Here is a 144,179-nt window from a genome sequence, read left to right as displayed (position 1 = left end):
GTACGGCTTCCCTGAGTGGTGCCAGTTTTTCGTCAAGTGTGTTCCAACTGGATATCCAGTAATGGTGGCTGATTAACAGGGACTCACCTGTATCATTGTGTTTGCGTGTACTTGGCCATAGATATTAGCTCCTTGCAAGTATGTTTTTTAGTCTGTTATGTTTCCGTCTATGGTTGTGGTCGGATATGGTACAGGGTACCCTCCACAAAGCATCTTACGATGGATTGCGGAGTATGTATGTAGATCTAGACTTGGATGCAGAATTATGCTTCGGTGCAATGTAATGGGTCGGAATGACAAACTGCAATGCTATCTATTAACATTACAACACTAGCGGAGGATGCCAAATAACGAAAATTCGATTATTGTGCGTATGGAGTAACAGGTAGAATATGTGATTAAATTAGTAATTTGGGAGTGCACAGACGCGTAATTTAGTCCAGACACCTGCCATCCGTGTCAGCAACAATGGCTCTAATGTAACGGGGTATCAGATCGAGATGAGCTTGATAGCTTCCCATATATCATTCCATGTTGCTTCAACTCGATGTCAGGGTGAGGACATTGGAGTGGCCGGCTAGATATAGTGTGGCAGTCTCCTAGCAATGCATGATCAACTGAGTGAAAGACCTGGAGAACGTGCTGGCGAGGGCAACAACAGAATGCACACTGCATTGTCGAGGTTGGGGCAGGAAGGGTAACATGTGGTCTTGCGTTATCTTGTTGAAGAAGAACTTCACGGAGACGTGAAAGACAGGGCGCAGCAACTCGCCTCAACACATCCAAAATGAAAAGCTATTACCAAAATTATCAGATATTCCAAAAACAGGTAATCCTGTTGTGTACTCAAAGGAACACCACACCAAACTAACAGGTACTGGGCCCATATTTTTGATGATCTAGCAACATGAGTTGTCTTCGAACCTTCCACACACTGATACGTTCGTTGTGGTGCTGCACGCAGAATGGGGACTCGTCCATAAAGACGACGTAGCGCCAGTCCTGTGTCTAGTGCAGTTGGGAGCACCCTTATCCGCGCGTGTCTCTCTGATCCCGTGTCAAGGGAAGCCGCATCATCGATCGCTCCGACCTCCGTATGTCATCGCACTGCCCATGTACATATTAGTCATGCTCCAAAAAAAAGCCTGTTTCCTGACTCAAGGTAAGCAAACGCGCTATACGATCCTGCACGGCGTAGCAGACAACATTTGTGTCTTCACGGGCGCTACAATAACCACATGGAGCCGTGAAACCCAGCTTGGCCTTCAGTACGGTCCTCCTGAGACCACCGATTTATATTCCCGTGGTCATAATTGTGTCCTGACGAATTCGTGCAGCAATATTATGAAACGGTAAACTACTATGTAGGCATACCATGATGCTGCCGCTACTAAATTCCAACACACGCTCGTACGTGTGTATTCTTTTTACACTAGGCGTAATTCGAGCTTTTTCACAAACAAACAGTATTCAAATGCGACTTCTGAATGAAACATCCACTGCATAATCTTTCCTTGTATACAGAATGTAGATGGCTCTACTCCTTTCTCACCCAAGCAGTTTTAGCGAAACACTGATCACTGCACATGCAAGCATGTAGAACACTTTGTGACAATTTGACAGTTGCTGCCTGCTGTCTTCATGGCATTACATTTTAATGGCCCACAGTGTTACTAGTAGAAATATAAATGGTCCAAATGTCTCTGAGCACTATGGGACTTAACTTCTTTGGTCATCAGTCCCGTAGAACTTAGAACTACTTAAACCTAAATAACCTAAGGACATCACACACATCCATACTCGAGGCAGTATTCGAACCTGCGACTGTAGCGGTCGCGCGGTTTCAGACTGTAGCGCGTAGAACCGCATGGCCACTGCGGACGGCGAAGAAATGTAAATAGATAGTTAATTTACATATCTTATTGAAGCATTTTTCCAAGTACAATGTTATACTACTCGTCATCTTCTCTGTGGGGTTGCTTTCCAGGTTTCTTCTTTCTTGCAGAAATTATGTCTGGTAACAATTTTATTTCTAGTGGGATGAAAGGGTATCACTCCTCGAATATTACACAACCTTATGTTGATGTAACAAATCCATTATACGAGAGTTGGAGCTTCAATAGTGGCAATTATTTATTTACAGCTCGTACAAAACAGATACGTGTTTCAAAGTTTTACTGACCTTCAAAGTAGTCAACAGCATTGTGTATAACCCGTTGCCAGCGATGTGGAAGTTGTAGGATACTCTTAGCAGTGCCAGTTGTGTTGACAGTTTGAGCGGCGCGCTCTACTGTCCAACGAATTTGTAGCAGTTCTGAAGCGAATGCCGTGAAGTGTTTCCTTCAGTTTAGAAATCGAGTTGAACTCACGAGGCCTTAAGTCAACACTTAGTAGCCCCATCACTCAAACTAATCAGTAACAGCTTTCACTGTACGTAATTGAGAATTGTCCTGCAAAATGATGGTCAGGTCCTGTACAAAGTGTCATCTCTTCTGTCTCTACGCTGCTCGTAGGTTGTGTTCCAAAAATTGACAGCGTGGAGACAGAAGTGACAGAAGTGATGACACTTTCTGCACAAGGACAATGCTCAAGCACGTACACTGCTAGCTGTTACTTATTTGTATGAGTGATGGGGCTGCTATGTGCTACACCACCTACTTCCCTCCCCTGTCTTAAGCCCTCTTAAGTTCAACTCGATTTCTAAACTGAAGGAAACACTTCATGGCATTCGCTTCAGAGCTGCTACAAATTCGTTGGGCAATAGACCGCTCAGCTTGAAATGTCACCGAGCGAGGTGGCGCAGTGGTTAGACACTGGACTCGCATTCGGGAGGACGACGGTTCAATCCCGCGTCCGGCCATCCTGATTTAGGTTTTCCGTGATTTCCCTAAATCACTCCGGGCAGATGCCGGGATGGTTCCTCTGAAAGGGCACGGCCGACTTCCTTCGCCATCCTTCCCTAATCCGATGAGACCGATGACCACGCTGTCTGGTCTCCTTCCCCAAAACAACCAACCAACCATCGAAATGTCAACACAAATGGCACTGCGAAGAGTATCCTACGACTTCCACATCGCTGGCAACGGGTTATACACAATGTTGGTGACTACTTTGAAGGTCAGTAGAACTTTGACACACGTATCCATTTTGTACGAGCTGTGAATAAACAGTTGCCACTATTAAAGTTCCAACCCTTGTACACTCCTGGAAATGGAAAAAAGAACACATTGACACCGGTGTGTCAGACCCACCATACTTGCTCCGGACACTGCGAGAGGGCTGTACAAGCAATGATCACACGCACGGCACAGCGGACACACCAGGAACCGCGGTGTTGGCCGTCGAATGGCGCTAGCTGCGCAGCATTTGTGCAACGCCGCCGTCAGTGTCAGCCAGTTTGCCGTGGCATACGGAGCTCCATCGCAGTCTTTAACACTGGTAGCATGCCGCGACAGCGTGGACGTGAACCGTATGTGCAGTTGACGGACTTTGAGCGAGGGCGTATAGTGGGCATGCGGGAGTCCGGGTGGACGTACCGCCGAATTGCTCAACACGTGGGGCGTGAGGTCTCCACAGTACATCGATGTTGTCGCCAGTGGTCGGCGGAAGGTGCACGTGCCCGTCGACCTGGGACCGGACCGCAGCGACGCACGGATGCACGCCAAGACCGTAGGATCCTAGGCAGTGCCGTAGGGGACCGCACCGCCACTTCCCAGCAAATTAGGGACACTGTTGCTCTTGGGGTGTCGGCGACGACCATTCGCAACCGTCTCCATGAAGCTGGGCTACGGTCCCGCACACCGTTAGGCCGTTTTCCGCTCACGCCCCAACATCGTGCAGCCCGCCTCCAGTGGTGTCGCGACAGGCGTGAATGGAGAGACGAATAGAGACGTGTCGTCTTCAGCGATGAGAGTCGCTTCTGCCTTGGTGCCAATGATGGTCGTATGCGTGTTTGGCGCCGTGCAGGTGAGCGCCACAATCAGGACTGCATACGACCGAGGCACACAGGGCCAACACCCGGCATCATGGTGTGGGGAGCGATCTCCTACACTGGCCGTACACCACTGGTGATCGTCGAGGGGACACTGAATAGTGCACGGTACATCCAAACCGTCATCGAACCCATCGTTCTACCATTCCTAGACCGGCAAGGGGACTTGCTGTTCCAACAGGACAATGCACGTCCGCATGTATCCCGTGCCACCCAACGTGCTCTAGAAGGTGTAAGTCAACTACCCTGGCCAGCAAGATCTCCGGATCTGTCCCCCATTGAGCATGTTTGGGACTGGATGAAGCGTCGTCTCACGCGGTCTGCACGTCCAGCACGAACGCTGGTCCAACTGAGGCGCCAGGTGGAAATGGCATGGCAAGCCGTTCCACAGGACTACATCCAGCATCTCTACGATCGTCTCCATGGGAGAATAGCAGCCTGCATTGCTGCGAAAGGTGGATATACACTGTACTAGTGCCGACATTGTGCATGCTCTGTTGCCTGTGTCTATGTGCCTGTGGCTCTGTCAGTGTGATCATGTGATGTATCTGACCCCAGGAATGTGTCAATAAAGTTTCCCCTTCCTGGGACAATTAATTCACGGTGTTCTTATTTCAATTTCCAAGAGTGTATATATAAAGCTGAAATATGTACGTACGTGTAAGAACTCCTCCCAGGCCGCTGGGCCCAAGTGGGCCAAATTTGACAAAGGAACACCACGTGCCAAGAGCACCAATGTAGGGCGTTTATAACGCTCTAGCTCTATTATTTATGGAGATATAGATACAGCCCCCGATCGTATAGGCTGTCCTATGTGACAGGTGTACTGTGCAGTAATACTACTGACCTGCCTTAAAGACCTACTTTTCATGGTACCTACACATCAGAGGCAAGAAACGGTTTTCCAGCCCCCAACGTGTGGACTGTCCAACTCAACAGGTGTCTTGTGTTCTAGTAGTAGTATCAACGGGCTTTGTCGGCCTGCTTTGCATGGCAGCCTGCACATTATGTGAAAAAATCAGTTTCCAAGCCATTCACATAATGTAGGCTACCTGCATGAGAGGCATATTGTAGGCATAATACCAGCCTACCTCATCAACCTCTTTTGCTGAGGCTACACATGTGGATGGACATACCACACGGACGGTTAACATGGACAGAGGATAGGTTGGGTAGGGAGAGAGGTGGTAGAAGATCATGTACAGAGAGAGAGGGGCAGGAGGAGACAGAGAAAGGGAGTGGAGGAGACAGAGAAAGGGAGTGGAGGAGTTGGACAGAGAGAAAGGAGAATGTGTCCAGAATGAGATTTTTACTCTGCTCGGAGTGTGCGCTGATATGAAACTTCCTGGCATATCAAAACTGTGCGCCGAACCGAGGCTCGAACGCGGGATCTTTGACTTTCGGGGACAAGTGCTCTACCATCTGAGCTACCCAAGCACGACTCACGCCCCGTCGTCACAACTTCACTTCTGCCAGTATCCTGGCAGTATTCCTGGCAGAAGTACAGCTGTGAGGACGGGGCGTGAGCCATGCTTGGGTAGCTCAGATGGTAGAGCACTTGTCCCCGAAAGGCAAAGGTCCCGAGTTCGAGTCTCGGTCCGGCACACAGTTCTGATCTGCCAGGAAGATGCAAGGAGAATGTGATTTACAAAGGGAGAGGAATTGACAAACAGAGGGGAGGGGAGAGGCGATGGGCTGCGAGGTGGCAAGAGGAGATAAGCAGATAGTGTGTTGAGGAGATGATGGGCAGACATAGGGGGGAGGAGGAGAGGGATCAAAATGTATTCACATTTTATATGACGTGCGCACACACAGGCGAAGCCATGGGGGAAAGGCTAATTATTTACTAAAAGTTGCCTTACTGTACAGGCACTTCTTTTTCACACGCAGATATATGAAAAAAAGATTCAAATTACATATCACTCTTTATTGTACAGATGCCTAATACTAAATTACTGTCAACAGGCGAGTATTTACGTTCTGGTCAAATACGTTAGCTTCTGCAGCAAAAATTTTAATGCCATTGTATTTTTATAGTAGTATTTAAAACAGAACAATATAAACATTCTTTACAATGTTTTATTGTCAAGACCATTGGCTTTCTTTATTTGATTATAGTTCTGTTTCGTAACTTGCAGGCATTGGTTGGCAACCTTTGAACAAATTCCCTGACTAACCACATTTTGTACTATTTTTAATTAAATCATTTTGGATACACACAAATTATTTTCATGCAATTCATAATAGAGCTGTACAAAGTTGCAAATCAAGTCTTGGCCCAAAAGCTGATAACTCTGCTCCTCAGTTCTTAACAAAAAATATCCACTTGCATGCTATCCTAATTTTGATGTTTCGAAATGATTCTAATAAAGATTGTGTAAACTGAATTTATTGAAAATATGATAATGAAACAACTGTGTATGTGTATTAAGTTTGACAGTCTTTACTCAGTTAATCAATATCTCAAATATGCGTTATAAATATAATAATTAAATTGATAACAAAATATTTCACAACTGTTATACGCCAAAAGAATCAGAGAAATTCACAGCATTTAGGTTCAGTGCTAGAGTTTTAAACAAGTGATTGCTTTAAAAAACTTAGTTTTTGCAATAGTTTAATATTTGTCGCTTCACTAACCTATACGCACCGTAGCACTGTAACCACAGTTTTGCTTTGTTCTGATTTGGGAAACAAACAAATAAATAGTCTGATGATGCAGGTAACCAAATCATACCACAAAGTGTAAGATGTTTAGCCTGGAATGGATGCTGATGACCAAACACAGAGAGAAAAATGACTGCACTTGGCGTTGTTATCATCTGCCCGCCAGTTTTATATGCAAGACGACTTCGAAAGAGCAACGGTAATCAGACCACAAAAAAAGTATGTGCGTGTGTGCGTGGCAACTCGTCGTCATTGCCACCGTTACTCAACTGTCTTGCCTCACTCTCTGCACAAGCAGCGTCTTTTCTAAATCGGGACTACTCGATGCTGTGACTGTAGTGCTACAGATCCTATCTGACGAAAGTATCTGGACACTTGCCTGGTAAAGGCAAAGATCCCAGTTCGAGTCCTGGTATGTCACACAGTTTTAGTCTGCCAGGGAGTTTCAAATCTGAACTCTCTCCTCTCGAGAGCGAAAATTTATTCTGTAAAGAGTCCACCACGCTTTGGCTAAGCCATTCTCCTTTCTTCTAGGAGTGCTAGTCCAAGAAGGCAGACAGGAGAAATTCTCTGAAGTTCGGAAGGTAGGAGCTGTACTGGTGGAAGCACAGCTGTGAGAGCGGAATATGAATTGTGTTTGGATGCCTCAGTCGTCAGAGCACTTCCTCTTGTGAAATGATGAAGTTCCAGGTTGGAGCCCGAGTTTTAATGTATGAAGACGTTTTAACTGTCTGTGAAGGAATGGCAGGCCAGTCTCTCTCTCTCTCTCTCTCTCTCTCTCTCTCTCTCTAGAGGCGAAAAAAAAGAGGGTAGTGATGTTAGACACTGGGATCTAGAGCGACGTCGCCTTTCTAATTCATCCCGACGGTACTCCACTAGGTTCAGGTGGGGACACTGAGTAGAGCAGTTCATTTCAGGGATGTTAATATCTACAAATCATAGGCACAGTTGCTGCTGTATGACCGACTGCATTGTCATGCTAACTCAAATTTTCTCTGAAATTTTCCTCTACAGTAGGCAGTGCACAACGCTGTTCAATATGTTCATTCCTGTCAACATTTAGCGTTGTCTTAAGAGCAACAGGGGCACCACACCCAAACCACGAAAAACACCCACATATCATAACACCACCTCCTCCGCAATTCACTGTCGGCAATACATATGAAGGCAGGTAACGGTGCACAGGCATTCGCCAAAGCCAAGGCCAAACCCTTCCAACGAATTGACACAGCATCAGTCATCTTCTCAAATCACCCGTTTCCAGTCATCTACTGTCCAGTGGCACCCCATTTTACACCGCCTCGAGTGTCGCCTAGCACTGACTACAAAAATGTGTGGCTTATGGGGAGCTACTCGACCACAATGCCCCATTCTTTTTTACTCTCTACGCCCAGTCAGTGTGCTAGCTAGACGGCTAGTAGCACTTTGGAACTCACGAATGATTCCTTCCGCCCGTTTCATGCAAGTTTTTACAGTCACCCTCTCTAATGTTCGACGGTTCCTGTCCATCACTGCATGAGTTCTTCACGCTCTTGTTTTAGCCATAATTGTTCCTTCGCGTTTCTAACTCAGTATCACATCATCAACAGTCGACCTGGGCAGCTCTAGAAGGGTTGAAATGTCCCTGATAGATTTATTACTCAGGTAACATGCAGTGGTTGGTCCACAACGAGCTGTTCCTGCTTCCCTACTGACAATACGATACTCTCCGTCTCCTTTTGTACTAGCGGCACCACCTCCAGCGACATCTAACGGTCAGTTCCGCAATGCATTGCTGATTCCGGATACTTTTGATAATGTCAGGATGTGAGAGGGCCCGCTTCACGTTGCCTGTGTGTTTTGCAGCAAGCGGCGGCGCACGCTGGAGTGCTACATCGGCGGCCGGATGGGCGGCTGCGACTACCAGGACATCAAACAGGCCCAGGGCGAGGACCAGCACCTCAACAGCATCGACTCGCCTGGCAAGAGGGACCTCGACTGAACCACCGGACCGGCTCCTCGACCAATCTCCGTTTCCCCACCCCATTTATTGTTTCCGCGCTTCAAAGACACCGTGTGAAATTTGTCAACGACTTTCATTCGTGGCCGTTGGACAGTACTCTCAAGTTTACCTGCACTTAGTTCTTCTACTTTAATGGTTTACTTGTGCCTGCAATTCATGTGTGACACACACTTTAAACTTTTTCCATGGTTTTTTCGCAAGGTTACAGTTGCTTTATGTAAGTGCACGAATTCCTAGATCGACTTTCTTTACTAACATGTTCTCGGCCTGATAATAGTTAGCTCGCTAAGAAAGTGTTAACATCAGGAGGCTAAGCGTTTTTTTATGTAACGTTCAGATGTACAATAACAAATAAATAAATAGAGAAGTATGTAATGAATTTTGTGTGATCTCTGTAGCAAATACCCTTTAAGTAATTATATAAATTAAGTAGTGTGGCTCAGTGGGCAAGTGCAAATAACATATCAAGAGGTCTAGTGTGCAATCGACAACTATGTATTACTGTTTTCACCTTTCGCAGTCTTTAGTACATGTGAAAAGTGCCTCGATGCCTCATTGTTCAATGTCCATGTTAAACGGTAGGACCCCCATAACTGGCTGCTCAGGTCACTGTAAAGCTGGCAGGAAGACCAGGGCATACCATTGTAATGTTTATGCATTAAGTTGTTCTGAAAGCGGTGCTGATATTCAAGATAATAAAAGCGGGTTAAAAGCTGTGAGCTATCTGAGGAAGTTATCCATGCATTACGGAGCAACTGTTTCACCACGTATCCTGTCCAGTTTACCAAAGTAGTGACAAATCAACTAGTGGAAGATATTCTGAACTCCACACTCGAATTACACTGCGTTGCAATTTAAGATAACATAAGATATTTTAGATCTAAATCTGAAACAAAGGTGATTAAATTTTCAGTTAGGCTGAGCTTGAGAAATCCATTGTCCTACAGACTTAGCAGAGATGTGCTCAGCCGGAGATCTTACCACTTCAGACGCTTGCCGCGGACAGATCGGCGTGGGCCCCTACCGAGGGTGCCTCACATATACAATCGGAAGAGACCAGAGAGGCAGCTTCCTATATAAACATGACAAGGGACGGACAGGACCATACCAAGAATAGAAAGCGTATCTACCTGTTCCAACGTTGGTCCTACTGTTCTCTAGCAGACAGGCTTGTCTGCTACCATCAAGCGTGCAACTAGAAATACATTTGCTCATTCATCCTTTCACACACAAGGGAAGGGGGATGACAGTATTTTATCATATACACTATATAAAAGAAAGCAGATGTAGGTTCCATATGAGACTGAGTGACATGAATTACATATAAACTGTGTTTTAAAGTGTTGTAGTGTGGCAGATCGTTCTTGTTTATGTGTAAAAGTAACATGTTCCACTGCTCAGTCTCCTTCCAGATTGAGTCAGAAACACCAGTAAATTTAGAAGTGGAATTTATACCGTAAATGACAGATTTAAGAAATTAACATGACAGGAATCCAACAGAGACCTTTCACCATCTCATATAGGACCAATGCTGGTTAAAGCACTGCGGTCTTCAGACTAATGTTCGGGTTCACGACAGCTTTAACTTAAGTTTGGGGATAGTCAATAATGTTTTATTGAATTTATAAAAACACTGACAAAAATGCTATGGTATAGAAATAAAAGCTTAATGAAGTCAGCGAGTACGGGAGTGACAGTCTTTAAATACTGGTTTTTGGGTAGTAGAACAAAGTAAACCACAATAATTACTACAATGTGAATACATCAATACACTAAAAACAGGGTAACTACTGAAAGTTAGCGTGAAATACTAAGACTGACAATACGATTTTTATGGAACATTCCGTCGGTCTAGGAGCAACATAGACACATTACAAACAAATGAATTATTATATTCAACAATAATAATGAGTTCATTGTTCGTTATGGACCGGCTTTCTGCTGTTTAGGCCATCCCCAGGCAATTTAATACTAAACAGATAGTCCACACAACATCAGCGAAGGTTCGCAGTTGTACAAAGATTATTTTGCATTGACATGTGACATCTTGCGAGAACATATGGGCACTGAAACGCAAGCATAATGAAATTCACAAACAAACTCTGGACAAACAAGTCTTTCACTATTTCATACTCGAAGATTAAAAGTCTAGGAATATATAAGGATAGCCTAGCAAAGCGAAAGTCGGTTCATATCGAATTATTACATAAATATCATTCTGGAACAACGATACTGTTTGTTTAAGTTTTTAACAGTGAACACAGTTACAACAGTTTAGCAAGTAGAAAGTTACAGCGGCACTGACGAATCAAAGAATAGCTAAGAGTGAAGAGATGGAGGAAAATGTTGATTCCAGCTGCTTATAAATGTTGACAACTTGTGATGGCCTTTCACACACACACACACACACACACACACACACACACACACACATACATACACACACACACACACACACACACACACACACACACACACACACACACACACACACACACACGAGTATGTGTATATGTAGTTTAATGGGTATAGGTGGAGATATTTCTGTTGGCGTCTGAGGAAGGTGTACGAATACTGAAGGACATTACATCAGTATTTTCTTCATTTGCAGACTAATAATTATAGCTGTTAGGAGAAGTATATTTTTAGGTTGGTTAGTATCTCGAAGTACATGTGGCAAGAATATGTCATTAATGTTTATTTTCCCCGAGGCAGCAGGTCAGGTGTTGAAGTCTGAATACGTGTGCACAAAATGGTTAGTCTATATCGAGAGGCGAAGTCCACTTATTGATGCTGTTACAGTAACGAAGAAAACTTGAGGTTCTAAAGCTTGTGACGTGTTTGTGGGAAGACTGTTCGACACGGAGAAAAAATAACAAAGATATTGTGTGTACATATTATGGAACCACATACAAAAATATCTGCACCTTTACCTATTACACCCAGTATACGCTAGTAATTTACAGGTTTGTAGTAGATTATTTGTATCAAGAATTTATCTGTGGTGCGGAAGGAGTTTTTAAGGAGAAATAACTTTAATCTACATTTGAAAACACTTCTACTGTCGGATATTTCATTTCAATGGGCAAATTATCGAAGTGTTTTACGGCTGAATATTGTATTCCTTTCTGTGGCAAAGTTGAATTCACTAGAAGGATGTACGGAAAATTTTCACCGTATCTTTATTACCATCAAACCGCAAAGGGCTGTTCACAATAAACGCTGTGAGTGAATGAATATACGTGGGGAGAGTGGTCAATAACCCAGTTACTTAAGCAGATGCCTGCACGATGTATATGTGTGATATACGAGTACACATAACCTTCTAACTATTTTATTTTGTGCAATGAATACTTTTGCGTAAGTGGGGACTTTCGCCATAATATTATCCTGTAAATGGTAATGGTATCCTGTAAATGGTAATGGTCAGAGTATGTTAACTTACTGCTTTCTACAGTCCTAAAGTTGGCTATTATTCTTGTGATAAAAATGCTTGAACCTATATGCTTTAGTACGCCTACTATATGTTTTTCTCCAATTTAAATTTTCGTAAACATGCTCACACAAACTTGGAACTTTTAATACAGTTTATTGTTTTTTGTTGTTAAATTACAAAACTGGATGACCTTTGTTTTTTTTTTTCAAGTTTAAAGCAATAATATACTTGTGTAAAAACAAATAATAAGTTTAACAAAAACGTCATTTATTATTTTTCTTGTGGGTTCTTCTGTGATTGGCTTGGCAGTAATGTCTGCGCCATATACAAAAATGATCAATTTTGACTCCTGCTTCAAATAAAAAGGAGGATCGTAAACAGAGAGTAAAGTAATGAACCTGTGATTGACTCATATGGAGTACCCCTTGTGATTTACCTGGGCTTTACTGAAACATCCTAGTGTAAAATGGTTACACAAGGTACCTGTACATGAGAACAGCGAGAATTTTCACACAACACTTCATGAGTACATTACTCTTGTTACATAACACTTGGGAAGTCACAGTTTTATGGTAACACTGAACGATTTTAGTTAAACCAGTGTTAGAAACAGTATTTATTGATGTGTTTAATTACTACTACAATTTGTCTACAAAATGAATTGTGAAACCACATTTAATTGCAGTACCATTACCTGGAGCATTGCTTGTCAATCACCATTCAGTGGCAGCATTCTCTCAACAGCTACTTTGCATAATGCCTCACATTTTGTAAATTGGAGTATGTTTGAGGAAATAACAAAATTTTGTGTCTCCTAACCTATATTTTGCTTAAGAATTACCATTCACTTTAATATGTAGTATACACTCACCAGCACATTTCTAGCACATTTCAGGCATAAGACAAATACATCATCATAACCTTCACTTTGGAGATATTTGCCAAATACAACGTAAATTATTGTGAAACTATATGTATATTAAGTATTACAACTGTAGTTTCTAGAAAATGAGAAAACGAAGGTTACTGTAGCTTTTTCACACCAAATGACTCTTTCAGTAGATTCAAACTGTATATTCCTGTTGCCTAGCCAGTTCTACGTCCTTTGCACTTATTTTCAAGGAGCTCTCCCTTACACCGGATTCCTTGGAAATGGCTTCAGCACGTATTTCTACTTCAGCCATTTGCAGAAAATGTATCACAGCAAAGGTTATTAACATGTTACTGCTCTATGGAGTGAAAAATTTAACAAACAATACCTCTTTGAAATCATAAGCAAATTTTTAGGTCATTTTCACGTCTAGATTTCCTTAGACAAGAATTAAACAAATCATGTATCCCACAGAAGCTTAATTTCTCAGGTAGAACATTATGATCGACTCAGTCAAATGCCTTTGATAAGTCACAGTAGATCCCAATTATACATCTACCCCATCTGTACTCTAAAGCTACCCTACGGCGTGCGGCGAAGGATACTTTGTCATTCCCTCCTTTTTCTGTTCCAGTGGCGAATGGTTCACTCGTAGAACGATTGCTAATAAGTCTCAGTGTGAGTACGAATCTCTCTAGACTAACCTTCATGGTCTTTTTGGGAGTAGGTGGAAGCAATATATTGGTTACAGAAAATGTATTTTCAATTGTGAATACGAACAACGGTCAGCTGTATAAGAGAATACCGACAGTGAAAATCTGTGCTGCACTTGGACTCGAACCCGGATTTCCTACTTTACCCGGGTGGTCGGCTTAACTGCTTTGGATATTCATGCACGTCTCACAGTGAGATCCAAACTTCCATATGTCGTTTTTCCTGTGTCAAAACATATACTAGCCATACAGGAGAGGACATTTTAATCGAATGTCACTGCCTAGTTCCGGAAAATAAATACGATACTGCAGTGCTTGTGTTGTTAAGAAGAACAACGCAAATTTCGTGTTGATATGGCCCGGTATGAGTTCGAGTAGTACTCAAAATCAGTTGAACAAGTGTTACCTGTTCTATTTACCTAACCTGGTACGGGTAGTTCTCAAAATTGGTTGAATAAGTGTTTCGTAGACGAATTCTTCGCAGTTGATTTATATCTAAAATACATCCAACGAGTCTGAGGCAGGCATCCGCCTTTTTCCGATATTGTAACCCAAAAATGTGGCAGTCATCTGCGTTTTCGTACACTGACCTATTTTCCTGTACGTTTTGGTCATAACAACGTTAATGTGGTAGAATCACATCAGCTTTTTCCACCATACACGTGAAAGAGCCATTCTGTAAATGGCAAATCGTACTCCACTTACCTATCATGGATAATAAAACTACTCGAGGGAACAGGGCTTAATTTGACTACCACCACTCCCCTGCTACATGTAAAATGTATGTTTAGCTGTCACAAGTAACAATAATACTCCAGTTTATGAGTATCACACACATGATCGTACTGCTGCCAAATTGTCTTGCTCCGGCAATCATTTCTACCGAAAATATGCGTGGAACGAAATTCTCTAAGTCATCTTCTTACCGTTCGAATGCGGGAAAGATCGATGTGGAATTCGAGTGCACGTATTTCGGTTAATGTGTGTATGTTTTCCAGTAGACAGCAACTGTGCACGTCTCACAACAAAACAATTTCACCAGCTCAGCTACCACTTCAGCACATGGGAACTGCATAGATTAGATTAGATTAGATTAATACTAGTTCCATGGATCATGAATACTATATTTCGTAATGATGTGGAACGAGTCGAATTTTCCAATACATGACATAATTAGGTTAATTTAACAACATACTTAAGTTAATATAACTACTTTTTTGTGTTTTTTTATTTTTATTTTTTTATTTTTTTTTTTAATATTTTTTTTCTTAATTTATATCTAAAAATTCCTCTATGGAGTAGAAGGAGTTGTCATTCAGAAATTCTTTTAATTTCTTCTTAAATACTTGTTGGTTATCTGTCAGACTTTTGATACTATTTGGTAAGTGACCAAAGACTTTAGTGCCAGTATGATTCACCCCTTTCTGTGCCAAAGTTAGATTTAACCTTGAATAGTGAAGATCGTCCTTTCTCCTAGTATTGTAGTTATGCACACTGCTATTACTTTTGAATTGGGTTTGGTTGTTAATAACAAATTTCATAAGAGAGTATATATACTGAGAAGCTACTGTGAATATCCCTAGATCCTTAAATAAATGTCTGCAGGATGATCTTGGGTGGACTCCAGCTATTATTCTGATTACACGCTTCTGTGCAATAAATACTTTATTCCTCAGTGATGAATTACCCCAAAATATGATGCCATATGAAAGCAATGAGTGAAAATATGCGTAGTAAGCTAATTTACTAAGATGTTTATCACCAAAATTTGCAATGACCCTTATTGCATAAGTAGCTGAACTCAAACGTTTCAGCAGATCATCAATGTGTTTCTTCCAATTTAATCTCTCATCAATGGACATACCTAAAAATTTGGAATATTCTACCTTAGCTATACGCTTCTGATTAAGGTCTATATTTATTAATGGCGTCATACCATTCACTGTACGGAACTGTATGTACTGTGTCTTATCAAAATTCAGTGAGAGTCCGTTTACAAGGAACCACTTAGTAATTTTCTGAAAGACAGTATTGACAATTTCATCAGTTAATTCTTGTTTCTCAGGTGTGATTACTATACTTGTATCATCAGCAAAGAGAACTAACTTCATGAATATAGAATGGCAAGTCATTAATATATAATAAGAACAACAATGGACCCAAGACTGACCCTTGTGGAACCCCATTCTTGATAGTTCCCCAGTTTGAGGAATGTGCTGATCTTTGCATGTTACGAGAACTACTTATTTCAACTTTCTGCACTCTTCCAGTTAGGTACGAATTAAACCATTTGTGCACTGTCCCACTCACGCCACAATACTTGAGCTTGTCTAGCAGAATTTCATGATTTACACAATCAAAATCGTAGACGATCGATCATCAGAAAGTACTACACAACGTAATCCAATTTCTTTTCTTTCTGTGAACAAAGTGATCAGTTTTTATGTTAGTTACTATCCATGTATACTCAGATTCCCTATTTTCCGGGATGCTGTCGGAAATACTGTATGTTCGCAACACAAAGGCGTTAATGTTACGTGATTGTTAGTTTAATTTATAGAACCTGATTTTGCTAGCCTCTTCACTCCAATAATGCATTTCTTGACTCGCACGACGTACCTGTAGCTCCGCATCTGCCGTGCTGTCTGCATAATATATGAATGAGTAAACGAATATATCGGACGATTGATACCATATGCACCAAGAGTGTTACTGTATGTTATGCTTCATTAGCAACACGCTTATTTAATCAGTCTTTATGCTTTACGATACACATCGAAAATATTAAGATTTCGTTGCACTGTTGTTACAGTCTGTCTGATTGCCACTAATAGAAAGTACTTTGTAATATTAATTAAACCGTAACAATTGAAACATGTCTTAACATCGGTTTTATGTTTCCATCCCTTCCAATGTTGTGTTCATCTTTCTTCTTCTGTTAGCACTTATCGCATCCCAATATTTGCGACAGTTTCTTCTAGGTTTTTCCTTCTTATTGCTAGTACCTCTAGCATTTCCAGCGCCATAGCAGATAATTCGGCTAGCGTCTCCTTTCATCTGACGTTTTATTTTCTTCCCTATCCTTCCTATTATCTCCTCGTTTCCGGCTACCTCTTCCCACTTATCTGTGCTAAGTGGCGCAATGGATAGGACACAGGACTCGCATTCGGAAGGACTGCGGTTCAAACCCGTGTCCTGCCATCATGCTTTAGGTTTTCCGTGATTTTCCTAAATCGTTTCAGGCAAATGCTGGGATTGTTCCCTTGAAAGGGCACGGTCAATTTCCTTCCCCATCCTTCCGTAATCCTAACTTGTTCTCCGTTTCTAATGACGTAGTAGTCAATAGAACGTTAAACACTAATCTCCACCTCCTCCTCCTCCCAGTTTACTTTTAAAATTGTCTTGCGACGGTAGATTTTGCAAGGTTATTAATTTTGTTCTTTTCTGCAACCCAGCGTCAACGCTGTATTCAAAATGTTCAGATTCAGAAAAGTCTTTCTAATCTCCATGTCAGTTTTATAAACCAATAGAGTTTTATTGTAGATTAAAGATTTCTTCACCTCCACTAAAATTTTTCCTCTATATTTTTCGTTCCAGCCATCTCTTGGTTCATAGATAAGGAAATTCAGTCACTTCTCTCATTAAAGGAACTTTCTCTGTTTTACAGTTTACTGAGGTGCTATGTACGGACCCGTGGTTTAGAGTCTTTGACAAGTAATCAAAAGCGTCTGCGGTCCTGGTTTCGAACTCAGGCAATGCTCATATTGTAAATAAAAATCATCGGTAATGGTCGCCGAGCGCTAACGGTACAAGAAGTCTCCCTCGTTCTGGCAAAGGTCTTGTCAAAGAGACCGGAGGAGCGGATTGAGGTTCAGGGCCCTCTCCTGCCCTTGGCATGGGAAACTACCCCTAAAAGCCGGAAGAATCAGTAATGATCGACGGCATAAGGATGCAGAAGGCAGTGGAAATTACTACATTAAAAAGACACTGTGTATCCGCAGAACATGTAACATGTAATAGAAAAATTGTTATTATGATCTCTCCATTGCCAAAAGATTCCGACTTAATGCTCCTTTCGGATCTCTGGAAGGGGTTACAAGAGGGAGCTGACCATGAGAAAAAGATAGAAAGATCAACGGAAGCACAACATTTTACGATTCGGAGTGGGGAACGTCAGCACCTGAAACGTTGTAGGGAAGCTAGAGAATCTGAACACGGAAATGCAAAAGCTCAGTCTAGATAAAGTGGGGTCAGTGAAGTGAAATAGAAGAACATAAGGATTTATAGTTAGACGAGTACAGCAGAAAATTTTATAACAGCAGTAGTATTCGTTATGATTAGGAAGATACAGCAGATATTGCGTTGCTATGAACAATTCAATGGTGGGGTTCTGCTCATGAGATTAGACAGCAAATCAATGCTAACAGCAACAGTTTAGAGTTACACTCCGGCGTAGTAGGAAGAAAATGAAGGGATAGAGAATTTATATGAAAAAATTTAATGGATAATTCAGTATGTAAGAGGAGATAAAAATCTAATAATCACAGGGGACTGGAACACGGGTACTGGGGGAGAAACAGAAAAAAGGCTTATAGGATTATATGGGCTTGGTAGTAGGATTACGTCAGCAGAGAGACCAATTGAGTTCTGCAATAAATTCCAGCCTCTCGGAGAGCCCGCGCGGTTTGAGGCGCCATTCACGGATTGCGCGGCCCCTCCCGCCGGAGGTTCGAGTCCTGCCTTGCATGTGTTGTTCTTACCATAAGTTAGTTTAAGGTAGTTTCAGTTGTATGTAAGTCTAGGGACCGATGATCCGAGCAGTTTGGTCCCTTAGGAATTAACTAAATAAATAAATAAACTCCAGATGCTAACAACGAATACTCTGTTTAAGAATCACAAGAGGAGAAGGCAAGAGGTGTATGAGAAAAGTAGTGAGACTGATTCTTTATCTACCAAAGTTTTCATTTTTTTGGAACACCAATACTGCTCCTTCAAAGCAGTTCGCTTTGGCAGCGATACCATTGGCCGAATCGTTGTTCACAATCCTGGTAGTAACTCTGAAAGGCTTCAACTGCTAGGGCCTTTAACATGTGGGTCACATTCTTTTAAATGTTCTCCAGAATCCCAAAAACGACGTCCTTTTAAGTCATTTTTCAGTTTAGGGAAAAGAAAAGAGGCACAGATCAAGTGAACAGGAGAGCCGTGGCAAAAGCGGAAAGCGTTTTGAGGTAAAAAATTCCGTGATGGAAGTGGCCGTGTGGCATACGGCGTTGTCATGATGCAACATCCACTTTTCTGCAGTGTGTGGTCCCACCCGATGTACCCTTTTCCTGAACCTTTCAAGGATATCTTTGTAAGTCCCGCAGGAACAAAATCTCTATGCCCGGTATCCATACTGTAATAAAAGGCAAATGAGCATTGCTTCGATCTTTGATTTGCGTTTTTCGATCTCCGCTTTCCAAAAATGATTTGTTCCAGCAAAAAACTTGTGCTTTTTGATACGGAAACTTCCTCATAGGCCTGATTCAACTTTTCGAAGGTCACATTCGCGGATTCCCCAAATTTAACACAAAACGTGATGACTTAACATTGCTCTTAATTCCGCTGTTCTATTTTCGTAACTCACAGGAAAAACACAACTTCACCGATGGCACTCTCAAAAATCACGTGATGGCTGTATGGAGCTGAAATTCGGACGGAGCACGTGGAATGGATGGACACACCGGACTACGCAAGTAGAACAACACGACGTTGTCATATCGCTCACAGTGTTGTCGGCTCGTTACTTTTCTCACACATTTCGTATGCCTGGAAAAAAATCCGAAGTCACAGTAAGATTCCAGCTGTATTACATCATGTTCAGGCAGAGATACCGAAATCAGATACTGGATTATAAGGCATCCTAAGAGCAGATAAAGACTCAGATCGCAATTTAGTAATGGTGTAAACTGAAGTCTAAGAGAGTCGTCTGGGAGAATCAGTGTGGAAGGAAGTGGGAAGCTGAACTTCTGAGCAATGATGAGAGGCGTTTGACGTTCACCAAGGATGTCAGTACTGTGATAAGGAATACCACAACACGTAATGTAGCTGAAGAGGAGTGTACATCTTCAAATAGAGCAATACAAATTTTGGACAGACAAACGTACCTGCAAGGAAGGTAACTTCGACGAAACCTTGAAACAGAAGAGTTACTTCAAGCCGACCGCTGTGACCGAGCTGTTCTAGGCGCTTCAGTCTAGAACCACGCGACCACTACGGTCGCAGGTTCGAATGTTGCCTCGGGCATGGTTGTGTGTGATGTCCTTAGGTTAGTTAGGGGACTGGTGACCTCAGATGTTAAGTCCCATAGTGCTCAGAGCCATTTGAACCAATTTAGTTACTTCAATTGGTTGGTGAAAGAAGGAAGTACAAAAATGTCCAGGGAAATACAGGAATAAAGCAATATAAATACCTCAGGAACAAAATAAATAGGAAATGCATGACAGCCAAGGCGAAATGGCTGCAGGAAAGATGTGAAGAAATCGAAAAAGGAATTACTGTGTTGAGGACTGACTCAACATGCAGAAAAGTCAGAACAGTTTTAGATGAAACTAAAATGAAGGGTGGTAACACTGTGGAGGTCACCCCTCGAGTCAGAACATTTAGTGGGAGTGAAGGTTGAGCAGGTGAGGTGGTGTAGGGAGTCGAGCTTGGGAGTAACGCTTAATTTTAAATGATAATAAATGATAGATTGAATAATTCATGCAACGATAACCGTGCCACTATTCTTACTGAATGAAATAGTTTTGGAAAAGAGAAATAATGAATCTTTTCTTTTTTATGTATGTTAAAAAATGGCTCTGAGCACTGTGGGACTTAACGTCTGTGGTCATCAGTCCCCTAGAACTTAGAACTATTTAAACCGAACTAACCTAAGGACATCACTCGCATCCATGCCCGAGGCAGGATTCGAACCTGCGACCGTAGCAGTTGCGCGGTTCCGGACTGAGTACCTAGAACCGCTAGACCACCGCGGCCGGCGCTATGTATGTTAAAAGCCACGGCTGATTTTTCTCAGGGTGCTATCACCTGCAATAGCATACATATCCCAACGTGAAGACATCCATCCTACTCAAGATGGATTAAAATCCTTTTTAACTATTACGCGATAATACATTTAAACTATTCTTAATTTCTCTTTTTTGAGGGGCTGGATGTTCCAGGATAGCTGCCTATGTGCAATGTCAGCGTAAGCATTTATTGATATTGTTATTAATAAAAACTGTACCTCTGGCCTAATATGAATTGAAAAATATTGCAGGACGCCGTTTTCGCATTATTAAAATTATTCTTTTTATACTTTTAGTATTACATGACTCTTGGAAGAACTTACATAAATTTTGTCATTAATGCCGTCACTACAACAATGAGCCTACACAGAAATAGCCAGGGCAACTGTAATTATTACGTACTGAATCATATACAGGATAGGTACTAGGTACTCACAAAATTACGCACTGCAATTGTTACTCTCATATGTATTCAACAAAATTATATTCCTACCACAAATAATTGTATCAGTTACAGACTGTGAAAATTTAACGTCCGTCAGTGAGGACAGCAGAATCGACAAGACAATGAAACAAAAACCACTCATCCTTCTTCTACAAAAAAAAAAAAAAAAAAAGAAACAGATGATAATATTTGTAATTCTGATAGCACAGATAACTCTTCTCCATTGTTAGGTCTCTGTAATTTACTTATACTGTTTTTTACCGGAGACAATGGTATAGGAGCTGGTGTATATTGGCTGTCATACCTCTACGGCGTCATTGAAACGAATCACAGTTTATTGTCACAGGTTTAACAGCACAGAATATCTTCTCCAGCAGGGCAGAAGGCACGCTGTTTTGGACAGTCGCGTGGAACGAAGAATGCAGTCACAGCCCTGCGTCGGCTGAGTCTGCTGTGCGGGTCAGAGCTAGGCAGGATGCTGTGCAGGCTGCCTAGTCAGGAGCCTGTAGGCGCAAGCCTTACCGCGGCTTACTATACTCATCATAAGAATAAACCTGATGTAAACATTACACCACGTATTCTTCCGCGTTTGCCTGAATCTGATTGGATTTCGCTTCACGTGGAGCGGAAGCCAAGATGTGTCCAGTACAGTTAAATATGATCACACAGATACGTTTTGTTCTGTGTTACTCGCACATAGACTGAGCGATAATGCGGACGACAACTTTATCGGCGCATTTGCCTCGGACAACGCAGGCCATCCAACCGGTCCAACTAACCTGCAATGATGTGAGCAGTCGCAGTTCGGACATAAAAAGAGACGAGCAGAGTAATAATACTTTTTCGATTGTCATTTAATTTTTAAAGAGAATGAAATAATGTTCGGAAGACTCTAGCAGTACGGCAGACTTCTTAGATGACCAAATGGAAAGCATAAAATTCCCTAGTTTTCATCTACCATAGTAATCTCGTTACAATTCCTAACTTAAACACAGGATAATTTTTCTGTGCGAGCTATGTGTCATGCAAAAGCATACTGCAGGGATTGCAACATATTGTTGAATACTGGAGCCACTGAAGATATTAATCACAATCAGTCGTCTGGTAATCTCTTAGCTCTTTCCTTATCCGAACTCGAGAAATACATTTCGGTTCTGGAACTGTCAACTACAACGTTTATAACGAGTCGGTCAACAACAGAATCCACGAAGCCATCCATGCGCCGCATTTTCCTCCCTTCTTTTATGACTTGCCGTTCTATATCCCGCCAATGTTCAGCAGCGACTTTTCAAAAAGTTGCGTGCGTTAGTCCCAGTACGTCTGGCAGATAACAGTCTTGTTATTTCTCGCGATAAATCTCTTGGTTTGGCTCCAGATCAGTTTTGTTGAGTTCATATTGTAATGGAATGGTGGAAAATGTAAAAATGCAGCATTTGTGTGTTATGCTCGATGGTGTGAAGATGGTTGTTTTTCATGTTTCTACGACGCTTATCACTATGTTTCGTGTGAGAATACATCTGTAGTATAATACGACAGACATAGACCAAATAAAGAGTATTTGGTTTCTCATGTTTGTCCTAAAAAATTAAATTGTTATGTTTTCTTAATTTAAGCAACCTTTATTAACAATCTTTACATCGATAACCAATAATTTCTATTTTAAATGAAAACAGGAATTTCGTGTGCAATATCTAATTAGAGACAAAAATACGTCCATTATTCACCACAAATGATGAATTTTACAAATACTAGATGTACACTCATGCTCATAAATTAAGGATAATGCTGATACATGCTGAAACAACGTTCTGGTAGGCGGTTTGCGGATTTAAATCACATCGGGGTATGACCATGCGGTGGATTTGACATGCGGTCGTCGCGCGGTGACGCTCGCAGCAGTCCACATGCGCAGAGGTGTGTTGGTGCATGTCAGAGTACGGTGCAGCGAGTAAGTGTGCAGACGTTTTCAGACCTGCTAATGGTGACTGGAATGAGCTTTACCATCGCAGTTACTCCTTATATCAGAATGGTGAAGTTGGAGCTTATTCAAGCCTGTCCGTCAAGGGAGACTATATGGTGGTGGACAAGTTGAAGCCAGTCGGTACAGGGTGGACAAGTTAGGAGGAGTGGTGAGGGAAGGCAAGTATTTTGAATTATCTGTTACAGGGGAAAAATAGGTTCTAGGCTAGAAATAGAAGTAACAGTTGGCTGGCATTGTATTTTGGCATCAGGGGTAGAGAGCCACAGATCCTACAGTGGAGCTGTATAATATATTCATTTGCTAGAAGTGGCTTCATATGAGTAATGTTACTTCATAGATCTTAGGAAAATGAACGATACACTGCGCGTGTTCCTTCAATGTAAGTTATTCAGTAGTCGAAATCGCAGGTATGTGGATAGATTCCTGAACCATTCACAACTGGTCAGCACAAATGCCTTAATAAAGGATGCACAGATATATTTTTTCAGAAACCATAATAACAACGTCTTGTCGCACACCTTTTCTGATTTCAAAGAGCTCCAATAACTGTCCGAGGAATTTAATTCTGGATTTGGTGTTTGAACATCCTCACGTTACATAACAATAGAATGATACGAGGACGATTTCTGTATAGAATTAATATTTAATTCTGTAAGTGCTCATATTGTCTCGTTTCCCCTAACACTGATTTCGTTGTGGAACTGTAAGACCAGTGAATCTACGTCTTTGGAGAAATTAGTATTAACTAGTTCTTTTTTATATACTATCAGCAATTAGGTGCGATAAGGTACAGATGATGTTTTGTTGACTGCTGTTTGTCTTATATCGTCAAGAGTAATCTCGCACACAACTATGATATCACATAAAAAGTATTTAGTTGCTTACTCAATTTAATTATTTTTGTCTGTCAAACGTATGATTATAATGTAACGAACTACTCTGAGATTCATGTCCAAGTGTTTGGCGTAGGCCTCACAGACTGTTTCTTGGCCATTCTAGTCCTGAATTGCAGGCGTCTTCGTGTATACCATAGTATCTTCCGATGTTATCTGTTCTAGACAATAGCAACCCTCTCACCGACATTCATTTTCACCCCATTAATGGTATGGTTTTCAATGTATAAGCTTGTGTGGCAACCGCTAGAGATGATGTTTAAATAAGTTTTAGATGTTAAACTATTATGTTTATTGACATGGTGTTCTCTGAAATTAAACATGACTGGGCAATTGTGCTGTTAACAGAAAACAAAGTCATGCAATGGAAAGCATCTTGTCTAATTACATTACCAGGGGTGGCCCAAGTAAGTGTGAAATGTAGATACCACATCTCACATAGAGTTACTGATAATAGGTTCCAAAAAACTACAAAAAACTACTAGAAATTGAGGGTCATTATAACAATCTGATTTAGTGCTAAAAGACCTAAAAAGGTTTCATCCACTGTATCAAGAATACTGTTATGGTGGGGCAAAGAGTTGACACAGGTTCATGGACACAGAAGTTAAACGATAGAAAAACTCTCTTCATAGATATGACCAGTGATTGCTGAATATGTTAATGGGCACAGAAAAGTCCCAGAAAAGCAGGAACAAACGCCACTACTCTCACCTAAGTGCAGTGTGGGTGCAGCTAGCTGACTGTGAAAATAATATCAGCAAGACAAGAGCTTGATGCAAGGTAAGTGACTTTCCCACTCGTCTCATCTTGGTGAACACAGATGTAGCCCATGTTTATCACTCTAGTGATTTACGAGTCTGGAGGGTGGCTTCCGTAATGGCTGAGAATTCTAAGTTCAGTCCTGGCTTCTGAGTTCTGCTCTAAGCTAGAGACATCTATCTCACTCTGCAGCTCTAAGCTGAAACACACTGCCTCAGGCCCTGTGGAGAAGTCTTTCCTACGACGTCCTAAGGAGAAGAATTTAATAGCTTTGTTTTGACATTGTTATCCTCGACTTATTTTCAATATAACAACGAGTTTTATGAACAAATTGATGGGGTGGCCATGGGTAGCCCTCTGAGCCCTGCTATTGCTAATCTATTTATGGAATTTATCGAACAACAAGTGCTGCAGTCGGCCAAAAAAAGCCCTTTAAAATGGTATCGATACGTGCATGACACCTTTGTGATATGGAATCATGCTGAAGAGGAACTGAGTGATTTTTTGGTGCACATAAACAATTTCAATCCAAAGATACAGTTCACCATGGAGAAAGAGAGTAATGGACAACTAAATTTTTTGGATGTATTGGTTATTAAACGGGCAGATGGGACTTTAGGGCACAAGGTATATAGGAAAGACACACACACCGATCGTTACCTACATAAGGATTCGTATCGTCATCCTAGGCAGTAGAGAGGAGTCATAAAAACTTTAGTGGACAGGGCTAATAACATCTGTGAGCCAATTTATTTGCAAGATGAATTAAGCCGCAAGATGAATTAAGCCATTTGCGAACGGCTTTCAAGAGAAATGGGTACACTGACAACGAAATAGATCGAGCACCCCACGCTAGAAGAAAAACGTCCGAAAATACACAACAACAACCGTCGGCTGGAAATGTTTTTCTTCCATTTATTCATAACATCACGGACCGTATTGAGAAAGTTTTGGCCAAGTTTCAAGTGGAGACAATCTTTCGACCTATCAAGAAAATTAGTGAAAGTTTAAGATCGGTGAAAGACGCACGACACCCCTTCGCTACCCCAGGTGTGTATAAAATTCCGTGAAGCTGTGGCATGGTTTATATTGGAACAACTAAAAGGAGTGTTAATACCCGCCTAACGGAACACAAAAGGAACTGTAGATTGGGACAAATTGACAAATCAGCTGTAGCGGAACACGTTTTCAAAGACGGTGATCACGAGATAAAATTTAGTGAGACAAACGTGATAGCTAGGACCTCACATTATTATACCCGCATGTATAGAGAAGCTATAGAGATCTACAAGCACGAAAATAATTTTAATAAAAAAGAAGAAGGATTAAAACTAGATAAGATATGGCGGTCGACTCTGTACCAACGAAGTGACTATCGATTACCTATGATGGAGAGAGATGGCACTAGCCAGAGATAGTTTTAAAGGAGAAAGCACGTGATGAGTGGTGGCGCCATCTAAGCGCTCTATATAAGCGGGACCTCTAGCGCCTAGCAGCCAGTCACCGACTCACCTCAAAGATGCTGCCCGCAGTAGGCAACGAAACGTCAGGAAGGAGAAGCAGTCTTATATATGGACCACGGCAATTCAGCCCGGAAGTTTTAATTAATGAAGACGCCGGCCGTGAAAGCTTACATCTTATGAGAAGAATTTAAAATAATGCCCCTGGACCAAGTGTTCTCCCTACTCTGCTCTACTAAACTTAGAAGGATTTGCTACAACCAGAACCTCGCCGGCCAGTTGCGACCGACCTTGCAAGTTCTGACAAATTACAATGTAATAAACTTGCTAATAAATTTACTAGTGTTATGGATTCCTTTATGGTTAGACAGTGGATTACATTTCTCCCTTGGAGTGAGGTAGAAGGCAGAAAGTCTCCTCAGTAAGTGACAGATTTCTCGTTATGCCCACTGAGACGGCCTGCATATATAGGCACGTGAGTTCCCTCCCCTGATACTAAAATAATTGCTTTGAGCCTTGAAAGGTCTCTGTTGGATTCCTGTCATGTTAATTTCTTAAATATGTTGTCATTTACGGCATAAATTCCTCTTCCAAATTTACTGTGGTGTTTCTGACTATCTGGGAGGAGACTGAGCAGTGAAACGTGTTACTTTTACACATAAACAAGAACGATTTGTCACACTACTACACTTTAAAACACAGTTTATATGTAATTCATGTCACACAGTCTCATACGGAACCTACATCCGCTTTCTTTTATATACTGTATATGATAAGATACTGTCATCCCCCTTCCCTTCTGTGTGAGAGGATGAATGAGGAAATGTATTTCCAGTTGCATGCTTGATGGTAGCAGACAAGCCTGTCTGCTAGAGAACAGTAGGACCAACGTCGGAACAGGTAGCTACTCTTTCTACAAGCAGAGAGGTTTCTATTCTTAGTATGGTCCTGTCCGTCCCTTGTCATGTTGGTATAGGAAGCTGCCTTTCTGGTCACTTCCGTTTGTATCTGTTAAGCACGCTCGGTAGGATCCCAGGTCAGTCTGTCTGAAGTGCTAAGTTCTCCGGCTAAGTCCGTAGGACAATGGATTTCTTAAGTTCAGCTTAACTGAAAATTTAATCACCTTTATTTCAGGTTTAGCTCTAAAATATCTAATGTTATCTTACATTACAACGCAGTGTAATTCGAGTGTGAAGTTCAGAATATCTTCTGGTAGTTGTTTTGTCACTACTTTGTGAGTAAAGTGGAACCACGTGTTGATCAGTAACTCTAAGATAATCAATCTTAAATGCGAATGTGCGTGAGATTATAACGTCTCGTCTTGACAATATTTTTCAATATAGCAACTTTTCTTTATGTTCAACCCACGTGGGGTGTACTTTGTGAGACCACTACCACGTGCTTATACAATTGTTTGACCCATCAGGTTAATAGTAAAAGGATAGTAACCAGTTCGAGGTTTTTCTTTTGTAAATTGTGTTTCGATGTAATTTATTTTAATTATCAAAATTATTGTGGAATTACACTCTTTGTGTAAACCAAGTTGACCACGTGAAGCATGTGGTGTAAGCATCAAAGTAGCGCTCAGCTATTCTTTTCGGGAAGATTTCACAGGGAGTTAGTATGAATTTAGTATACCAGTGTGTGGTAATTTCATGATGGACAGGATTGCGCTACGAACGTAACTTCTTTGGGTGAAAATTGAATCGTTTGGTTGTGGTTAATTTCCTCTTGGATATGTTTCAATGTTCTTCGTGTGTTATTTTATGAATGCAGTGTTGTATGTAGTCTCCCAATCTTGGCTCACTATTTGATGTGTTCCGTAAGATTACAAACTCACATTTTCACAATCCTAAATAAGGCACCAGTTTAGTTATGAATCAAGTTTGATATGCTGAAATTTTAACGGAACAATAATCAATGTTAAAATAAATGTCCAAATATAAACTAATTTATTTCTTTTCATTTAAATTGTGTTTTTACATATATATCACCAGTTATCATAAGATGAGTACTAAAAAGTTATAATTAATGTTAGTCTGGTTGGGAATTTGGTAAGCTAGACTGGATACCTGGTGAAACAGTTGCGCAGTAATGCAAGGTTAACTTCCCCAGATAGCTCACAGCTTTTAACCCGTTTTTATTGTCTATCAGCACCGCTTTCATAACAAATGAAAGCAACAATATTACAGCCTCTTATGGACCTCCTTAATTTTTTTTTTATCAAAACTGTCTTCTGGCCTTTTTCAGGCTTAACCGCTGGATACCACACTAAGCAGCATCACTGTTACTTCTTTTCTTCAAATTGTATCTTCATTAAAAGGCATTTTTGGTGCTTCATGCACAATGAAACTTTATAATCGGCTGGGCCGCTTTCACCTATCGCCCCTGCTGCTGCGCATCATTCTCAACGTGTACATGGCCAAGACTTGGCCTTCAGTAGAAACATTTTTACTGCCCATGCAGTTCTCCATGTGACTCGCGCCTTTCCCCAGGAGGCTAAAAGCCTCAGGCTGGAGCACATTTCTGGAATTTGTCATTGTACCAAAAAGAAAAGAGACAGAGCAAATTAGATTTCCAATCATTGTTATTTGTTATTATTGCTTGGTTTCCATGCAGTATTAGTAATTTGATTTGATTTACTAGTCAGACGTGCACGTTGAATTACGAGGGCTATCCACAAAGCACATTACGTTTTCGTTTGTGTCCGTTAGGGGCGGGGCTAGCGCGGCCATCTTGGTGTCATGACATTCCGCCGCTCAGTCGGCATCCTGCCGTGCTAGTGAGAGGTTCGTGCTGTACTCCGTTGAGTTACTGTGACAGTTTGAAATGTCAGCCTTAGTTGAAAATGCCGCGAAGTGTGAAGTGCGTGCTGTAATAAGGTTTCTGACTGCAAAAAACTGTACACCAATAGAAATCTATCGGCAGCTTTGTGAAGTGTATGGGGATAACATAATCACTGAAGGTGGAGTTCGCCAATGGGTCATAAAATTTAAAAATGACCGAACTAACGTTCACGACGAAGAGCGAAGTGGAAGACCCAGCATAGTGACTGCCGAACTTGTCGAAAAAGTCGATGCCGCGGTCCGTGAAAACCGTAATTTCACAATAACGGAACTCTCTATGAGTTTTCTACAAATTTCACGAAGTTTGTTGCACGAAATTATTACCGAAAAGCTTGGTTACCACAAGTTTTGTGCAAGATGGATACCAAAAATCTTGACAGAGATTCACAAAAATCAGCGAATGGCTGCAGCGTTAACGTTTTTGGACGCTTACGAGAAAGATGGCGACTCATTACTCGATCGCATCGTTACTGGTGACGAAACATAGGTTAAGCATGTGAACTGCGAGACAAAATTGCAGTCAATGCAGTGGGGGCACACAAATTCCCCCCCCCCCCCCCCAAAACCCAATAAATGCATGTAGACAATGTCGGCAAGGAAGGTGATGGCGACTGTCTTTTGGGACAGAAAAGGTGTGATTTTTGTGGATTTCCTGGAAAGAGGCACTAAAATAAACTCTCAAAGGTATTGCCAAACTCTGCACAAGCTCAGAAGAGCAATACAAAACAAGCGCAGGGGAAAGTTGGGTCCAAAGATCTTGCTGATTCACGACAACGCCCGGGCCCACATGGCAAAGCCACTCGTGAAGTTCTCGAATCTTTTAAGTGGGAGTTGTTTCCTCATCCGCCGTATAGTCCCGACCTGGCACCGAGTGACTTCCACTTATTCCCAGCAATGAAGAAGTGGTTGGCTATGCAGCGTTTTGATGACGACGCACAGCTTGAAAGCGCAGGCGGCCGAATTTTACGACGAAGGAATTTCCAAGCTCGTCCATCGCTACGATAAGTGCCTTAATTTAAATGGCAACTATGTAGAAAAGTAGTATTTAAGTGTGGCTTTCATCTGTATATAATAAAAGAATTTCCAATTCTTTATTTATTTTTAATTCCAAAACGTAATGTACTTTCTGGATATCCCTCGTATTAAAAAGGTTACAGGGCAGTTCCTGATTTTCACGCAGCATTAGCAATTCGATTTGATTTACTAGACAGATCTGCACATTGAATTGTTAAATATGTTACAGTGCAGTTTCTAAAACAACTGCCATGTAACAATAGCATCTTGCTGTTGTTTTGCTGTCGATCCATTTGTTAACTGTAAATGACTTTATAAATCACAAGTTGTGGGAGAAATATGAAACAGCAACGCCATTACACAAAGCTGCCTAAGTGTGGTGAAGCTGTCTGGGAGGCAGCTGGGAGTGGGACGATGGCACAAGCAGATACAAGAGCTTACGAGGCTGGCGATGACTTTACAGTAGAATTGAGATTACCATTTTCAGACGGAGCATGCCTTCTCCAGCACAGATGTCTTCAAGTGAACGCATGGTATCTGCCTAGTGGACAGCATGAGAGAGTTATGCCAACATGCGTAATACGTGATCGCCGTAGCATCGTTGTGTCGTTAGTGATGTACTGTACAACCGAGCCCACGACCTGTGGCACGTTTGTTCCTATAAAACGTACCTTGCTTCAGTGATAGTTGCGTATTGGTACACATCAGGCTACCCCAGCTTAATACTATAGTAATTGTGGAGGATGTCAAACTGATGATCCTCCTCCTCTTAAATATACTATAAGTGTACTTAAGTCGCTGCTAAAAAAGAGAAAGATGACTGCAAGTCACTTAGGTTTTAAAATATATACAAAAATGTACAGCCACTGTAGAGGGTGGATAGGAATGTATTCTGTTTTTCAGTTACGTTAGTCGCTCAGCTACAATAGCTGCACATCTTTACAAACATTTACCTCACATCTGGTCTACACTTATGTAGGCAGATTGGAAGGAGTGGAGACCGTCTTTTACGAAGGTATGTGCGTTTCTAAATAGATGTATTTTGATTTCTATTTTGGTGGGTCTGGATGTTACGATGTCTAGTTTCGCTACAACAACATTTGGGTCACTAATCCCTGAGCCCGTCATGATCCTCCCTATTTGCTTAGGATTATTTGTTGCTGAAAGTAGGCTCTTGAACGAATTGTTCAAAACGTTTTGCAGCCATTTACACTTCGAGTGTGTTACTGAATTATCTGATCAAAATAATTTTCTGAAAACGCATTCAGTACGATTTCGGACAATGTTTTATGCATACCACGTACTTTAAACATGTATTTTCGCCAACATATCAAGGGTAGATTGAAGTCTCCACCAACTACAGTTGTATGGCTGGGGGTACCTATTTGAAATAAGAATCAAGTTTTCTTTGAACACTTCAGCAACTGTACCATCTGACACGGGTGATCGGTAAAGGGGGCCAATCATTAATTTATTGGTTTATTAATTTCTTATCTCTACCCATACTAACTCACAGGAACTCTCTACTTCAATTTCACTACAAGGTAAACTACTTCCGACAGCAATAAATACTCCACCACCATCTGTATTTAATCTATCTTTCTGAACACAGTTAGATCCTTTGTAAAAATTGCTCCTGAACTTATTTCTGGCTTTAGCCAGATTTCCGTACCTATAACGATTCGAGCTTCAGTGCTTTCTACAACCGGTTGGAGCTCTGTTCTTTTCTAACACCGCTACGACATTTTACAACTACAATACCGAGTGTTGCTATATCTACCTTTCAGCGTTTCTCCCGCACCCTTTTAGTTTGATGCTCTTTCTGCAGTTTCCTCTAACCTAAAAGACCGCCCAGTGATCTCCACGCATCTCCTGCTACCCTTTTAGCCACTTCCTGTGTGTAGTGGACCCCTGACCTATTAAATGGAAACCGGATACCCGTCACTGTAGGGAGCGATCTGCAACCTACACGGTCACAGAACCGACTGAGTCTCTTACGCAGACTCTTCACTCGGTTCTGTACCAAACAACCAGTCGGTTCTATCGACAATGCCACTACTCGAAAGCAAGACTGGCAGTCTTTACTATCCAGCTTGTAATCCGGAACCAGAGAGAATCTCTTCCGATCCAAAGCAACACACATCATTAGTACCGACACCACCTACAGTTGGCTGCACCCTGTTCTCTACGTGGCATTTGGAAGCAGCCTTTCCACATCTGGAATAACTTCTCCCACTGTGCTCACAGAGCACACATTTGATTCCTTCCCTCCAGTTGTATGATGAGTTCATGCTTTCACACAGTACCAGTATTACGCCCATAAGTATTAAACCTGTAAAAGATGATTTTACAGACGGTATACCTACACATATACTGTTCCCATAGCTTTGGATGTGACATAGGCAGAACTTAAGGTATGTAAAAAGTTATCGGCAAATTACTGCACTGGCGACGCTGCAGGAAAAACCGTGCTGGCAACAAATCTGTCCCCCATAACACCTGAAACTGTCTTGCATCCAGCGGAAATCTCCAAGATTCGACAAGTCTCAGGCAATTTGGGATACCCTGTACCGCTTCGGAACGGACCGTGGAAGACTCTCCCTACAAGTGGGGCAAATATTCATCACCATGTGTTGCGGAATGACAGACAGTTGCTCATGTCGTATTAACATGTTCCATTCGTACCTACGAGGGTCCTTTTGAAGATTTCATGACAGCGACTAGTGATAAAAATACACAAAAGACTTTGATATCTGTATGTAGCTGTTATCATTTGTGTTATTTTATCGTGGAGAGCTGTGTTTAAATGTTGACATGTAGTAGTTTTGTAATCTTTTTATGTGTATTGCCAAACGACAAATGTTGTTGTTGTGACCTTCAGTCCAGAGGCTGGTTTGATGCAGCTCTCCCTGCTACTCTATTCTGTGCAAGCCTCTTCATCTCCCACTACCTACTGCAACCTACATCCTTCTGCATCTGCTTAGTGTAAAACAGAAGTAATATCTCGGGTTGCCCAAGGAACTGATCTACATAAAAGATTTAGGAGACAATCTGAGCAGTCCTCTTAGATGGTTTGCAGATGATGCTATCATTTACCATCTTGTAAAGTCATCAAATGATCAAATCAAATTGCAAAATGATTTAGGCAAAATATCTATATGGTGTGAAAAGTGGCAATTGACTCTAAATAATGAAAAGTGTGAAGTCATCTATGTGAGTACTGAAAGGTATCGTTAAATTTCGGTTTCATGAGAAAACACAGAAATCTAAAGGCTGTACCTGGACTCACCACACAAATTATGTTTTGGGGAAGGCAAACCAAAGACTGCGTTACATTTTAGAACCACTTACAAGATTGTACTAAAGAGAATGCCTCGCGACGCTTGTCCGTCATCTGCTATAGTGGTGCTGTGCGGTAAAGGGATTCTTATGAGATAGGGCTGATGGAGGACATGGAAAAAGTCCATAGAAGTGCAACTGGTTTTGTAGTGGGATGGTAATCTTTAAAAGAAAGGCGTTTCTCGTTGCAGCGAGATTTTTCCACGAAATTTCAGTCACCAACATTTTCCTCTATATGTGAATCTATTTTGTTGTCGCCAACCTATATAGGCAGAAATGAAGATCGTAATAAAATAAAAGAAATAGGGGATGATACAGAAAAATTTAAGAGTTCATTTTGGCGACACGCCATTTGAGAGTATTACTGTAGAGAGGGATGGTGTGAAAGTGGTCAGGCTCCTAAGAGTGAAATGCGAAGTAATAACGTATACTTAGGTGTAGACACAGACATATCTAATAGAATATTTAAACTTATCCACACTTACCTCGTACATCTTAAGACCTTGATCGTACGAAACGCGTCATTTTTAAATTGATCAGTTTTTAAAGTGGTTAAAGATCTTAGCAGGAAAGGAAGATATAAGATGAACATCAACAAAAGCAAAACGAGGATAATGGAATGTAGTCGAATTAAGTCGGGTGATGCTGAGGGAATTATATTAGGAAATGAGACACTTAAAGTAGTAAAGGAGTTTTGCTATTTGGGGAGCAAAATAACTGATGATGGTCGAAGTAGAGAGGATATAAAATGTAGACTGGCAATGGCAAGGAAAGCGTTTCTGAAGAAGAGTAATTTGTTAACGTCGAGTATAGATTTAACTGTCAGGAAGTCGTTTCTGAAAGTATTTGTATGGAGTGTAGCCATGTATGGAAGTGAAACATGGACGATAAATAGTTTGGACAAGAAGAGAATAGAAGCTTTCGAAATGTGGTGCTACAGAAGAATGCTGAAGATTAGATGGGTAGATCATATAACTAATGAGGAGGTATTGAATAGAATTGGGGAGAAGAGGTGTTTGTGGCACAACTTGACAAGAAGAAGGGACCGGTTGGTAGGACATGTTCTGAGTCATCAAGGGATCACAAATTTAGCATTGGATGGCAGCTAGGAGGGTAAAAATCGTAGAGGGAGACCAAGAGATGAATACATTAAGCAGACTCAGAAGGATGTAGATTGCAGTAAGTACTGGGAGATAAAGAAGCTTGCACAGGATAGAGTAGCATGGAGAGCTACATCAAACCAGTCTCAGGACTGAAGACAACAACAACAACAACCCAAACTCTTTTCAGTCTAAACTGAAGAGTTTCCTCATGGCTCACTCCTTCTATTCTGTCGAGGAGCTCCTGGAAGAGCTAAAAAATTAAGCAAATTCCAATGTTACATTGTTGATTTTCTTTATTTAAACTTAAGACTTATCGCCTGAATATGTTTTTTATATTTCATTTTATCTGTTTCTACTATTGTGTTATAATTCCATGTATTGACTCGTTCCATGACCATGGAGACTTCTCCTTAATTTGGTCCCATGGAACAATAAATAAATAAAATAATATATATATATATATATATATATATATATATATATATATATATATATATATATATATATATATATATAAGTGAGTCTGAGCCAAAAGATTCTCTGGAAGCGACAAGCGTTTCTCTTTGCTGCTCGTTTCCACGGTAACAGCGTTGGAGCAGAGGATAGGCGGACAGTCTTCGCTGACGTCTTTGGTCACAACGGACGTTGAGCGGCACACATGGCTCAGAAGGGCGACGGCGGCGATGCAGCGTCTACTGGTAGCGCAGACGACGACGTCGTCTTCCTAGGCGGCTGGAGGGTGGATGTCAAGCCCGAGCCGGCGGACGACGCGGGCGCTGAAGGCCACGGACTACCAGGTACCGGAAAGCTAAGAGGCTCTTTGCTAGAAGCAGTCTGCTGCAATTGAGTATTAGTCCCAATGGAAGGGAGGCTGTTGCGGGTCAACAGTAATTGGCGTTACTTGCCGTTGATGTAATGGTAATGGGTGCTGTGACGTCACTTCTGCTGCAGATTTTGGGTCTAGTTTAGCAGGGGATACCACCCGTCAGCTTTGACCAATGACGTCAGAATAGGCCAGAGAGCATGTGTTACAAAGATGAAAGAGCTGAGAAGACTGTTCAGAAACAAAGGAATGCAAGAGAGAAAAACTGTACTTCACATATATAAGGGCCAGAAGTATTTTCACGTAAGCGATATGGCGTGTTTGCATCTTAGTATTTCTCCGCAAAATACAATGGAAAGAAATGAATGACATATATTACTAGCAAAGAATACATCGCGTTACGTGTATGTCAGTTGTATTTCGAAACTCTTTAGAACAGTATTGCTTAAGTGCAGTCCGGGATACAAGTTCAGCGTACGTCGATTTCTTAGTTTCAACTAGCATTGCTGTCCTGTTGTTCACTTGAACTATGCATCCCCTGCGTCACTAAACCGTAAATGAAACACCGGATACAAATTAAAAGCTCACTCGAAGTGTGTTGCTTAATTACAGTACGGAATACGAGTTTGTCGTAAGTCGATTTCTTCGTTTTCACTAGCACTACTGTCCTGTTCTCCGCTTGAACGATGTATCCTCCGTTTCAGTAAACCGTAAGTGGAACACGGGATACAAATTTTAGATGTGTTGTTTATTTCATCTCCGCTATTACTAACAGTCGTTTCTTACGTACATATCAGTACTACTGACGACAGAAGGACCTACGTATGTAATATATGTATACCAGACTTCCGTTGACCTCTATACCGGGTGTTACAAAAAAGTACGGCCAAACTTTGAGGAAACATTCCTCACACACAAAGAAAGAAAATATGTTATGTGGAGATGTGTCCGGAATCGCTTACTTTCCATGTTAGAGCTCATTTTATTACTTCTCTTCAAATCACATTAACCATGGAATGGAAACACACAGCAACAGAACGTACCAGCGTGACTTCAAACACTTTGTTACAGGAAATGTTCAAAATGTCCTCCGTTAGCGAGGATACATGCATCCACCCTCCGTCGCATGGAATCCTCGATGCGCTGGTGCAGCCCTGGAGAATGGCGTATTGTATCACAGCCGTGCACAATACGAGCACGAAGACTCTCTACATTTGGTACCGGGGTTGCGTGCACAAGAGCTTTCAAATGCCCCCATAAATGAAAGTGAAGAGGGTTGAGGTCAGGAGAGCGTGGAGGCCATGGAATTGGTCCGCCTCTACCAATCCATCGGTCACCGAATCTGTTGTTGAGAAGCGTACGAACACTTCGACTGAAATGTGCAGGAGCTCCATCGTGCATGAACCGCATGTTGTGTCGTACTTGGAAAGGCACATGTTCTAGCAGCACAGGTAGAGTATCCCGTATGAAATCATGATAACGTGCTCCATTGAGCGTAGGTGGAAGAACGAAACTAAAATCACCTCTAACATGGAAATTAAGCGTTTCCGGACACATGTCCACATAACATCTTTTCTTTATTTGTGTGTGAGGAATGTTTCCTGAAAGTTTGGCCGTACCTTTTTTAACACCCTGTATATGTACACTGATAACGAAAAGGTGGAAATAGACGTAAGTTACATTTGTAACCTGTACCACAACTGAACTACGCGGAGACAAGAAGACGACACATGTAGAATTTGTATCCCGTACTTCACTATGGGGTACAGTTTTCTTGTTGCCTTGGACGCTAATAGTATCCCATTCGTTACTCGAGCTGTATAGCTGTGCGCAGCATTTGTATCTTGCTTACCAATTGACATATATAGTGCCTGTGTAAAGGCGAAGTGAAGGACGGGATACAAATTTTAGTTGTGTCGTCAGTGTAAAGGCGAAGTGAAGGACGGGATACAAATTTTAGTTGTGTCAGGGGTTTCGCCTGTGATATAGCAAGTACACATTCCAAAAATATCGTACTGATACTAGTGCTGGGAAACGAAAGAAGATCGACAGCTGAGAAATTTCTATTACGTATTTCACAACACGAAAATACACATATTGGTGGAATAAAACAGTGAAATATGTCAAAATAATGAAATACAGTGAAAGAAGCAAATGGAAAAGTGAACTTACCACACGGAAATATCGAGGAATGACCGAAGCTCGCCTAGACAGACAGTAACGAATATTACATACCCACAGACAGACAAATCCATTCCTATAAACGAAAATAAGACAGTATAAATTGTTCTACAATAACAAACTAATACTCCAAATTACCTCAATATCATTGCGAATAATTTTAATGTACAATGATAGCGCTTATCCGAAACACAGAACTGTTTTATTATATATGCCTCGAAGTGAAGACATTACTATCTATGACTAATGTATGATGTCATTGTTCAAAGCCGACGGGTTGTATCCCCTCCTTCACTAGACCGCGAATTTTGAATGGAGTTATGCGTTAGTTTTGAGGGAAATTATTATTATTTTCGGTAATTTCCAAGAATGATTGCCTATCGAAGTCGCGGAGTCGAACGATACGTATCGAACGTGCGGTTGTAAGTCGCTCATGTGGCTCTGGTGGCGGGCGTTACGATCAATTATTTCTGATCGTCATTTTAATCTTTTTGCCATCGTTCCTTCAGTTGCTCTAAATTACATACCTCCGCGAATTGTGTGTGAGTTGCTTGGGAAACCCGGACGATTCCTGTAGATAGTGAGTGTGATATCTGGTGTTCCTGACGTTTATAATTCCATGCTTATCCAGCGTAGAAAATTGTTTGACTTTTTGTCGCAAATATGGAGTACTACCGGATAAGGAAAGATGGGACTGTGTTAACTGTGGTGGTGCGAAGTGCGTAAAACTGCGTGTGAGGAGTTTCGATGCTCAAATACCGTTAAAATTTCATTGTGTACAGTGCGGAAAACGAACGAGTATCTGGAAGAATACGTGGTTCGACTCTTCCAAATTATCCATCCAGACCAGCGTAATTCTTCTATCTTGCTGGATTCGAGACTACACCTTGCAAGCAACAGCATCGGAAACTGATTTATCTGCTAATACCGAGTCTGACTATTTCTAGTTTTGCAGAGAAGTGTGTTATGTGGTAGTGACAATCTGTGAAGTCTTCCACTAAAAGAGAAGGACGTCCAGGACAAAGAGACTAACTGTACTTGTTTCAGTACCTCTATTTCCAGAACTTACGTTTGCAGGGAAAAGTTAACGCGTGTGTCATTCTGCCGATATTCTTGAGTGATATTGGCAAAATTTACCCAGGCTATGGCAAAAAGGGAATTGTCACTGTAGCGTACATATCACATGAACTTTCACATGACGACAACACCGACAACGAGTAAGGTAAGTCGTCTCCTTTGTAATTACAAGTATTTTTGTAACGCTCTTCTTTTGTTGCTGCTGTAGTGACCACCGTAAACATACTCATAACGCCCCCCACAAGAGTCGCATGATCGATTTACAGTCGCACGTTCGATGTGTATCGTTTGGACCCCGCGACTTCTATAGGCAATCATTCTTGGAAATTACCTTATTTGCAGTCTCTGTTTTGTATTAGAAGAAAGTACTGTCTCTTCTATCCCCCACATTCTTATATTTCGTCTATTTACCCAGCCTTATTTTCTACGCGGTAAATACACTGGTGTCCAAAATTAAAGCAACAAACCGAAATTTTCCAAGGTTGCGTTTATTTTGCCACAAATCAGTATAATCAGGTGATACTAAAGTAGAAACAATATAAAGAATGCCGAACGTAAACAACTGCAACACGCATAACGGTAGACAAAAATGTCCTTCTTTTTTCCAACTTAAAGGATTTACACACACGTTCCGACAACTGGTTAATGCGCTCAGTTTGGGGTGTGACCACCTCTGGCAACAGTACGGGCCTGACAAACGATGAGGCACGCTGTGAATGGTGTCATCAATCGCATGTTGATGCAATAAAGCCCATTCTTCCTGCAGCGCTGCTCGCAAGTCTTGGAGAGTGGTCGGTGGATGCTGACGTGATGCAATGCGCGTCCCTAATGCATCTCAGACAATGCTCTATGGGATTCAAGTCGTGAGAGCGAGCGGACCGCCCGTGCAGTATCTTCCGTTTCCAATAAAACACCAATCGCGCGTGCTCTATGAGTTCGAGCATTATCGCCCACCAATACGAAGTCTGGGCCCACAGTACCTCGCAACAACCGCACATGAGGTCCCAAGATCTCGCCACGATACCTGACAACAGTTAAACCTTGCCGATTTAACCATACATTTTCATGAAGATGTGTTCGAGTGGCCAATATAACCCCTGCCCACATCATTAGGCATTATCCTCGATATCGGTCTCTTTCCACAACGTTTCAATCTCGAAATCGTGTCCCACGTTCCCTCCAGGTACGAATCCGTCGAGAATCACTGTCCAGACCAAATCGGGACTCATTTGTGGTGGTAAGTTCCTATGGGACTGCTGAGGTCAAAGGTCCCCAGGCTTACACGCTACTTAATCTAACTTACACTAACTTACGCTAAAGGTACGTTTACACTGGGATACATGTATCGCGACATGTATGAGCGACATGTCAATTTGACATGTCGCGATACATCACCTCATACAAAAATTCACGGAACTTGTATGCGGACCCTCAAGCTCATACATGTCGCGTATACATTTTGTATATCGCTTTTTGGCCATATACGCGACATGTATGAGCGACATTTGAAGAACTCGCGCAACCGCAGTACCATCATTTCCTGTCGTCTTATCGACTGCCGCTTATTTCGACGATTAGCGCATGCGTAGTACCAGGCTCTTTGGCGGCTGTTTGAGTTTTGAAGGTGCCGACTGTCGTTTCGACGTTAATGTATCTGCATAGAATATCAAAAAGTGCCATATGCAACATTATTCTTCGTGTTTGCGAGGCCATTGTGCTAGTTTTATCCCAAGAACTGAAGGTAAAAGTTTTATATATATCAGAGTATGTAATACATTATATAATTTTTTCATGCATCTGGCACGTATATCAATGTTTTGCTGTTATTCCGGCGGCCTCGCGTGATCATGTTGACAACGGATGCCGACAATCGTGTGTGAGACGTTGGCATTAGCAATCGCGCGACAATGCAGATGTTTTGTCATGAAATCTTCGTTTTACGGGGAATCCCCAGTGGCTAAAAAACGGAGTGTTACTGCCAACTGATCCTCTGGTGGAATCGCTTCCCGAAAGTTAGTGTTGGTTTTGGACACAAGAGGAGCCACAAGTGATAACAAACCGCGGAAATCCTCCATACTCATCCTAACATAATTTCTAAAATATGCGCCATCCTCTAGCGTTAATTCACGAGAAACTCTCTGTGCCACCATCTACGCTTCCTCCGCCCTTTTCTTCCTATCATCTTCCAAAAGAGCAAGTGTATCAGCACATAAAAATGTGAAATCTTCCAAATCGTCGTCGGAAGCTATCGCACAGTGATACATATCAACCAGTTGAAACGCACGCTCATACATGTATGAGGTTGATACTTGTCAACTCATACAAGTCGCGATACATGTCGCAAAGTCGCATATACATGTATCTCATACATGTGCCGATACAAATCGCAGTGTAAACGCACCTTAAGGACAACACACACACCCTTGCCCAAGGGAGGACCCGAATCATCGCCGGGGGAGGGGGAGGGAGGAGGAGAGAGAACCGTGGCAAGGCGCCTCAGACTACTACGCGCGGCGACTCACCGGTGAAAAGGACATTGGCTCACTGTTCGACAGTCCAGGTGCCATGTTAATGACCCCTATCTAGATGACCCATTCTGTAAAGAAGCACCAGAAGTATACGAGATGCATTCAAGTTCTAAGGCCTCCGATTTTTTTTTCTCCGGACTGGAAAGAGATAGAAACTTGCGAATTGTTTTAAAATGAGGCCGCGTTCATTGTCAATACGTCCCAGAGATGGCAGCACCGTACGGCAGATGGAATTTTACCGCCAGCGGAGAGAATGAGAACTGTCTTAAATTCTTAAAATGGCGACGTTTTCCTTACAGCGTGCAATCATTCGTTTTCTGAATTTGTGTGGTGTGAAACCAATTGAAATTCATCGACAGTTGAAGGAGACATGTGGTGATGGAGTTATGGATGTGTCGAAAGTGCGTTCGTGGGTGCGACAGTTTAATTAAGGCAGAACATCGTGCGACAACAAACCGAAACGACCTCGGGCTCGCACAAGCCGGTCTGACGACATGATCGAGAAAGTGGAGAGAATTGTTTTGGGGGATCGCCGAATGACTGTCGAACAGATCGCCTCCACAGTTGGCATTTCTGTGGATTCTGTGCACACAATCCTGCATGACGACCTGAAAAGGCGAAAAGTATCATCCAGGTGGGTGCCACGAATGCTGATGGACGACCACACGGCTGCCCGTGTGGCATGTTGCCAAGCAATGTTGACGCGCAACGACAGCGTGAATGGGACTTTCTTTTCGTCGGTTGTGACAATGGATGAGACGTGGAAGCCATTTTTCAATCCAGAAACAAAGCGCCAGTCAGCTCAATCGAAGCACACAGATTCACCGCCACCAAAAAAATTTCGGGTAACCGCCAGTGCTGAAAAAATGATGGTGTCCATGTTCTGGGACAGCGAGGGCGTAATACTTACCCATTGCGTTCCAAAGGGCACTGCGGTAACAGGTGCATCCTACGAAAATGTTTTGAAGAACAAATTCCTTCCTGCACTGCAACAAAAACGTCCGGGAAGGGCTGCGTGTGTGCTGTTTCACCAAGACGACGCACCCGCACATCGAGCTAACGTTACGCAACAGTTTCTTCGTGATAACAACTTTGAAGTGATTCCTCATGCTCCCTACTCACCTGACCTGGCTCCTAGTGACTTTTGGCTTTTTCCAACAATGAAAGACACTCTCCGTGGCCGCACATTCACCAACCGTGCTGCTATTGCTTCAGCGATTGTCCAGTGGTCAAAACAGACTCCTAAAGAAGCCTTCGCCGCTGCCATGGAATCATGGCGTCAGCGTTGTGAAAAATGTGTACGTCTGCAGGGCGATTACGTCGATAAGTAACACCAGTTTCATCGATTTCGGGTTAGTAGTTAATTAGAAAAAAAATCGGAGGCCTTAGAACTTGAATGCACCTCGTACATGCAGCAGGTTTCCTACGGTAAAGTCCACTCTTCCGAAGCCTTCTGCACTCCGTTTGCCTAAATACAACACGTCCAGTGAATGCAGCGAACTCAGATGCCAGTAGCCGTGCAGTACTGAGGCGATACCGTCGTGCCACTACAGCCAAACAACGGTCCTCTGTTTCTGATGTTACACGTGGTCGGCCCCGCTCTAGTCTTCTTGGATACAGTTTCGATCTCTATAAACTGTCGGCATATCCGAGAAACAATAGAACGATTCACGTTGTGCCATCGGCCCACAGCAGTTTGCGACTCTTCTGCCTCCATTCCTCTGAAGGTCCTCCACCGCAGGGAGTCTGGTAGGCGTCTTCTCTGTGGCATACTGCACCGTCTAAGACTGTGTACACAGTGATTGTGGGTGTGGGCCTTCCCAGCAAACACTATCCCGTTTGATAGGTCCCCTGATGTCATTGTTGGCGTTGTTGTTAGTTGAACAGAATGTCATCTATCGTCCAGGACACGACCGCACGGAAATTTTGTCTGATTATATAGTGAATTAGACAAAGGACGGGGAAACAGTGGCTTGCTGCTTTAATTTTGGACACAAGTAAATATAAGCTTTCTAATTCGTACTGTGTATCATGGTCACGACTAAAGCTGTAGACCTATCGTTTTCTTTCTGATAAACAGCCGAAGTTCTTCTTCTGATAACCGCCTCGATTTAGTCCTGATACACCTACATCTGTCTACATCTACATCCACCGCACAGTGCATGGTCGAGGGTTGCACGTACCATTACTAATCGTTTCCTTTCATATTTCACTTGGAAGGAGCAAAGGAAAACGACTATCTACGAGGGTCACTCCAAAAGAAATGCACACTATTTTTGTAAAAATACAGTTTTCATTCTGCATGTGTGAAAGTTTTACAGTGTGTAGACACATCCTTCCCACTTGTTTTCAAACTTAGTTCAACCTATTCCCGTTAGTGGCGCCGTCACAGCATGTCTTCAAGATGGCTGCTACACTTGGCGTTCGTCAGAAGAAACGTGCTGTCATAGAATTCCTGTACTGTGAAAACGAGACGGTGGGAAACATCCACAAGAGGTTGAAAAAGGTGTACGGAGATGCCGCTGTCGATCGCAGTACAGTTAGTCGGTGGGCAAGGAGGTTACGTGATGAAAGCGGGCACGGCAATGTTGAGGATTGTCCTCGCAACGGCAGGCCTCGTATTGCATACACTCCAGACAATGAGCAGAGAGTTAACGAATTGGTGACTGCTGACAGACGCAGCACAGTGAACAAATTGTCACGCTACGTTGGAATAGGGAAAGGAAGTGTTTGCAGAATACTGAACGTGTTGGCGATAAAAAATGGTTTGTGCCAGGTGAAACAAGAAAAACGGTATGCAGCGAACATTTGGAACAGTACGAGAATGGTGGAGATGAATTTCTTGGAATAATAGTGACAGGTGATGAAACATGGCTCCATCATTTTTCACCAGAGACGAAGAGGCAATCCTTGGAGTGGCATCATGCAAATTCACCCAAGATAAAAAATTCAAAACCACACCTTGTGCTGGAAAAGTTGTGGTTATGGTGTTTTTCGATTCCGAAGGACTCTTGCTTGTGGACATCAAGCCAAGTGGAACCACCATATATTCTGAAGCCTATGTGACGACACAGAAGAAACTTCATGCTCGACTGAGTCATGTTCGACCACATCGGCAAAAGCAGGATGTTTTGCTGTTGCACGACAATGCACGACCACATGTCAGTCAAAAAACCATGGAAGCGATCACAAAACTTCGATGGACAACACTGAAACACGCGCCTTACAGTCCTGACCTGGCTCCATGTGACTATCATCTCTTTGGGAAACTGAAAGACTCTCTTCGTGGAACAAGATTTGAAGATGATGACTCCCTTGTGCACGCTGCCAAACAGTGGCTCCAACAGGTTTGTCCAGAATTTTACCGTGCGGGTATACAGGCGCTGGTTCCAAGATGGCGTAAGGAAGTTGAGAGGGATGGAAATTATGTGGAGAAATGAAAATATTGTTCCTAAAGGATGTATCTACACAATGTAAAACTTTCAAACATGTAGAATAAAAGATATATTTAAAAAAAATAGTGTGCATTTTGTAACAACAACGACTCTGTAATATTGTAAATATAAGTAATTCTTTTCATCTGATTTTACGATTAACTTGTGTTATGTTAAGAAAACTGTAAATAAGTTTCAATGTGAATATTAATGTTTATGTCAAATGTCAAGTAATATTGTAATAGAATTGAAATGTAACAAATGTTGAAACTATTGTAAGATGGTAAAAATTGTAACCGTGCGTCTGGTCCATATATAGGCAATGTGTTAGGATATGTAGAATGCAAAACCACGGGTGAATACCCGGTCTGTCAGGGAGCGGTAAAAGGTGGATGGCAGGCGAGCGCGGGAAAATGCGCGCGGGCACTGCACGGCACAACGGGCACAGTAGTAGTTGGAGTTTGGCACTGGTTTGAGCAATACCTTCTGGAGCGAGGAGGCTCTCCTGGAAGACATAGCTTCACTGAGCCTCGGGTATGCCGTTCCAACGCCCACACAACATGGCAAAATTCCATAGGCACCAAATGGAAAAGTATTGCGACGCTAAGAAGAATTAAAGTGCCGATACGTCAAGAGCCATAGGCCCATAGCTGTGGTTGTATGTGCGCTCTGTGCCTCGCCGTCTTGCCGCCCGCCAACCACCGCATCGATACTAGCAGGTTGAAACTTTTAATACTGTATTCGTATGGATCAGAGAGTGAACTGTGTTTTTTTGGTGCAATAATAACATAAATTTTACTAGAACTTTTCCATCGTTTAATTATCCTCACAACTAATCTGGACAGGGTCCTTTCCAAACGTTGCGCAATCCGACTGTCCCGAAATGAAAATTAAAAATTGTGTTAATAATAATTATTTGCAGAACTAGCTATATTAGAATGGTGTTTAAAGAAATGTTTTGTTAATGATCCAGTAAATGAATAGTGAAGGTCTAACGCAGTCGAAAGATAACAAGTATTGATATAGTAATGAAGTTTATTATTTCGAGACAGATTTAAAGGCATTTAAAAGATCACTAAATAAGATAAAAAGAGTAGTAACTTGTATACTGGAAATCTTGAATGAATAATAACTTCAGTAATCATTTTTTTTAAATACAGCGATCACAAAAGTTTCAGGGTACCCCCCTCATTCATTTGAATTCTGAAGTGTTCTAAATTGGTTTGACCAGCAAAAGTTAAAGTCAATATAAAAGTCAAAATTTATCAGTCTTTTATCCTTATCAAAATTTAAATTATGTGTGTAGCATGAAAGAACAATTTCTAGGGTAACCTGTGCCCGATTTTATTCAGATTAATAGACAGTATAAAGTTTTGTAGTAAACATTATAGTGTAGTGTTATGTATTCATGATGTCCCATATCAGTACAGAACGTGAAACTATCAGTTCAATAGATTTTCTGGTTCTAAAATTCTACTATATTATGCAGCGTTACAACTTGTTGTTTTGCATGAATATATACCAACTTGTACAGGGAAGAAACTCAGTTAATGCCTAATTAGGTTGGTGACCGTATTATTGTCACATTGATAGCATCTTCTGGTTTGCTTTTGATCCATCCTGACGTGTAATTGCATTTCGAACTTACTTGACGGATCATTGTTATTACAGAGTGGATGTAAGTCTGATTTGCCACATTCAGGTGAATCCCGCTCACTTACCATAGCACAGGCTTTAACGAGTACTGTGTCAGGGGTTACAATTTCTTTTGGAGTGACCCTCGTATAAGTCTCTGTACAAGCTCTGATTTCTCTTGCCTGACCTACGTCGTCCTTAGGCAAAATGTATCTTACAAGGGAACGTCGCCATCGCACTCCCCTCAGATTTAGTTATAAGTTGGCACAGTGGATAGGCCTTGAAAAACTGAACACAGATCAATCGAAAAAACAGGAAGAAGTTGTGTGGAACTACGAAAAAAATAAGCAAAATATACAAACTGAGTAGTCCATGCGTAAGATATGCAACATGAAGGATAGTGTGAGCTCAGGAGCGCCGTGGTCCCGTGGTTAGCGTGAGCAGCTGCGCCACGAGAGGTCCTCGGTTCAAGTCTTTCCTTGAGTGAAAAGTTTACATTTCTTATTTTCGCAAAGTTCAGTCCGTTCGTTAATTGACGTCTCTGTTCACTGTAATAAGTTTAGTGTCTGTGTTTTGCGACCGTACCGCAAAACCGTGCGGTTAGTAGAGGAAAAGACGTGTGTCTCCAATGGGAACCGAAGACATTTGATCGCAATGTCGTAGGTCAACCCATTCCTCCACAGGAAAACACCTCTGATATATTCTATACGACATTGGTGACGGCATGTGCGTCACATGACAGGAATATGTTGTCGACCCACCTAACTTGTACACTTGGCGAATGGGTAAAAAGATTCTTCTACCTTGCCCGATTTAGGTTTTCTTGTGGATGTTATAATCACTCCCAAAAAAGCGATGAAAACATAAGAGTTTGTGACATTAACTGCAACAAATGAATGCAACAGTTTCACAGTCGCACAGTTTTCCCTGTGCTCTGTCAAAACATATGTTTTTTACGTTTTCAAATTTTTCCGTGTGTAGACCGTCAAATCCTGCATATGTCCAAGCAAATCTGAACATGTCCTGGAATTTTGGAGAGCGAAGTTGACTATGTGTGAGTGCCTGAACTTTGATAATTGACACGGACGGACAGATACTAATTGCCTGAAAATAAAAAATTAAACTTTTCACTCGAGGGAACTCTTGAACCAAGGGCCTCTCGTCCCGCAGCTGCTCACGATATCCACGGGACCACGGCGCTCATGAACTCACACTATCCTTCATGTTGCCTATCTTGTGCATGGACTACTCAGTTTGTATATTTTGCTTATTTTTTTCGTAGTTCCACACAACTTCTTCCTGTTTTCTCGAGTGATCTGTGTTCAGTTTTTCAAGGCCTATTCACTGTGCCAACTTATAACTAAGTCTGAAGGGGGTGCAATGGGAAGATTCCCTTGTTAGTGGCAATAGAGTCTTTCTGCAGTCAGCTTTAAATACCGGCTATCTTAACATTCTCAGTAGTGTTTCGTGAAAAGAAATCGTCGTCCCATTTGAGTTCACGAAGCTTCTCCATAACCCTTGCACGCTGATCGAACCTCATGGTACAAAAAAAGTCTAGCAGAAGCCTCTGAACTGCTTCGTTATCTTTCTTTAATCCGACTGGTCGTTTTCTTCGAGGTGATTTCTGATGTCGGACACCTCAGACCTGCTCGTGTCGCAGCAGTTGACCAGCCCGTGGGGCCGGCGCTGTGCGAAGCGTGCCTCGGCCGCTGCAGTCGCGCGCGCGGCGATCGCAGCGCCCCGCGCCGCCGTGGCGGGAACCGGAACCGGCGCTTCCGACGCAGCTTGCGCCGTCTCCACCGGCGCGTCGACTGCCTCCTCGAAGACATCCGCCGCCTCCGCCGCCGCCTCCAGTTCGTCAACCGCCTCCGCCATCGCCGTCGCCGTCAACGACGCCGGCGCCGGCGGGAAAATCGGGCGCGAAGACGCCGCAGTGAAGAGTAGTGGGTGGGGCTTAAAGTGAGTCGCAGCAGACGAGGGCTGGGATCTCGACTTAGGGCAACAAGTTCATTATTTCCCGCAAATATTCTCTCTGCCTCCGCTAAGAACGATGTAAGCAATTCGATTGCGTACATTTTCACTCCACGTTACACAAATTATAGCAGACAATCGTTTTGTAGTAACTTGTTCAATAAAAACGACACACAAAAAACAAGAATTGATGTTTTTTAAATTTTGTACTACTGTTAGATAATTAAGATGTAGGTCGCAAACATTAAGAGGAAGACTGGTAACTCCTTTGTGCACTACCTAAATCTACGAGGGTAATTTCAAAAGCAAGGTCTCCTAACTTTTTATAAGTACAGAACTCTGTTTGTGTGCCAGTTGGTCACACTGTTATGAAGAGCGCTTACGCGCTGTATGTAAACATGCGCACGCCATGCTGAGGCGCTCAGTCGTGGCTTGGCACCCGTTGAGAATGGAGCATATAAAATAAATAAATAAAAAATAAAATATAATATTAATTATTGTATATGTATGATAGTGATTGGTTGTAATTAATATTTGCTTATCTGGAACGTGGACGTTTAATTATTTGGTGTCAGACGCTTGACAATGGCTTTTTGGTAAATGCAATGTTATTCATAGTTGACCGTGAAATAAGACCCAAATAACCGGACTTCGTATTTAAATCGTTTCCAAAGACTGCTGCGGTAGGTGCGGACTCAAAATCCCAATATTAGAATGATTTGCCAGCCATGTCAATACGTCGTACAGAGGTGACTGTCTACTAAACATAAAAAAGTTTACACAGTTAGTTAAATCAGATATATTCAACGAATAAGCCTACAGTTAAATAATTCAGCTTACTTTCATAAATATAGAATCTTTACAGAGTAGAGTGCCTAGTGAGATTGAAACTCGCAGTGTTCTTATATAACATCAAATATGGCGGTGTGTCAGTTAATAAAATATACGTGCTTCCTGCACCAGCTATTCTACCAGATCTACTTCTTGTTAATGAAACATAAGAGTGTCGTAAATGTATTTTGTTTTATCAGCGGCATAGCACTGCAGTTCTGTGCCTTAGGCTTTATTTATTTGTCAGATTTAATTAAGATTTCGCGTTTCCGAGGAAACTCACGCACGGCATGCAAATGTGCCTTTATAAGCTCTTGTTGGATGTAACCGCCAAGTGCGAATTGCGCGCAGGTATTCTATTTTTGAACACAAAGGGCACTATGCCGATTGAAATCCGTCTTCAATTTCTGGTAGTGCGCCGCAGAATTTGAATCCGCGCCAGACGTCATGGACGTCGAAGACCCCTAAAGGTCTCTGCACCATCGCGCCGTAAGCTGTGGCGGCGCATGCCTCCTGGCCCGCTTTTAGTGTGAGTGCGCCACAGTGGAACACGTGGTTCCAACGGCCAATAGCGGCGTCCCCGATAGAGTACTTAAGCGCCTGCCTCTCGCTCAGCCAGCCAATGTGGCTTTCTACCTTCCTTCTCTGCTGATGACTAACTCCTCCGCCTCACTCATCTCCTCTCCCTCCAGCTTAACTCCCGTCGCTCCGCCCTTTTTCTCTCCCTTGACCTCGAAAAGGTCTACGACCATGTCTGGCATCCCGGTCTCCTGTTTAAACTACGCCCCTTCTATCAACTACATCCGTCTGATGGCCTCCTTCCTCTCTCACCGCCCCTCCTATGTTACCATCCATAATGCCAATTCCCACACCTTCTACCCCTCTGCAGGTGTGCCCCAGGGCTCTGTCCTCTCCCCTCTCCTCTACCTCCTGTACACGGCAGATATGCCCCAAACCCCCCCCCCCCCCCACAGTACACCTCTTGCAATATGCTGATGACACTGCATTCCTCACCCTCGCTCCTACCCTCCAACGGTCCCAACGCCTTCTCCAGAATCACCTTGACCTTTTTGCTGCATGGTGTAACCAGTGGCTCCTGAAAATCAATCCTTCCAAGACCCAGGGAATCATCGTAGGTCGTACCACTCGTTCCTTCTGGCTCCTAGATTTCTCCCTTACTGTCTGCGCCCATCCTGTCCGCCTCACCCCCACCCTCACCTACCTTGGCCTCACCATTGACCGTCACCTCACCTGGATCCCTCATCTCCGCTTCATCCAATCCAAAGCCCACAACCGCCTCCAACTCCTCAAACTCCTCTCTGGCCGGACATGGGGGTTGCACCCCTCTACCATCCTCCACATCTACAAATGATTAATCCATCCCATCCTCTGTTATGCCAGTCCTGCCTGGATATATGACCCCCACCCAAAATTCTATAAGTCCCTCCAGATCCTTGAGCGTCATGCACTCCGCCTCGCCTTCTGTATATGCCTCCCGTCCCCCACGCGGATCCTCTATGATCTCATTCCATTCCCCCATCTGTTCCTATTCCTAGAAGACATCTGCATCCTCTACACCTCCCGCCGCCTTTAACCCCCTCACCCTCTGGTTGCTCCACTCCTCTCCCATCCCCGCCCCCTGCCACGTCTTCACTGTTGTGTCCCCCCTACCCTCCATCTCTACACCCTACATCTCCTTTCCCAAGGTGGCTTCTATCAACTCCCCCTCCCGGATGATGCCCTCTCTCCCTCCATTTATCCCTCCTATCAACGCTGATCCTCACCCCCCTCCTTTCCTCCATCCTTTCCCTGGGCTCCCTCTTCCTCCCTGCTTCCATCCTGTGTTTTCTCCCCACCCAACCTCTCCCTATCTCCTTCTCCCCCCTCCCCCCTGAGTCCTTTTGTATTCCCCTAATCTGCCTTCCCAACTCCCTGGCAAATCTGCTCAGCATCCCCCACCCCTCTTATGGGTCCTCATTCTCCGTTGGCTCCTTTCCCCCTCCCCCCTTCACTTTTCCTCTCCTTCCCCCCTTTTTTATTTTCCCATCATCTGTCCAGTTTCCCCCCACCTGCTCTCGGCTGTGGTATGTCATATTTGTGCCAACTTTTTAGTGCCGTCTTTAAGTGAGTGTTCAGTGTTGTGCGTCTTTCCACAGTCTTGCGAACAGAAATCATGCTGTCGCTGGGTGTGCATTTTATATCTCTTGCGAACAGAAACCAGACTGTCGCCGTGTTTTTTAATTGTCTGTCTGTTATTTTTCTGCTTCCTGTGTATTTTCTTAGCATCATCAACCCTGTGTTTTATGTTTTAAGTTCCAGAATTTTCTGCCATTTTACCTTTAAGTCACCGATTTTATCGCCAACTGTTATTTTTTATTATCTTCATCTTTTTAAAACAAATTCTGTAGGCTGAAGAGCGGCGTAGTAAGCTGCTGCCAGCCCGCCCCCTTCAGGGGGAGTAAAGGAAAAAAAAAAAAAAAGGCTCAGCCAGCCAGTCTAATCTCGCGTACGTCTGTGGACACATCGCCTCGCGTTAGACAGCCTACTTACTTTCTTGTACTGTGTACGAGTGAACGTGTTTGTTAGGTTTCCTTATGACTCCGTTGTTCGATCTTGCTGTTGTTCGTTCTGTCGTTCGTTGGTCGTGTCCGTCCCCTCCCGTTGTGTTGTTGTTCGCGGGCCTCTCCGTGGGTCCCGCCGCGCTTTTCGTCATTTCAACCCCGCGCCTCCCTGTCACAGTTACAACAAATTGACGGAAGTGTATGGTGAGTCGTGCATGGATGTCAAAAACGTTCGTAAGTGGTGTAGAGAGTTTGCAGCTGGTCGGACCGAAATTCACGACGAACAAAGGAGCGGGAGACCGTCAGTTTCTGAGGAGACAGTGTTGGAGGTTGAGCAAAGCATGCGTGAATATCGGCGGATCACCCTGGATGATCTCTGCACGTTGGTTCCTCAGGTTTCCCGAAGCACCGCTCACAGAGTTTTAATGGAAACATTGAAATACCGGAAGGTGTGCGCAAGATGGGTGCCACGCATGCTGACTGAGGACCACATGCGGCAACGACTAGATGCTTCCCGCGCATTTCTTCACCGCCTTGCAGCCGAACAGGACAACTTCCTGGACTCAATTGTCACGGGTAACGAAACCTGGGCATACGACTTTACACCTGAGACCAAGCAACAATCACGCCAGTGGTGGCATCCTTCTTCACCAAAGCCGCGGAATTTCAAACAAACACAGTCTGCCGGTAAAGTCATGACAGCCGTTTTTTTTGGGATCGAAAAGGGGTAATCTTGGTCGACTTTATGCCCACTGGGACCACAATTAATGCTGACAGGTACTGTGAGACTGAAAAAACTCAAACGGGCTATACAGAACTGGAGAAGAGGATTGTTGAGCAAGGGCGTACACATTCTCCATGACAACTCTCGCCCACACGTCGTTCTGCAACCCATGGCTCTCCTGCAACAGTTTCAGTGGAACATAATCACCCACCAACCCTTGTAGTCCTGTCTTGGCGCCCAGTGACTATCACCTGTTCCCTAGGTTAAAAGAACACTTGGCCAGAAAGCGATTCAGCTCCGACGAAGAGGTGAAAGAAGAGGTTCATAACTTTCTGAATGGCATGGCGGCGAGCTGGTATGACATGGGCACAAAAAAACTGCCACAGCGTCTACAAAAATGCATCGACAGAAATGGTGGTTATGTCGAAAAATAGCTAAATGTTCAAGCTGTAAACTGATGTAAACCATTGTAGTAATAAACAGGTATGTACTTATTAAAAAAATAGGAGACCTTACTTTTGGGATTACCCTCGTACATCTACATTTGCATGGATACCCTGCAAATCAGACTTAAGTGCTTGGGAGAGGGTTCATTGGATCACCTTCACAATAATTCTCTGTTATCCCACTCTAGAACAGCACGTAGAAAAAAACGAACACTTCAGTCCTTCGATGCGAGCTCTGATACCCTTTATTATATGATAACCGTTTCTCCCTGTGAACGTCGGCTCAACAAAGAACACTAAAGAGCCAAAGAATCTGGTACACCTCTCAAATACTGTTTAGGGCTCCCGCGAGCACGAAGTAGTGCCGCAACACGGCGTGGCTGGGACACGACTAATGTTTGAAGTGGTTGCTTCAGGGAATTGACACCATGAATACTGCAGGGTTGTCCGCAAAACCGAAGGAGTACGAGGGGGTGGATCTCTTCTGAATAGCAGCTTGAAAGTCGTCCCAGATATGCTCAATAATGTTCATGTCTGGGGAGTTTGGTGGCCAGCGGAAGTGTTTAAACTCAGAAGAATGTTCCTGGAACCATTCTGTAGCTATTCTGGACGGGTGGGTTGCGCATTGTCCTGCTGGAATTGCCAAGGTCCGTCGAAATCCACAATGGACGTGAATGGATGCCGGTAATCAGACAGGACGCTTACGTATGTGTCACCTGTCAGAGTCGTATTTTGACATATCAGGGGTCCCGGTATCACTCTAACTGCACGCTCCCCAGTCCATTACAGAGCCTCCACCAGCTTGAACATTATGCTGTTCCATTTTGTAACACACAACAAAAACACAACTTCACTGATGACGCTCTCAAAAATCACATGATAACTGTAGAGAACTCAAACTCGGACTGAGCATCTGGGAGGGATAAACACACCGGTCTGTACAAGTAGAACAATAGGGCGTTGCCAGATCGCTTGCATTGTTGTAAGTCTCATTACTTTTCTCACACACCTCATACACAGCACTGAAAGACTTCAAGCCGTCATAAAGGCGAAGGGGAAAGAGACACCATACTAATGTCCACTGATAAAAGTGCAGATGCTTTTGAGCAATAGTGTTTATCTGGAACTACTATTAAACTACATCAATGCTGGCAACTTTGGTTGTTGTAATTATATTACTGGAAGTTTCAAGTGGATGTGACTTCCAGTTGTTACTTAGTAGCCATATGAATTTATCAGTGGTAACTTTGATGAAGAATATAGAGAAAACGCATTTTATTTCTAGTTAAGTGGCTGGTGGCTACACACATCGGAAGCGAACTGTGACCTTTGAAGTGGCCCGCTGATCATTATCAAAGTGATCATCAATTTTTTTTGCTTATATGACTTTAGAAAAGAAAGAAAGATACCAGAGAGACAGATCTTGGTAATGAAAACGAGGCTTAAGAGAAATCAGGACACCATCACAGCGTTCGTCGATCTAGAAAATCATTCAACAATATAAAATGGTGCAAGACGTTCGAAATTCTCAGAAAAGTAGGTATAGGCAATAGAGAAAGACAGGTAATGTACAATATGAATAAGAAGCAAGAAGAAACAATAAGAATGGAAGGTCAAGAACGAAGTGCTCGAAATAAAAAGGGCATAATAGGGGGATATAGTTTTTCTCGGCGTCTAAGAAGCAGAGAGGGAAATAAAATGTAGCTACAGGAGACCGCTACTGTCGCAGGTTCGAATCCTGCCTCTGGCTTGGATGTGTGTGATGTCCTTAGGTTAGTTAGATTTAAGTAGTTCTAAGTTCTAGGGGGCTGATGACCTCAGATGTTAAGTCCCATAGTGCACAGAACCATTTGAACCATTTTTTTATAGCTACAGGAGTGGAATAAAAATTGAGGGTGAAAGAATGTTAATGATAAGATTTGGTGAAGGATTGCAGTCCTCAGTAACAGCCAAGAAGTATTACAGGATATACTGAAGAATTTCTCGTGTTGTGAGTTGATTTTAAGTAATCGACATATTGGGAGATGCCAAGTCTTTATGCGTTCCCTATAATAATATGTACCTTATTTTCTGGATTTCCCGGTCGCCATCTTGTTTTCTCCTGATGTTGTGGACCTGCTATGCAGAGCCGACTAATTCGACCACTGACTCCCTTCCTGGTTGCAGAACGGTGAGGGCTATAAGAGAGCTTTTACAACTATAACGTTCCGCTTGGTACGTTACATTTAACTTAACTTTCTATTGCTTGGAGTTCATTTGATGAAAGAATATAATAGTTTCCAACTTCACAAAACTTACTGACAACTGAACTGCATACTCATAATCGGAACAAAAACACTAACTGACATACTTCACAGGTCTCTTTGACTGACTGACAAAACAACAACTCAATGACTAAATGACTTTATATATAATTTTAACAAGAAATTTCAAAATAAGCCATTATTAATTTTGTACAATTATCATGTTGCAGTTAAAATTTACGAAACGCAAAGAAACTGATGTTACAGCCGAATAAGGTGTAAAATACAATATTAATTAACATAATTTCTATAATACCATCACTAGTTTTAAATATGAAAATCGATCTGAAATTTAATTACAGTAATGTCTCTAGTATTATTTTAGTTATGTAATTAATTACAGCTTGGATTTGGTTACTAACATTCAATGACAGTACAAATCTTATGTTGCATCCAACTACATACGTAAAATTTACAAAAAAGGCCTCAAATTCTGAAAATAGGATTTTGTGATGTAAACAATTGGAGAGTTATTGAGAAATCTAATTACAAAGGATATTAGCTACAGAGGATGACATAAAAATAGATAACAAATGAAAATACATCACTTGGTAATAACTTACAAGCCGTTTCTCAAGATAATGAGGTTCTCTGTGTCAACTCACCCATCAACTGCAATTAAGGTGATTAGAGGTGCCAGCCACTTATGTCAACATTTCCACAGCCTCTTAATATTTGCCACCAAATATTTAACACTTCAATTTCTTGATTAAACATTTAACTCGGCACCTGTACATAATATTGTTAATGACAACAATCCTCTGACAATCATAATAAGATACATCCTTCCAGAACATTTGTATGCTATCACAGTGAATATCAGGTGTTTTAGCAAATTGGAGAGAATGATATATAGAAAGATGTACATAAAAGTCCCTACGAAGCACAAACTCATCCAACAGCCACCCAACCAGATGCATACAAAAAAGATTGTATCAGTCTCTTCACTAGTGTCTTGGGGAAGACTGTACCGATACGAACCCCCCCACCCCCACCCCCTCCTCCCAGCCACTCATACAAGTATTACTTATATGAATGGCTGCTCAATATATATACACAATCCAAAAAATCAAAAATATTTTCTTTTCTTAGCTGTTACTCCAGTCAATGGTTCATATTGCACATCTTGGGGAATTGGCCGCTCACAATCATCAGTCCTTTTGTGCTGTCCATCTTGTGTCTGCAACCCCTCTTTTTCTGGCAGTCTCTATGCTGCAATAGCACGGTCCACTATCAGTTTTACTGTTTTTAATTTTTTCATCCAGGTCAGGTGAGGATCTTGGATACAGTTCTCTAGGTAGGAACAGGGATGAACTCTTTACTCAAGGTACTCATGCAGGTTACAATTAAGGTCACATCAGGTATAAATATGTCAAAATCGTTCACATAATATCCTATACTATTAGCATATTTATAAACAAAATCACACAAAAACAAGCATCTCTAAACTGCAAAGATTTAGCAGTATACAGATTAAAGTCAATGAACAAAGTGAATTTCTAAATGTATCGTTTCCTTTTGATTAATATTTCAGTATATTCCACTATACAGTATATTTGACCCCACAGATCTCATTTAACTCGTTATCATATCAAACATGAACTCACACACTGTTCATCATCACACCATCTTGTAATAACAAAATGTCTTTTGCCACATTGCAACTAGTCCATTTAGTAACAAGTATACATCTTTAACATTGTCCATTAATATATCTCATTAACTAATTCATAAAATCATGACCATGCCTGTAATTCTCAAAGAACCACCCACAAAATCAAATACACGCTCTACAGAGTATAACTACACATCTTCTTAGATCTTTTAGATACATTTGAGTGTCCCACAATGTCTGAAACTCTCGTGTACATACTTTATCAATACTTCAGTATACTGCTCTGGCCACACGATCTCAAAGTATCACTGTCTGCACTGTATCTTCTGAAAAGTATACCCTTGTGCACTTTATAGCACCATTCTACTTTCTCATATCCTCTCTTACCCAGATAACGTTTAACTAACTTCTAGTTGGAATCATGGCTCTGATATCTACAGATGTCATTACAAATTTTCCTCATTTCATTCTCATGTTTCACCCCTTTTAGATACATAATCCGATATTCCCTTTCACACTCATCACTGTTATTTTCAGCTTCGCCTCCCATTATCAATCTTGATAGAGCATCAGCAATTAGTTTTTCTTCATCTTTTATATACTTTACTGTATAGTTGAACTGCTAGAAGGAAAAGTGCCCACCTCGGTATCCTGCTGTGATGCAAAGTACACTCTTGTATGTAGATCAAAGCCTAATAGTCTGTGTATACCACTGCTTGTGGTCCTAATAAGTAATTCTTGAATTTGGTGAAAGCCCAATAGACTGTTAACAATACTTTTTTTTGGTGATGGTATATGATTTCTCATGTTTTTGTAAAGTTCTACTGGCAAAAGATATTGATTTATGCTCAATCACACCATCTACAATCTTCTCTTGGAACAAATGAGCTCCCACTCCATAGTCACAGCAGTCAGTCATAATGAAAAACGGCTCTGTAAGATCAGGTCTGTATAACATTTTACTATTGCAAATCTGTTTCTTGATGTTGCCAAATGCTTCCTGACAATTCCTGTCCCATACCCAAATGGTGTTCTTCTTCAACAAGTTGTTCAAACATGGTGCATTTAAAGCTTGATTGCTGACTATCTGCTGGTAGTAGCCACAAATTCCATAGAACGATTTAAGTTGTTTCTTAGTCTTGTGCGCAGGAAACATTGCAATGGCTTCAAGTTTTTCTTCATCAGGTAAGATCATTTCTTCTGAGATGGTGGTATGGCCTAAAATTTTGAGCTGTTTAACTCCGAATTTGTACTTCTCTAGTTTTGATGACATGCATCCCTGTCGCAATCTGTAACACACTTCAGCCAACAAGCGTATATATTCTTCCCAACTCTTTTCTGTTACAAGTATGTCATCAACATAAAACGTTAGTTTGCTTAACAGTTCTTTTCCTAGAACAAACCCCAATGCCCCGATAAATTCTACAACTGATACATTAAGGTCAAATGGTGCAACACAACAGCAATAACGTCTTTCTCCATACAAAAATGCAGTATATTTTCTAGACCGAATCTCAAATGGTACCTGATTGAAACCTGCTGTTAAGTCTAAACAAAACATGTACTTAATATGTTCAAACTTATGTAATAACTTGTCTATGTTCTCAGGGTGGCCGGCCGTGATGGTCTAGCGGTTCTAGACGCGCAGTCCGGAACCACACGACTGCTACGGTCGCAGGTTCGAATCCTGCTTCGGGCATGGATGTGTGTGATGTCCTTAGGTTAGTTAGGTTTAACTAGTTCTAAGTTCTAGGGGACTAATGACCTCAGCAGTTGAGTCCCATAGTGCTCAGAGCCATTGGAACCATTCTCAGGGTGATCAGCTCCCCTCTCAAGGTATTTGTTTGAATGTCCTGAATTGAGCTCAGTCTTACCCTACCATCACGTTTGGAAACTACCACCAATGGGTTATTGTATGCACTATTGCACCGTTCAATTACTTCCAACTCTTCCATCTTTTGTAGTTCTTTGTCCACAGATTTTCTTTTTGAGATGGGTACTCCATATTGTTTGATGAAAAATGGTTTGTGAGGTTTTAGATTAAGTCTACATTCATAGTTTTTTACTTTTCCAGATTTTTCACTAAGCACATCTTTGTATTCCCACAACAAACTACCTTATTGATCAGTCTGTTCTTTATCTAGACTTCTAGCTTCTTTTAGTTTGGTGGCCATTAATTCAGCATATTTGTCTTCACTGCATTCTTCTTCATTGTTTTCCTTGTTAACATCAATCTTTTCATTTGCACAAATCACTCTTCTCATTTGAAAATTATTCTCTAAGCAATTTTTAATGATTAGTTCAGTCACATGAGTTACATCTGTCTTCGGGTTGGTAAGCCTTAACTTTCTGTTATTCCAGTCAAAATCTGCATTTACTCCTTGTATCCAATTCATTCTGAACAAAATATTTTCATTGAGGTCGGGTACTACAAAACATCCTTGGTTCTACTGTACATCATTAATGGTGAAAGATATTAAGGTTTGCCTGTTTGCATCTTTGCTGTGTCTACCAGTTGCTCCCTTAATTTTGATTCTAATAAAGGGATAGCACTGTGTCTTGTCTGGTTTCTAAATTTTTCATAAATGACACAAACAGGACTACCCATGTCTAAGAAGCAAGCTCCCTCATAGCTTGCAACTTTTGTATGTATATACCATTTTTTCCTGCACAATTTCTCTTACTTGTTTGAATTTTACTTAGAGGTACATCAGATGATTGCTTGATGTCATGTCCCTCTTTTATACGCTATCTAATTTATTACAGATGCTAATACTTCTATCTTCCACACTTTCATTCATACTTTTACAGAATTTACTGTCAAACTGTAATTTGCTAATCTGATGTGCTCTTCTTACGTTAATTCTGACATTTCCACTCCAATATCTTCGATTTCTCTGTTTTGTGTAATTATTTTCAATGTCTCTAGGCTGGAGGTGTTTAGCCTGATTTCGGTATTGATTTCTCGCCCCAAACTGACAGGCTTCCAATGAGGCATCTGTCAGTTTAAATTGCCTTGTCTTGATTGGTGGTTATCTAATTGTCTGTTACTATTCTCCCAAGGTCTCTCCCTGGTGTCATGTTCTCTGTTTCCATTCCCATTACTATGGCTGATCCATTTGTTATCACTTCTGTTGTAACCACTATTATTATTCTGATTTCATTATCATTCATGCCTTGATTCTTGCTCTGATTTCACCTCCCCAGATGGTTGATTGCCAAATCTGCCATTATTTAACCTCACATTTCTCTCAAAGGCTGTATCCAACTTATCTGTACATCTCAAGACCTGATCTACAGAGTCATCTGGTCCATAAACCAACTCCCACTGTACTCTTTTCGGTAATCTAATTTTTAATGTGTCTGTTTGTATTAATTCATCAAAAGGTTTGTCAAAGTGTACTAATTTCCTCAATTGGCTTTCGCAAAAACACTTCAAGATACCATCACCTTCCCTTTACATTCGACCATTCGAAAACTCACTTTTAATCCTAGCTACCTCATATTCTGACCAAAACTTATTTCAGAACTTTCTTTCAAATTCATCATATGACATAGTAGAGTTTACATTCTGTTTGGCCCATGAGACTGCCTCCCCGACCAAAAATCACTTAACAAATTTAATTTTAACATTGTCTGTCATGTCATTACCAAAATTAGGCTGACAATGCTGTAAAAAATCAACAGAATGCAATTTCCCATCTCCTGGAAAGCATTTTAAAGGTATACCACCCCATATACAATTAATATTGCTAACAAAATTTCTTTGGGCTACACCCTCTTGCCATTCTACAACTTTATTACTTAAATCTACAACATTATTTTTATACAAATCTATTTTTTCATCACATTTTAGTTCTACATTCCTCATTTGATTAGAAATGTTTTAACTCAGAGTTCCTTTTATACGTTTCTACTTTTCCTTCTAAGATTCTCCTCGTCTGAACAGCCTTTGCTCTTAAGTTTAGAATTTTCTACTTCAACATGTTTATCTAGTTTCTCAAATCTTCCCGCTTTTTGGAAAATTCTTGTGTGAAATTTGTTTCTAATATCTCTAACCTTCTTCTATTGCTCCTACACGAGTATTGAGTTCACCCTGCCCTGTCTCAACAGTACTTTTTAGTGGTGCCAAACCATCCTGGATTTCCCTTATCTTACTAGTATCCTGCCTAATGTGTCCCATCTGTTCCTTCACTTCTTGCCTAATGTGTCCCATCTGTTCCTTCACTTCTTACCTCATCTGTCCCATTTGTTCCTTCTATTCTTTCATAGGCTGCATTAATAACATAAACAATTCATCTCCACCTACTCTTCCCTGTGCAATTGGAGTACTTGTGGAAACATTTTCACTGGAACCATCTCCACCAAAACTTTGATCTACACTTGTACTACTGTTGGACGATAGTTCACTGATACTAGGTCCAAAGTGTTTTCAGCAGATTCATTGCCTATACACTTTTCATAGTCTAGTTGTTGATGATACAAATAAAACACATAACACTATTTAAAATTAGAAAATTAAAAGCACAGTTACTCATCTGAATTCGAGCGGCGCAGTCCAGAGAATTTGGTGAATTATCATCATGTAATGATATTCAATAAATGATTTGCGATCTTCCCATAGCAAGTGATGATTGTTTTCCTTTAGTCTTACCGCAGACTGTCACCACAAACAATTTTCTGTTCAAAAGTTGTCGTTTATCTCTTATATAGCCTGCAACAAACACTCATTAAACACAGTTCCAATTTCAATCACCAAATCCCAACTCAACTTCGCCAAATACAATGTTCCGCTCGGAATGTTACATTTAACTCAACTTTCTATTGCCTGGATTTAATTTCATGAAAGAATATATCAGTTCCCAACTTCACAATATTTATTGACAACTGAACTACATACTCGTCATGTTAACAAAAACACTGACTGACATACTTCACAGATCTCTTTGACTGACTGACAAAACAACAGCTCAATAACCGACTGACTTTATATGACATTTTAACAAGAAATTCCAAAATAACCCACTATTAATTTTGTACAATTTTCATGTTACAATTAAAATTTACGAAACATAAAGAAACTGATGTTACAGCCAAATAAGGTATAAAATACAATATTAATTAACATAATTTTTATAGTATCATCACTACAATAATGTCTCTTGTATAATTTTAGTTATGTAATTAATTATAGCTCCCCCCATGAACCCTGGACCTTGTCATTGGTGGGGAGTCTTGTGTGCCTCAGCCATACAGATGGCCATACCGTAGGTGCAACCACAATGGAGGGGTATCTGTTGAGAGGCCAGACAAACGTCTGGTTCCTGAAGAGGGGCAGCAGCCTTTTCAGTAGTTGCAGGGGCAACAGTCTGGATGATTGACTGATCTGGCCTTGTAACACTAACCAAAACAGCCTTGCTGTACTGCTACTGCGTATGGCTGAAAGCAAGGGGAAACTACAGCCGTAATTTTTCCCGTGGGCATGCAGCTTTACTGTATGGTTAAATGATGACGGTGTCCTCTTGGGTAAAATATTCCAGAGGTAAAATAGTCCCTCATTCGGATCTTCGGACGAGGACTATTCAGGAGGACGTTGTTATCAGGAGAGAGAAAACTGGCGTCCTACGGATTGGAGTGTGGAATGTCAGATCCCTTAATCGTGCAGGTAGGTTGGAAAATTTAAAAAGGGAAATGGATAGGTTAAAGTTAGATATAGTGGGAATTAGTGAAGTTTGGTGGCAGGAGGAACATGACTTTTGGTCAGGTGGATACAGGGTTATAAATACAAATTCAAATAGGTGTAATGCAGGTGTAGGTTTAATAATGAATAAAAAAATAGGAGTGCAGGTAAGCTACTACAAACAGCATAGTGAACGCATTATTGTGGCCAAGATAGACACGAAGCCCACACCTACTACAGTAGTACAAGTTTATATGACAACTAGCTCTACAGACGATGAAGAAATTGATGAAATGTATGATGAGATAAAAGAAATTATTCAGGTAGTGAAGGGAGTAAGGGGTAAGACAGATACTGCCTACAGAAAAATTAAAGAGACCTTTGGCGAAAAGAGAACCACTTGTGTGAATATCAAGAACTCAGATGGAAACCCAGTTCTAAGCAAAGAAGGGAAAGCAGAAAGGTGGATGGAGTATATAGAGGGTCTATACAAGGGCGATGTACTTGAGGACAATATTATGGAAATAGATGAGGATGTAGATGAAGATGAAATGGGAGATATGATACTGCGTGAAGATTTGACAAAGCACTGAAAGACCTGAGTCAAAACAAGGCCCCGGGAGTAGACAACATTCCATTAGAGCTACTGGCGGCCTTGGGAGAACCAGTGATGACAAAACTCTACCATCTGGTCCGCAAGATGTATGAGACAGGCGGTATACCCTCAGACTACAAGAATAATATAATAATTCCAATCCCAAAGAAAGCAGGTGTTGACAGATGTGAAAATTACCGAACCATCAGTTTAATAAGTCACAGCTGAAAATACTAACGCGAATTCCTTACAGACAAATGGAAAAACTGGTAGAAGTCGACCTCAGGGAAGATCAGTTTGGATTCCGTAGAAATGTTGAAACAAGTGAGGCAATACTGACCTTACACCTTATCGTAGAAGAAAGATTAAGGAAAGGCAAACCTTTGTTTCTAGCATTTGTAGACTTAGAGAAAGCTTTCGACAATGTTGACTGGTACACTCTCTTTCAAATTCTAAAGGTGGCAGGGGTAAAATACAGGGAGTGAAAGGCTATTTACAATTTGTACAGAAATCAGATGGCAGTTATATGAGTCAAGGGGCATTGTAACGTCCCTTAGCAAAAGACATATTTTGTAGTAAAGAGAAAATATTGTGCATCGTATTCTGTTATTGTATGGAATTATGTATTTTTTTTTATTATTATTTATTTTAGATAATATCTGGGTCGGCGAGTACTGAAACCGCACAGACGATAAATATCATACAAAGATGAAAAAATATCACTAGTATAAATAATACAGAACGAACATTAATTTCTTTGTCTTCCTCTTGGAGTTACGGGAGTAAGATAACCTGTGTCGCAGTTGTACACGCTAACGTAGTCTTCTTTTGTCATGGTTAATCGATGTACGCCATTACGTACTCATTTTTAAAAAAAGGTGTGTATTGTAGATAAGTTAACATATTTGAATGTTTTGAATAGAGTTATTTAATGAAACCTTGCATTATTATTTGTAGTAGCTTGCTTAAAATATTATCCCATCCTTTTAAGACATTTTCAGTTATTTAAATATTATCCGTGGTGCAGAGCTGCGCTACGAACGAACAAGCCGCTGCTGCGGCGCATTCAAACTGTATTATAAGAAATCGATCATACCGCAAAGAAGCGGGAAGGTAATAGTGAAATAAAATCATCTCTTTCAGCTTCCGGACTTGCAGAGCAGAGCAGCAGATTTTATGATGTGTTTTGCAGGTTGACGCGGGCTGCTGATAATATATTGCTAACAGTACAAAAGAGATAATTTACCTTCATAACATAATAGGAATTTTGCTGTGCTTAGTTCTGGTCTGGCAAACCTTGTAGTGAAAACGTATTTTTCTCCGACAATAGTCTCATGTTCTTGTGCTAGTCGTGGTAATTATTGGTGTTTTACGCTTAACAAAAATCCACTGCAAAATGTTGAACAATCTTTGCGAACTGTAACATCAGTATTTCATAACAAAGTAATTTTCATTTTCACTAACTATAAAGTAGGGAAGACATTTTGTTTTTTTATAGTGAGTTACAGTAACCAAAAATGTTCCTTTAATAGAAAGCCAGATACAGAACAATAAGAACCAAATATATTCTGTTTTGTTGAAAATTAATGATTATAAAGAAATTCTTGGCACAGAATTACTAAAAGGTATTTTGCGGCTCTTTTCGTATATGCGTTGTTACGCAAATAATAATAATCACAATAATAATAAAACAAAACCAAAATAAATAGAAAAGAGTAATTTACGAGTTACGCGAAAGCATGAAAGGGAAGCAGTGGTTGGGAAGGGAGTGAGACAGGGTTGTAGCCTCTCCCTGATGTTATTCAATCTGTATATTGAGGAAGCAGTAAAGGAAACAAAAGAAAAATTCAGAGTAGGTATCAAATTCCATGGAGAAGAAATAGAAACGTTGAGGTTCGCCGATGACATTGTAATTCGGTCAGAGACAGCAAAGGACTTGGAAGAGCAGTTGAACGGAATGGACAGTGTCTTGAAAGGAGGACATAAGATGAACATCAACAAAAGCAAAACGAGAATCATGGAACGTAGTCGAATTAAGTCGGGTGATGCTGAGGGCATTAGATTAGGAAATGAGACACTTGAAGCAGTAAAGGAGTTTTGCTATTTGGGGAGCAAAATAACTGACGATGGTCGAAGTAGAGAGGATATAAAATATAGACTGGCAATGGCAAGGAAAGCGTTTCTGAAGAAGAGGAATTCGTTAACATCGAGTATAGATTTAAGTGTCAGGAAGTCGGTTCTGGAAGTAATTGTATGGCGTGGAGCCATGTATTGAAGTGAAACATGAACGATAAATAGTTTGGACAAGAAGAGAATAGAAGCTTTCGAAATGTGGTGCTACAGAAGAATGCTGAAGATTATATTGGTAGATCATGTAACTAATGAGGAGGTATGGAATAGAATAGGGGAGAAGAGGAGTGTGTGGCACACTTTGACAAGAAGAATGGACCGGTTGGTAGTGCATGTTCTGAGGCATCAAGGGATCACAAATTTAGCATTGGAGGGCAGCGTGGAGGGTAAAAAACGTAGAGGGAGACCAAGAGATGAATACACTAAGCAGATTCAGAAGGATGTAGGTTGCAGAAAGTACTGGGAGATGAAGCAGCTTGCACAGGATAAAGTAGCATGGAGAGCTGCATCAGGCCAGTCTCAGGACTGAAGTCCACAACAACAACACAATGAATTACAGTTTGGATCTGGTTACTAACATTCAATGACTGTACAAATCTCGTGCTTTTTCCGACTACATACATAAAATACAACTATTAGAAGTTGAGTTCCAGTCTTTGAACTGCACAGTAGTTTGTATTATTGAGCACTGGTGTAGGGACACAGAAATCCAACATGTAGTATTATCATCATATTAAAGGGCAAATTCTTACTGCAGAACTACTTCAAGGGGTGGAGGATCATACATTTATATCAGAAAAGGAACATAGTTCAAATCAAGACATGATCTCAGTACAGTAAGTGAAGACAAACACTCCAAAATATCAGCTATCGAATTAACAGGGCTTGTTGTCATCAAGAAATTAATCATTTTGTGTGTGTATAGATCTCCCAGTGGTAGTGTGGACATGTTTTTCAATAAATTAACAGAAGTTCTAGATAAAGTCTCAAGTACAGAAGTCAACATAATTCTGTGTGGGGACATTAGTATCAGCACTAGTATCATAAATGAATCCAGCAGTACCTTCATAAACATCCTTCAAAGTTTTGGCATGTACCTATTGGTCAATAGTGCAGCAAAAGTTACTACAATGGCTGCATCAGTAATTGACCATGTGGCTACAAATATGGTCAGGGAGAAAGAGAAGTAGCTGTAAAAAATCTCAGACTATGAGATCATCCTATGAGATCATCTCTGTCAAATAACAACAGTGAAATCAGGTACTGAATCATTCCCTAAACTACAAGGCTACAAACGACATCTATCTGAAATCAAAATAAAAGTCATTTCAAAAGAACTAGGAAAACAAAGCTGGAATGAAGCGTAAAGGAAACCAATGTGAATATGAAATTCTCTAAATTTTCCGCAATGTTTAAACTGAACTTTGAAAAGGCATTTCCGAAAGTATGTCTCTATCAACATCTCACAAAACAGATGGATAACAGCAGGTATTAAGAAATCCTTCCAAACACTTAAACACCTCAGTTCCATGAAAAAGATTTGCAATGATCCAGAATTCTTAAATTTCTATCATAGATAAAAAGATCTGTAGGAGGGGCTGATTGTTGCAAAAGAGTCATTTAATAACAAAATAATATATAATGCAGAGAATAAAAGCAAAGCAGTCATGGATGTTACAAAAAAGGGAACAGGGAGAGGCAAACAATTGCAGAATAACATACTGCTAAGGTAGGGGAATAAGGTAATAAACATATCACAACACTTGGCAAACTATGTAAAAGAACATTTTTCAAGTATTACACAGAAGTTACAGCAAAATTCCCCAAAACAAATATAACACTTGTAAATATTGTTGCACTAAATACAATGATGTTACTTCCAACCGCAGAGAATGAAGTCAATAAAACTGTTCAAAAACTAAAAAATAAAAAGTCAGTAGGCTTAGATGAAGTACCAATGTGTTTATTGAAACAATGCATAGAGATTGTACAAGGCCTCTTAACAAATATAATAAATAAATCCATCACATGAGGGAATTTTCAGTGTGGTTCAAACAGGCAATTGTTGTACCTTTGCTTAAGAAAGGGTATGCAGAAAACATAGGAAATTACCAGCCCATTTCCTGCTGTCAGAATTCTCAAAAATAACAAGCAATTATGTAAGACAGATTAATGAATTACCTTAATAAATACAATCTCTTAAGCGAATCACAATTTGGTTTCCAAAGTGGCAAAAATATGGAGTTAGCCATTGTAGAATTTATAAAAGTTGTACTTGATGCTCTTGATAAAGATGAGTGTGTCACAGGTATATTTTTGGATCTTTCTATGGCGTTTGATACAGATTCTATTAAATAAATTAGAAGCATTGGGAAGTAAGGGGTAGTTAATGACTGGTTTCGATCGTACCTAGCAAATAGGGTACTAAGAGTAGAGATAACACGTACTTCAAATAGATCTAAACATTTAGTAAAATGCTTATCAGAACCAAAATGCATTAACATAGGGGTTCCGCAAGGTAGCATATTAGGACCAATACTATTCCTGATATACATCAATGAGTAGTGTTACTCATGGTGAAAAAATTCTCTTTGCTGATGACAGCAATATTATAGTCACTGAGAAAACAAGAGAACTCCTTGCCGAGAAAGCAAGTGAAATTCTCATGGAAGTTCATGCTTGGTCAATAAGCAATAAAGTGACATTGAACATAAAGAAAACTAATGCCATGAATTTCAGTTTTAAGTGGAAAAATGACAATATCAAATTAAATGTAGATGGCACCTCTATAACTGTGTAACAAATGCAAAATTTCTTGGAATGAATATTCAGCCTCAGTTGAAGTGGTGTGAACACACATAGGTACTTGCAAACAGAATGTCATCAGCATGTTATGCCCTTAAAAACCTATCATCAGTGCACAACATGCAATGTCTTTTAGTTACATATTATTCATATGTACACTCAGTTCTTAGCTACAGGATTCTTTTTGGGGAACAAACGCACAAAATATGAACACAGTTTTCAAACTCCAGAAAAGAGCCATAAGAATAATAACCAAAAATACTAGTAGAGATCATTGTAAAGATCTGTTGAAAACACTGGGGATTTTAACTGCTCCATGTGAATACATTTACCAGTCAGTTGTACACATCAAAAACAACATTGGTAATTACTGCACAAACAGCTCTGTTCATGACCATGCAACAAGGAATAGACTCAACTTACATTTACCAAGAAAAAATAAACATAAAAATCGAAACAGCATTTTCTAGCAAGGAATAAATTTCTACAATAAATTACCAAAAGAGATGAAAGAAACTGCAAAAATACACTTATTTAAAAAGGCAGCTAAAAAGTACCTGTAATGCAATACATTTTATACATTGAAGGATTACTTAGATAAAACAGAGTAGGGGTTTGATAAAAAATGTTATACCAATAAATAATAACGATAGCAATGATGACTACAAAAAACCAACTATCTACATAACACCTTCACTTTATGTTTTATTCCTTCTGTTTTCCTTTCCAGAAATACATATCCTCAAGCTATGCACAACACAGTACTAACTCCTCTTCCTCTTTCTGAGCTCAACATCTCACTCATTATGACGGGATGCTGGCTCAGTTTTTCAGGATAGCAAATGGAAAGTTGCAGTACAGAAAATGGCCCAGAGATCACCAGCGTGTTTGCGTGTGTCTGTGTGTGTGTGTTTGTGTTTGTATGTGTGTGTGTGTGTGTGTGTGTGTGTGTGTGTGTGTGTGTGTGTGTATTGAGTGAAGTGTTATGAAACAATGTGTGTATCGTGTGTGCAGTGACTGATAGTGAGGCATGAGTGAACAGTATGGCATTACATTATTAAACAATTTATTTGTAAAAATAGTATTGTATACCAGGAGTAAATATAATGATTGTCTCTAACTAGAAGCATGTAAATATATGTGTATACGAATTAGCTTATTTTAAATTGGTTTAAACTTGTAAATATTTTGACGTGCCCTATATCGTCGTAAAAAGAGATCTATGGATGAATAAAGCTTCTACTACTACTACTACTACTACTAGTGCTTCGGGAATTTCGGGGTAAATTCTAGAGACACTCGTATTTCGCCGTCTCGATTACATGATATTTTAAGGATGAGTGTGTGGGCGTGCAAATGTGTCTACTGCGCCACAGGTTATGTGTGTGCAGGACAGGCGTGTGTTTCGAGAAGACTAAAGTTGTGGCGGTCTATCGGCGCTGACAAGTGGTGGCTGCACACCCCTTGGAAGCTGTATGTCCAGTACAAGGAATAATCAAGGACTACTCTTTGGCAGTGAAAAATAGTATCGAATGTTGGGAACAAACGAAATATGCTTTATCGAGAGAGTCATATACTCTGTTGTTTGACTTGCTAGGAGCAGGAACTGTTTTGACAAGGGTTATTAAAGCCATAAGAGACTGTATTGATATATGTTAAGTACTAAAGTTTTCCTCACGGGGTTGATTTGTGGGACTTGAAAGCGCATGTAAAACCTGTGTAGATGTTTTATTCCGAAGAAGAAAATATAGCGAAGTTGATATGAAAGTATTCCGAGAGTAAGAAATCATTTCAAAAGTGGAGAAGTAGTTCAGTATCATTTCCCTAACCAGCACGAAATCTTCGGAGAAGAAGCATTGTGAAGATCGACGCAGCCTGTCCTGAGAAGAAGATCGGCTGCACACAATATGTAAATCACGCGAGAGACACGTGTGAGTCTTGCACCCCAGCACCACACAGTCGCTGGTCGTCAGGAAAAGCGTTAGAACGTGGCGACCCAAGTGACAGGACCCGAAGAAAGCGGGAATTTCACGACAGAAATCGAGATAAGAAGATATTGAGTTGCCATAGCAACCAAGAGCAACAAGATACAGTAACTGTTACGCAGAATTGGATTCTGCCTAAAAGGAAAAACAGGGTGAAAAAGTTAATAAGCACCAAACAAAGGAACGCGCAGAGAATAGTTCGACTAAGAAGATTTGGTGTGCGGAAGTAAGCAGTACTCACACATACGTTGCTCCAGCCGACGCCGACTGCAACTGTTCACCGTTGGCGACTTCGCGTCAGCACGCCGACGCGGACGCCGCAACCGACATTCGACGCTGCCGGCGCCCGTGCTGTTCACCGGTGCCGATTCTACACCTGCTCACTGTCGCAGCCTAGACCTCTACGACGGGTGAGCAAAAACCAGTAACTGTTTGATACAGTTGAAAGAACTGTGGGGCAATAAACTGATGGTGTAGTTATTGTACACAATATTGTATTTTTGGTTAGATGATTACTAGGTCAAAAAATAGAGAAATGGATAATATTCAGAAAGTTGGAGAAACTTCAGAACCATCCATGGCCATGACGGTGAATAAGGAAATGCCAGACTTGTCTGAGGTAATAAATTTAATCAAAGCTCAGAGTATACAATTAAATACTATATTAGATGAACAGAGAGTAAATTCAGCTTCTTTAAGACAAGAACTAAACGCTCAAGACGCTTCGTTAAGATAGGAACTGAGTGTTTCTTTAAGAAAGGAATTGAATGAAACTTTAAGTGTTCTAAGTTTTAATTTAGATTCAGTAAATACACAATTGAACATCAAATTAGATGCTCAGAGTGCGGTTTTAAGTAGCCAAAGTGAAATATTAAACAGTTAAGCAACAAATATAAGTTTGCTAAAGATTGAATTTGACACTCTGAATAATAAAGTCGAGAATCTGAAGTTAGATTTAAAGAGTGAACTAACCAATTCTTTAACTACTCATGTTAATCAACTATTTGCTGAATGTAGCCAGACACAGGATGTGAAATTTCAAGATTTAACTAAGAAATTAGAATTTGACATTGAAGATAAGTGCAAAAATGTAGAATCGGGGTTTAATGAAAAACTATGATCGTTTCAGAATGTATGTAATGTTAGGTTCGATGCAGTGAAACAAAGAATACATACCTTAAAAGATAGTGTATGCATGTGTCAACACTCGAGTCGATGACGTGGAGAGAAATTTTTAAGAAGAGCTAGCAACCTCAGACACCATAAATATAAGGGGCCTGGAAAAACCGGTAGAGGAAATAATCGACCTAAAAGTTGCCCCAAGGAAACCCACCGACAACTTGTCTACAACTCTCTCTTATGAACTCAATGGCACTGAGAAAAATGTCAATGAGTTATGGAAGGAATTGAAGTTTATACAGGACAGAGCAGAAATAGATCAACTTTACCTGATGTTGTGTTACACTGTAAAGTGGTGACTGTTTTTCTGTGGGGAGACTTTCACACAAAATTTAATGGGAAGTGCTGGTTTCATTTGCTCAAGTGAGGTTAGTATCAGATTCATGGGATCCGGATGGAGTCACATCTTCCCCAAGGATGATACCATTCTGTGTTAATGGGCGGAGCGACGACCATCGGTTCCTGAGTTGTTTTCTGTTTTACTTCCACATTAGTTTTCCCACACCTAATTCCCTTCAAATCTTCAACTATTCTGTAACCTATTCATAACCTCTTATACTATCCTATCATGTTAGTATTTAAATGACAGAATATGACTAAACGGTTGAGATTAATTTAAGAGAATAACGAATAAGCAGTGATCTCTAAACATAAAATGGAACAAACAGAACAATAATTTAGTGGAAAATTAGTATGATGGTACTAGGTAAGCAGAATGACATCGAGATGACATGGGCTGAACAATGTATTTTATGTGGGTATAAAAGGTAATATGAAGTGACTAACTAGATGAATATTTTATACAATAGTGTATAATTTTCTAATTTTATAGAATATTTTATACCTTTTGATGAGATATGATGTCTACACGGAGGGTTTATATCGATTTTGAAAGGAGTGGGAGTGTATGTACAAACAAGACTAACACTACATACAAACACACACCCACACACACACCACACCTTTCAGACAACCACACTGTCTCAAGTAGTCCGGAAAACGTTAGAATACGTAAAATTTACAAATAAGGCCTCAAATTCTAAAAATAGGAAAGTTGTGTGATGTAAACAGTTGGAGAGTTATTTAGAAATCTAATTACAAAGGATAATAATTACAGAGGAGAACATTAAAAATAGATAACAAATGAAAATACATCGCTTGGTAATAACTTTTAAGCCATTTGTAAGGTTATAAGGTTCTCTGTGTCAACCCACCAATTAACTGCAATTAAGGTAATTAGAGGCGCCAGCCACTTATGCCAAAATTTTCACAGCCTCTTAATATTTGCCACCAAATATTTAACACTTCAATTTCTTGATTAAACATCTAACTCAGCACATGTACATAATTTTGTTAATGACAAGAATCCCCTGACAATGATGATAATATACGTTCCTCCAGAACATTCTATATACTTTCACAATGAATATCAAGTGTTTTAGCAAATTGGACAGAATGATATACACAAAGCCACACATACAATTCACTATGAAGCACTGACTCGTCAGACAGCCATCCGGATGCATACAAAAAAAGGTGGTATCAGACTCTTCATAAGAGTCTTTGCAAAGGCTGTATAATACGAAATCGCAAAACATGGTTTATTTAATCCTTTTATATTGAAATAAGCTCTCAACTAACAACAACAGGTAATCAACATAGCTTTTCAGAAACGTGTTCTTGCATATTACTTCAGTGCTTGACCAAAACCGTAAGTATTGTTTAACTCGAGATAGCAGAGCACAGAGTCTATAAACAACAACCATTTTTCTTTAGAGCTCGGCCATTGTCGTCTGGCCTCTTTTTTCTTTGGAGTCCACAGCACCCACAAAGCACGCCTGCAAAGTGCAAGTGATCCCTAACTGACCAGTCCAAATTACAATCCGTCGTCGCTTTCTGCACTTTTCTGAAATATTCTTTCTCGTATCTGCAAATAAATTCCAACAAACCTGTATACAGTATATGATCTTTATCCCACTACTAATTAAAGTCACGTTTTTCACTCGCACGTGTTTCATCGGACTATAAAAAGGAAAGCGAGATGTGTTGCTATGCTTTAGAGCAACATGTATCACTGTAAATTCCCCTGTTATAGCATTGCCTCCGGTAGAAAAAACAGTAGAAAAAAATTCCAGAGACTTAAGAATGGAGAAGCGTTATCTGCGCTATCAGAATTACAAACATTATTATCTGTGTTCTTTTGTAGAGGAAGAATCAGTGTTTTTTTGTTTCATAGTCTTATCGATTCTGTTGTGCTCGTTGACGGATGTTAATCGTTCAGCGTCTGTAACTGATGCAATTATTTTTAGTAGAAATATAATTGCGCTGAATATATATATATATATATATATATATATATATATATATATATATATATATATATATATATATATATATATATGAGATTAATAACAGTAGTGCGTGTTTTTGTCAGTAGCGAGTACCTGTCCTGTATATGATTCAGTGCATAATAATTAAATGAATGTTGCCCTGGCCATTTCTGTGTAGGCTCATTATTGCTATGACGCCATTAATGACAAACATTATATGAGTTTTCCAACAGTCACTTAATACTGAAAGTATAAAAAGAATAATCTTAATAATCTGAAAACGGTGTCTTTTAGTATTTTTCAATTCATATTAGGCTAGATGTACAGTTTTTTATTAATAGCGATATCAAGAAATGCTTACGCTGTCATTGCAAATAGGCAGCTATCTTGGAGCATCCAGTCCCACAGAAAAAATACCTAAGCATTGTTTAAATGTATTAACGCGTAACATTAAAAAAAGGAGCTTTAATTCATTGTGAGTAGGACTGATGTCTTCACTTTGGGATATGTATGCTTTTGTTGGTGACGGCGCCCTGAGAAAAATTAGCTGTGGCTTTAACAAACATAAAAGAGAAAAGATTTATTATTTCTAGTTTTCAAAACCGTTTCATACAATAAGAATAACTGCACAGTTATCGTTGTATGCAGTATTCAATTAAAAATATAAATTTTTCATTACGTGATAACTGGCGCCCAGCGTGGGGCCCGATGTTCTGGAAAATTTATGTCTGTGGAAAGAATATATTATTAATAGAAGAAAATTAATGCTTGTGTATTAATATGTTTCACTTATACGAGGATTATTATTTTCGATATAAAGAGGAATGAAAAACCTGGAACATACAACAGATGTGAATAACAATAAAGCTGACAATAGAAACGAAGGTAAGAGCTTCTGAAAATGTCTCTTGGTTTCGTGTGTCATGTTGTTTGCCAATATTGTTGGTTCGTACCGCTTGGTAGTGTCTTGCAAACAGCAACTCAAGTAGACTAGAAAATTTATATTTGCTGTAAATTTGTGTAGAATTAGAAATTTTTTATTGTATTATTATTATATTGTATTATTATTATTATTTTTGTGGTGATTGCCATGTGGAAATAACTGTGATAGAATAACGTGTCGTTCAGAGTCAAAGAGATTACGTAGTAAGACTAGGAGAGAAGTTGATATGGAAGGAGATTCAGCAGAGTGTAGTGATAACGAATTGAAGGAAATCCCCATGGGACCTACTTACAACAGAAATATACAGGAAAATATTATTGATCATGAAGTAGAAACAGCACATCAGAGCGCAGAAATAGAGCGTCGCGATCATAGCAGCGAGTTGCCAACTGTTGCGGGTGAAACAAACGCGCCCGCAACTAAACGAACAGTTGCTTGCGCCGCGCCGGGTTCCGACGCCGTGACTGCAACTCTAATGAAGTTAGATTAGTTCGAGAAGCAACAGGAGGAGAGAGATAGTTAGAGCGACAGAAAGCAGTTAGAAAGGGAGAGACAGCAAGAAGAAAGGGAAAAAGAGGGGGAAAACAGAATATATGAACAGTTTAAAATTTTAGAAGTCACGAAAGCAAACATAGCCAGATTGAAACAAGCGTAGCAGGAATTACTAAATTTGGTAGCTAGTCTGCAACTAAATCAGAACAGCATGAAGGAAGACATTCTGAACATAACTGAGAGGGTAGAAAATACAGAGATAGGAAACGAGGAAAGAATACAGAAATGCCTCGCGGAACTTACTAATAAAGTTGAAGAAAAAGTAGTAGTAAAATGGATAAATAACAAAGAGAAACAGATAGACGATAAAATACAAATAGAAGATACATGCGCAATTCGCGCAGTTCACTTCACTAGTCAGAGCAGTCTGACAGAACAGGAAAGAGTAAATAACATGAGAATGGAGGACAACTATGTACCTGCTTCGCATGTTTCACACGAAAATCCGCTGTTCTCTGCCACCTATAATACATTTTGTGGGATAGGGGCAGGATCGTGTCAAGGAAGCCTAAGAAAGTATTTCGAAAAGTATATCAACAAAACGCTATATTGGGACGAACCGATTTCAAATCGTGATGTGATCGGACTGTTAAAGCGCAGAATTCCGTCAAATATTAGAGAGACACTAATCCATGTTCCAGACAATGATTTGGATAACGTCTTGTCTGTCTTAGATACAATAGATTTAATTCAGATAGACTTAAAGTTGCAAACTAGCAAGAGAAATAGCTACGATTATAAAGAAAAGAACAATAATAGAAAAAATGTTTGGAATAATTGTGGGAATTGTTCTAACGGACGAAACCACAACCTGTGAACGGAAACCACTCATTTAACGGTCATCCGAATGATGACAAAGGTAATAACAATAGACAGGCCTGGGGAATCAGTTCACCCCAATACCGACGGAAACAAAGGTATGAGGGAAGGTTTGGCCCAGGAGGTGGCAATCAACAGCCTATGCGAGACGCAGGGCCACAGGGGAAGGGTAGATTTGCAATGCCATGGTATCCGCGACAGGATAGTTATAATAACATAGAAAGATACCCTAACTATAGCAATAATAGGAACGGACATGGTCAAGCACGTACTTAACGCAACCCGGCTTGGCAGAATCGGAATCAAAGTGCGAGAATAGTTGATGTGACGAATGACAATCGTCCTAATTCAACCAATTCGACAAACTAAAGACGGCCGCAATTAGCTCTCCGTTGTCGGCCGTGGAAACGACAGCTCACACGAGAGTAAGGAGAAACATGATATAGTGAATATGTTAAGATATAATAATGGTGTTGGAAGAGGGAGGAACTTCTATCGGAGAATAAGAGATGTAACCAAATAGATGGTGAGTTGACGCAGGCTGTGGGTCAGGCTAAAGTTCTCAGTGTAACGGTCAATATCATGATTGGTACAAGAGCTACAGTTAGTGATGAGCTATGATTTCTATAGGAAATTGTGCCAATTGCATAATGTGCCAGTGCGCCAGTGTTGACAGTTCAGAACTGCAAAGTGTCGGGTGCCATTAGAGCCCAAGCACAAGCAGTGAAGAGCCAGGTACAGGTGGACGCATTTATGGGGAATGGAGCATTCAATTGCACGTTCCTGGTTGTAAAGGGATTGAGAGTCATCTGTATTCTGGGTTGGGAGTTTTTGAACGAAAGGAATGGCTATGTGGACCTCTCTGAAGGTATTTGCAGTTTGAAGAATAGGGAAATGAGAATGAAACTGGAATTTCTGCGCACTAAAGCTACACGTGACAAGTATTGCCAGAATGTTAAAGCGAAGCTTAAATACTTCATATACTGCAGTGTTTTGGGGGGTGAGATCACAGACATCACAGTGGGGAGAATGTTAGTACCACAGACTCCTGTCAATCAATAAATAGTAAAGTTGAGGAATCCACATACCTGACACCAGAGCAACAATTACTCTTATCTCAGATATTGAAGGAACTTATAGAGGTATTCTCTGAGAGACCAGGGATCATCAGACATTATATATATAATATTGATGTGATACCACACAAGGCATTTTGTAACGTGAAAAGGAACCAAAAAATGTTGTAATTTAATCTCAAAGATACAAGAAGAAAATTTATTCGACTGTCATACCAGAGGAATACTCTAAAAAACTTTTTTATCATTGAGACACAAAGGACTAATTTAGAGATTATTTTATTACTTCTAGTATTAACTACCTTTTTGTTCTGATGTGCTGGCGTAAAGACGTTGTAACGTTCCCTCTCTGTTATTCTTTTTGTTTTTTTGTTATTGTTTTTTGTTATTGTAGTTGTAGAGATATGAAATTATTGTAGCGGTTTGATTAGTCAGCCGTACTTTGGAATTTTTTGACATTAATCTTGCGTAATAAATACTTCGCGTGAAGTGCGATTTGCGGCATAAACAAAAATTAATTGCGGAGTTGCAATCCACAGAATATTAACAGAAATGCTTTAGAACAATGCGTACGACTGACTAGACACATTCAGAGGGTACGTACATTCGAGTACGGGTGGTTGCGATCTGATGAGAAAGATCTCTCTTAATTTTTTGTGTGTAAAATGATTACGTTGTAACACACTCGGAGATTGCGAACGTACAATCAGGGTAGAGCCACGTACTTTCTATCATTCCCCGTGGCCTGGGTAAAGGAAGTGCAATTATTTAAATTTAAGAATATTTCTTTTTCAATCGGACTCCTATTTTCATACGAAAAGGAAGATTTCAGGTTCTGAATGTCTCGGCAAAAAAACATCGAATTTAATCTTAGCGGCCACCAAAGGAAAGTAGTGAGCACAATCACGTACCTCTACTGCTGAGCATCGCCGTCGTAAAGATCGTCGCCTCCATCTAAAATTCGCCTTCTCGAATTAACAGAATAATTTGCACTCCATTGGTGTGGGATTTAGGCTTGATCTTGACAGAAATTACAAAACACATTTTCATCATTTAACACCTTCATTTAACACACACATAGACATGAAACTATACAGTACGTCTTTACGCCAGCACATCAGAACAAAAAAGGTAGTTAATACTAGAAGTAATAGAAGAATCTCGAAATTAGTCCTTTGCCTCTCAATGATAAAAAAGTTTTTTTTAGAGTATTCCTCTGGTATGACAGTCAAACAAATTTTCTACTTGTATCTTTGAGATTAAATTACAACATTTTTTTAGTTCCTTTTCAACCTACTGTATAGTTTCATATCTATGAGTGTGTTAAATGAAGGTGTTAAATGATGAAAAATGTGTTGTATAATTTCTGTCAAGATGAAGCCTAAGTCCCATACCAATGGAGTACAAATTATTCTGTTAATTCGAGAAGGCGAATTTTAGATGGAGGCGACGATCTTTACGACGGCGATGCTCAGCAATAGAGGTACGTGATTGTGCTCACTACTTTCCTTTGGTGGTCGCTAAGATTAAATCCGATGTGTTTTTGCCGAGACATTCAGAACCTGAAATCTTCCTTTTCGTATGAAAATAGGAGTCCGATTGAAAAAGAAATATTCTTAAATTTAAATAATTGCAATTCCTTTACCCAGGCCACGGGGAATGATAGAAAGTACGTGCCTCTACCCTGATTGTACGTTCGCAATCTCCGAGTGTGTTACGACGTAATTATTTTACACACAAAAACTTAAGAGAGATCTTTCTCATCAGATCGCAACCACCCGTACTCGAATGTACGTACCCTCTGAACGTGTCTAGTCAGTCGTACGCATTGTTCTAAAGCATTTCTGTTAATATTCTGTGGATTGCATCTCCGCAATTAACTTTTGTTTATGCCGCAAATCGCACTTCACGCGAAGTACACTCCTGGAAATTGAAATAAGAACACCGTGAATTCATTGTCCCAGGAAGGGGAAACTTTATTGACACATTCCTGGGGTCAGATACGTCACATGATCACACTGACAGACCCACAGGCACATAGACACAGGCAACAGAGCATGCACAATGTCGGCACTAGTACAGTGTATATCCACCTTTCGCAGCAATGCAGGCTGCTATTCTCCCATGGCGACGATCGTAGAGATGCTGGATGTAGTCCTGTGGAACGGCTTGCCATGCCATTTCCATCTGGCGCCTCAGTTGGACCAGCGTTCGTGCTGGACGTGCAGACCGCGTGAGACGACGCTTCATCCAGTCCCAGACATGCTCAATGGGGGACAGATCCGGAGATCTTGCTGGTCAGGGTAGTTGACTTACACCTTCTAGAGCACGTTGGGTGGCACGGGATACATGCGGACGTGCATTGTCCTGTTGGAACAGCAAGTTCCCTTGCCGGTCTAGGAATGGTAGAACGATGGGTTCGATGACGGTTTGGATGTACCGTGCACTATTCAGTGTCCCCTCGACGATCACCAGTGGTGTACGGCCAGTGTAGGAGATCGCTCCCCACACCATGATGCCGGGTGTTGGCCCTGTGTGCCTCGGTCGTATGCAGTCCTGACTGTGGCGCTCACCTGCACGGCGCCAAACACGCATACGACCATCATTGGCACCAAGGCAGAAGCGACTCTCATCGCTGAAGACGACACGTCTCCATTCGTCCCTCCATTCACGCCTGTCGCGACACCACTGGAGGCGGGCTGCACGATGTTGGGGCGTGAGCGGAAGACGGCCTAACGGTGTGCGGGACCGTAGCCCAGCTTCATGGAGACGGTTGCGAATGGTCCTCGCCGATACCCCAGGAGCAACAGTGTCCCTAATTTGCTGGGAAGTGGCGGTGCGGTCCCCTACGGCACTGCGTAGGATCCTACGGTCTTGGCGTGCATCCGTGCGTCGCTGCGGTCCGGTCCCAGGTCGACGGGCACGTGCACCTTCCGCCGACCACTGGCGACAACATCGATGTACTGTGGAGACCTCACGCCCCACGTGTTGAGCAATTCGGCGGTACGTCCACCCGGCCTCCCGCATGCCCACTATACGCCCTCGCTCAAAGTCCGTCAACTGCACATACGGTTCACGTCCACGCTGTCGCGGCATGCTACCAGTGTTAAAGACTGCGATGGAGCTCCGTATGCCACGGCAAACTGGCTGACACTGACGGCGGCGGTGCACAAATGCTGCGCAGCTAGCGCCATTCGACGGCCAACACCGCGGTTCCTGGTGTGTCCGCTGTGCCGTGCGTGTGATCATTGCTTGTACAGCCCTCTCGCAGTGTCCGGAGCAAGTATGGTGGGTTGACACACCGGTGTCAATGTGTTCTTTTTTCCATTTCCAGGAGTGTATTTATTACACAAGTTTCAGGCTCCATTAATGTCAAAAAATTCCGAAGTACGGCTGACTAAGCAAACCGCTACAATAATTTCGTATCTCTACAACTACAATAACAAAAAACAATAACAAAATAACAAAAACAATAACAGAGAGAGGGTACGTTACAAACGCTACTTACTCCGTCCCGTGGTCGAAAAAGGAGGCAGTGAGACTAGAGATACGTAAGATGCTAGAATGGGGAATAATTGAGCGGTCAGTGTCACCTTATAGCAGCCCGTTACTAGCGGTTACAAAAGATAGTGGGAAAATACGTCTGGTATTAGATGCTCGCGACATCAGTGAAATTATTGTGCCAGTAATGACTAGGCCAGAGAATTTGGAGGAACAGCTGCAAAAGATCTTTGGAATAAAGTGTCTTTCGTCCACTGATTTGCTATTTTCCTACTGGCAGATCCACTTGACGGAACAGTCGAGAAAGTATACAGCTTTCATTTTGGCTGGTCGGATTTACCATTTTAAAGTGCTCCCATTCGGATTAAATACGAGTGCTGAGGTATTCATAGCAGCTCTTGATTCGGTGTTAGGCCCAGAGTTGCTTGATAGAGTCACCGTATATGTGGATGACATTTTGATTGCGACTCCTGCCTGGGAAGAGCATATTGAGATAATAAATAGAATATTGAGCAAATTCGAACAGGTGGGAGTCACTGCCAATCTAAATAAGTCAAAATTCGGTAGAGAAAAGGTTACATTTCTGGGACATGTCATTTCACCCTTAGGGATTGTGCCAGATGAGAAGAAAATGCTAGCCATAAAGAATTTTCCTTCGCCTAGAACAAAAAGGCAATTGAAAGCATTCTTGGGCTTAGTATCCTTTTTCCGGCGTTCTGAACCAGAGCAACAGACATCAGAGTACAAAGTACTCTTGATTAAGGATCAAACATACCGATGTAATTTTTTTGATATGTGTAAACGTATGTCTGAATTGCAAACTGCTGACTGCAAGTGGAAAAACATTGTACAAGTGATCACTGAGAATCCGAAATCGGAATTAGTCAAGCAATTTAACATAAAAGATGGCATTTTGTACCATAACCCTAAGAAAGAGGAAGAACAGTGTAGCTAGGTTCCATCCAGAAGCCAGTCCAGTGGAACGCGTATTCAAAGAATTTAACCGATTCATTCGGACATACGCTCTAAATAAGCATGCAAATTGGACTGAATATGTAAACCGGTTTGAGGACATATTTAACCATCTACCACATTCTGCCACCCAATACACGCCAACAGAATTGATGTTGTCTGAGGATGAAAGTGGCGAGTGGGTAACTTCAATGCCAAAAATAAACTGTGAACAGCCGACTAGAGAAGAGAAGATGAGCTAGGCTTTCATCTCTCTTAAAAAATGTGCTGAATTTAAGAAACGGAAGTATGACTAACAGTTAAGAAAAGTACAATAGTTTGAAGTAGGAGAGATGGTACTTCTAAAGAACCACCTGAAGGCCTCTCTTGCAAATAAAAGAAATAAGAATTGGAAATTATTGTATAGTGGACTGTATGTGATTGAAAAGGTGCCGTATGGATGTAGTTATTTTCTAACTAATCCTCAGAATGGGTTTATACCCATATAAGGATTTACAGAAACTTTATAAATAATATGTATGTATGTAATAGATGTGGGTTTAGGCTTAATAATATTTCTTTTCATTAATTAATTTTGAATTTATTTGTAGTCAAGATGCAAGTTTTATCTTAGAATATAGTAAAAGTTTCATGCAATTAACGTCATGATAGAATTTATTAGAAATATGTAATGACAAATGCAATGGCATATCTAGAATTCTAAAAGGGACCTAAAGGATTTATTAAATTATCAACACCATAGTACACGTAACGGTAAAAGCCATGAATCGAATTAAAAAATAGTTAAAGATCAATAGGTAGAAACTAGGTAGTTTTATCTATCGAATTAATGAAGATAGAAGGCCATTAAGATACGTTCACGTTTTGAGTGAACCGGACTGTCAAGTACAGTGATTATAAAAGTATCACAGAAGCAGAGACATATTCAGGAGTCCTCTATTCAGTGAACATATATTTATATGTATCTTAAAATGTGACCAACTGAGTTATTGTATAAATCAGGCCAGTGTCGAAAAGTCCTAAAAAAGGTCTAATTGGCCAAGCATATGTAACAGGAAGTTCTAGTTCTACCCCTGCTTAATGTGGCCTGTAATGAGTTATAATGTGAATACGAATACATTGTGTATTTCGTCATCTGGGCAAAATGTTAAAACGATTTAATGTGCTACAAGAGACTGTGAGGAACAGTGACTGTGTATGACTAGACCCGAATGAATGTTGTGTCAAAAACTGTATTCAGTGTGACCAGAAGTAACGTCATTTTCGGGAACCGTAGTGTAATGAATAGTGTTCATGAAACGTTATAAACAGTGCGACGCCAGAGACGGTTTTATTCTAGTGTATTAAGGTTAAATGTAGTAGATAGATTACAGACCGTGGTAAGCTGAAAAGTGTGTTTCGGACGAAGAAGTTACTTAACGAAGTCGAAGCACAGCTGATCTAAAAGGACACCAGAAAATCAATATCCCGTCAGCGATTGGAGTAAGTCAACAGTGGGAATCGGCCCACGCAAGCGAACAGAGCTGCTGATCTGTTCCAGCGTGTCCAGAGATACCTATTCGCGACATTATAGACAGTGTGGTGTGTAACAGAAGCAGTGAGACTGTGTAAACAGCCTACTCTGGGACACAGAAACAGTGTGAAACTATAAAAAAGGAAAAGTTAATGTGTGACAAACTGTACTTAAACAGTGTCATACAGTGGACTTCGTATGTATTAACGAGTGAACGATTAATTCATATGCAAAATGACATAACTGGTGCTGGATGAAGCAATAAGACAGGATTAATGATCATGTGTTTTTCCAATCCGCAGGAATAAACATGTGTGTGTCTACAATGAACTGATGCTGTTCTTGTTCTTGCATTTCATGAAATTTTTCTGTGTAGCGGTGGCGGAGAACAGCTGCAAGGAGGGTAGGAGACGACACACGTCCGGTACGCAGTTGTGTGCTGCTCGTTGGTGTCGCGCGTCAGCTGATCGCTCGCCTCGGTGACGTCACAATCTGCAGTCTGCCCTGACGGGGCCACAATCCGGCGTCCACTCCCGCATCACATCGTCAACGCACCACGAAAGAGAAATAACGATGAACATTCTAATTTATGTAAAAACCTTAACGACACACCAAATTGGAGGAACTATGTGTTTCAAAAATGACCGGTATATTTGAAACGGCAATAAAAACTAAACGAGCAGCGATAGAAATACACCGTTTGTTGCAATATGCTTGGGACAACAGTACATTTTCACGCGGACAAACGTTCGAAATTACAGTAGTTACAATTTTCAACAAGAGATGGCACTGCAAGTGATGTGAAAGATATAGAAGACAACGCAGTCTGTGGGTGCGCCATTCTGTATGTCGTCTTTCTGCTGTAAGCGTGTGCTGTTCACAATGTGCAAGTGTGCTGTAGACAACATGGTTTATTCCTTAGAACAGAGGATTTTTCTGGTGTTGGAATTACATCGCCTAGAACACAGTGTTGTTGTAACAAGACGAAGTTTTCAACGGAGGTTTAATGTAACCAAAGGACCGAAAAGCAATACAATAAAGGATCTGTTTGAAAAATTTCAATGGACTGGGAACGTGACGGATGAACGTGCTGGAAAGGTAGGGCGACCGCATACGGCAACCACAGAGGGCAACGCGCAGCTAGTGCAGCAGGTGATCCGACAGCGGCCTCGGGTTTCCGTTCGCCGTGTTGCAGCTGCGGTCCAAATGACGCCAACGTCCACGTATCGTCTCATGCGCCAGAGTTTACACCTCTAACCATACAAAATTCAAACGCGGCAACCCCTCAGCGCCGCTACCATTGCTGCACGAGAGACATTCGCTAACGATATAGTGCACAGGATTGATGACGGCGATATGCATGTGGGCAGCATTTGGTTTACTGACAAAGCTTATTTTTATCTGGACGGCTTCATCAATAAACAGAAGTGGCGCATATGGGGAACCGAAAAGCCCCATGTTGCAGTCCCATCGTCCCTGCATCCTCAAAAAGTACTGGTCTGGGCCGCCATTTCTTCCAAAGGAATCATTGGCCCATTTTTCAGATCCGAAACGATTACTGCATCACGCTATCTGGACATTCTTCGTGAATTTGTGGCGGTACAAACTGCCTTAGACGACACTGCGAACACCTCGTGGTTTATGCAAGATGGTGCCCGGCCACATCGCACGGCTGACGCCTTTAATTTCCTGAATGAATATTTCGATGATCGTGTGATTGCTTTGGGCTATCCGAAACATACAGGAGGCGGCGTGGATTGGCCTCCCTATTCGCCAGACATGAACCCCTGTGACTTCTTTCTGTGGGGACACTTGAAAGACCAGGTGTACCGCCAGAATCCAGAAACAATTGAACAGCTGAAGCAGTACATCTCATCTGCATGTGAAGCCATTCCGCCAGACACGTTGTCAAAGGTTTCGGGTAATTTCATTCAGAGACTACGCCATATTATTGCTACGCATGGTGGATATGTGGAAAATATCGTACTATAGAGTTTCCCAGACCGCAGCGCCATCTGTTGTTGAAAATTGTAACTACTGTAATTTCGAAAGTTTGTCTACCTGAAAATGTATTGTTGTCCCAAGCATATTGCAACAAATGGTGTATTTCTATCGCTGCTCGTTTAGTTTTTATTGCCGTTTCAAATATACCGGTCATTTTTGAAACACCCTGTATGTATTTATATGTTTAATAAGAGCACAGTCTTTATGTCTATGCCCTGGTTTTCCCTCGTTTTCCCAGTGGCGTTTATCCAAATGGGGAAGCATAAATCAAATCATTCCGAGGGAAAATAGTAAAAATGGCTGCACTCAACTGTAGAGTAAAAAGCATTCATGTGCAAGAATTGTACGATAGTACATGTATTATCATAACAATTAAAATCACGTGTGTCTGCATTCACCCGTTTGGACGCAGATAAACTTAAAATCTATCAATAACATGATTAAATTAAATACGTCTATCTCAACTGTTTGGGCGTAGATAAACGATGAAAGCGAATAAGCTATCGTGGAATGCCATTTACAAGACAGTATGTAACTATGCAAACGGCATTCCAGGGCGCTTTTATAACATCGCCTCCAGTAGAAAAGAACAGTAGGAAAAAATTCCACAGACTTAAGAATAGAGAAGCGTTATCTGCGATATCAGAATTACAAACATTATTATGTGTGTTCTTTTGTAGAGAAACAATGAGTGTTGTTTTGTTTCATTGTCTTATCGATTCTGCTGCTGTCGCTGACGAACGTTAATTGTTAAGAGTCTGTAACTAATAAAGTTATTTGTAGTAGAAATATGTATGAAATTAATGATTGTAGTGCTTGTTTTTGTCATTAGCGAGTACCCATCCCGTATATGATTCAGTGCGTAATAATTAGATGTTGCCCTGGCCATTTCTATGTAGGCTCATTATTGCTACGACGCCATTAATGACAAACATTATATAAGTCTTCCAACAGTCACTTAATACTAAAAGTATAAAAAGAATAATCTTAATAATCTGATAACGGTATCTTGTAGTTTTTTTCAATTCGCATTAGGTCAGAGGTACAGTTTTTTTTATTAATAACGATGTCCATGAATGCTTACGCTGCCATTGCACATATGCAGCTATCTTGGAGTATCCAGTCCCACAGAAAAAATAGCTAAGCATTGTTTAAATGTATTATCGCGTAATATTAAAAAAAAAGATCTTTAATCCATCGTGAGTAGGACTGATGTCTTCACTTTGGGATGTGTTTGCTATTGTTCGTGATGGCGTCCTGAGAAAAATTAGCCGTGGCTTTAACAAACATAAAAGAGAAAAGATTTATTATTTCTATTTTTCAAAACCGCTTCATACAATAAGAATAACGGCACAGTTATCGTTGTTTCGGGTATTCTATTAAAAATTTAATTATTCGTTACACAGTACTGGTAAGATGAAAAATGTCATGTGGAATAATTTACGCAACTAAAGACAGTGTGACTTATCTTATAAGCAATCTATAAATTAATTTCACTTTTATATTGAGATCTCAAGTGACCTAAATTTAACACATCACTTTCAACATCAAACTGACTCATACAGTCATCATCAATTTTCTTACGTTAGTCACCATTGTATTTCAGAAAGATAGTTAATATTGTAAAATTGTACTTAGTTAAACGAGAGACAGTTTCTCCTTCATTCTCCTACATATCTCTCCATTGTCTAATTTTTACACTGTACTTGTTTGAGATCATTATTTTAATAACATAATTTGTTTGGTTACCATTCATGAGATGCTAAATTTACCCCATTATTTACCTTAAGGGATTACATGTTGGTGTTTCGTCTTAGCTTACTTTCCACGTTTACAAATCTCAAAATTGTTCTCATTCAAGGTGTATTCAAGAACTAAAGGTCTAAGCATTCGTTCGAGTCCTAGTAAATATACAGGGTGAGTCACCTAACGTTACCGCTGGATATATTTCGTAAACCACATCAAATACTGACGAACCGATTCCACAGACCGAACGTAAGGAGAGGGGCTAGTGTAATTGTTTAGTACAAACCATACAAAAATGCACGGAAGTATGTTTTTTAACACAAACCTACGTTTTTTAAATGGAACCACGTTAGTTTTGTTAGCACATCTGAACATATAAACAAATACGTAATCAGTGCCGTTTGTTGCATTGTAAAATGTTAATTACATCCGGAGATATTGTAACCTAAAGTTGACGCTCGAAACCTCCGACGTTCAGTTGCGTGTTGTAACAAACACGGGCCACGGTCGGCGAGCAGCATCTGCAGGGACATATTTACGATGACGACCGTGTTTACGAGTGTGGCTGTAGTGCACTGTTGTGGTTTGGTCTAGCTGTCGCAGTGTCCGCATGTAGCGCTTGCTGCTATTGTTATTCTGCATTCGTCTCCGCACGCAGACCAACTGTAGTACACCGTGTTACCAGACGTCTATGATAGTGTAGTGTTGTAGGAACTGTGACCATGGTGTATTCGAACTCTGAAAAGGCGGAGATGATACTTATCTATGGCGAGTGTCGACGAAATGCAGCTGAAGCCTGCAGGGTGTATGCAGAACGGTACCCGGACAGAGAGCATCCAACGTGCCGCACATTGCAAAACATCTACGGGTCCGAAAACAGTCCCGTCACAGGAGAAGCGGGTGCAGTTGGTGTGTTAGCTGCTGTTGCCATTAACCCACACATGAGTACACGGGACATTGCAAGAGCCGGTGGACTGAGTCAAAGTAGTGCCATGCGCATACTGCATCGTCACCGCTTTCACCCGTTTCATGTGTCGCTACATCAGCAATTACATGGTGATGACTATAATCATCGAGTACAATTCTGTCAATGGGCATTAACAGAGAATGCGTTGCAGTTCTACCTGTTTACTGAAGAAGCGGGTTACACAAACCACGGGGCAGTGAATCTACGGAACATGCATTACTGGTCCGTGGGCAATCCTCGCTGGCTCAGACAGGTAGAGCGACAGCGACCGTGGAGTGTAAATGTATGGTGCGGAATCATTGGCGACCACCTCATTGGTCTTCACTTCATTGCAGGGGCCCAAACAGTTGCAACATACATCGCGTTTCTACAGAATAATCTGCCAACCTTGCTCGAAAATGTCCCACTGGAAACGCGTCGACGTATGTGGTGTCAGTATGATGGTGCACCTGCACATTCCGCAATTAACACTAGGCTGACCCTTGACAGGATGTTCGACGGGCGATTCATAGGACGTGGAGGACGCATAAATTGGCTATCCCGTTCTCCTGATCTTACACCTCTGGACTTCTTTCTGTGGGGTACGTTAAAGGAGAATGTGTACCGTGATGTGCCTACAAACCCAGAGGATATGAAACAACGTATTGTGGCAGCCTGCGGCGACATTACACCAGATGTACTGCGGCGTATACGACATTCATTACGCCAGAGATTGCAACTGTGTGCAGTAAATGATGGCCACCACATTGAACATCTATTGGCCTGACATGTCGGGACACACTCTATTCCACTCCGTAACTGAAAACGGAAACCACGTGTGTACGTGTACCTCACCCCTCATGGTAATGTACATGTGCGTCAGTGAAAAAGACCAATAAAAAGGTGTTATCATGTGGAGGAGTGGTACTCAAGTGTCAACTTTAGGTTACAATATCTCCGGATGTAATTAACATTTTACAATGCAACAAACGGCACTGATTACGTATTTATTTATATGTTCAGATGTGCTAACAAAACTAACGGGGTTCCATTTAAAAAAAACGTAGGTTTGTGTTAAAAAACATACTTCCGTGCATTTTTTTTAATGGTTTGTATTAACCAATTACACTAGGCCCTCTCCTCACGTTCGGTCTGTGGAATCGATTCGTCAGTATTTGATGTGGTTTACGAAATATATCCAGCGGTAATGTTAGGTGACTCACCCTGTATATGCTTTGGCTATTCCGTAGAATACTTCCCTTTTTTCATTTAGATCAGTTTCCTACTTTTGTATTTTTATATTCGCTGCATTCTCATGTAAGTCTCCGGGCAGATTAGTTTTATGTAGGTTTTAGTGATATATTTTTCTAAGTACAGTAGTACCCGTCATGTGTTGAGTATTTATAGAATGACCAAGTACCATCACGGTTGCTAAATTCTGCAAAGGTGATTGACAAAGACGTTAGGACAAATTACTACAATTAAATGCTGTCATACATATTGCATTTTGAAGAGAAACAACGAAAGTTTTCTCTTTTTTTTTACGAACATTCGATATGCAAACTATGAATGACCCAGCAGACATCAATACAGTAATTGAATTCTTGCAATCCCAACATGGCATCGTCGACTGTGGCAGTCGTTTCCCGTATTCTCTCCCAGAGCTCTGCTACATCATATGGTAGAGGTGATACAAACACCAGATCTTTAATGTGTCCCCACAGAAAAATTCCACATGGAGTGAGATTTGGTGATCGACAGTTATGCCTGTTCACTTTTCCATTAATGTGAAAAGTGGCTTTTTCGCTAAAAATTAAGTGACCAATAATGCCATCCCCATCCTCATTCAATTGATGCAACTGTGAACAAAACTCAAAATGCTTGTATTTGTCGTCATCGAGCTTCTGCACTAGTTCGAGTTTGAATGGTTTCAGGGACAGCTTCTGTCGCAGGACTTTCCACACAGTCATCGGAGCCATTTCAAGTTCACGGGATGCGTGACGCACCGATTTCTTTGGAATCCTTATGAATGTCTCTCGTATAGCTCCACATTCACTTCACTCACACTGAGATGTCCGCTTCTCTTTGCCAGACATAAGCAACCCGTCGCAGCGAATTTGTTGCGCCAGTGGTAAATGGCCTTCCTTGTTGGTGGCTTCTTATCGTAGTTGGTTCGAAACATCCGTTGAACAGCTGTAGCACGCTTGTTTTTGTCAAACTCCAACACACAGCAAACTCGCTCCGCACCTGAACTCGCCGTGTTAGCGACTAGCTAGAACTTTCAGGGTTTCTCTTCCAAATGACATATGTATGACCTCTGTACAATGTTTTGACATTTGTAGAATGTTTGAATACCCTGAAAGAAGGAATATATAAAGCGGTTCAGGTCTTCCCTTCTTTGGAGTCACCTGACCACAGTTATAGGTTCCCTTTTTCCAAGGTAAACCTACTCTCTCATTCTCCAACCCTCTACAAATCTGGATACACTCCACCTTTATGTTTACAATTATAAGCCTAGTCTCTGACCATATGGCTTTTACCATTTCTAATACTGAAGATTTCTACATCTACATCTACATTTATACTCCGCAAGCCACCCAACGGTGTGTGGCGGAGGGCACTTTACGTGCCACTGTCATTACCTCCCGTTTCTGTTCCAGTCGCGTATGGTTCGCGGGAAGAACGACTGTCTGAAAGCCTCCGTGGGCGCTCGAATCTCTCTAATTTTACATTCGTGATCTCCTCGGGAGGTATAAGAAGGGGGAAGCAATATATTCTATACCTCATCCAGAAACGCACCCTCTCGAAACCTGGACAGCAAGCTACACCGCAATGCAGAGCGCCTCTCTTGCAGAGTCTGCCACTTGAGTTTGCTAAACATCTTCGTAACGGTATCACGGTTGTGATCTTACGCAAAATCTACACAAAATATTGGTCTCTTACTTCCTTCTTTTCTCTTATCACTCGCCGGCCGCGGTGGTCTAGCGGTTCTAGGCGCGCAGTCCGGAACCGCGCGACTGCTACGGTCGCAGGTTCGAATCCTGCCTCGGGCATGGATGTGTGTGATGTCCTTAGGTTAGTTAGGTTTACGTAGTTCTAAGTTCTAGGGGACTGATGACCACAGTAGTTAAGTCCCATAGTGATCAGAGCCATTTGAACAAATTTTCTTATCACTCCTGTTTCTCAATCTGTTATTATTTATGTGTTATATAAGTACCTCTGAATAACGTAGCTTATATTAGTACGTCACTTTGTGGTTTCTTAAATTGTACCACCTTCTTTCCTATCTCCACTTCCCCTTCCTCCCGCACCCATTAACATGACGTCACTAATATAAGCTACAGCCATTCAACTTACTGGAAAAAGCTGAAAGTCTTTATGAGAAAAACAAAAACTTTAGTCTCTGTCACTTTGTGATTTTTGTCATGATCTCTCATCTTTACCTGTGGAAACCACTATACGGTCTGGATAAGAGAAGGGTTACAGCGACAGTAACATATGCATATGGAAAGGAGGAGGATAGGATTGGTACTCCCAATGGATAAGAAAGAAAATATAAGAATAAGTGCGTTAGGGTTAACAAGAAAAAGAATATAGACCGCAAAGACATTTTTCCTTCCTCTAAGCTTCTGATGTAGCAGGGAGGAGGTGGTCGGCATTCCTACAGAAAGGACTGTCACTGCTTCACCATCACAGACCTCGAAAACTGATGCTAACCCAACCCTAGGCATAGCCAGTAAAGATCTGGCAGTCACACATTATTCGTCATTTAATTGTAGTAATTTGTCCTAACGTCTTTGTCAATCACCTTTGCAGAATTTAGCAACCGTGATGGTACTTGGTCATTCTATAAATACTTAACACATGACGGGTACTACTGTACTTAGAAAAATATATCACTAAAACCTACATAAAACTAACCTATTGTTTATATGAAGGGAAGAAATACAGAAATCCCACATACAAAACATATAAAAGTATTTGTATCATATATCTCATTTGAAATATCAGTGTATCTGTACTTTTTTAACAGATACCCTTCATGTTGGCAAAATCTCTCTAAGGCAGTAGAAGAAAGTTGAAAGACAATAGAATAGTTAAAGAGGAAGAAGAAAACTAAAGTGGAAAAAATGAAGCAATTAACTTGGAATCTGCAGGTTATTATCCCACCTAATACGCAAAGAGGGCAGATTATCCTGAAGGCTTGAACATTATTCCGATTTACTGCATGTTCCAAATCTCCTCTTCCTTCTTTCAGGGTATTCAAACCTTCTACAAATGTCAATCGACTGTATAATATTTCTTTATATGCGAAATAAGGCTACCCCTAACCAGCACATGAAACAAGTGTTTTTCATTTAATGGTTTATCCAAATACTTAGAAATTTCACTGCATCAGCTAATAGATGTCCTAGTTCATACTTTACCTTTTTTTAAAATATCAACGCATTTCTAGGGCATAGATTGAGGAAATACTCATAAGTATTACGCTGGATGTACTTCGCCTTTGGTCTTAACCTTTGGAAATTGCTTAGCACAGCTAACTCCATTTGCTATATGTAAATCTGCTAATAATTCTGGTGGTTATCTTATGTTAGATGTAACTATTTTGCTTCTAAGTTACTGTTTAGTATCTTCTAATTCTTTCCATAATTACCATTCATCACTCTTATTACTAACGGTATCTTTCACAGAATTAGATATACCGCTGTTGATATGTACTTTATCGTGTTCATTTTGCTCTACTGTTACTTCTTGACGCTTCGCCAAATCAATTAAAGTATCTGAATAACTAGAAATTTCAATAATTTTTTTATTTAGTTCTAATATTTCTACCCTATCTTCAGTCTCTGAGATTTGACTGCATATAGTTTTGTAGTTGCTCGAAAATGATTTGTCTAATTTTGTCATCTAATCATTTACATTTTTAAACTGTATTTTCGCTTCTTGCCCATGTCACAATGCTCGGCTATTTTCGTTTTGTACTCCTTAGGTAAATTAGCTAATGTTGAGAGTTTGCAGGGCACTCACACTTCTAATTCTGTGTTATGCTGCTTCATGTTCTTAGGGAATATGATCTTTGTTGCAACTTGGCTTCATACATCATAATGAAATGGTGGGCAGTATTTAATGCTCTTGCTTGAGTGCTCTAGGGAAGGAATAACGGTAATCTTTACCTTCATTCAAAGGAATAGTGTGCTGCTTTAAACGACTGCATTAAAAGAGCATGGTGACGGTGGCCGAGGGAAGCGCATTTTTTCTGCAGAACCCGGGTGGAAATATTCCCGGACGGCCGAATTCCAAGGTCTCATTGTGGACACACATTGGTTGGCGCCGGTCGGTAGGCAGCCACGTCCAGGTAGATTGACTAGCGCCGAGAAGTTGCCATTGCAATGGCCAGCACGTTGTAGACCGGCAATAAAGCAGAGGATGGGCCCTTGTTAGGCAGGAAGCCGACAAGACAACTGTGAGCATTCTGCTAATTTCCGTGGGACAGGTCACTGACTCCCAGACGTCCAGACTCTGTTACAAAACATGTTTGTGAAAGCATGAGGCTTTCAGCGAGTCTATGGCCGTTCTTAGGAAACTTCGAAATGGATGCAACAGGGGAGGTGACAGGCTTTTTATGGAGGGCTGTGGTTCCATCCTGGTCGTGTTGTTAACAAAAGACACAGAATAAATGCGAGAAAGATGCCACGAAGCTGAACTTTTTTTTCTTTTTCCCATTTAACTTCCTAGTCTCTGATTGGTCAAATCAGTATATGCAGTGCAAGGGGTGCTCTCTGAGCTCCGAATGCTGCACTCCACCTCATTATTGGCTTGTGCTAAAGTGGGGGAAGTCTAAGATGTAAATGTACTTTGTTACCGAGCTGACAAGAAAGCGGACAGAGAGAGAAGAGATCACCCTTGTACTGGCACTTCACTGGTAAAGAACTTCAGGTCTCCACCTAAACAGTGAGACTTGTGTCCTTTGTTAGTGTGCCACTTAGAGCTTGTGCCAGTCACCTTCTGAACCGACAGAGGTACTGCTTCCAGCTTCACGCACACAACGAATGATGCGTGGGTGTACTTATTTATCTTGAGTCCTGCCGTCAAAAAATGTTCAAATGTGCGTGAAATCTTATGGGACTTAACTGCTAAGGTCATCAGTCCCTAAACTTACACACTGCTTAACCTAAATTATCCTAAGGAAAAACACACACACCCATGTCCGAAGGAGGACTCGAACCTCTGCCGGGACCAGCCGTACAGTCCATGACTGCAACGCCTGAGACCGCACGGCTAATCCCGCGTCGGCTGTCAAAACATTTGACATATTCCACCACGCATAGTCGTGGCACGGAGAAAAATTGGTTTGGCAGACCAGCAAATGGGTCCATCTGCACACTGGAATCCACCGGGGTTTCAGAGGCTCATAGGAAAGTATCTGCATTCTGCATTAACCGAACGTGACACCGTGAACTTGCATTTTTTTGACACGCGCCATTAATAACAGATTGTGGCCATCCATGACTTCAATCACCAAACGCATCGTGGTGTGCGGCCCTGGCCAGCAGGAGGGTAAAGTACACTCCTGGAAATTGAAATAAGAACACCGTGAATTCATTGTCCTAGGAAGGGGAAACTTTATTGACACATTCCTGGGGTCAGATACATCACATGATTACACTGACAGAACCACAGGCACATAGACACAGGCAACAGAGCATGCACAATGTCGGCACTAGTACAGTGTATATCCACATTTCGCAGCGATGCAGGCTGCTATTCTCCCATGGAGACGATCGTAGAGATGCTGGATGTAGTCCTGCGGAACGGCTTGCCATGTCATTTCCACCTGGCGCCTCAGTTGGACCAGCGTTCATGCTGGACGTGCAGACCGCGTGAGACGACGCTTCATCCAGTCCCAAACATGCTCAATGGGGGACAGATCCGGAGATCTTGCTGGCCAGGGTAGTTGACTTACACCTTCTAGAGCACGTTGGGTGGCACGGGATACATGCGGACGTGCATTGTCCTGTTGGAACAGCAAGTTCCCTTGCCGGTCTAGGAATGGTAGAACGATGGGTTCGATGACGGTTTGGATGTACCGTGCACTATTCAGTGTCCCCTCGACGATCACCAGTGGTGTACGGCCAGTGTAGGAGATCGCTCCCCACACCATGATGCCGGGTGTTGGCCCTGTGTGCCTCGGTCGTATGCAGTCCTGATTGTGGCGCTCACCTGCACGGCGCCAAACACGCATACGACCATCATTGGCACCAAGGCAGAAGCGACTCTCATCGCTGAAGACGACACGTCTCCATTCGTCCCTCCATTCACGCCTGTCGCGACACCACTGGAGGCGGGCTGCACGATGTTGGGGCGTGAGCGGAAGACGGCCTAACGGCGTGCGGGACCGTAGCCCAGCTTCATGGAGACGGTTGCGAATGGTCCTCGCCGATACCCCAGGAGCAACAGTGTCCCTAATTTGCTGGGAAGTGGCGGTGCGGTCCCCTACGGCACTGCGTAGGATCCTACGGTCTTGGCGTGCATCCGTGCGTCGCTGCGGTCCGGTCCCACGTCGACGGGCACGTGCACCTTCCGCCGACCACTGGCGACAACATCGATGTACTGTGGAGACTTCACGCCCCACGTGTTGAGCAATTCGGCGGTACGTCCACCCGGCCTCCCGCATGCCCACTATACGCCCTCGCTCAAAGTCCGTCAACTGCACATATGGTTCACGTCCTCGCTGTCGCGGCATGTTACCAGTGTTAAAGACTGCGATGGAGCTCCGTATGCCACGGCAAACTGGCTGACACTGACGGCGGCGGTGCACAAATGCTGCGCAGCTAGCGCCATTCGACGGCCAACACCGCGGTTCCTGGTGTGTCCGCTGTGCCGTGCGTGTGATCATTGCTTGTACAGCCCTCTCGAAGTGGCTGGAGCAAGTATGGTGGGTCTGACACACCGATGTCAATGTGTTCTTTTTTCCATTTCCAGGAGTGTATTTGCTGCTACGGCGTAGCGCTCCAATATTTTCCTGCACCCTGTTATTTCTAATCATATTTTTCTTTTTAAAATGGTAGAGTATAGATGGTTGATTGTGGGGCAGTTGTTGTGCCATACACCGGATGCACGTGTATGAAGTCAGATAGAGCGATTAGTGTTCTGGTTAGACCAGAACCAGCATTTGAGGCTGACTGCAGTACAATTTTACTGCCGCCAACTTACATTTCGCGGAAAGACCACAAAGATAAGATAAGAGAGATTAGGGCTCGTACAGAGACATATAGGCAGTAATTTTTCCCTCGTTCTGTTTGCTAGTGGAACAGGGAGAGAAGATGCTAGTTGTGGTACGAGGTACCCTCCGCCACGCACCGTATGGTGGATTGCGGAGTATGTATGTAGATGTAGACGTAGATGTGTGTCGATCCCGAGCTGATCACTTTGTCTACCATAGACTCCATGTTAGTGAAACCGTTTGTCAAATAAAGATGTTTGTGTGAAGTTTCTTTACTCATTTTTTTCTCTTGCTGTGTTAAGATTGAATAAATCTATTGTCATTTAGATCACAACGTCTCCTGTGTTCTGAGTAACATTACTAGCCATTTTTATTAAAGTCCAGATTCTAAAGGAGAGTAGCAAGCTTGGAATGTTTCCTCTAACCTGGAGTTAGTGGCTAAATCGTCTAATTTTTTATTATTTTGTCAACATTAATCTAATTGCTTCATTTTAGTGGACAACTAGGGTAGTTTATTTGCTTGTTCATCTAGTTTTTTCTAATATTTTAAGTTTACCTAGAATTTCCTCTCAGCCCATACTATTCATACTTCTGGTCATGATAGGCATGTAATCTAAATTACCATAAAACTTGAAGCTTATGTCACACCAAAAACCTTCGTTGTTTATCAACATAATTACACCATCTCCCACTGTTATTCGACGTCGTTTATAGACAGTTAGCTTAGATTAAATAACTACAAACAGTAGCGTAGCTATGTAACGAAGAGCCCCAGGGCAAAAATGAAACTGGGGCCCTATTTAAACTAAGTTAAGTACTTTACAGATGCAAAACTACTTCATCATCAGCTTCTTACCACCAACTGCATGGCATAATAAGGCAAACCTATTTACTACTAAGTAAATTATTATGTGTTACGCAGCAGATAATATTTAATCGTACTTCCTAATAATATGATAAATATATATAGCCACAAAAACACGGTCCGTTGTTGCGAAGTACGCTGGGAACAGTAAGTCGGCAACTCTCCCTCGCGAAACCAGAGCGCTTTGAGCTCATTGCGTCTTACGGATCTGCCTGATTTCGTTTAGAGCTATGATTTCCGATCGGTACTTGTTGGTAAGCGTCAGAGGCAGTTGCCATGTTTTCGTGGCTGTAGTAGATTACAGTTAATACCATAGGTAGACAATAAAAAGAAGAAGACAAATTTATTTTAACAATTTATTTTAGAATTCTTTTCTGTCTTCAGTTTTTGCAAAATCATCAATAAGTACCGTAAAATCTATAACTCAGGCGGCCTTGTTTTCGACTGCTAAATATCGGTGTCGAGCTTGAACCCCACTATTCCTTACATGAGTTCTGATTATTTTTAATTTGCTAAGTAATCTTTTTGTTGTTGTAGAAGTGAGAGCTATTGTATAAAATAATGAAACTAATCTAAACAACTCCGAAACGTCACATTCTAGCATTGCATATTTATTATAATTCCCTTACACCATAGGTGAACAGTCCATGCTGAAGTCAATTTAGGTAGGAGAAGGTGATAAGTGTTAATAAATTGAAGTGAAAAATTGGGTCCTTTTACATCAAAATATTTACTATGGAAGTGAACATATTTTCTGTTATAAAGTTGTTTTACCTACAGTGAACAAAAATTATGGTGTTAGGAAATTGAATCTTTGATGGAATGCACTCACGTGTATTTAACTGAGCTGTTACTGTGTCCAGTACATTTTTGATAATAGTAACTTTTAATATTTATTCTCTGTTTGGAAATTGATGGTCAGAAGGTAGTTCATTAAAATCTTTTTTGACTTTATTTTGTCATTTTTCGTGAAAATTGGGATCTGTGTCATATCTTTTTGCAGTTTCATTGGCTTTGCTCTTGAATAATTCGAAATCATTTCTATAAAATAGCAGTTTTGTTTTAACAGCTGCTGAAGCTCTACTTGCCTTGTCCAAATCGATATCGCGTTTTTGTAAAATGTTGGATGGATAAATGATATCATTCAGTATTTAGTGCACGAATCCACAAAGCAATTCGAACTCGAAATTTAGCAATTTTGTTTTAATATTTTCTCCTTCGCTACACTCATCTTTACTGGAACCCTTTAGAACTAATTCTGATAATGCACTGATTATATCTAAAAAAATTAAGTTTTACTGCAGGTAATGTTTTAACTCTATTATACCATCCAATCGGATTTAATTTTTTTAGAGTGGTTTCTGAGTCTCCAGTGAATTTCGACAGTAGATCCTAACCTTTAATTCTGTTCCCGAAAAAATTATATAAGTCTTTGCGAAGAAAGTCCGTACTTTCACACAACTGCTGACTGCCTCATTTATCACTAAATGCAAATTATGACTAGTGTAATGTCCCCACTTCACGTTTGGCTGAATAGCCTTAATCTGTTTTTGCACACCTTTATAAACACCACATCATGACCTTGACCCAAACACTTTTTTAAATGAATATTTTTGTCAATAAAAAATAATTTAGTAACTGCTTGACGAAATCTGCTTGCCATGTTTGATTACTGCATAAAAGCCTATAAATAGTTCTTTTACTTCTATATCGACTGGTTGTTCATTTTCTGATCTGGTTACTAATGCGTATGTCAGAGCAATGATTAGCTGATCTACCTTCGATATATCCTGTGTGATCTCCATTATGATGACAAAGAAAGATGATGCTCTAATTTGCTCTAGCAGTTCATTTCAAGGTTTTTTTCCCTAAACACTCAATCATTTCATTTTGAATTGTTGGTCTCAGATACCTAGTAGAACCTAAAAAGAAAATGGCGTGATTTTAAAAATGCTGTCGAATGTCAGCAATTGAAAAATTAAACAATAACATAAAATTTCCCAGAAGTGAAAATGATTACCTTTGGGCATATGTAAAACTTGCCGCAAAATGTGATCATACTGGGCGACAAGCTCTACAATGGACAGAAAATTGCCATGGTTTCCTTCTTCCTGGCTCAACTTCTTTCAATGTCCTCTGAAAGGAACTTTTTATTTATTATTTAACCCTGTAAAAACCATTTTGAAAAATGACGCTTCTTTACGTATTTCAACTACCTTGTCGATAGTATCATTCTTTTTCCACGTTTGTACACAGTACACACATCCGTAAGGCCACTCGAGAAACTGTGTTCTTTAATTCTTTCTGATATGTGCTTCCAGTACCGATTACCCGTACACCATACATTATTCCTTTGCAAAGCAAACAACTAGCGAGGTTGACAGTAGGCAACATCTAGAATTATGGAATAACACAGAGAAAAACGATTAACTGGTCCATACTTAGAATCTGAAACATAGCACTATGTCGAAAAACGCGTGTTGTTCTGGTGGGGATCTTTAGGAAATGGTCCAGAAGCCTGTAACGGTCCCACATCAAGAATTAGACGTTTTTATCCCTCAACGTGTTCGTGAAGTTTCTCATGTCACAGGTGTGAAGTTTCTCAAGTCACAGGGAGTTCTGTTTACCTTTTCAAGTGTATAGTTCAGCGGTTCTTTCCCTGTTTTGTATTCCATGCAGATGTCGTCGACATGATCGGATGGCATCATCGTGTTCGGCGGCATTTTTAAACACAATTATTTGTCGGATCGTCTTCAGTAGGCTTCTCAGCAGATACCACGTTATCTGAGTCACAATCAGTACAAGTATTTGGGCCGGAAGTACTTGTAGAAGGCTGAGTAAAGATTTGTCAGTTTTGGTCAATTTATAATAATAATAATCGATAATAATTAACTAAAAGGAAATCTACTACATGAAAAGTAAAATGAACCTAAATATTTCACACGCACACACGCGCGCGCGCGCGCACACACACACACACACACACACACACACACACACACACACACACACCACCTTTCTTTGTCTGAAAATCCGCACGATATTATCGACTACATAAAAAAAATCACTTCACTCCTTAGCTAATTCTACTCTTTTTTTACCTTTTTTATTGTTTGAAGTGAAGGTCGGTAGATTGTGGCGTGCTGAAAAACGTTTAATTTGGTTTTCTATAATCACAGGGAAATTACTGTCTTCTCGCCTCGTGAGAAAATTCAGAATCGTTTAATTTAATTTCGTGGGTATCGCGTTGGCAACTGAAGAAGAAATGTAGTAAAGCAAAACCTGGAACATTTATAAATCGGGGATTGATGATCATTACTATGAAATAAAAGCAGAAATGCCAAATGAAACAATTACTATTTAACGAAAGAAGCTTTTTATACAGACATCTGACATCTCGTGCATACCTCCCAAAGTTTTGGACATAACAAAGATTTTTTTCCGTATTCCGCCGAAATACATAAAAATTACAATATTCTTATCCCAACTCTGGAGCGAAAGAAAAAACTATTCATAGTAAAGTCATATCAGTAATCGCAATTAGCGATAATAATGGCACAATTAAACAAATTCCTAACAGGAATACAATTTCAGTTCATTTGAACAAAAAGGAAGAAAATAAGTGTCTGATAGCGTAAGATGCTGTCGGAAAGGCGAGTGACTAAAGAAGAGAAAGAAAAGACGACTGCGCATTCTTACATAGAACAAAATACAGATGATAATGCTACGCCGCTCTCATTATCCTAGGCGTATATATTCGCTGACTTGCAGCGCAGTTCATTGAGTCAGTGGTTAAATTTTATCTTTAACTCTTGATATTTCGATAGGAAAGGAAAATAGTATGTTATTACGTTGATGGACAGGGCACAATGTTACAAATATTTGTTTTCTCTCTTCTTTCTTCCAACGTCGTTTTCGCTAAACACACTACTGGGTTTCTTTTTTTATCCATGAGTTTAGTTCATTTCAACAGAAATTTGCAAACCAAACAAACACTCCTTTTGCTTGATTATTCGTATATGTTCGAGTCGAATACTCGTTGCGCTGCGCTGGCTTTATACGTTGTTAAGAAAAGACCTCACGTAAACATTGTGCTGTGTATGCTTCCGCGTTTATTGTTACCTTATTGGTCTGTTGTTTACATGGAGCTTAAAGCACGGCCTCTCGAGTGCACTCAAGTAACATAACAATAAAACAAGTTGTGCTGTAATTTCGCAGATAAGACCGAAAACATCCCACAACCGCACAAATGTTACCGCCACATTTGCGCTGACTGGCCAGCCGTGTCAGCTAACTCATTGTTTTGTGAACACCTGAAAATAATTTGTAGAAATGGCTATCGACAGAGCAACGCAAATGCTAACTGATTTTAAGACAGTGAATTAAAACACGGTAAAACTTCCGAAATACGCATTTTAAGTCTATTGGAAACCATGTGTCAATTCAGAAAAAGATCAGGTAAATAAAGTGAAGCCACTAAAGGCAGTATTTACCGTCATCAACTCACCTGGTAATCTTTTAACTCCCTCAATATCTGAATACAGCAGTACAGATCACCACTGGAGTTGTTATTTGCTACACAGATGACGAGCCGATCACTAACACAATCCACAAAACCTACCAAGACCAAGGTCCACATTTTCTCTTCATCTTATATGAAATTCGGAGTGCAATTGGTTATAACGCTTTATCGGGATCTATGATTAAGGATCATTCACTTAGGGGAATTCCTTACACAATGCTTAATGCCATATTATTGATTGATCGCTACCACGTGGCCCCTCGCTGCCGTGGAGAATTCTAGATCCATGCAGAGCAAGGCCTTAGCAGGCGCGGCAAGTAATGGTAGGTGCTTTGCAGGGCCTGGAATTTCGTGCGACATACCTATCGTTTCGACGTTAGAAATGATGCGCGCCAGCAAAAATGTTTCGTAATAATACCGTGTAGAGGCTTCGTATTCAAATGTCGTCACACACTGTATTGTCAAACACACTGCTAGTAATTCAGCGCCACCCACTGTAAGTTCGCAAAGATTGGCAGCCATGGAAACTCCGATTTCAACCGAGAACACCCGAGTGGCGGCAGAGTCAATGTTTTAGCGGACGACCAATACACCCTTTTATGTTTATATTCTGGATGTGGGAGAAAGTTTTGTGATTTCAGTTCGTGCCGTTCGAGGTTTATTGGTCAAGAGCCAAAAATTTAAAGGTCGAAAATTCTTGGTTCAGCTAACAAGGGGAGGCCGCCAATTGTGAAATTCAGATTCGATTCATACTGCGCATAATAAAAGCTCATGGCCAGAGGTGTAATGTGGCAAAGCACCAAGATGCACTTCTCAGCCGTTGTCGAGAAAATCGACAGTTAAAAGAAACCGTTGCGGTGAAATACTCTCGACGATTAGTAATTTTCTACAGCGTCGTGGCGCAGCGGTAAGCGCTCGGGTTCGTAATCCGAAGGTCCCCTGATCGAATCTCGCGCCATGCAATTCTTTTTATTATTAGTTTTTTGTAATTCAAATATATATATATATATATATATATATATATATATATATATATATATATATATAAAGTATTAATGAATTGCTTATGCATGTTGGTGAAGGCGGATTGCTCTCCAATTGTACCGCCTCCATTTTTCCGTTTTTTTTTTAACAGGTTGTACCAAAGCTCTCCCGTCCGCACTGCTTTTCGTCAATGTTACAAGTTGCGCTAGGGACCGCATCTACCTTCTTTCGAAGTTAGCAGGCAACTACGCTGTTATGCGGCGGCTCGTTTCGGCCCATTCAACATCTGTCATTCAAGTGTAACGAGCGAGTAACGGAGTTTATATTTCATACTTGCAACAGCAAATTTGTGTTCGTGGGGTCTCTATTCTAATTCGAACGTTTGACTTACGCTATACGTATTCGTTTCGGAATATCGTTTCTACGTCTTCCGTTAACTATGCGTGGTTAACATTATGAAGACAATTAATAACATTTGTGAAATACAACTTCGTTTGCGGAAAACATAATGATGTTCGAAGTCGCCAGTTTTTCCACGACAAACGACTTTCAACAACTTATTATATGCATAATTGTTGCAACTGATTGCCGGGAATTATATATATATATATTTGAATTATAAAAAACAAATACTAAAAAAAAAGTTGCATAGCGCGAGATTCGATCCGGCGACCTTCGGATTACGAACCAGAGCGCTTGCTTACCGCTGCGCCACGACGCTGTAGAGAACTATTAATCGTAGAAAGTATTTCACTGCAACGATTTCTTTTAACTGTCGATTTTAATACAAATCATTTTGTATGAGTAGTAATCACTACTTGTAGTCCGGGGTGATATGTTACAATACAGCATCACCGGTCTATTGCGGTCTAACTGTGTTGGTGAGGCAGTGGGACGGTGGGACTTGTAGTCCCGTACCACCCTCTGACGCTGTAGCCAACCGGTATTCCATCCGTTAAAGACCGTGACAATCTAAATTGCTTTGGTTCAGTTACAATAACAATCACTTTAGTTTGAATAATGCTGCTGTCGTTTGTCCGTTACAGCTTATATCCTTACGATACGGTTCTTGATGGTTTGTTTACTGCTTCCGTCGCCCTAGGCAATGACGTACATCTTCCCCTTTTTCGTAATAGTTTAGTTTTAATTTCTTGTTATACCTCTCTTATTTTATTTCCTCTCGACCGTAGGACGCCACACGAGGTGTTTTTCTTGCTGTAGACTTGTTTTAAGTGATCGATGTATTGCGAGATTTCAAGTCTTTACTCGTTCCCTATAATAACACGAACCTTATTTTCCGAATATCCCGGTCGCCGTCTTCTCTCAATGCTGTTGTTCTTGTATGTGGTGCCACGTATTTGACCGATGACCTCTTTTTCCGACTGCGAAGAGGCGAAGACTATAAGATAGTTTTTACATCTAAACAACTCACTACGAAATCACAAAACACGGTTTCCGTAATTCTTCTACATTCAGATAAGTTCTCAACTAATAACAAATGATAATTAACAAGCTTTTCAGACAATATGTTCATACATGATGCTTCAATGCTTGACGAAAACCGTAAGTTCGTACTTAACTTGAGATAGCATAGCATAGAATCTATCGGTATACAACAACATTATTTTTCTTCAGTGTTCGACCATTTGCGGTGACGCGTTGCATTGCAAAGTTCCACTCACCTGGTGGTGAATCTCTTATTACACGCACACCTCCTTTAAATTACTGACATGCAGTTCTCAGCCGAAAAATGCTATAGAAAAAGAAAAACAACTGTACACATCGTAATCACAAGTCGTACTAACATTGTTTTGCCGGTGGACGGAACAGTTAACTGAAAGAATTTATGTGCGTAAAATTTCACTCTATTACGGTAAGCTTGCATACACCAGTCACTACCAAGCCTCACTCTAAACTGTACAAAGTCTGAAAAGTCCAGAGGCACATATCAATAATATTTACCAAAAAAATTTACAGACGGATTGTTTCTTTTACAGTAGCATTAGCAGTCTCACGTAAGAAAAGTTTGCGTTCGCCAGTAAGCAACACATCACACAGAATTCAGTTATTTGAATGACACCAAATGTTCCGAATTTCACACTGTGCATTAAATCAAACTTTCTTCCACACTTTACGGCATTTCTCAAACATTTTAGTACCGAAATATCACAATATCAATAATTCTCAGCGGAACACATATCAGTAGGTCAGATCCCTATGAGATGCAAGCCCCGACTATACTCATCCCTTTACACAAAAGAAATTCCTATTTCCCAAAACACGTGCGAAGTTTTTCTTGAACATAAAGATATTGAGTAATTAAACTCCAAGAACAGCCCAATTTCAAAACTAAAATATAGTAAATTACATTTCTCTTATTTCAGACTTGGTAGTTCTAAAACTAAAGTAGCCTATGAAACTTCCTGGCAGATTAAAACTGTGTGCCCGACCGAGACTCGAACTCGGGACCTTTGCCTTTCGCGGGCAAGTGCTCTACCAACTGAGCTACCGAAGCACGACTCACGCCCGGTACTCACAGCTTCACTTCTGCCAGTACCTCGTCTCCTACCTTCCAAACTTTACAGAAGCTCTCCTGCGAACCTTGCAGAACTAGCACTCCTGAAAGAAAGGATATTGTGGAGACATGGCTTAGCCACAGCCTGGGGGATGTTTCCAGAATGAGATTTTCACTCTGCAGCGGAGTGTGCGCTGATATGAAACTTCCTGGCAGATTAAAACTGTGTGCCCGACCGAGACTCGAACTCGGGACCTTTGCCTTTCGCGGGCAAGTGCTCTACCAACTGAGCTACCGAAGCACGACTCACGCCCGGTACTCACAGCTTCACTTCTGCCAGTACCTCGTCTCCTACCTTCCAAACTTTACAGAAGCTCTCCTGCGAACCTTGCAGAACTAGCACTCCTGAAAGAAAGGATATTGTGGAGACATGGCTTAGCCACAGCCTAGGGGATGCTTCCAGAATGAGATTTTCACTCTGCAGCGGAGTGTGCGCTGATATGAAACTTCCTGGCAGATTAAAACTGTGTGCCCGACCGAGACTCGAACTCGGGACCTTTGCCTTTCGCGGGCAAGTGCTCTACCAACTGAGCTACCGAAGCACGACTCACGCCCGGTACTCACAGCTTCACTTCTACCAGTACCTCGTCTCCTACCTTCCAAACTTTACAGAAGCTCCCCTGCGAAAGTAGCCTATGATTTGATAAAATAATATTCCTTTTTCACTATGGACGGCGTCTCTTTAGCTTACATCAATTAAATTTTCTCCTGCCTTAATCTTGGCACTTCATTAGCGTCACATTTTTTTATACTCGTTTCTCACATATGTAGGGCACCCACGTATGTTGTGTCCATAACATTTGATTTTCAACTATAGTCCAAGCTTCAGTTAAAAGTCCATAATAGTTCCTGAAAACACAGTTTCGTGTAAACCTACAAATAACATTTACTAATTCCTGAAATGAATATTTGGTAAATATGTTTCATAAATTCCATTTGCCATTTAACTGAATTAATGAAAACTTTAAATAGTTCGTTAAAGTGGCACCCAATTAAATTTACTTGAGACCATGAGTAACTAAATCGATATAATTTCAAAACTTCAGTCAATTGCTGTAGCTAATGTTTGTTTATTTACTTAGCTAAGTGCAATATTCACATTAAATAGATTCAAGTTCTTTCAAAACCGTCTTACATCTAGTACAAATCGTTTTTGGACAATATTTACAACATAACATAGTGTAGTTACCATTGCTTACACCAATTCCTCTTCACAGTTTACATACAGTCACATGCATTATAGGTAGCCCCGAATGCCTCTCCAAATCCTCAGAATAAAATTATTTGATCTAATACAGAAAGAAATTACATCGAAAATCAAGGAATTATTTACAAAATTTTTCATGTCACTTTCTTTCAGTCTTTCTCTTTCACATTTGGTTTCAGTCATATTAGGACAACTGTTCAGTATTCCCAGTAAAACTCTAATTTATCATAATACTCCGTTTATCTCAATTAGTCTCATCTGGTAAGATTTTCGTGAATATTCCGAAACATATTAATCACTTTTCATCATAATAACACACTCTTCTACAATCAGTACTTTATTTCATAATTTGTTTGTTTACATACACTAGTTAGTTTCCTGATAAACCACATCAGGTATCATTTACTTTTACCAATCTTTACACTACTCATTCAATAACCATTGTCTACTGTTCAACACAACAACACATCCACTCTACATCAAGTTACCTTATTCTTTCATTAATTGCTTCCCTCATTAACTACTTCATTTAATCACTTCAAATTACATTAATTCTTCCACCCACAGTTAAAAATTTCTCTCTATTTATAGCCCTCGACTAGAAAAGACCCCCTCCTACTTTAAATTTACTACATAAGTGAAAAAAATTAAAGATATTAGACCAAACTTCAGAATGACAGAAGAGGAAGACTGGAAAAACGAAAAGAAATTGAAGAAATATTGTCAATAACACCAGTACCTAGTAATAGTCAATTACCTAGCATTGCAAAGAGTGCTGTGTCCTCTGAGGTATTTACCCTAGCTTCTTTTATCTGCCTGGTACCTTCAGCATTACAAAACACACAACTTTCAATGGTCAATTTCTACATCTAATTTTCCCTGCCTATTCAATTACTAGAATCTAATTCTCTCTCTATCTTAATTTCACATGGTTTAACAAAACAAATGTGCCTGCTCAACACTTAAATTCATACCACCACTTTGTGTGTGTGTGTGTGTTTGTTTGTTGGGGCTTATGAGCGCTCAACGTCGAGATCATCAGCGCCCTGACACACATTAAAAAGAAATGAATGTGGATAGACTTACCAAAACCTAAGCAAACACGAAAAGAAAGCAGGAAAAGAAGGAAAATGCTGTATAAGAAAGTAAAATGTAAGGAAGACGAAAACGGAGCATCAAGAATGCCACAGGAAATTGTCATTGGCTGACACTTTCCCACCACTGAAACGTCCACTTTCTTTTAACAGCTCTTCCCTGTTGTAGTAAGCATACATATACCTGCGAACTACATGAGTGTGGAAGAAATCTAAGTCGGTCACAGGGTGAGACTGCTTTTTCTTCTTTCCGATAGTCACTAAAAATACATTCTCTGATCCAGAAGCCTCGAAATGATTACGGCTCACGTCTTCATCTCCCAACTTTTGCAGTAACACTCCTTTACTTATTACTGTGAGAGATTGCAGGGCGCTCTCACTTCTGATTCGGTGTTATGCCACTTTGTGTTGATAGGGAATACGATCTACTGTGATTTGAGTTCATGCACTATGATGAAATGGTGGGCAGTAGTTTATGGTCTTGTTTGCATGCTCTAGGGAAGGAAATACGATAAACTTTACCTGCGTTCAAAGAAACAGGTTCCCGACTTCATGACTGCAGTAAAAGCACAGCGTTGGTGGGCTGACAAAGCGTGTTTTTCTGGGGAACGATGAGGAGACATTTCTAGATGGCCACGTGCCACAGTCGCATTGTGCCTAAAACACATAAGCTTGCCGCTGGACAGGAGGCAGACGTCCAGGTATATGGCATAGCGCCGAAAAGTCGCCGGCAGCACATTGTAGGCCAGGAATAAAGCAGAAGATGGACCCTTGTTAGGGAGCAAGCTGCCAAAAGAAATGTAAACGTTCTGCAAATGCCTGTGGGGCAAGCAAGGAAACTGGGGCCCAGACATCCAGACTCAGTTTCAAAAGATGTTTGTGAGAGGAGGAAGCTTTTTACGAGTTTATGGCCATTCTTTGGAAACTTAGAAATGGACGTAACAGGGGAGATGAACAACTGTTTATGAAGGGCTGTGATTCCACCCCGTATTGTGTTAGCAAAAGAAGCGGCTATTTTCCGTTTTCTGCCAATTAACTTTAAAGTCTCTGATTGGTCAAATCAGTTTGCAGTACAAAGACCATTCTCCATACCGGGCTCCAGCTTGTGATTGGATTGTGTGAAAGTGGGTGAAGTCAAAAAAGAGAAATGTGCTTTTGGAACTGAGCTGAGGAGGAAATGGGGAGAAACGGAGGATCACTCTTGCACAAGTCTCTTGCACTGGCACTTCGCTAGTAAAGAACTGCAGGTCCCATGTTATTAATTAATTAATAATTTTGTTGTCCTGTCATGTTTAAGATCGATAAATTGATTGTCAATTAGACTACAACTTCTCCCTGAGTTCTAATTAACAGTTCCTTACCATTTTATTATGGCAGTCTACATATCAAACATAAGGAGCAGCTTTTCACTTGGTGTCCATTGCGTGGGTCCTTTACTTCATTAACAATAATCTTCCTTCAGCTGTTCTCACAGTAATTCAAAGAGTTTTTTGTGTGTGTTCCACTGAACTGATGGCTGTCCATGAATACTTGAGTACTCTTTATCCTACTCGTAAGACTCCTGAGTTCTCCGTAGTAACTCCAGTGCCTGGCTGTTTAGTGGGACACCTCAACACAAAAGGTTGTCACTGTGACATTTTCCACGTAACAGAATTTTCTAAAGCGTAGTACAACGCAAGCACACTGTAGAAACCAACCACAGTGCACGCTGTTCATATACACAAAACGAAGTCAGCAATATGGGAGCTTTGACGTCGCGACTGGAAGCAATTACTATTCTGGGATTGGTTTGCGCCCCACATCTAGCGCCTCACGCTTCTCGTTCTTCGCTTGTTAAATTGATATGCTGCCAACTTGAAACACATGCGTCAAGCGCAGAGTTTCATCGGAATGTGTGTAGGTTGGGCCGCTGGGGCTGTGTGGTGGGGGGAAATGATTGGAGCGTCACCAATACCTGCCGTGGTGACGTAAGCGTTATCATTGTTCATTAAAATAGTTGAATGTGATTTTAAAAGAGATCGCTACATATTGCTCAAAATGTTCTTCGTGTGCATTTAATATTCTTCGTGTGCATTTATTTAAATAATTGGTTGTTTGCAATTCATTCGATACTTAATTTCATTCTTAGTGGTATTGAGGTAATTTGGATTACTAGTTTCTTATTTTAGCACAATTTTTAGTATCTCATTTTCGTTTGTAGGTATGGATTTATCTGTTCCGATGAACCTGGATGATTTGAGAGAGGGTATGGGAGTAGACATGTTGGCCACGATTTGTTTTTTACGAATGTGTGGCCTCGTTGCCGAGTGTGTTTGATGTCGTGAGTGCCGCGAACATATGCGCCTCACAAATGTATCTCGTCGCCGTGCTCTCGACTTATTCGTATGGCGCTGCAGCAAAGATCGGTTGTGGCGGTCCATTAGACGAGGGACGTGGTTAGAAAAATCTAAGCTCGCCTTGAGAGACATTATGAAAATCACGTACTGTTGGTGTTTGAGATATCCTTTGCGGCTGTGTGTCCACGAATGTTGTGTGAGTGAGTGTACAGTTGTGGATTGGTACTCGTTTTGTAGGGAATTTCTGGGGAATACATGAAATAATATAGGGGGCCGTTGGGGGGCCGGGTATTATGGTCGAAATTGACGAGTCACATTTTGGCAAAAGGAAGTACAACAGGGAGGAACCTCCTGTGGGATTATGGGTTTGGGGGGCTGTAGTTTCAGGTGACGATGTAGTGTTTAAAGTAGTACCCAATCGAAGGAAGGAAGTTTTAGTCAGCTTAATTGAAGATCACGTTGCAGAGGGTTCCATTGTAATTTCAGATGGTTTTTCTTCATGTAGGGATTTAGGAGAAAGGGGTTATCAGCACCTCCTAGTTAATCACAATATTGAGTTCAGATCATTATCCACAGGGGCTTGCACAAATAGCATAGAGGGTTATTGGTCAGCTGTGAAATCTCTTGTAGGAAAGGGGAAACGCCGGATTTCCACACTTAAACAAATATTCGTGGAGGCGTAGTATTCCCCAAACACATTGCTGTTTAAATGTTTTCTTAAACGTGTTGGGCAAATGTACTGCTTTGTTTGTTGCGTATGTGGGTAAGTGATTTTTGTTGATGTCTTTCTGGGCGAGCTTCGGTTCTTTTAAGAAGTTCCCGTGTGGTAAGTTCAGTTTTCCATTTTTTTCTTTTACTGCATTTGACTATTTTGACGTATTTGATTGTTGTATTTCACCATTACGTATGTTTTCGTGTACTCCAGTACGTAATAGAAATTTCGCAGCTGTCGTTCTTTCGTTTTCCAGCACTAGTATCAGTACGATTTTTTCGAATCTGTACTAGCAATATTAAAGGCGGAACGCCCGACACAACTAAAATTTGTATCCCGTCCTTCAGTTGACCTTTACACTGACACTACCCATTCGAAAAGAGCGACATACGTAACATTGATGAGATTTACCGATATATGTCAACTGACAGCAGGATACAAATGTTGTGTATAACTATATAGCTCAACTAAAGAACGGGATACTATTGTCACCGTTGTCACTGCTGTGATCAAAACTATAACTTTCAGTCGATACTATTAGCATTGAAGGCGGAAAAAAAAACTGTACCCCATAGAGAAGTACGGGACACAAATCGTATATGTGTCGTCTTATTGCCTCTTCGCGTAGTTCAAATGAGGCACAGGTTGCAAATGTAACGTACGTCCATTTCCACGATTTTGTTAGCAGTGTACGTATATATAGGTCAACGAAATTATGGGATACAAATATTATGTACGTAGCTCCTTCTCTCATCACTAGTACTGCTATCTACGTAAGAACAGACTCCTACAGTGGTAGCGGAGGCGAAAGAAACAACACCTGTAAAATTTGTATCCTGTGCTTCAATTGACCTATATAGTTCAACTGAACAACAGGATGTTAATGCTAACGAAAACGAAGAAATCGACGTACGCTAAACTTGTCTCCCGTACTGCAGTTAACCAATACAGATCGAATGAGGTTCGAAATACAACCTATATATGTGTGACGTGAAGTATTCTATGCTACCAATATTTCCAACCACTTCTTCCCCTTCATTTTCCACAGAAATAATACGATACAAATACGCGATATCCTTAACGTGAAAACACTACCCGCCTTGATATATGTCAACTATATTTTTCGTCTCTCGTATTCCTATGTTTCTGAACAGTCTTGTCAGCTCTTTCATCTGTGTAATACAGGGTGTTTCAAAAATGACCGGTATATTTGAAACGGCAATAAAAACTAAACGAGCAGCGATAGAAATACACCGTTTGTTGCAATATGCTTGGGACAACAGTACATTTTCACGCGGACAAACTTTCGAAATTACAGTAGTTACAATTTTCAACAACAGATGGCGCTGCAAGTGATGTGAAAGATATAGAAGACAACGCAGTCTGTGGGTGCGCCATTCTGTACGTCGTCTTTCTGCTGTAAGCGTGTGCTGTTCACAACGTGCAAGTGTGCTGTAGACAACATGGTTTATTCCTTAGAACAGAGGATTTTTCTGGTGTTGGAATTCCACCACCTAGAACACAGTGTTGTTGCAACAAGACGAAGTTTTCAACGGAGGTTTAATGTAACCAAAGGACCGAAAAGCGATACAATAAAGGATCTGTTTGAAAAATTTCAACGGACTGGGAATGTGACGGATGAACGTGCTGAAAAGGTAGGGCGACCGCGTACGGCGACCACAGAGGGCAACGCGCAGCTAGTGCAGCAGGTGATCCAACAGCGGCCTCGGGTTTCCGTTCGCCGTGTTGCAGCTGCGGTCCAAATGACGCCAACGTCCACGTATCGTCTCATGCGCCAGAGTTTACACCTCTATCCATACAAAATTCAAATGCGGCAACCCCTTAGCGCCGCTACCATTGCTGCACGAGAGACATTCGCTAACGATATAGTGCACAGGATTGATGACGGCGATATGCATGTGGGCAGCATTTGGTTTACTGACGAAGCTTATTTTTACCTGGACGGCTTCGTCAATAAACAGAACTGGCGCATATGGGGAACCGAAATGCCCCATGTTGCAGTCCCATCGTCCCTGCATCCTCAAAAAGTACTGGTCTGGGCCGCCATTTCTTCCAAAGGAATCATTGGCCCATTTTTCAGATCCGAAACGATTACTGCATCACGCTATCTGGACATTCTTCGTGAATTTGTGGCGGTACAAACTCCCTTAGACGACACTGCGAACACCTCGTGGTTTATGCAAGATGGTGCCCGGCCACATCGCACGGCCGACGTCTTTAATTTCCTGAATGAATATTTCGATGATCGTGTGATTGTTTTGGGCTATCCGAAACATACAGGAGGCGGCGTGGATTGGCCTCCCTATTCGCCAGACATGAACCCCTGTGACTTCTTTCTGTGGGGACACTTGAAAGACCAGGTGTACCGCCAGAATCCAGAAACAATTGAACAGCTGAAGCAGTACATCTCATCTGCATGTGAAGCCATTCCGCCAGACACGTTGTCAAAGGTTTCGGATAATTTCATTCAGAGACTACGCCATATTATTGCTACGCATGGTGGATATGTGGAAAATATCGTACTATAGAGTTTCCCAGACCGCAGCGCCATCTGTTGTTGAAAATTGTAACTACTGTAATTTCGAAAGTTTGTCTGCCTGAAAATGTACTGTTGTCCCAAGCATATTGCAACAAACGGTGTATTTCTATCGCTGCTCGTTTAGTTTTTATTGCCGTTTCAAATATACCGGTCATTTTTGAAACACCCTGTAAATGCTCTCTGGCCAATGCTGACGTCATTGGTCAAAGCCGACGTGTTGTATCCCCTGCTTCACTAGACCCACGGTGTTTTACACAGGGGAGTCCGATTCTTTACGGAATCGGGAGTTAACTAGCTAGTACCTAACAGAATACTTGAGCTTAACACCACTTACCACGTACATATTAAAATCTTGCTCGTAAGAAACGCGCCATTTTTAAACTGATCAGATTTTAAAGTGGTTAATACTACATGTGTGGCCTGGCCGAAGAATTCCATGGAAACGACAGACGGGTCAACAGAAACCTCCGATCTTACTCGTCTGCTTTGACCCGTGACGTAAGCGTGTTGTGGTGTGTGACGTCATTACGGCGCGGAGTTTAGTCTTGTTTTTGTTTGTGGTGCTCTCTGGTGGTGTGTTCATGGTTTTCGTTTGTTTTAATTTAATGCTCATTGCTGTATGTCGGGTGAGTTTGTTATTGAGTGTATTTGGTTGTGGTTTTTTGTTTAGGAATGGATATGAAAGACCGCCTTAATAGTGTTCGGTTGAGGGCGATGATGGGCGAGACAGCGTTAGAACTTATCAAGTTCTTACAACTATTCGGTTTAATTGCCGAAGTTGTTAAGTGTTCTCTTTGCCTTGAGGCGATGAAATTGGTTAAAGTTCCGGCCTCTCGGACCAGCGACGGATACATGTGGTGTTGCCGGAAAGATGGCGTATGGCGTTCTATAAGGCGTGGTACCTGGTTCGAGAAGTCTAGATTGGGCATGCGTGAGATTGTGCTTATTACATATTATTTTTGTTATAGATGCCCACAGAGTTTTTGCGCGTTTGAGACTGGTGTGAGTGAGAGGACTGTTTTAGACTGGTATTCCTTTTGTCGTGAAGTGTGTTCGGAATTTATTAAGTGCAGGGGTAAGTTGGGTGGGCATGGGGTGCTTGTGGAGGTGGACGAGTCGCAGTTTGGTAAAAGGAAGTATGGGAGGGGGAAGTCTGTGGCTGGTCTTTGGGTGTGGGGGGCTGTTGTTCACGGGGGTGGGGGTACTGAATGTGTTTTTAGGGTTGTGGAGGGGAGGTCGAAGGCTGAATTAGTGGGGTTAATTGAGGAGTATGTAGAGCCCGGATCCACAATAGTTTCTGATGCTTTTTCTTCTTATAGGGGGTTGGGTGACAGGGGATTTAATCATTTAGTAGTGAACCACAGTCTAGAATTTAAGAATTATGATACTGGGGCTTGCACTAACACAATTGAGGGGATGTGGGGGGCGGTTAAGTCAGTTCTTGGGAGGGGGAAGAGGCGCTCTTCCAACCTTCAGTCTCATTTAGATGAGTACTGTTGGCGGAAGAGTGTCCCAGAGGCCTATTGCATTTTTCGGGTTTTTTTAAGGGCTGTGGGTAAAATGTATAGGCCGAAAGTGGTTAGTTAGGGTGCATTTGTGTGTGATTGTGGTGGCCAATCTAGTTTGTGGGGCTGCAACTTTTTTGAGGTAAGTTCCGTTTTTTTTTTTGTTTTTGATGTGTGTTTTGTGTCAACAGAAACATCCGATCTCACGCGTCGGCTTTGACCCGTGACGTTAGGGACCTAACATTGATCTGTAGCGTAGCCCTGAATACGAGGTTAGGTTGGGAGGTTTTTTTTTGGCGGGGGGGGGGGGGGGGGGTCAGGGGGGGGGGCGCAGCCCCCCCCCCCTGCCTGGCCTCGAGTACCACTTGTTTATTATTATCTTTGTTCGATCGTAATTATGTGATTGGGAGCTGTTGTAGATGTATGTAGGTGTAAGGGAAGTGTTGGTTTTTTGGGTTGGTGTTGGGGGATGTGATCGGTAGGTTCTGTTGAGCTATATAGGTCAACGGAAGTGTTCGATCGTAATTTATGTGATTGGGAGCTGTTGTAGATGTATGTAGGTGTAAGGGAAGTGTTCGTTTTTTTTTTTTTGTATTGGAGGATGTGATCGGTAGGTTCTGTTGAGCTACATAGGTCAAGGGAAGTGTCCGATTCTGGATAGGAATGTGTGTTTTGGTATTTGGTCAGTTTTGTGATGTTGATTTATTTCGTTGTTTTGCGTGGTTTTGTATGGCGGTCGGTGGCTACATTTGTGTATATTTAGTTTGTCCCCACCCAAAAACCCCCAATTTCCCACGCTTGTCCCGTTAGAGTCATTAGGCTTTATGTGAAACTTGTGTATTTCAGTGTTTATAATACGTATGCGATGTTTTTATATCCGCCATATTGGATAATACGCATGCGATGTTTTTATATCCGCCATATTGGAATTGTCGTTTATAGTCGTTTCCGCTACATTTGTGACGTCATGGGTCAAAGCCGACGGGTAAGATCGGACGCTTCTGTATTTCCACGACAGACGTTTCTCGTCACTACTCGTTTCCACGGTAACAGTGTCGGTGTAGCCCAGGCGCAGGCAGTCTTCGCCGGTATCTCGGATCACAACTGACGCTAAGCGGCAGGCATGGTTTTGAAGGGCGAAGGTAACGGCGCAGTGTCTACTGGCTGCGCAGACGATGACGTCATCTTCGTAGGCGGCTGGCGGGTGGACGTCAAGCCCGAGCTGGTGGAGGACGCGGTCGCTGAAGACCACGGGCTACCAGGTACAGTGACGTTAAGAACCTTACCACTAGCAGCAGTCTGCTACAGTTGAGTATTAGTCCAAACAGAATGGAGGTTGGGGTCTACGCAAATTAGGGATACTAGCCGACGGCTTTGATCGCTGTTGTAACGGTAATGGATGTCACATTTGGTACGTATTTTGAATTTAATTCCCTTGAACAGTTATTGGCAATTTCCAAGAATGATTGCCTATCGAAGTTGGAGCGCTCCAAACGATAGATATCGAAGTTGCGATAGTAAATCGATTATGGAGGTCTCGTGGCGCGCGTTACGAGTATGTTTCAAGTTGTCACTAGAGAACGACAAAAGAAAAGCGTTAGAGAAGCACTGGTAAATGAAAGGAGACGACTTACCTTAGTCGCCGTCGGTGTTATCATCTTGTGAGAGTCCGCTCGATGTATAAGCTGCAGGGGACAAGTCCTTTTTTGCCATACCCGGGGTATACTCTCCAATATCGCGCAGGAATGTCGGCAGAGTGTCTGTCGCATGCGTCGAATTTCCCCTGGAGACGCAAGTTGTGAAAGTATAGGTACTGGAATAAATAGATTTCGTCCCTCTGTCCTGTCTTTTTATGGTTCACTTGACAGACTTCCACAGGCGTTCTATGTTCTGGGTATGGACACTGGCGTTATCTGAAGAGACAAACTCCACGGAGTGCTTCAAAAATTCGTGCTCGAACCCTTCAGCTTTGAGACTGTGGTATGACTGAAACCCGTCGATGATGACTTTAGTTCCTGGCAGTATGAAATGCTTTATAAGACCCACTAGTCAGCTTGTCTCGCGACAATACCCTGACAACGAAACACTTGCGTGACTCCCTTTCTATGCCATCAAATACTCAAATATGATCTACTTCAGTTTTAGTAGGCCGCCCTCTCTGATTCTTTCGCCTAGCAATGTGAGACTCGTCTACTTTCACTATTTTATGCGATCCACCAATCGGCACACTGTCGTTTGTCACTATGACGTAGCACACATCTCGGCAAAATCCGAAGTAATCACAGATGGTATTCGCCGATAGCCCAGTTTCTGATGCTGTGGCTTGCAGAGTGTACTCACGAGTCCAGCACGACACAAGAATTATGCTCGTCTCAATCGATAGTTTAGAGGACTCGAACCACGTATTTTTCCTGATGCTGGTTCGCTTTTCACAAAGCCCGCAATGAAATTGCAATGGAATCTCTGTGTCCGCACTCCTCTTACGCAGTTTCACAGACTTGGCCGCACCACAGTCAATACAGTCTCTCGTGTCTTCGTCGGGCAGAAGTCCATATTTCCGGGAAAAAGTGAAACATTTGTCTACACTAGCCCTGCGCCTGCTATACAGACGTCTGAGTCACAGCTCTCGTACAAGATAAGTAATTTAAGTAGTAATAAACTCTTTTTAACACTTTAAACTAATTTATTACGTTAATTATAGTGCTCTTCAAGTTTACCATTAAAGGTTTTTTTTTAACTCGCGTATTTTCACAGTAGTCACGTAAAGTTCGTTTTGTTTACATATCGCGGCCAGGCCGAACTTCTGAGCTTTCAGATTAAACTTCATACCGCAATTTTAAGTGCATTTACTCATAGTTTAGTGTGCTAAATAAGTTTTCTACCCCTTTATATCCGTAGAGTATCGTCATCTCTTAAGTAATTTCCAGTAAAAAAACTTCTGAACCACTTTTTACATAGTCGCGAGTAGGTCTAATTTTTCGTACACGTATTTTCATTGTTTTCCGGTAACTTAATTGTCTTTCTGTCACTAAAATCGATTTGTACCGTGAGTGTGAAGTGCCTGACGTGCCGTAGAATCGTTAGCTCCGGGGTCTGATGTGATGGATGTAGTAACTTTTTTCATTGGGGCAATTGTAGTGGCGAGGGAATTGGGAAAATGAGCGAGACTCATCAGTGGTTCTGTAGGCTATGCAGTAGAGATAGATAGATTGTGGAACAGGAGGGGAAAATTGCTGCCCTTCAGGCTGAGTTAGATGAGGCTAGGCGAGAACTGGGCAGGTTAAGGGGGGAGAAGGGTAAACAGGGGTGGGAAGTGGCGACAGGCATAAGGAACAGGCCAAGAAATTCTTCTGACAGTTTTGTTATTAATGTACAAAATAGGTTTGACCTGTTGCCTGAGTCAGAAACTGATGAGCCTCTCACAGAAGTAGATGTAGACAGGGCTCAACAAGCTTTCAGCAACAAATTGAATAAGAATGTAGGGAAGTCTGCAAAGAGAAAGAAAGTCTTGTTGCTAGGTAGTTCGCACGCTAGGGGTGTGGGCCAACTTCTGCAGGATGAATTAGGGTCAGAATACCAGGTCACAAGTTTTTTCAAACCTAGTGCTGGACTGGGGCAGGTTACAGAGGATTTAGGTTCACTATGTAGAGGCTTTACTAAGGAAGATACCGTGGTTATTGTGGGTGGGCCGGGCAACAGTATTGACAGACATCCGGGGTAAAGCATAGAGTGTGACCTGGCAAAGGTTGCGTCAACATCGAGTCATACCAGTGTTGGGTTTGTGTCGGTTCTGGAGCGCCACGACCGACCTCATTTGAGCTCTTCTGTCAGGAGAGTTAATTTGGAGTTGGAACGGCTACTTGGATCTGGTGCAGGGTCACACATTGGTCTGGTTCCTGTTGATTCACTCTGTAGGTGGGACTATACTAGACATGGCCTACACCTCAACAAGAAAGGGAAGGGTAAACTGGCTGGGCTGATAACAGGAAATTTAAAGGGGGGAGGAACTACATCTCATGGTGGAAACGATTTTTTAGTGTAAGATCGGTGTCCAGTGGGAAACTCAGCCAGGCAAGTACTAAAGATGTTAAAAAAGTTCAAGATACTCACAAAAGTAAAGTGAAAAATAATGTTAGTATATTTCATCAAAATATTGGGGAATTGAAGAATAAAATTGATGAGCTTCTGCTTTGTTTAGAAGATATAGAAACTGAGAATGTAATAGATGTACTATGCCTGTCTGAGCATCACATTGTCACTGATATGCAAGAGGTTAGCATCGATGGGTACAAATTAGCTGCACATGTAAGTAGAGATAATATGATGAGAGGAGGAGTTGCCATATATGTCAAAAGCTTCCACAGTGTAAAAAATTTAGAAACTAAAAAATTTTGTGTAAAGCAACATATGGAAGCATGTGCCACTGAACTTAAACTAAATGATGGCACTTTCATAATTGTAACAGTGTATAGGTCCCCCTCAAGGAATTTACAGCTATTTCTAGAAAACTTGGATGCTTTGTTGTGATATCTGTCAGACAGGGGGAAGCAAATTATCATTTATGCGGATTTCAGTGTTGATTCCCTGAAAGAGTGTATTAGGAAGAATGACCTTGTAGTATTACTCAGTTCTTTCAATTTGAGCGCCGTCATTGATTTTCCTACTCGGATAACAAAGAACAGCAGTACATTGATAGATAACTTTTTTATAGACCAAGATAAGTTTAAGGACATAAATGCTTATCCTGTTGAGAATGGTCTTTCAGATCATGGTGCACAGCTAGTTACAGTATATGACATAGTTCCATGCAGTATATCAAATCAGACTTTCAAAGCAGTGCACTCAATTAACAATATAAATATTGCAAACTTTAGGGAAAGGTTATAGCAGCTAGACTGGGATGAAGTGTATAATGAACCCAATGCAAACTTGAAATATAACTTATTTCACGATACATTTTTAAGGATATTTGAAAATTGTTTTCCCAAGAAAATAGTTAAACATGATTCCAAGAAAACATATAAAAAACCATGGCTAACTAAAGGAATAAGAATATATTAAACCATAAAAGAGAACTGTATCTAACAGTACTGACCCCGAAATTGTTCAATATTATAAAAACTATTGTGCAGTACTAAGAAAAGTTATTAAAAAGTCCAGAAGCATGTGTATCATGTCTGAGATAAGTAACACTGATAATAAAATTAAAGCAATTTGGAATATTATTGAAAGGGAAACAGGGCAACCAAGAGCACAGGAAAAATTTATTGCCATAAAACTGAATGACAAGTGTACTAACAAACAGTCAGAAATTGAAAATATTTTCAGTAATCATTTTTTTAATGTTGTGGAGAAAATAAGATCTAGATCTCCACTAGAAGAGGCAAGGCTACTAATAGAAGAGGCCATACCTGTGCAGTTTGAAACAACTGTAATTCCACCAACCTATCCCTCTGAAATCAGTAAAATAATAAACTCACTGAAAAGAAAAACCTCTTACGGAATTGATGGCATTTCCAGCAAGGTACTTAAAGCTTGTTCCCCACAGATAAGTACGATTCTCAGCCACATATGTAATAGCTCTTTGGAGCAGGATGTTTTCCCCGATAGACTGAAATATATTATTGTAAAACCATTGCATAAAAAGGGGGATACATCGGATGTCAACAACTACCGCCCAATCTCTCTTCTGACAGCTCTACCAAAAATTTTTGAGAAAGTAATCTATTCAAGAGTAGCCTCCCATACTTGTAAAAATAAAGTACTAACAAAATGTCAGTTTGGTTTTCAGAAAGGATTTTCAACAGAAAATGCTATATACACTTTCACTGATCAAATATTAAATGCTCTGAATAACCGGACATCACCCATTGGTATTTTTTGTGATCTATCAAAGGCCTTTGATTGTGTAAATCATTGAGTTCTTTTGGTTAAGCTGGATCATTATGGTTTCAGGGGGGCAGTGTGCAAATGTTTTAATTCATACTTAACTGGAAGAAAGCAGAAAGTTGAAATAAGTGGTTCATGTAATGTTAAAACAACCGCTGATTCCTCAAACTCGGGGGGGGCTAATCAAGTATGGAGTCCCACAGGGTTCGGTCTTAGGTCCTTTACTGTTCTTGATATACATTAATGACTTACCATTCCACATTGATGAAGATGCAAAGCTAGTTCTTTTTGCTGATGCTACAAGTATAGTAATAACATCCAGAAACCAAGAACTAAGTGATGTAATTGTAAATAATGTTTTTCACAAAATTATTAATTGGTTCTCAGCAAATGGACTCTCTTTAAATTTTGATAAAATACAGTAAATACAGTTCCGTACAGTAAATGGCACAACTCCAGTAATAAATATAGACTTTGAACAGACGTCTGCAGCTAAGGTAAAATTTTCAAAATTTTTAGGTGTGTCCATTGACGAGAGGTTAAACTGGAAGCAACGCATTGATGGTCTGCTGAAACGTCTGAGTTCAGCTACGTATGCTATTAGGGTTATTGCAAATTTTGGTGATAAGAATCTCAGTAAATTAGCTTACTATGCGTACTTTCATTCACTGCTTTCGAATGGCATCATATTCTGGGGCAATTCATCGTTGAGTAGAAAAGGATTCATTGCTCAAAAACGTGTAGTCAGAATAATTGCTGGAGCCCACCCACGGTCATCCTGCAGACATCTATTTAAGGATCTAGGGATCCTCACAGTATATATATTCACTTATGAAATTTGTTGTTAATGATCCAACCCAGTTCCAAACTAAAAGCAGTGTACATAGCTATAACACCAGGAGAAAGGATGATCTTCACTATGCAGGGTTAAATCTGACTTTGGCACAGAAAGGGGTAAATTATGCTGCCACAAAAGTCTTTGGTCACCTACCAAACAGCATCAAAAGACTGACAGATAGCCAACTAACATTTAAAAATAAATTAAAAGAATTTCTAGATGACAACTCCTTCTACTCATTGCCTGAATTTTTAGATATAAACTAAGGGGGAAGAAATTAAAATAAAAAAAACTTAAAGATTAGTCCGTGAAATCTTCTCGGGTGATCAGCCGAGTAAAGGCGTCGTCTTCTCGCAACGTTTCGAAGGGTTTCGTACCCATCATCTTCGCTTGAAGATGATGGGTACGAAACCCCTCGAAACGTTGCGAGAAGACGACGCCTTTACTCGGCTGATCACCCGAGAAGATTTCACGAATGGAATACGCCGAGAAAGTCTCAAATCACATTTAAAGATTAGTGTCATGCAATATTTTGTGTAATGTAATATCTTGTACAGACATCATTTATTAACCTGACACGTTCCACATCATTACGAAGTGTCGTATTCATGATCTATGGAACAAGTATTAATCTAATCTAATCTGATCTAATCTAATCTACTGCTTATGCCGAAATTTTTACAAAGGTACAGACGGTGTTTAGAAAGGATAGATTGCATGCAACCGGTGGTGGAGTGTTCATCGCTGTTAGTAGTAGTTTATCCTGTAGTGAAGTAGAAGTGGATAGTTCCTGTGAATTATTATGGGTGGTGGTTACACTAAACAACCGAACTAGGTTAATAATTGGCTCCTTTTACCGACCTCCCGACTCAGCAGCATTAGTGGCAGAACAACTGAGAGAAAATTTGGAATACATTTCACATAAATTTTCTCAGCATGTTATAGTCTTAGGTGGAGATTTCAATTTACCAGATATAGACTGGGACACTCAGATGTTTAGGACGGGTGGTAGGGACAGAGCATCGAGTGACATTATACTGAGTGCACTATCCGAAAATTACCTCGAGCAATTAAACAGAGAACCGACTCGTGGAGATAACATATTGGACCTACTGATAACAAACAGACCCGAACTTTTCGAATCTGTATGTACAGAACAGGGAATCAGTGATCATAAGGCCGTTGCAGCATCCCTGAATATGGAAGTTAATAGGAATATAAAAAAAGGGAGGAAGGTTTATCTGTTTAGCAAGAGTAATAGAAGGCAGATTTCAGACTACCTTACAGATCAAAACGAAAATTTCTGTTCCGACACTGACAATGTTGAGTGTTTATGGAAAAAGTTCAAGGCAATCGTAAAATGCGTTTTAGACAGGTACGTGCCGAGTAAAACTGTGAGGGACGGGAAAAACCCACCGTGGTACAACAACAAAGTTAGGAAACTACTGCGAAAGCAAAGAGAGCTCCACTCCAAGTTTAAACGCAGCCAAAACCTCTCAGACAAACAGAAGCTAAACGATGTCAAAGTTAGCGTAAGGAGGGCTATGCGTGAAGCGTTTAGTGAATTCGAAAGTAAACTTCTATGTACCGACTTGACAGAAAATCCTAGGAAGTTCTGGTCTTACGTTAAGTCAGTAAGTGGCTCGAAACAGCATATCCAGACACTCCGGGATGATGATGGCATTGAAACAGAGGATGACACGCGTAAAGCTGAAATACTAAACACCTTTTTCCAAAGCTGTTTCACAGAGGAAGACCGCACTGCAGTTCCTTCTCTAAATCCTCGCACAAACGAAAAAATGGCTGACATCGAAATAAGTGTCCAAGGAATAGAAAAGCAACTGGAATCACTCAATAGAGGAAAGTCCACTGGACCTGACGGGATACCAATTCGATTCTACACAGAGTACGCGAAAGAACTTGCCCCCCTTCTAACAGCCGTGTACCGCAAGTCTCTAGAGGAACGGAAGGTTCCAAATGATTGGAAAAGAGCACAGATAGTCCCAGTCTTCAAGAAGGGTCGTCGAGCAGATGCGCAAAACTATAGACCTATATCTCTTACGTCGATCTCTTGTAGAATTTTAGAACATGTTTTTTGCTCGCGTATCATGTCATTTCTGGAAACCCAGAATCTACTATGTAGGAATCAACATGGATTCCGGAAACAGCGATCGTGTGAGACCCAACTCGCCTTATTTGTTCATGAGACCCAGAAAATATTAGATACAGGCTCCCAGGTAGATGCTATTTTTCTTGACTTCCGGAAGGCGTTCGATACAGTTCCGCACTGTCGCCTGATAAACAAAGTAAGAGCCTACGGAATATCAGACCAGCTGTGTGGCTGGATTGAAGAGTTTTTAGCAAACAGAACACAGCATGTTGTTATCAATGGAGAGACGTCTACAGACGTTAAAGTAACCTCTGGCGTGCCACAGGGGAGTGTTATGGGACCATTGCTTTTCACAATATATATAAATGACTTAGTAGATAGTGTCGGAAGTTCCATGCGGCTTTTCGCGGATGATGCTGTAGTATACAGAGAAGTTGCTGCATTAGAAAATTGTAGCGAAATACAGGAAGATCTGCAGCGGATAGGCACTTGGTGCAGGGAGTGGCAACTGACCCTTAACATAGGCAAATGTAATGTATTGCGAATACATAGAAAGAAGGATCCTTTATTGTATGATTATATGATAGCGGAACAAACACTGGTAGCAGTTACTTCTGTAAAATATCTGGGAGTATGCGTACGGAACGATTTGAAGTGGAATGATCATATAAAACTAATTGTTGGTAAGGCGGGTACCAGGTTGAGATTCATTGGGAGAGTGCTTAGAAAATGTAGTCCATCAACGAAGGAGGTGGCTTACAAAACACTCGTTCGACCTATACTTGAGTATTGCTCATCAGTGTGGGATCCGTACCAGGTCGGGTTGACGGAGGAGATAGAGAAGATCCAAAGAAGAGCGGCGCGTTTCGTCACTGGGTTATTTGGTAACCGTGATAGCGTTACGGAGATATTTAATAAACTCAATTGGCAGACTCTGCAAGAGAGGCGCTCTGCATCGCGGTGTAGCTTGCTCGCCAGGTTTCGAGAGGGTGCGTTTCTGGATGAGGTATCGAATATATTGCTTCCCCCTACTTATACTTCCCGAGGAGATCACGAATGTAAAATTAGAGAGATTAGAGCGCGCACGGTGGCTTTCAGACAGTCGTTCTTCCCGCGAACCATACGCGACTGGAACAGGAAAGGGAGGTAATGACAGTGGCACGTATAGGTGCCCTCCGCCACACACCGTTGGGTGGCTTGCGGAGTATCAATGTAGATGTAGATGTAGATGCATGGGATGAGAGTTCACCATGTGAGGCAATCCGCAGACGAAGCTTGAGAAGCACCACTCATTACACTCGCTACGAAGGGAAAATGTCACAAACATTTATGACCGGAACGTACTTTACTAAAACTGAAGAAACAACGCAAAACTGATACAAATGACGATCACAAGTAATTTAGCATAACGCGTGCCTCTAGACCTCCATAATCGATTTACTATCCCAACTTCGATATCTATCGTTTGGAGCGCTCCAACTTCGATAGGCAATCATTCTTGGAAACTACCCAGTTATTTGTAGGTTTCGAGGGAAACTATAATTTTTTAAAAAATCTTTGTTTTGAATGAGAAAAAGGTAATTTGCAAGAATAATTGCCTATCGAAATCGCGCGGTCCAAACGATACATATCGAAAGTGCGATCGTAAATCGATCATGCGACTCTGGTGGCGGGCGTTATGAGTATGTTTACGGTGGTCACTACAGCAACGACAAAATAAGAGCGTTACAAAAATACTTGTAATTAAAAAGGAGACGACTCACCTTACTAGTCGTCGGTTTTGTCGTCATTACGCTGGTCTGGATGGATAATTTGGAAGAGTCGAACCGCCGGCCGGTGTGGCCGTGCGATTAAAGGCGCTTCAGTCTGGAACCGCGTGACCGCTGCGGTCGCAGGGTCGAATCCTGCCTCGGGCATGGATGTGTGTGATCTCCTTAGGTTAGTTAGGTTTAATTAGTTCTAAGTTCTAGGCGACTGATGACCTCAGAAGTTAAGTCGCATAGATCTCAGAGCCATTTGAACCATTTGAAGAGTCGAACCATGTATTCTTCTTTACACTCGTTCGTTTTCCGCACTGTCCGCAATGAAGTTGTAACGGTATTTTAGCATCGAAACTGTTCTTACGACGTTTTACACACATCGCACCACCACAGCCTACACAGGCAGTCTACACAGTCCCTCCTTTCGTCGTCCTGTAGTACAATTTTCTATGGGGGATAAGCATGGAACTAGGTTTTTCCATGTGAGAGAATCCGCCGCAGAAACGTCAAAAACACCAGATATCCCAATCATTACCGATATAAATTATCTGGGTTTCACTAGCAACTCACAAATAATTCGCGGAGGTATGTAATTTAGTGCATCTAAGGGAACGACGGAAAACAGATAAAAATGCCGATCAGAAATAATTGATCATAACGCCTGACACTAGAGTCGTATGATCGATTTACGATCGCATGTTCGATATGTATCGTTTGGACCACGCGACTTCGATAGACAAAAAGCACTGTCTCCTCTACCCCGACATTTTGGATAAATTCTAGCGTTCGATTCCACCCATTGGCTTTGGCCAATGACGTCATACCTAAGCCAAAGACGCGAGATACAGATGATATTTCAAAGCAACGAGGCTTATTCCCAAACAAATGAAAATATCACAAAAAAAGATATACACACCCATACGATCAATTAAATCGACAGTTCACGCAATTAATTCCGTAGCCACGAAATATATCACATATAAATTGGAGAAACGAAAAAGAAAACAGCAACGGAAAAAAGGAAACAAACATGGGCCGGCCAGTGTGGCCGTGCGGTTCTAGGCGCTTCAGTCGGGAACCGCATGACCGCTACGGTCGCAGGTTCGAATCTTGCCTCGGGCATGGATGTGTGTGATGTCCTTAGGTTAGATAGGTTTAAGTAGTTCTAAGTTCTCGGGGACTGATAACCTCAGATGTTAAGTCCCATATTGCTCAGAGCCAAACATACATGCCTGAAATCAATAATTATCATGTTGCACGTGAGTAAATGAAAGTGCCACATACTGCCTTTAATATCATTGCAAGGTGACACAGCGAATACTAGTAATGTTATAGAAAATACATTTTTCTTAACAACGTATGATCTACTAGGCGAAAGTGAGGATATTACGCCGCGGGAAATTAAAATGTAACACGAAAACCAGAGAATGAAGTAAACGGTAGTCTAATTTACAGGACACGTAAAAAGGACATTAACGGGAAATTAGGAGCAAGCAACACAAAAATCCTAAAAGGAAAGACACTACACAGGTAACGAAAATTCAGGAAAAAATCGGTTACTAGAACTGACCTATATTACTCATCAGTTCTAGATGTCGAATACAAAGATTTATTAACCACATTTTTGCAATAGTACAGGAGAAATGTAGGATTACGCGAGACAACACTGATCAACAGTGGTAAATTGGTTCCCAGTCTTTTCGAGGCCATTATCCCCGAGTACAATCACAGAATGACTTATCTTGGACCGAGCGAGGTGGCGCAGTGGTTAGTACACTGGACTCGCATTCTGGAGGACGACGGTTCATTCCCGTGTCCGGCCATCCTGATTCAGGTTTTCTACATCTACATCTACATACATACTCCACAGTCCACCATACGGTACGTGGCGGAGGGTACCTCGTACCACAACTAGCATCTTCTCTCCCTCTTCCACTCCCAAACAGAACGAGGGAAAAATAACTGCCTATATTCCTCTGTACGAGCCCTAATCTCCCTTATCTTATCTTTGTAGTCTTTCCGCGAAATGTAAGTTGGCGGCAGTAAAATTGTACTGCAATCAGCCTCAAATGTTGGTTCTCTAAATTTTCTCAGTAGAGATTCACGAAAAGAACGCCTTCTTTCCTCTAGAGTTCCTGAAGCATTTCCGTAACACTCGTGTGATGATCAAACCTACCAGTAACAAATTTAGCAGCCCGCCTCTGAATTGCTTCTATGTCCTCCCTCAATCCGATCTGATAGGGATCACAAACGCTCGAGCAGTACTCAAGAATAGGTCGTGTTAGTGTTTTATAAGTGGTCTCCTTCACAGATGAACCACATCTTCCCAAAATTCTACCAACGAATCGAAGACGACTATCCGCCTTCCCCACTACTGCCATTACATGCTTGTCCCACTTCATATCGATCTGCAATGTTACGCCAAACTATTTAATCGACGTGACTGTGTCAAGCGCTACACTACTAATGGAGTATTCAAACGTTACAGGATTCTTTTTCCTATTTATCTGCATAAATTTACATTTATCTATATTTAGAGTTAGCTGCCATTCTTTACACCAATCACAAAATCCTGCCCAAGTCATTTTGTATCCTCCTACAGTCACTCAACGACGACACCTTCCCGTACACCACAGCATCATCAGCAAAAAGCTGCACATGGCTATCCACCCTATCCAAAAGATCATTTATGTAGATAGAAAACAACAGCGGATCTACCACACTTCCCTGGGGCACTCCAGATGATACCCTCACCTCCGATGAACACTCACCATCGAGGACAACGTGATTTGCCGGCTGAAGTGGCCGAGCGGTTCTACACTCTACAGTCTGGAACCGCGCGACTGCTGCGGTCGCAGATTCGAATCCTGCCTCGGGCATGGATGTGTATGATGTCCATAGATTAGTTAGGTTTAAGTAGTTCTAAGTTCTAGGGGACTGATGACCTCAGAAGTTAAGTCCCATAGTGCTCAGAGCCATTCTCGAACAACGTGATTTCCCTAAATCGCTCCAGGCAAATGCCGGGATGGTTCCTTTGAAAGGGCACGGCTGACTTCCTTCTCCGTCCTTCCCTAATTCGATGAGACCGATGACCTCTCTGTCTGGTCTCCTCCACCAAACAACCCCAACTTATCTTAGAAGATAGTTTAAAAAGACAGACCTACGTTTATAGCATTTGTAAGCTTAGAGTAAGCGTTTGGCAATGTTAACTGGAATACACTCTTTGAAATTCTGAAGGAAGGAAGCGAGATACTATTTACGTCTTGTACAGAAACCAGACATCAGTTACAAGAGTCGAGGGGCGTGGGAGGGAAGCAGTGGTTGAGAAGGGAATGAGACAGGGTTGTAGCCTACCCCCCCCCCCCCCCCCCCCCCCCGCCAATGTTATTCAGTCTGTACGTGCGAGAAAGCAGCAAAGGAAACCACAGAAAAATTTGGAGTTGGAGTTATAATTCAGGGGAAAAAAATAAAAACTTTGAGCTTTGCTGATGACATGTCAGAAGTAGCAAAGGACTTGGAAGAGCAGTTGAAGGGAATGGTCAGTGTCTTAAAAGGAGGATATAAGATGAACATTATATATATATATATATATATATATATATATATATATATATATATATATGAGGATAGTGGACTGTAGTCAAATTAAATCAGGTGGTGCTGAGGGAATTAGATTAGGAAACGAGTCACTTAATGTACGCTGGTGTCCAAAAGTAAAGCAACAAACTGAGATTTTCCCGTCCAGTGTCTTTTTCACGAGATAATGATACCAACTGTCAACAGATATCGTTACGCTTGTGTTCTTCAAGGAAGATGGCTTTCCGATCAATGAATAACCACGCCAGGAATGACGTCAGGGCACCTAACGAGCGGTGTAGTGTTTGCAGAGTAGTCCCACAGCCACAGTCTCTATGTACACAGTCATAGACGGTGCAGTATGACACAGAGAACACGCCTACAGACTCTCTGCTGTGGTGGGCCATAGGAAGAATGGAAGCAGAAGAGTCGCAAACTAATGTGGTCCGACGGCTTAATGTGGATAGTTCTGGTGTTTCTCGGATGAGGCGACAGTTTATAGAGACCGAAACTGTATCCCAGAGACCAGGATAGGGCCGACCACGTGTGAGATCAGAGAGAAAAAAATGGTTCAAATGGCTCTGAGCACTATGGGACTCAACTGCTGAGGTCATTAGTCCCCTAGAACTTAGAACTAGTTAAACCTAACTAACCTAAGGACATGACAAACATCCATGCCCGAGGCAGGATTCGAACCTGCGACCGTAGCGGTCTTGCGGTTCCAGACTGCAGCGCCTTTAACCGCACGGCCACTTCGGCCGGCAGATCAGAGAGAGTGGAGTGTTACTTGGCTGTAAGGTGCACGACGGTAACGCCTTAGTACTGCACTGCAACTGGCATCTGACCTCGCAGCATCCCCTGTACGTGTAGTATCGAGGCAAATGGTGTTCAGAAGGCTTCGGCAGAGAGGCCTTTACTGTTGGAGACTTGCTGTCTTTTTACTTCTAGCGTGTCTTCGCAGAAGGGAACGTCTGGAGTGGATCCGGCCACGTGCCACCTGGACGATCGAACAGTGGTCCAATGTTCTTTTCACAGTTGAGTCCCGATTTGGTCTGGAGAGTGATTCACTATGGATTCTCATCTGGAGGGCGCGTGGAACACGATTTCGGAACCGAAGCATCATGGAAAGAGACTGATATTGAGGAGGTGGGCAGGGATTATGCTGACCACTCGTAACGCCTTATCATGAAATTGTACGGGTGAATCAGTAAGATTTAACTGCTGCCAGGTACCGTGACGAGATCTTGGGACAACATATGTGGTCTCTGCGAGCTGGTGTGGGCCCAGACTTCGTATTGATGGACGATAATGCTCGACCTCATAGATCATGGGTGGTTGATGTTTTTTTGGAAACAGAAGATACTGCACGCATGACGTGGCCTTCTCGCTCTCCCGATTTGAATTCCATAGAGCATGTCTGGGATGCACTAGGGAGACGGGCTGCAGCACGTCAACATCCACCAACCACTCCCCAAGACTCGTCAGCAGCTCTGCAGGAAGAATGGGCGTCATTGCCTCAGCAAGAGATCGACAACATTATTCACAGCATGCCTGCATTGCTGCCAGGGTAGATCACAGCCCACTGCTGTGACATTAATCAGTCGTCAGAATGTGTGTGTAATTTGTTGGAAAAACACGAAGAATATTTTTGTCTACCGTTAGGCATGTTGCTATTGATTACGTTCTGTATTCCTTCTTTCTACTTTCCTGTCACCTATTTATACTGTTTTGTGGTAAAATAAACGCAACCTTGCAAAATTTCCGTTTGTTGCTTTAACTTTGCAAACCAGTGTAGTAGATGAGCTTTGCTATTTTGGTAGAAAAGTAACTGATAAGGGCTGAAGTAGAGAGGATATAAAATGTATAAAATGTATAAAATGTAGACTAGTAATGGCAAGAAAAGCAATTCTGAGGAAGAGACATGTGTTAACATCCAATACAGATATAAGTTTTGGGAAGACTTTTCCGAAAGTATTTCTACAGAGTGTAATCATACATTGAATCCTAACATGGACGATAAATCATTTACACAAAAAGACAATAAAAGCTTTTGACATGAGGTGCTACAGAAGCACTCTGAGGATTAAACAGGCAGATCAAATAACTAATGAGGAAGTACCGAATAGAGCAGGGACGAAAAGAAATTTGTGGCACAACCTGATTTGAGAAGGGATTGATTGATAGGACACATTCTGGGACTTCAAGAGATCACTGATTTAGTATTCGAGGAAAGTACGGGGAAGGGGGATAGAAACTGCAAACGGAGAGCAAGGATGAATATTTCAGTGAACTGAGAATTGTTTGTGATACCACATAGCATGCAGATAACCAACAAGATCGCCCCATAGTAGCAGCCAAAATCTAGTGAAATGAGACTTTTTTTCTGCTCTGGCATGAAATGATATATAGATGACTAATGAGACTGCCCCACGTTGGGAGCCAACAATTAAGTGACGTCAGTAACTAAATAAAGTCAAACACAAAAATTTATGATATTAAAGGATTGATAAGCGAATGGAATAGACTGTTTAGATAAATAAAACATGAAATGACTGCATTTTATTCAATAATTTTTCATCTGGATCTACATCTGCATCGTACTCCGCAAGCCACCTAATGCTGTGTGGCGGAGGGTACTTTCGGTACCGCTATCTGATCTCTCCAACCTTGTTCCACATGCGGATAGCGCGTGGGGAGAATGATAGTCGGTAAGCCTCTGTATTGGCTCTAATATCTCGAAACTTCTCCTCGTGGTCAATACGCGAGATGTATGTGGGGGGAAGTAATAGGTTGTCTGACTCCTGCTGAAAAGCGCTGTCCCGACATTTCAATAGTAAATCTCTCTGTGATGCACAACGGCTCTCTTGTAACGTCTGACAGTGGAGTTCATTTAGCATCTCCGTAACGCTCTCTCGCCAGCTAAACGATCCCGTGACGAAAAACGCCACACTTTGTCGGATCTTCTCTATCTCCTCTATCAGTCCTACCTGATAGGGATCCCAGACACATGAACAATACTCAAGAATCGGGTGAACAAGCGCCTTATAAGCCACTTCTTTCGTGGATGAGTTACATTTCCTTAAGATTCTTCTGGTGAATCTGAGTCTGGTATCTGCTTTTTCCACTATCTGTTTCATATGGTCATTCCACTTAAGGTCGCTCTGGACAGTTCGGACAGATATTTTAAGGCAGACGCTGTCACCAACTGTTGTCATCAATAATGTAGCTACACAGTAGTGGATTAGTTTTCCCATGTATGCGCAATATGTTACATTTACTTACGTTCAGGGTCAACTGCCAGAGCCTGCAGTATTCATCAATTCTCTTCAGATCGCTTTGCAAATTCTTAGTATCTTCTGACTTTGCTACTTTGGTATAGACAACTGCTTCATCGGCAGATAGCCTTAAAGAGCATTCGACGCTTTCCACTAGAAACTCTACTGGCCAATAAAATTGCTACACCACGAAGATGACGAGCCACAGACGCGAATTTTAACCGACAGGAAGAAGATGCCGTGATATGTAAATGATTAACTTTTCAGAGCATTCACACAAGGTTGGCGCTGCTGGCGACACCTACAACGTGCTGACATGAGGAAAGTTTCCAACCGATTTCTCATACACAAACAGCAGTTGAGCGGCGTTGCCTGGTGAAACGTTGTTGTGATGCCTCGTGTAAGGAGAAGAAATGCGTACCATCACGTTTCAGACTTTGATAAACGTCGGATTGTAGCCAATCGCGATTGCGGTTTATCGTATCACGACATTGCTGCTCGCATTGGTCGAGATCCAATGACTGTTAGCAGAATATGGAATCGGTGGGTTCAGGAGGGTAATACGGAACGCCGTGCTGGATCCCAACGGCCTCGTATCACTAGCAGTCGAGATGACAGGCATCTTATTCGCATGGCTGTAGCGGATGGTGCAGCCACGTCTCGATCCCTGAGTCAACAGATGGGGACGTTTGCAAGACAACAACCATCTGTACGGACAGTTAGACGACGTGGCTGCGGTTTTGGGTACGGTTACCCTTGACGCTGCATCACAGACAGGAGCACCTGCGATGGTGTACTCAACGACGAACCTGGGTGCACGAATGGCAAATCGTCATTTTTTCGGATGAATCCAGGTTCTGTTTACAGCATCATGATAGTCGCATCCGTGTTTGGCGACACCGCGGTGAACGCACATTGGAAGCGTGTATTCGTCATCGCCATACTGGCGTATCATCCGACGTGATGGTATGGGGTGCCATTGGTTAGACGTCTCTGTCACCTCTTGTTCGCATTGACGGCACTTTGAACAGTGGACGTTACATTTCAGATGTGTTACGACGCGTGGCTCTACCCTACATTCGATCCCTGCGAAACCCTACTTTTCAGCAGGATAATGCACGACCGCATGTTGCAGGTCCTGTACGGACCTTTCTGGATACAGAAAATGTTCGACTTCTGCCCTGGCCAGCACATTCTCCAGATCTCTCACCAATTGAAAACGTCTGGTCAATGGTGGCCGAGCAACTGGCTCGTCACAACACGTCAGTTGATGAACTGTGGTATCGTGTTGAAGCTGCATGGACAGCTGTACCTGTACACGCCATCCAAGCTCTGTTTGACTCAATGCCCAGGCGAATCAAGGCCGTTATTACGGCCAGAGGTGATTGTTCTGGGTGCTGATTTCTCAGGATCTATGCACCCAAACTGCGTGAAAATGTAATCACATGCCAGTTCTAGTATAATATATTCGTCCAATGAATACCCCTTTATCATCTGCATTTCTTCTTGGTGTAGCAATTTTGATGGCCAGTAGTGTAAAAGCGCTATACGTTTCGTATGGAAATCGATCAGTCCTTTTCCGCTCTTGTCTGGGGGAAGCGTAAACGTTTGCAGGGCGACTGAAGATTTCTCCTATCTAATGCGTGACGTGTGGATAGCCCTTTCGAGTTCCTCAGGCACAGGCAAAACCTGTGCTGAATACTAGGTCTACGCTAGAATTTCGGTATTGCCCACCGTTGCACTCTCTCTTAAGACCAAATATCTTTTTGCATTAGCTTCAGTTAACTCGCCAATAGAATGTAGCAGAGTGGGGCAATTTCAAGTTGCTACCATTTGTGTATTCGCTGTCATTAGCACTCCGAGAATTTTGTGCTTGTCTTTGATGTTGTAGCAATCACGCTGTGAATTCCTCGTGTTTATAGTTACAGACAATAATACAGATTAGCCGCAGTGGGACATCGGGTGCGGCGGAATCCAAGCCGCCTATTGATCCAATTAACAGATTCCCACGCGGAAACGGATGACAATGAGTGTCGGCGCTACATCATCTGGTGACAGCCGCTAACGGCGCAGGGGAGGGTATCCCTCATGTGTCTCGATTCAGCTAGCACATTCAAGATGCAGAGAGTGTCTTTACTGAAACATACAGTGTCGACGGAAAGCGTCGGTTTCTTTCCCGTTTCGAATTTAGTGATTTTAAAGCGGAATTTTACTTGGTCATTAGATAGAGCGTTTCCAAATTAGTCTAGTTTAATTTTCGTTTAATCAGTATGTATTAACTGGAATATTAAAAAAACACGAAGGATAGCCACTAACCCAGCATAGCAAAGTGCAACAAGCCGCTAATCTATCCATGTCAACACCTCAATTCGATCCTTCCTACACATCGCCCCCGCCCCCTTGCTAATCTATCCATGTCAACACCTCAATTCGATCCTTCCTACACATCGCCCCCGCCCCCTTGCAAGTATTTCTTACTCATAACCTTCACATTTCTTAGTACAACGTCTCACCGTGCTCAGCGTTTTTAATACATTACTATCTTGCAGTTACTCAGATGCTACGGCTGTCCCCGCAAAATCCATAACATATTACAATTTTGTCATATGATGACATGATGGAGACAAATGTTGATGGTGTTAGGACAGCAACCAGCCACAAATTTACCGGTTTCGAATCGTTGTGATTCATCATCAAACGGTTTACACGCTTTCTTTATGACATTTGGTGTGTCTTTATAGATTAATTGTCGTGAAACGTCGGTTTCGAGTGTTTGTTTTCATAACATTCGTCCAACCGATGTAAATGCATTCCCACTGCATCCTCGTTGTTGCACACGTAATTAGTTCTCACTGTACACTTTAAATTTGTGGCTGCTTGCTGTCCTAACACCTTCAACATAACATATTAGTCATCTGTACGAAGGTGTTTCAGTATTCCACGCAGCTCTTCCTTTAGCACAGCCAAATTAACATTCCACTTCTTATGGTATAGCCAGGTGATTTTTATATTTCTGTGAAACTGTTTCAAGTGATTTTTTTCCCAGTAGTCCTCTTGCTGTCACATTGTGATTCACTTGTGGGAGAAATGATAGCTTCGCCTGGACGCCATGTTTATCTCTTTGTCTAACATTACAGTTCGCCCATTTTCCGTTTGTCCTTACCGATGTCACAAAGTGGTTTTGTAACAGAATATCGAATCGAATATCCAGCGGTCACAGGACCTCCAGGCCACGCGCCGCTTCCAGAATCTGCCTCCATTCCTTTCTGTTTTGTGTTCGCTTCCTTCAGGTGTCTCCAGTCTCCAGGGCTTCCAAGTCCTTCGCCAAGTCATCCATCTAGCGATGCCTCGGTCGTCCTATGCTTTCTTCGTCTATCTTTCTTCTGGCAGACGGGCTACATGGCCTGCCCACTGGATTCTTTTCTCTACAGTCTCTGTAGCATTGCTGGATGTTGCATCATGAGATACATTTCCTCATTCCTCCACTTTCTCCATTGACCTTTATCTACGATCGGACCCCATATCTTCCTGATTACCTCTCTTTCAGATATTAATAGTTTCTCATTTTCGAGTTTAATCATGCACCAGGTTTCAGAACCGTAAACGACTGCTGTGCATATCACTGTGCTATAGATTCTCACCTTTTTATTCGCTGATATTGCTTTTGAGCTCAGCTTCTTCCTGAGGGAATATATGCTTTTCGTTCCCACTGCTATCCTTTCCTTAATGTCAATTTCTATGCTGTTGTTGCTGTTAAACAAAGAACCGAAGTATTTAAACGCGTGAACTCTCTTGAACCTCACGTAGTCTTCCTCAAGAACTCTTGCTGCTCTTGTCTGCTTCCGAATTGCATGAATACCAGTTTGTTTTGACTCATCTTTAGCCCAAACTTCTGTGCAGAGCTGTCCATTTTCTGGTACATTTATTTCAATTCATGGAATGAGTGATGGAGCAGTACTGTATCATCTACATATAAAAGACAACTGAAATTACTATCTGCCTATACTCCAATGAAATGGTTTTGTAGTAGATGCAACCATATTTAAGTTGTTCTTACTATAGAACGCTTTTACCTAAATAACAGAAACCCTGTCTCTATGTCGCCACGCACGTACAACCCTCTCACTAAAATTTAGTTCAGTTTTCAAATAAAATACACATGGGAGGATAGTTCTGTTAATAGGAAACGCTGATCAATAGAGTTACCCTTTTCATAGGATTTGACCGAGTGTTGTGTCTAATGGATAAGTAAATCAGACTATTCAATTCTTTTCCTAAGATATTACCTAGCGGATAGAAAGAAACGCAGTATGAATAGTGCAACGTCCCCTTAGAAAAAATATACATGACTGTCTTAAACCGACACACAATATTTTTAGCGCAACGCAATCTGACTTTTAAAAATCCCTACAATGCCCCTGACTAACATTAACCTATACCTTTCACAAATCACTTACCTCACCAAAAATCTTTGTTACTCGAACTACTGCAATACAGCGAGCGCCACTACTGCCAGCTAAATAAAAGATTCAAACTACTGAAGGCACTAACTACTGATAGGCATAGTTAGCAAATGAAAGATTTTGATAGAGAACAAACAATGTATTTACCTTAATAGTGTTCAAAAGTCATAATATATATAGCAGTTCATGACATCCAGTCTTACAAATTTCAAAACTCTGCCATTTCTCTCTCCACATCCACCACTGCTGGCGGCTCACCTCCAACTACGCAACGCTACGCGCTGTTCACATCCAGCTGCCCAACACTACAATGGCAGACAGCAATGGAAACTAGCCACAGACTGCACACAACACAGCCAGTGATTTTCATACAGAGCGCTACGTAACGTTGCCAATAAGAAAACATAAACACCCTACTTACAATAGTATTATATTGAGGCTAGGACAACTCAGTTCCTGGTGCAGACACTGGAATTTTTTGGCTACTGCACCCTTATACTTACGTTTTTAAAAGAGAAAAAACCCAGCAGATAACTTCAAGGAAGCAAAACGAGCTGTCTTTTTTTAAACCCTCTCAATGTCCTTCAATCCTATCTGCTACAGATCCAGTGCTGCTCCTTAGTACTCCAGAAGAGGATGGACAGTCATAGTGCAGACAGTTTCTTTAGTAGACATATTTACTATGCAGTTGTAATTACAATGTTTCAGGTGCTAACAAAATCGAATGTTTTGCTATGCAACACAATGCGAAACCAAAACTTGCTAGTAACTTAGCGGTGTGTACAAGTTGCCTCTAGCGTGCGGTTCCAAACATTGTAAAGCACACTTGTTAACGAATGATATGGAACTCTATACGGCAGGCCAGTTTTTTCGGAAAACATGTTAAGCTTATTGCCGTCGTATTAAGGGTTGAACTATCTAGGTATTACTTGTCTCGGTGTAGAATGTAAATGTATAATGTCTCACTCTAATAAAAAAAACACAAAAAAAAACGCTGCATCCTTTGGATATATAATATTATACAGCCTTTTCTGCTCACTCTATTGTAGTATTTTAGGCTCTGTATCTCTAAGGCAATGTAAACTATGCAGAATATCTGAAACGTCTATTTATCTTCGATGTCTCCCATGTCCGAAGTATAATCTAGACTAGTCTGTATTGCTATACATCACTGTAGTACCGTATTTTAACATCAGAACACTTACATGCTGCAGGAACCCTACGAAATCTGTTCGACACCTTAGTTATTTTCTTAAGACCTGTGGAATAACAATGTTTGTAGGACCAACCCTAATCTGGTAATATCTCTACATTTGACGATAGAAAATGGTACGGGTGGAATCGATGTAGATGTAGCATTCTCAACAACGACGTTTTTGAGATTCCCTATTCTCGCGCAATTTGTCTGCTACTGATGTGCGGATTAGCCGCGACAGCAGCTAAAACACCTACTTAGGCATCATCATTTGTTGCAGATCGTGGTTGAAGTTTCACATGTGGCTCAACACTTCCTTTTCCTTAAATAACGTAACTATCCGGCGAACGGTCCGGACACTTGGATGATGTCGTCCAGGATAACGAGCAGCACACGTAGCACACGCCCGCTGGGCATTTTGATTACAATAGCCATCCTCAACACGATATCGACTTTTTCCGCAATTGGTAAACGGTTCATTCTAACACGGGTAATGTATCACGAAGCAAATACGGTCCGCACTGATACCACTTACTTATACGTTTGTGACTATTACGGCGCCATCTATCACAAATCGAAAAAAGTGGTCCAACTAAAGCATTCATATTTCTTTACGTACTACACGAATATGTAATAAAAATGGGGGTTCCTATTAAAAAAAAAACGCAGTTTGTATCCGTTTGACCTATGGCAGCGCCATCTAGCATGCCAACCATAGCGCCATCTGGTTTCCCCCTTCAAGCTAGACAAGTTTCGTTCTTTGCAGTTTTTTCGTTTGATGCTTATTTCGTGTATATGAGGACTGTTGAGATTGTCTCCTAAATTATTGATGTCGATTAGAAGTTGGAGAGGGGTTGCGTACTGCCTTGGCGAATGCCACATATCACTTCTGCTTGACTCGTTGGCTTTCTGTCAATCACTACAAACTGTGACCTTTCTGAGATAGCATCACTAATCCAGTCACACGGTTGGGACGATACTCTACACACAAGTAATTTGTTTGGAAGTCGCTTGTGAGGAGCAGCATCAAAAGCCCCTCGGATATCTAGAAATTTGGAATCAATTTGAGATCCCTATCGAAAGCACTCATTATTTCATGTGAATAAAGAGCTTGTTGTGTTTCACAAGAACAGTATTTTCTGAACCAGTGCTGACTAGATATGAACAGATTGTTTTCTTGGAGGTGATTCATGTTGTTGCTGTGGTTTTCAGTCCAGAGACTGGTTTGGAGCAGTCTATCCTGTGCAAAGTTCTTCATCTCCCAATACCTGCTGCAACATACATCTTTCTGAATCCGTTTAGTGTATTCATCTCTTGGTCCCCTCTACGATTTTTACCCTCAACGCAGCCCTCCAATACTATATTGGTGATCCCTTGATGCCTCAGAATGTTGTTGTTGTTGTTATGGTCTTCAGTCCTGAGACTGGTTTGATGCAGTTCTCCATGCTACTCTATCCTGTGCAAGCTGCTTCATCTCCCAATACCTACTGCAACATACATCTTTCTGAATCTGTTTAGTGTATTCATCTCTTGGTCCCCCTCTACGATTTTTACCCTCCACGCTGCCCTCCAATACTAAATTGGTGATCCCTTGATGCCTCAGAATGTTGCTGTTGTTGTTGTTGTTACGGTCTTCAGTCCTGAGACTGGTTTGATGCAGTTCTCCATGCTACTCTATCCTGTGCAAGCTGCTTCATCTCCCTGCACCTACAGCAGCCTACATCCTTCTGAATCTGCTTAGTGTATTCATCTCTTGGTCTCCCTCTACGATATTTACTCTCCACGCTGCCCTCCGATACTAAATTGGTGATCCCTTGACGCCTCAGAACATGTCCTACCAACCGATCCCTTCTTCTAGTCAAGTTGTGCCAGAAATTCCTCTTCTCCCCAATTCTATTCAGTACCTCCTTATTAGTTATGTGATCTACCCATCTAATCTTCAGCATCCTTCTGTAGCACCACATTTCGAAAGCTTCTATTCTCTTCTTGTCCAAACTATTTATCGTCCATGTTTCACTTCCATACATGGCTACACTCCATACAAATACTTTCAGAAACGACTTCCTGACCCTTAAATCTATACTCGATGTTATCAAATTTCTCTTGTCAGAAACGCTTTCCTTGGCATTGCCAGTATGCATTTTATATCCTCTCTACTTCGACCTTCATCAGTAATTTTGCTCCCTAAATAGCCAAACTCATTTACTACTTCAAGCGTCTCATTTCCTAATCTAATTCCCGCAGCATCACCTGATTTAATAATTCATAGCGGTCGAATACTTGCAGACTTGCTGGTGTTGCAGTAGCTGACCAGTCCGTGGATGAGGCGCAGTGCGAGACATGCCGCTACCGCTGCAGTCGCACACGTAGCGAAGACAGCGCCCCTCGCGGCGGTGACGGGAACCAGCGCATCAAGCGCACTGTGCGACGTCTCCACCGGCGCATCGACTACCTCCTCGGCGACATCCGCCGTCTCCGCCGCCGCCTCAGGAACATGCACCGCCTCCGCCAACGGCTTCAGATCATCCGCAGCGAACAACGCTACTGGCGCCAACACCACTGGCGCCAGCGCCAGCGCTGGCGGGAGAATCAGATGCGGGGTTGGCGCTGGGAGGAGTAGGGACAGTGGCTTAACGGGAGTTGCAGGAGATGAGGGTATCTCACTTTAGGGTACCAATTTCATTATTTTCCATAAATATTATCTGTCTCATCTGTGCACAATATAAGAAATTCGAGTGCATACATATTCACTCCTTACTAACCAAATTATAGCAGAAGACCGTTTTGTATCTACATGTTCAATTAAAGTGACACACCACAAAACAAGAATTGATGCATTTGAGATGTTCTGGTATGATTAAGGCGTTTTAGGCAGCCAACAGTAAGTGGGAGGACTGGTAAATCCTTTATACACTATCTGAACAAAAGTATCTCAACACCAATATGTAATGCAGAATCTGCCCTACACATCAGGAGATGCGCACTTGCCGTTGTAAAAGGATGCAGGGAGGGAGTATTGTATTGGAAATATAAAAACATTGGCAGCAGAATGGATCAATCTGGGGAGCTTAGAGGGTTTTTACATTTTACATGGGCTGGTCACTGGATGAATAACAAATCCATCAGGGACATCTCAACCATTCTAAAGCCATGCGTGTTGAGCTGAGAATATAAATGTGAAGTGCATACACAGAGGAACAATCAAAACTAAACTAATACCAGGCAGGCAGGGACCACCGAGCATCGCAGAGGATGGTTGTAAAAAATCGCATGATGTCAGAGGAAGAAATCACTTGACAGTTCCATAGAGTGCTGCAGCCGTTCAGGTAGCGCAATGACTGTATGTAAGGGGTTAAAGGGATTGTGTACAATGGTCGGATAGCACTTCATGAGTCATATATTTCTGTAGTAAATGCTAAATGATACTAGAGGTGGCGTAAAAAGCACCGCCACTGGACAGTGGATGACTGGAAACGTGTGAATTGAAGCCTTGTGAAAATCTAATGTAAGCATTTTTGACTTGACCAATGCACGAAGAATGTTACCTCCCATTGTAGCATCAGTAGTGAAGTACGTTGGAACTGCCGGTATGGCAAGTTTCGTGGTTACGCTGTGGTGCCCTCATTTCGTTTGGGAGAATGTTTAAATGCAGGAGAATATGGACACATTTTACATCACTGCATACTGTGTATAGTAGAGAAACAGTACAGAAACGATAGTAGGGGGACCAGGAGAGAATTACCCCCTGACGTCATCCAAGATGGCTGCCGTGATATCAGCTGATGACGCGATTATGCCGGCCGTTGTGGCCGAGCGGTTCTAGGCGCTTCAGTCTGGAACCGCGCGACCGCGACGACCGCCGGTTCAAATCCTGCCTCTGGCATGGATGTGTATGATGTCCTTTGGTTAGTTAGGTTTAAGTAGTTCTAAGTTCTAGGGGACTGATGACCTCAGATGTTAAGTCCCATAGTGCTCAGAGCCATTTGAACCATTTTTGATGACGCGATTGACGTCATCCAAGATGGCTGCTGTGGCGTCAGCTGATGACGTGAGTACCGTTATACAAGATGGCAGGAAAGTGCCAAGCCCCCCCCCCCTCCCCCCTATGCAGGAAGTTTGAATTTTGGTGGGAAAATGAATTTCGGAGGGAAGATAGGTCCATTGGATTACCTCTACTAACCTAAGAAAATGGCAGGAAAAAAAGGAGCACTCGGGCTACCTCCACTAACCTAAGTCGCCCGACCGCTACCTCTTCCTAGGAACTGGGCGGAAAAAGGACTCGGCCTGTGCTGGACATAAGTCTTTATTTCCAATCTTTATTTAAACAATTAGAGGCACTACCACCATCAAGAGTGTTCGCCATAGGGTCCTGGCGTATCATCCTCTGGGAAAATGGGTGGGAATTTCGAAATTTGGAGGGTATTTTGCTCTAAGAGCTTACTCCTGCAGCTGAGGGGAGTATGGCAGAAATTTCGAATTTTGGAGGGAATTTTGCTCTAAAAGCTTACTCCTACATCTCAGGGGAGTTAGTATGGTGTTGCTCCCACTAGAGACTGCTCATGATGTCATTCATTTCGAACTTAATTTGTTTAAATTTATTTGCATTTGTATAAATTTGTTTAAATTTGTATAAATTTATTATCTACCTATAGCGGTAGTGGCTTAGTTTGGTGTTACCACCACAAGAGGCTGGGATATCAGTGCTTCTTGAACTGTTGGTGCCAGACGTGGGGAGCTTTAATAGCTGTATTCCATGCACTCATACAGCCAAGGAGTGCATCCACAGCTCACTGCATGAGGAATGGAAGCGATCATTAAAGCTTGAACATATGAAGAGGGGGAATACAGTCCTGCAAACAAATGCTTTGCATTAAAGATGCATTACACTATGCATAGAAACATCTGTCTCAGCTCCCATCACGTAAGAGACGACTGCCTCCGATCACTCAGACCAAAGAACTAACCTAGTTCTCGAGTTCACCGCTAGAGGGCATCGTGATCGTTCAGTTCAGTCCATAGAAGTACAGGATCATGATGACGTCATGTGTTTTTTGTCAGCTGCACGTGTGCCCCAGCATCCTCATCCATCCCCTCCCCCCTAGTGGTCTGGAAAATGAAATTGGCGTAAAAAGGAATCAGCCTGTTCTGGGCTGTTGGAGAGAGGAAGGAGTGTACTTTATTTTCTGAACAATTTATTTAGGGACAGATTTCATGTAGTTTATCTATTACGCTGATACTCACCCTGACTTGCTTGGGGATTTTCTCTGCCTCGTGATGACTGGGTGTTGCGTGATGTCCTTCGGTTAGTTAAGTTTAAGTAGTTCTAAGCTCTAGGGGACTGATGACCATAGCTGTTAAGTCCCATAGTGCTCAGAGCCATTTGAACCATTTTTTTTACTTGCTTGGGGTCATACTATACAGTTTACAGACCTGGAAACTACTCGTAAGCAATTCATTACACTGATGTGCAGAGATGCAAACAACTCGTAAATTATGTGATCGGAAGCTTTCCCGGCGTATGTGTTGTTTCCAGGGCTCTCGGGTGTCCATCCGGATGCGATCGTTGAAGTCCCACAATATTTCGGCGAATAACCTTTCCGCCATCGTCAGATGGTTCTGATGCAATGGTCTGTCTGCTCGTTGTCGGTGTTATTTATGTCCGTCAGTCGGGCTTCGATTCCCTGCGTCGCGCCGGGTAGTGGAAGATGCAGAATCCCGTGGAGTGTCCTCTGCGGCCGTCGTAGAAGGGTCTTGTGTCCGCTTGTGGCGTGACTCCTTGATGGAGTTAAGCAATGGTTGCCATGCCTTGCTTAGTTGAAAACCTGTGTCTCAGTTTATGAGATTGTCCATTACCCGAATTTCAAGCCTCCTTGAAGATGCTGCCCCAGTAGAAACTGGTAGGGGCCAGAATCGTGGTCTCTTCGTATTTCGCGTTGTGTCCAGTTTCCAAGCAGTGTTCTGCCAGTGCCGATTTGATGGGAATGTGAAGAAGCAGTCAGCCGAACAATTTCCAAAGGAGGGAATAATGAACCAGTGCAAACACACGTCCATATTGAGTCTTCTCAAATTTCTACTTGATCACGAAAGCTGTCCGATACATACTATGTATTAGTTCGCTATTCGGCCGTCTAGAGGACTACATGGTTAAGTCAACTACATTCCTGCATTGCAACAGACATCTCCACTCGGACAGCTCAGTATTCCACGTAAAATCCATACCTTCCAAACGACTGGATATAGTCATTTCCTTTGCACATGTTCGAACACAAACACATACTTTATAAGCCTGATGCTCAAGGCGAACTTATCATACATCCCCTACTACTAAGTATAATACTTCGTCAGTAACTGATTGCAGGCAATGCGAAATAATACTGACCGAAAATCAACGACGGGTGGACTTGTCTCAAATGTTTTCTTGCAAGTGGTACCACTGTGTCCTAGAAAGAGAGGCGTAATCGTCTTACAAACAGCGACATGTTACTGGTGCGTACAAGTAAGTATCCACTTTATAAATCGAGGTATGGCATTACTCACTGAATGAAGTGGTTTATTCCAGACAAATACCATGTCACTAAATATAAGCGTTGATCGCCAGATTTTAAGAAGAGATGGGGCCCCTCCACGCCCGCACCAACGTGGTGACCAAACCAAAAGTTCTACTGTCACCTCCGTAAACATGTTAGTTATCTAGTAAGTGGATCACACGATGCTGGGCTGTGATGTTATGCGTGCGTCTGGGTAAGACTACTCATTAACACGGTCCTTCAGGTGATAGATAGTGGACGAAACGCGAGTGAGGGTAGCGATTTGAAGAGCAGAGGGAAAAAAGTGCCATGGCTCGTGCCGTGGGAAAAAACCTCTGCGACAGTGGGATGGGTAGTAAGAGCAGTAGTGTCTTACTAGCTGCGGCAGTTCATGCAAGGCTGGATTTGTTAGTATGGGTATCATGCATCATTACCGTGACAAGCGATGGCGACGTATCCCAGTTGCTGCAGCCGCTACATTC

General features: G+C 41.6%; 1 protein-coding gene across 1 annotated transcript; it reads left to right on the top strand.

Annotated features, from left to right (window-relative positions):
• Nucleotides 1–47,877: 47,877 nt before the first annotated feature.
• LOC124778919 lies at nt 47,878–139,790 on the top strand. Its single transcript, XM_047253675.1, has 2 exons — nt 47,878–48,209; nt 139,457–139,790. Exons 1-2 carry the CDS (start codon nt 47,878–47,880, stop codon nt 139,788–139,790), a joined length of 666 nt encoding a protein of 221 aa, XP_047109631.1.
• The last annotated feature ends 4,389 nt before the right edge of the window (nt 139,791–144,179 follow it).

Source organism: Schistocerca piceifrons, chromosome 1 (genome assembly GCF_021461385.2).
Source record: "Schistocerca piceifrons isolate TAMUIC-IGC-003096 chromosome 1, iqSchPice1.1, whole genome shotgun sequence".
Classification (NCBI taxonomy): Eukaryota; Metazoa; Arthropoda; class Insecta; order Orthoptera; family Acrididae; genus Schistocerca; species Schistocerca piceifrons.
The sequence above is the reverse complement of the archived record's forward strand: the minus strand, read 5'-3'. Positions and strand labels throughout refer to the sequence as shown.

Coding starts and splice junctions, on each gene's coding strand:
- LOC124778919 (XM_047253675.1), top strand. CDS start 47,878: ATGTCGGACACCTCAGACCTGCTCGTGTCGCAGCAGTTGACCAGCCCG. Junction 48,210..139,456: donor AGTAGTGGGTGGGGCTTAAA/GTGAGTCGCAGC, acceptor GAATACTTGCAG/ACTTGCTGGTGTTGCAGTAG.